Raw genomic sequence first — 144,149 nt, 5'->3', positions numbered from 1 at the left:
CCAAACAAGGATGATGAGAATTCTGGAAGAAAACAAAAACGCAAACCCAGCCTGCCATACCATTGCTGGAATAATGGACTGCAAATTTCTCTAGCTCAGGTATCTCACTGCAGTCTTTAACTCTCCCGGAACAAGCTCGCAATTGACAGGTCTACGCTATCTGCCTCGACTCCGCCTTGTATCTCCACTGGTTGATTGACTTTTCTGCAGTGAGTGGAATGGACCTAGGTATCTCTCTCTGCCACTTTCAAGGATGTTATACTTGTCAGCAACACTTGATACGGACCTTCCCACTGATCTGTCAGATAACCTGAATGTAAGAAATTTCTGATCATAACAAATTCTCCAGGTTCAACATCATGACAGTTTGTTTCTGGCATATCAGGTGACAACAATTTCAATTTCTGCTGCTGCTGTTTCAACTGTTTACTCTTTGTTATAAGATACTTTACAGTAACTTCGTTGTTACTCTTCAAGTCTTCCCGTGGACTTACAATCAGATGAGGTTGTCTCCCGAACAGTATCTCAAAGGGGGACAAATTAAGAGGGGGTCTAGGAGTTGTCCTGATGCTATGAAGGACTAGCGGTAAGGCTTCTGGCCAACCTAATCCAGTTTCAGCCATGATCTTACTCAGTTTGTTCTTAATAGTACCATTCATCCTCTCCACCTTGGCACTGGCTTGCGGTCAATAGAGGGTGTGAAGTCTACTATTAATAACCATCAACTTACACATATTCTGGAAGACATCACCAGTGAAATGAGTACCCCTATCACTTTCTATGATTCTAGGGATACCATACCTGCATACAAATTCCTGAACAATCTTTTTAGCAGTAAATGCAGCAGTATTAATGGCAGCTGGATATGCCTCTACCCAATTAGAAAACACATCGGTACAAACTAATACATACTTGAGATTCCTGCAGGGTGGTAATTGGATGAAATCAATTTGTATTACCTGAAAAGGTCCGTCTGTCGGAGGGATGTGAGATGGCTCGGTTGGTATTGTTTTTCCAACATTTTTCCTCAAGCAGGTCAGACAGGACATTGCCCTCTTTTCCGCTTGAGAAGAAAAACCCGGTGCACACCAGTATGCCCTCACCAACTTGCACATACCTTGTTTACCCAGATGATTCAGGCCATGCGCTTCCTCAGCCAAGCTTGGGTAGTATGTCTTGGGAGCCACCGGCTTACCTTGTCCATCTCTCCAGAGTCGACAGGACTCTTGCCCACATCCCTTGGATCTCCAGACTGACTTTTCCTGAATGGAACACAAATTTTGCATCTCAATTAATTTCTGCATATCAATAGTTTGAAACATCATTTGATCAATTTGTGTATTCATTCTTAACTCTGCTGCCCATTTGGCAGCTTCATCTGCTCTATTATTGCCCAGTGACACCGGATCATCCTCACATGTATGGGCTTTACACTTAATGATGGCCACTGCCTTTGGCATTTGAATCGCTGTCAGTAGTCCTTTTATATGTTTTGAGTGTGCTACTGGTGTGCCTGCTGCTGTCATAAAATTTCTAAGACGCCATAGAGCTCCGAAATCATGTATAACCCCAAAGGCGTACCTAGTCAGTGTATATGTTAGCAGATTTGCCTTCTGCCAACTCACACGCTCTTCTCAGTGCCACTAGATCCGCCACTTGGGCAGAGTGAGGTGGACCAAGGGGTTCGGCTTCTATAATGTCCTCGTCATATACAACAGCATAACCTCTACATAACTCTCCAGTGTCAGTTTGTCTATGACAACTCCCATCCGTGTAAAACGTCAACTCTGCATTTTCTAATGGTACGTCACGTGTCAGGCCTAGCTGTAAAGTTTTGATTCAAATAATCCATACAGTCATGTAAAGTATTGCACCGCTTTATGGTGATGTTTGCAGGTGCTATCAGGGCTAGTTCCCATTTTGTGAACCTAGCTGAGGAGACATGTCTGGTTTGGGCTGAATTTAACAAAGCAGATACTGCATGGGGTGTATAGACAGTCGTATCATGTCCTAACACTACGTCCTCCCTCTTATTTACCAGAAGAGCTGTTGCAGCAACACTTCTTAAACACGTTGGGAGTGATCTTGCCACAGCATCCAATTGGGCACTGTAGTATGCTACTGGTCTACTGGCATCACCATGTTTTTGTGTGAGGACACCTGCTGGGAACCATCAGCTTCCGTACAATATAACTCAAAAGGTTTTTTGTAATTAGGTATTCCCAGTGCAGGTGCTCTTGTCAGACTATCCTTAAGGTTAAGGAAAACCTGCTCTGTTTTCTCAGCGTGTATGACACGATCTGGTTTTGAGGAAGAAACTAAGTCCTGCAATGGTAAAGCCAAAATAGAAAAACCTGGGATCCACATTCTGCAGTATCCACACATTCCCAAGAAGATATGGATTTGCTGTTGATTTTGCGGCAGTGTCATGGTCTGTATGGCCTGGATTCGGTCAGTAGTCAGATGTCGTAGCCCCTGGGTTAGGCAGTGTCCCAAGTATTTAACCCTGGTCTGGCATGGCTGTAATTTGTCCTTTGCAACCTTGTGCCCTGTTTGCGAGAGATGAAGCAACAAAATTGTAGTATCATTTAAACATGACAAACGAATCAGAGCACAACAACAAATAGTCTACATATTGTATTAGAACAGATCCATTGGCAGGTTGAAAAGATTGTAAACAGTCATGTAAGGCCTGGGAGAAGAAACTGGGGCTGTCTATGAAGCCCTGGGGCAACAGTGTCCATGTGTATTGTACCCCCTTGTATGTGAAGGCGAATAAATACTGACAGTCAGGATGAAGAGGGACAGAGGATGCAGAACAGAGGTCAATAACAGTAAAATGGGTTGCATTTGGTGGGATCTGCATGAGAATGACAGCTGGATTTGGCACTACAGGGAATTGGCTCTCAACTACCTTATTAACCCCTCCCACCACTCTTCTTCACAGGAAAGATGGGACTGTTGGCTACACTAGCTGTACGGACTAAAATCCCCTGCTGGAGCAATCTCTCAATTATGGGATCCACCTCTAGATCCACCTCTGGTTTTAAAGGGTACTGAGGGATTTTTGGAGCCTGTCTTCCCACCTTTAAGTTGATCATTACAGGAGCTACATTTGCCATTAATCCAGTGTCCTGTCCATCTTTGGTCCAAAGGGAACCCGGTATTTGAGATAACATTTCCTTTACCTATGATGGACTTTGCTCTAGGATGGTAGATTGAAGCAATAACCTTTGTGGAGTGTCCAATATATCCCTTACCTTGTGCGCAACTCTCTCTGGGATATCTAAAAATATACCATCAACGGTACAATAAATGACACATCCCATTTTACACAACAAATCCCTTCCCAGTACGTTAGTAGGAGCCTCCGCTGCCAGGAGAAAGGAATGCCTGGTATGCAATGGCCCAATAGTAACCTCTGCAGATTTGGTTATAGGATAATGCTGCACTTTACCCGTTACACCCATTGCTGGTACTGTCTTGCAGGTCACCTGTAAATTGGATGGAGATTTTAACATTGATCTGGTCGCCCCTGTGCCTACAAGAAAAGTATGTTTAGTACCAGCTACATCAACCATTACAGGTTCTTCCCTAGTACTCCCAGTTAACCTGACTGGCTGTAGACTACAGGTGTGACCTGACCCCTAGAGCTGACTGTCCTGCTCCAATACAGCATTTACTGCCACTATGCGATTAGGCATTTGCTGGAAGTTTCCTGCATTCTGGGGATGTTTTGGAGTTCCCTGGTTAGGTGGTCCCTGTTTCCTTGCTTTACAGTTCCTAATTAGGTGTCCCTTCTGGTTGCAGATATAACACCTTCATGGTGGGTATGGTTTGAAAAATTGTTGTGTGGGTTGGGGAGTGTGGAAAGATAATAGCTGAGGATGTGGATATGGGGGTTGTGGCTGTGTGTGGAATGTGTTCTGAGGCAAGGTATGTTGATATGTTTTGTTGCCGAGTGTGATGTGTGGAAGGGCTGTGTAATTTGTGACTGCGCAGGATAATATGTATTGAGAACTTGTAGCTGCGCAGGTGAGTAGGTGTCTGGTGGCTTTGGATGCATTGTTTCAAGAGCTTGAATGCTAACAGCCATTAGCTTCTCACTCTGTATTTCACACTTCCTGAGGATGTTTTTGTCATGTTCAATAGCAGTTTCCCTGAGGGTGTCTACCGTAATTCCCCTCAACCCAGGTAGTGAGGTCTGAACCCTGGTCTTTAGATTGTCTTTAAGACCATCCATAAGTACCGTGATGACCATTTCCCTGTGGTGCGTGCTATCTTTTATGTCCTCTATCCCAGTGGACTGGGTAATAGTCTGCAGCGCTCTGGTTCTTTCCTGTGTTATGGTGCCTTTCCACCCTTTGTTGAGAGACCTAGGACCGTGCTATCTAGCGAATTCTCGGTAGCGTGACCTCCAATTAATATGAGCCCCCAACTATGAATACCCCTAAATTGCTAGAGAGAAATAATCGCTGTCCAGACAATTTTGGTTCCAAAGCACAAAAATTCTTATTGCATTCAAAAAGAAAGGTACACGCTTTGATCTAGCACAATTAGCGCAAAGACAATTAAATACAGAAAATAATATACAGCCCAATACATACGCATGCGCACTGGTCCCAGCATAGTCATCAGTCCGGAAGCCTGTGGTCATCCAAGGAGAATGGCTGTATGTTGGGATCAGCAAGCAGGTTATATACTTTACAGATCACAGATAACAGCAATGTAGACAGACAAACATAATTCCATTGGTTCTTGCTCTTGGTCTTTGTAGTACGCTGTAGTTCATAGGACAGTTCATATGTTGTCACTAGGGGTATGTCCCAATTCTCCAACAATGTCTTGAGATTACATTGTCTTTCTTTAACTGGTTTAAGACACTACATACAGAGTGTACATTCTAACCAATAATTTCCTATGATCCATAACCATCGAATGCAAGATGCGACTGCCTCGCTGATAGACTTGAATATCTGGAAATAAACAGGGTGTCAGTATAGTACCAAACATGCCATGATATTTAAGGTATATGATACCTTAAATATCATATATGCACATTTTATACCATAATGATTGTCTAACAAAACCTTTTCTTAATGCTCTGGGAACTTTTTCTATATGTGCTTGCATAAGTAATAGTGAGATATTTAGAGGAATTCAGCAGTGCGTGTTGTGCGTCTGAACGCTGCGCTGCGTGCATGTGTCATGTATCATGCTAACATGTGCTGTATTTATTTTATTCGTTAATGTGTGTCTGAAAATGTGTCATGGATTATTGTATTATATATATATATATATATATATATATATATATCTTTATCCAGTAACTGTTTTTTCTATTATATCCATCTGAATATAATTACAAAAGGTCATAAAATGAAGTTTGCCCTGCTCACAGGTGGAGCAAGGCTTGGCAAGAAGTCTGATAATTTTAACAAAGGCTTTCCTATGCTTATTTAGAATACAATTGTTAGTTCTTCTTAACCACATCAGCATTGGACACAAGGCAAACAATTACTACCGATATTCAAACTTCTGACAAGTTTCTAACCCTACATTCAGAACACTACAATTGTGCATATCAGTGTCTGTGTTATATTTCAATTGCCACAGACATACTGTATGTGTATGCGGAGCTTCTCAATTTATATGCAAAACACTCACAGTATATTTGTGTATTTTTAATTACTTTTCTCAGACATACTCCTGCTTCTCACACACTTGGCTAAACCTTGAATGATATATATATATATATATATATATATATACACACACACGCATTTGTGCGCATCGGCTTGCTTCCAACGCAGAGTAGCGTCCGATTTTACTCTTTATCAGCCCATAAATGACTAGATCGTCAGATAATAATTACAAACGATCATAACCAATTATTTTACTTTGACAGTAGGCATATATGTGAGTATGTGTGCATACATATGTATACATGTATATATAGTCATGTGTATGTCTGTGTATATGTGTATGTATATACGTGCATATCAAGATACACATTGGATCCATAATTGTGAATATTAAAAACTCTAATTATCCATATTATAATAAATCAATTATATTCGTAATTTAAAAAAAAAAAAAAAATCTCTTTTTAACTTAGATATTAGTATTTTTATTTATTTTGCTAAACTAATCTCATAAATGGTATTAAAGATATTAATGTAATATGGACAACACAAAAACATCAGGCTTCTAAATCAATTAAATATATGCATTCTTATTTGGAGAGGGGAAGCAATAATATCCTAAACATCCATTCATTCCCTGAAGGGGTTAAACAATTGAGTTAGTGGAAGTCCATTACTCCACCATATTCATATGATTGGCTGAAGGAGGTTTAAAAAACCCCAGTCTTTTTGGCAATCTCTTTGCCTTGATAAAGCACAAAAGTGAAACGTACGTCGGCAAGAGTGCCTCTGTACCTGGTTAAAGCTTTAAAAATATAAAATGAGATGGATTTAAAAATATACACCTGCATCAGTTCATCGGGCTGACCGTGATACCTGTAATGATCATTATTCAAAAATGAACCGCATGTCAAGCGAACTGTGGGAAACATATGTATTGTTGAAGTAGCGTGCATATTAGAATAACCATTAGATCAGCAAGTTGAAAAATTGCAATACTTGCAGTGATCACGGTTTATGAATGTGCCGCATGTCAGCGGACTGGGGAGAAAGTGCAATGTGTTAAATAGCATATACTATAACAACCTAGATTATGCAGCTGACTGTATTACCTGCAGAGATCTATATCCATGTATATACCGCATTTTAGCAACTGGTGAAATAAGTGCACGGTGCTAGAAAACATTTGTCCCATAACAATGAAATAGCTGACCGTGATATGCAGTGGCGTAACTAGGGTATTTGGAGCCCAGGGCAAATGTAAAAATGGAACACCCCCCCCCCCAAGGCAAATATGGGTGTGGCCACTTAAAAATGGGGTGTGTCAACATGACACACCCCTTTATCGTCACTGAACATTCCTTTCCATATACACCTTAACCCCAGCAGTGTCCCTTATACAGTACCCCCAGTGTGCAATGTCATCAAGTTGTGGTCCCCCTTATGCAGCCCCCAATTAGTGCCCCTTATACAGTACCCCCAGTAGTGGTCCCCCTTATGCAGCCCCCAATTAGTGCCCCTTATACAGTACCCCCAGTAGTGGTCCCCCTTATGCAGCCCCCAATTAGTTCCCCTTATACAGTACCCCCAGTAGTGGTCCCCCCTTATGCAGCCCCTCATTAGTTCCCCTTATTCAGTACCCCAGTAGTGGTCTCCCTTATGCAGTGCCCCCCCCCCGTATGAAGTGCCCCCAGTAGTAATTCCCCCCTGTAATGGTGCCCCCCCGATGTGCAGACACACAGCATAAGAAAAAAAAAAACACACTTACCTGAATCCACGCTCCGGCTCCAGCCACTGCTCCCGGCGCCGCACGTCAGTCCTCCCGGGCTGGCGCGTTCTGCACTAAGGGAGGGAGCCGGCTCTTGCAGTGGGAGCTCAACAGTCAATGAGAGTCTGTCTGACTCTCATTGGCTGCTGGTTAGCACACACATCTCTGCCGCACTGGCGGCGATGTGTGTGTTACTGCACAGCCTGAGACCGCCCACCTCCCACCCTCCTCCTGGTGCTATTGGGTAAGCGCTCAAGGGGAGGGAAGGTCTCGGTTGTGCAGCAAAGGACCGGCGCTGGGTGCAGGGGAGCCTAGCGTGCAGGAGGGGCACCGCCAGTCCTACGGTGCCCAGGGCACACGCCCTGCTAGACCCCCCTTAAGTTACGCCATTGATAATATGTGTGGTGACCACACTCTACAAATACACTGCATGCAAACGGATTAGGGGAATAAGTAAACTTTGCACAATATTATGTATTAGCCGACACCAATCAGGGGGTGTGGCCGCAGCTAGTCAAACGCATACGCAGCAGAAGCGGTTCCAAGTGCCGAGGGAGGAGCCTGATTGTACGCAAAAAGCGGTTCCAAGCGCAGCTGAAAGGAGCTTGGTGGTGGCAGCTTCAGTAAACGCCCACAGCGCAGTGGGCAGTCAGTGACAGGCAGTCACTGACGGTGAGTGGGAGTCCAAAAGCGCTAAGCCGTGACCAGGGCCGGCCTAGACGAAAGGCGTCCGGTCACACATAAATATATATACACACACACACACACACACACACAGGGGGAGTTACATATCCCCCAACCCTATTATATACGTACATACAGGGGGACAATAGAAAAAACTTACACTGCGCTGCGCAGTGATAGCCTAAATCTATATCAGAATATACAGATATACCGTGAGGCTGCAACCAATAAATTCACTTTATAAAAAGATAAACACAGTAAGTTACATTAATGCATAAATGGTAAGAAAGATACATAGTAACAGTATAAAATCACATTGTTATAATTTGATATGGAGCTTTTTAAAAAGCGGTTGCTCAAGGATCAGAGGCTTTAGTCCATACACAAGTCCCTTTAATATGCGTGTCCTCATTAACACGCTGGGTAGTTGCTCCGTACACAATGCACGTGGGTGGGTGGCGGACTGAAAGTGATCAAGGTGCTCTGCTACCAAAGGAAATACAGATGTCTGTAGCGCCAACGCGTTTCGTCTCTGCAATACGGAGACTTTTTCAAGACTGACAGCAAGTATATAGGGTCGCTGTATTTATCCTAAATTAGGGACCGCCTCTGGTAATTATCTCAATTTAGAACCTGTGTTTATCCATAATGGCAACTAATGTTTATACTGCACGCTTGCAAATTAATGCATCAAATAACAAAAAGTAAAAACATCAAATAACATTAATATAAACAATATATAGATACAAAGAATAAAAATGGTTAGCCTCTTATATTAATTTAGATTCTAATATATAGGTATTATTTTGGTTATTATATATCCTGGGTTAGGGATCGCCTCTGGTTTTGAACCTGTGTTCATCTATAATGGCAGCTAATATCTATACGACACGCTTGCAAATGCCATTTACAGAAGCATCTAGTAACAAAAAAAACGTCAAATAGCACAAATAAAAACAATATAAATGTAAATAAATAAGTAAATGAAAAGGTTCACCTTCTCATATTAGTCATTATCTATATTCTGATATATAGGTATTATTTTGGTTTTATTAATTTGGAAGAAATATCTTGTATATCATCGACTAACCCAGACAAAAATTAACCTCTGGCACTTTCTCTTCATTTGATCTCACAAACGAAGATGAAGTATCTTCCCTCTTCTCATCCTCCTACTCTATTACCTCTCCTCTAGATCCTATACCCTCACAAATCAGTAAAGATCTGTCTCCTGTGCTTATCCCAACCCTAACTAAAATCTGTAATCTCTCTCTCAACTGGCAACTTTCCATCACTGTTCAAGCATGCAGTGATTACTCCTATTCTGAAAAAACAAAACTCTGACCCAAACATTCTCTCAAATTACCGTCCTATCTCCCAGCTCCCATGCCCCTCCAAGCTACTTGAGAGACTTGCCTACACTCGCCTCATACACTTCCTTAACTCACACAACTTATTGGACCCACTTCAGTCTGGCTTTTGTTCCCAACACTCCACAGAGACAGCACTGACTAAGGTAGTAAATGATCTGGTCACTGCCAAGGCTAAAGGCCATTATTCACTTCTAATTCTTCTAGATCTCTCTGCTGCTTTTGACTGTTGACCATTCTCTACTCATACAAACACTACAATCCCTAGGTCTTAAGGACACAGCCCTTTCTTGGTTCTCTTCCTACCTATCTGATCGCTCTTTTACTGTTTGTCTGATTCTGCCTCCTCTTCGCTACCTCTATCAGTTGGAGTACCGCAAGGCTCTGTCTTAGGGCCTCTGTTATTCTCAATCTATACCTCCTCTCTTGGCAAACTAATCAGCTATTTTGGATTTCAGTACCATCTGTATGTGGATGATACTCAAATCTACCTACAGTATCCTCCCCAGATTTATCACCATCTGTATTGGTCCGTGTCACTGAATGTCTTTCTGCCATTTCATCTTGGATGTCATCTCGCCACCTGAAACTTAATATTTCTAAAACAGAATTAATTATATTTCCACCAGCCAATAATAGTTACCAACCTGATCTCTCTATCACTGTTGAGAACTCGACCATCCACCCAGTTCCACAAGCTCGCTGCCTCGGTGTCATCCTTGACTCTGAACCGTCCTTTTTTCCCCACATTCAATCAGTCTCAAAATCATGTTACATACATCTAAAAAACATATCCAAAATTCGACCATATCTCACACAAGACACTGCAAAAACTCTAATCCATGCACTTATTTCCGCATTGACTATTGCAATAGCCTCCTTACTGGTCTTCCCAAAAACAGGCTATCGCCATTACAATCCATTATGAATGCAGCTGCAAGGCTTATCTTCCTTGCCAAACGTTCATCGTCTGCTGCCCCGCCCTGTCAGTCCCTCCATTGGTTGCCAGTTTTCTACCGTATTCAATACAAAATACTCTTACACATAAGGCTATTAACCAAACCACACCAACATACATCTCTTCACTCATTTCAAAATATCTCCCTACCCAACCTCTACGCACAAGATCTGCGTCTCTCATCCCCATGCATTACTTGCTCCCACTCACTTTTACAGAACTTTCTTCAGGCTGCACCCACTCTAAGGAATGCATTACCACGCACAATAAGACTTTCCTCTAGTCTCCAATCCCTGAAAACTCACCTCTTCAGGCAAGCTTATCAGATCCCAGAACCGCCCACATAACCTTCATAGCTTCCATATCTAATTACATCCCCTTTCACAGTCCACACACAACCTCACACATTGTCTTTCTCTCACATCCTCATGAAATTTGGCCGACATTCCGGTGTGACTGGATCATGCAGCCAACCAAGAAACTCTGCATTCTGGCTGGACCAAATGCAATATATACCACCTATCCTTGTGTATCAATGCCTATTTCCCTATAGCTTGTAAGCTTGCGAGCAGGGCCTTCCTACCTATATATCTGTCTGTTATTACCCAGTTTTGTTTTATTAATGTTTATAATTGAAAAGCACAACGGAATATGCTGCGCTATATAAGAAACCGTTAATAAACAAAATAAATACATAAAACCTGTTCTAAAGAGCTGGTAACATAATTGTATCGGGCTAAATGCACAGAAAAACATAAATGACATAAGGCTAATCGCCATAGTAATAAGAAAGACCATGTCACATTTAAGACAGTGTCCCCAATGGACAAGTACAGCCAAAAGATCTAATTATATACCCTCTACCCTTCATTATAGGTACATTTATCAGGGGGTTATACAGCCTTTTACCCTCCTATACAGATACACCATCCTATATATGTTCACAAGGGCATTTATATACCCCCTACTCTCCTATATAGGTACATACATATGGGGGGGTTATATAGCCTGTGGCCAGAGACCAGGCCCACATGGTGAAGATGGTGGCCACGCACTGAGGGGGGGGCTTAATCCCTTGTGCTGTCGCACATTAAGGATACTTACAGGTATTGAGGCCGATGTTCAGGGTGAGGGTTTGAGGATCAATATCTGGCTGGAGAAGTCTTCTCTTTTCTGTTGCTCACCCCCGCTCTTCACATTTTCAATGGTCGGATTACAGTATAGAAAATGTGAGAACGTGACCCCATCACGGCAGGAACATTAAACATTTGCATTTATTAAAGAGTAGGAAAGAAACACCCTATGTCCAATGCACGTGCAGCATTACCATCGCCCCCTGTGCACCAGGCGTCTTCGTGTTACACAACTCCCAGACACTAGCGAAAGCAGCGGTAATACGGGACAATGATGTTATGCAGGTCACAGATCGTGGCTAAGCCGCAGCAGTTTCTGTACTATAAATACATTATATATACACTAGCACCTACTCCTGGGGGAGGCAAACTAAACATGTAGACACATATTATAAACGCGATTGATGAAACCAGTGTGAATAGAATTCGTGGGACATAAATATTATATACAAGTTGATCCAGATTTAAAAAAAAAAAAAAAAACAGACATAATGGTGCATTCACAAATATGCATGAAGTTATAACATTAACGTGTGTCTACTTCACTTGTTATTCTACAAACTCCTCCAAAGACGCACAGGAAGTCTGACCTGCATAGAAAATGTCGTCCTCCCACATCATGAAAATCTATTTTACAAAGAGATTTTTATTGTATTTTTCATGGGTACAGAAGATCAAACACATTGAGAAAATTATCAAATAATCCAGGTAATTTGGCAAAATACAGCCATGAAACAAGTGTAAAACAACAATTAGAACATATGCGTTTCATTTACAGAGAACAAAACAGACCCGTATTATTTTAGAATATATAGAAATGCTAAGGTAAGAAAAAATAGAACTGAAAGAGAAATTCTATGAGGGGGGGAAGCAGGGGAGTGTTAGTAAGGAACATTGGGGGAGATGTATGAAGCCCAGAAGCGGTATCAGCGCACGTTATGTGCGCTGATACCGCTTCTCCCCGATGTATGAACGGGGGTCTGAGCGGTAAATGACAGGGGCGCTATGCGCCCGTCATTATCGGCGCTGCTATCTACAAGATAGCAGCGCCGATTGCCTGGGCTATGTACGAACGGTCAGATCGTCTGACCGTTCGGCCGGCTGTAGCTGTCATTATCGACAGCTACAGCCTGGCGCTAGCCTATCCCCACAGCAGGGACAGCGCTGTCCCTGCTGCGGCGGCTGCCGGCTCCAGGGCTCCACGCGGGGATCTCGCGATACTTGAGAGATCCCGCGCATGCTCAGGGGAGCCGGCCGGGAGAGAGAGACAGCGCATCAGCACTAGGCTGATGCGCTGCTGTCTCTAGCGGGTAGCACCGGAGGGGGGAGTTAACACTCCCCCTCTCCGGCCGATGAGGCGAAGCGGGAAGCGTTATAGCGGCACGGTAAGTGCAGCTATAATACATCTACCCCAATGGACGAGGAAAGAGGAAGGGGAAAGAGAGTTGGCACAGTAAGCATCTATAAGGGATCTAAACTGAACCAGGTTTGGCATCACGGTAAGCTATCCAAGGAGCCCATGTCTCAGAAAACTTATGGGCCTCCTCACGGAGTTCACTAGTAATAAATTCAAGATTATATGTGTGCCAAATTGAACTCTGAACAGCCGTCATAGATGGGGGGTCTATCTTTTTCCATGAAGAAGCTATAGCACAGTTAGCAGCATTAAGAATATGTCTGATAAGGGATTGAGCAGCTTCTCATAGGACGCGGAAGGAGGGAGAATGATAAGCAAGGGGAAGGGAGACATTGGTGACGAGAGATATTAAATCGATGGACTTTCTCCCAAAAACTCTCAATCAGGGCAGTGCCACCAAATGTGGGCCAGGGTCCCCCTCTCCTCCACAACTCCTCCAGCATCTATCCGAGGCCTGAGGGTAAATAGCTCGAATGCGAGTAGGCACAAGGTACCATCTGTACATACTCATAAGCATTCTCCTTGATTGTAACACATATTGAAGATTTCACAGTCAGCTCGCGAATCTTAGACCACTCTTTAGGATCCAGAGAGACTTCCAATGTCTTTCTCCCAAGCCAGCTCATGCGGCTCTTTTAGAGGGCCATTATGAGCAATTAATAAATTATATAGAGAGGAGATAAGTCCCTTGGATCCAGAGTGGAGAAGACAAAGATTCCAGAAGGGAGTATGTCGGGTGGGATTTGGAACCAATTACTGTAGTAAAAAGGTGACGTAATTGAAGATATTGATGGAAACACCGTATCGGAATGCCAAGTCTGTCTTGAAAGTTAGAAAACTCAGGGAACGGGCATACGGGGGCGATATCCCTCAGGAATTTGATGTTACCGGAAAGCCAGGGAGCAAAGGGCTTAGGGTCCAGACCAGGAACAAAACCCTTATTATTCCATAATGGAGTCATGGAGGTGCGATTTGGAATCAAGGCAAAGGTTCTATCGCAATAGTTCCATATAGACAGGGCGAAGAGAAGGAGGAATGGTAGAAGGAGGTGGCCTATACTTGTGTTCCATCCAAAAGAGAGAGTAAGGGGAGTGAAAGGCGAGTATGTGGGCTTCCAGGTCTACCCATCCCCTAGTATGAGCCACTGCATGTGCTAGGATCGCCTGGGTTAGGTGTACAGCTAAATAATATTTATTAAAGTTGGGTAAACCCAAGCCTCCCTCTTTCCCACGTTGACATAGAATGCGGAAACGAACTCTTGGTTTACGACCTGCCCAGACAAATCTGGAGACCAGCCGTTGCAAAGTAGCAAAGAAAATGAGGGGACCCTCACAGGGAGTGTTTGGAAAAAAATATAAGAATCTTGGAAGTACATTCAGTTTAACTGCATTTACACACCCTATCCAGGAAATATATAATGGGCTCCCAAGGCATTTAGGTCACGACTAATTTTTTCTAATAGAGGCGGAAAATTTGCATCAAATAACTTATCATAAGTATTAGTGAGATGAACTCCTAAATATTTTATTGATTGAGGGCCCCATCGAAAAGTATAAGAGGCACGTAAATGGGAAATCGTGGAGGGGTCCAAGTGTATAGGTAAGACCTCAGTTTTATCTTCATTTATTTTAAAGTTTGACAGACGACCATATGTATAAATTTCCTCTAAGACTGCTGGGAGAGCAGAGGAAGGATGGGTTAGGGTGAGAAGGACATCGTCCGCATAAAGGGCCACTTTATGATGAGATTGCCCCACTTTAATGCCAGTAACGGCAGGGTTATTGCGAATATTAGCGGCGAGAGGCTCCATAATGAGGGCAAAAAGAAGCGGTGATAAGGGGCAGCCCTGCCGGGTACCATTGAATATACCAAAAGAAGAGGAATCAAAGCCTTTGGCCAAGACTAGAGCAGAGGGGTTGAAATACAAAGAGGCCACTCCGTTCAAGAAGTTTCCATGGAAGCCAAAAGCATGAAGGGTAGATCTCAGAAAGGACCAATCTACCCTATCAAAGGCCTTCTTAGCGTCCAAAGCCACCACCAGGGCCGGGAGTGATTTAGAATTAGCAAAATTAATAAGATCAATGATCTTGCGAGTATTGTCAGAGGCCTGACGACCGGGGACAAACCCCACTTGATTATGATGAACCAGTGAAGGGATTACAAGAGCAAGACGAGAGTCAAGAAGCTTAGCAAAGATTTTTAAATCAACATTCAGAAGGGATATCGGTCTGTAACTGGCGCATAGACTTGGATCTCTACACTCTTTATGTATCACCACTAATTCTGCCCTGGTTTTGGCTTCAACAAACTTCTGGCCACCTAAAATAGAGTTGAAAAGATTCAACAAAAGAGGGGAAAGAGATGGTAAAAACCTCGTATAAAAAGCCGCAGGAAAACCATCCGGATCGGGGGCAGAAGAGGATTTCATAGACTTCACAACTTGTTCTAGCTCTTCAGGTAAGATCTCTTTATTAAGAGCAGACACTTGTGACGGTGATAGATGAGGTAAGTTACAGGAGGAAAGATAGGTACGAGTGGCGTCTAAGAGAGAGGAAGGGGAAAGGTCCCTATTCTAAAAAGTAAAGTGAGGAATAAAAATCCCTAAAATTGTTAGCGATAGATTTCGGATCGTAATGGAAACGACCAGCTGAGTCTTGGATTTTTAGGATTCTATTTTTGGTACGTTTAGCTTGCAGTTTACGGGCCAAAATTTAATCAGCTTTATCCCCGCGTTCATAAAAACAAGAGATATGGTAAGAACTTACCTTTGTTATCTCTGTTTCTACGAAGTCCATAGGGTCCACAGGGTTGACCTTGGGGTATAGGTTGGGAACCAAATCCGGGCACCACGCAGTTAAAGCTTTTAGCTCCCAGGATGCACTTGGGTCCACTCTCCCTATAACCCCGCCCCCAAGCCAGAGGCACCTCAGTTTGTAAGTAGCCAAAGGCCGGAGGAGGAGAAAAAAAGGAGAGAAAACTGGAACACTCTAGAACCATACTCACAGAAAAGGAGACGGGAAACCGGTGACCAGTAACACAGCCCATATGAAGCCAGGTGCGTCAGGGCGGGCGCCCTGTGGACCCTATGGACTTCGTAGAAAGAGATAACAAAGGTAAGTTCTTACCATATCTCTTGTTTTCTACTTCAGGGTCCATAGGGTTGACCTTGGGGATGTCCCAAAGCAGTTCAACCAAGGGTGGGGATGCTCCTGTGCTGAGAGGAGAATCCGTCGCCAAAAAGGAAGCATCCTGAGAGGCAAAGGAAACCAATGCCTAGAACCTTAAAAAGGTATGGACAGAAGACCACGTGGACACCTAGTAAGGCAAAACAGCCGAGGCACCACGACGAGCCGCCCACGAGGGTTACATGGCCCGAGCATCAACAACAGAGCCACATGAGAACGCTCCCAATTCAGACACTCTCCTGGTTGATATAAACACCCTGAGAGAGAGAGAGAGCTTAAACAATAGACCATGTAATGGCTATCACAACCAGCGGTTCCATTGACTGTCCCCGGAGGGAACAAAGAACCACTACTAACTCCCCAGGAGTCCCTAGGGAGGACAAGTGGAGGCATAATCCAGAAAACACTCCAAAGGATGAACTGGATACCAGAGCGGAGCAATTCCATATCTTAACCATACCGACAGTGTAGAGATCCGCACTGTCAGGAAGGCCAGGCCAAGGGTGAAACCCAAGCCAGCCGGAAGGAATGCCAGAATATCTGGAAATCCTGGACACCGGAGGATCGTATCGACAGGTACGATACCATAAGAATTATGTATGCCACAGTCCGTGGCAGATCCCAGCAAAGTCTGGCCTATCTGCTCTAAACATCTCAATGAAGACAGAGCCAGGGAAGCCCGAGGACCACAGTAGGGGCGCAGTTAAAGACAAGCGATCCAGATCCAGGGAAAAACAAGGACCCTGAGACAACAGGTCCAGATAGTGAAGCAGTAGGAACGGAGCATCGATGAGGAGACTCCGAAAATCTTAGTATCAGTGATGTCTGGGATGACCTGGAGCCCCCAGAAGGAAAGCCCTTCCGTCTCGAATTAAACTTCCGAAGACCTTGAGGAAGAAGGGAGACCGGAGGACACAGGTACACAAAGAGGAAGGACCACTTCACTGACAAAGAGTCACTGAAGGTAGCTTCAGTACTCCTAGAGCTGGACTGTAACACCGGTAATGTGTGATCGAGTCAGAAGGCCATGGGGATCAATCCCCTCAGGGAGGCCCCCTCTGCTCACCAGGAGTTGAAACCTCTCTTGGAGAAGAGACTAGTCCCCGGGATGCACGCCGTGACGGCTGAGGAAGCCCGCTTCCCAATGGCGAGCTCCGGGAATAAACACCGCAGAGTTGGCCAGGAGAAGACCCTTGGAATATGTCAGAATGGGTGACATTCCTGACATTGCCACCCAACTACCAGTGTTGCCTAGATGGAAGCCACTGTTGTGACACTGTCGGACTGAACCTATTCAGGTTTACCGTGACATATGGGTTAGGCCAGAGTGAAAGTCCAAGACAGCCTAAAGTATCAACAAGTTAAGTGGCAGGGCAGAAGCGACAGACGTCCAACTGCCCCGAAACGAATGCGGATAAGACACTGTCTTTAGCAAAGAACACCCTGGACGAGATGGCCATAGCCACCCGGACAGAGACCAACTCGCCTCCGGAGAAAGTATCATCGTTCGAACAGCAATCCGATGGAAAAAACTCGATCCATCTGGAGGGGAGTCAATTATGGCAAGGCCTGGAATGGAACTGAGCACATTCCACCCTACCAAAAGGTAGACACTCTGGTAGACCGCGCATCACAAAGAGTAATGACATATGTCGACTGCGTAGATATCCGCACACTCCAAGTTGAAGAGTGGAGATCTTGTCTTACGCCAGAAAAATTCTCAGATTCTGAGAATCCAGCAGTGCTCCCAGATGAAGAAAACCCTGTGAGGGATGCAGGGAGGACTTTTTCTCCGTTGACTAATTATCTGTGCCGAGAAGAAGCCACGGTTATCCTGACCTGGCGGTAAAGTACCTTGGTGATCCTGCTAAAAGCAGGAGACCGTCCAGAGAAAGGAGCATTCGGATACACTGAACAGGTGAACGGTCAGAAAATCCATAAAGCTGGTAAACCCCGGTGGAGTTGAGGACAGCCCCAAAAGGCAGAGCCCAAAACTTACAAGTGTTGCTGTGGCACAGCAAACCTGAACCCATGCTGATGAGAGGGCTCTGTATGTACCCGTAGGTACGTATCCTGAATACTCGGATATACCATAAAATCCCCAGGTTCCAAACATCGGATGATGGAGCATGGACGATTCCACCTGAGTCAAGGCACCGTTGGAATCTGATTCAGGGATTTGAGACAGAGTATAGGCAAAGGAGGACCAGTCGGTCACCGCCCCAGAAAGAAAGTAGAACAACCAGTCCCTCACTGAGATAGTGAGGTTGGCCGAAATAGCTCTGCTTACCACAAAGACTGTATAGCTTTCTGGGATTGTAAGGCCCTGATCAGGTCTGAAGAAGGGCCCGTGTAACAATGCCTGTGAGGAGGCTGCCTGAGCAATGAGAGGCCGTTGAGAATCAGTACCTCACTCTGGAAATTCCCCAGATGTAGACCTGTCCCGTCAGGCTGAGGGTATATCCTCAGGTGTAGAAACAGGGTCGTCCGGAAGTCCAGGACTGCTCGGTACTGGATATGGTGGCCCCCATGGAGGCCGACAGCCTAGGAAAAAACAGGCCTTTAGGCTGACCCTGAGGACAAAAAGACTTAACAGAGTTAGTCCGAATGTAGTGGGAGTAGCTAAAGACGGTATCTCCCCATTAGTGATACTGCCAATGATGCAACGATCTTGTCAAGGTCAGGACCAAACAAGAACTTCCCCATGGAAGGAGTGTGCACCTCTGCTTTCCCATAACGCAGCCATAGGGTACTGCGGCGGATACAGACGCCGCCGAAACCCTGAAAGTTAGAAGACCGGCATCCCATGAGGTAATCCCACATATGACCACTGCATATTTTATGTGAGCGGCAAAAGATATTTGAACCTCAGACGTGTTGGAGGGGAAAAACGTCACAAAAGCATCACCATGCGATGGCCATGGTAGGACGGGCAACAGGCCCTGAAAACGAGTACATTGATTTCAGGCAAAGTTACCACCTACGGATCCGTAAAATCCGTCCAGGCCGGGATGGGAGGCGTATTAATGCCTGTAACCCGATGATTAACATACAAATCCATCCCAGAAGGGGATTTCCATTAATTGTGAGGACCCTCAGGGAATGGGAAACAGGAGGCCTTTGTGACTCCTCGTATCTGGCGACAGCCAGACTCCCGCTATGAGATCCACCCTTGGGCAGAAAACGGGAGATGTATGATACAGGTGCAGGATCGACATTCTCTATATCCAGAATGAACCTGGCTACCAGCCCCAAAGCAGGGATAATAATACTTGAAATCGGCTCCCCCCATGTGAGAGGGAAAGAGCCGAATATACCATCCAGTTCACGGCAGAGCCACTGGTCAGTAACCACAGGGCGTATATCACGCCAATTAGTATTTCCTATAAAACGACATCCACCAGGGTGGCCATTGTGGTAATCCCTGCAAGGGGAATGACAGACCGATGTGGTATCGGAGGTAATTCATGTACTGTGAAAAACCCCGGCGGGGAGCGACAGTCTGTTGCACAGGGGTAAATTGCAAGAAATTGCGAGATACCCCGAGTTCAAAAGGGCAGTATGGTGAAGTAACTCCAAGCGAGTGACGACAACGGGGCCCGCCCGGCGATCCTCAAAGGAGAGGATCCTGAGAAACAAACCGCCCTTTAAGGGGCTCGTGCAAGGGGCCCGCACCAGATGGTGCCGCATACATAAACCTTTCTGAGTTAAAATCCTCCGCACTAATTCCTGCAGGCTATGACTTGCAGGATAGCAATAATGGGTGCAGTATCGTGTGCAATCTCCTGGTCAGATATATCTGACTATCTTGACGGAAATATTAAGCAGCGTCATACCGGTCCTGACTGACGCTAAGATTAGCTGCAGGGACCCATTATCAGCGTATGCAACTCACAGTTCCATCTAAAATATGGCAACGTGCAGCACGCAACAGTATGTGACAAACCTCACAGATATTAACAAATATATATATGTGAGGTCTCAGAACCACCCCAGGTACACCTGTATTAGGGCAGATAAAGAAAAGGGATAGATATACACTGACAGGTGAGAGAAAAAGCAGACAGTCAGCACTAGCATAAGTCACATACAATGCAGAAAAATATATATACATACATAAGCATGACATATAATATACTGCACAATGTCGCTACATTCAACTGCCCAGATTCAGTGTCTGGGAAGGCTATAGCGCTGTGTACACTCACCCAAAATGGCCAGGTACGCAGGGGGACTGGGTTCACTGACATCCTAAGAGTTCTGCAGCACCACAGAGAGATAATGGCCGCTGGAGACCTCAGAAGAAGCGTGGCCCGCGGAGGAAGCAGCTCAGCGACGCCAGACTGTAGTATTGAAAGGCGCGCTGAGCTGAGGGGAGGAGCCGCTAGACAGGGAAGGCTTCCTCCCCTGGCTAGCAATTAACCCCCCGGGATGCCGGCTCCCGCTGCCGCTATAATCCCTGGTGGGCTGTGGACACGCGGGGTATGCCTCCATGGAGGGGGAGCCCGCCGCCACCGCTAGCGCCTCCGGTCTGTCCCCAGAGACCGGAGGCATAAGGCTGCATATTCACACGTGGATCACCGCAAGCGGTGACCACGCGACTTACCTGTCCCCGTCGATCCGGCAGCAGCCCAGGGATTCCTCCAGAGCCAGGCTAGTACAGACTCTGGGGTCCTGCTGCGATCCCCAGATCTGTACTGGCGTCGCAGCGCCGGCGGGGTGTAGGAGCGGCAGCTCAGACGTCCATTGGACAGTCTGATGCTGCCGCTCTGAAGAGTAGTAAAAAATAATAAAATAAAACTCTTTTAAGCTTAGGGGCTGCTAAGCAGCCCCCCTGCAGTAACGGTGACCCAACTCCGGCCGGGCACCAACTTAAACTGAGGTGCCTCTGGCTTGGGGGCGGGGTTATAGGGATAGTGGACCCAAGTGCATCCTGGGAGCTAAAAGCTTTAACTGCGTGGTGCCCGGATTTGGTTCCCAACCTATACCCCAAGGTCAACCCTGTGGACCCCCTATGGACCCTGAAGTAGAAATTTTAGTTGTAACCATTTGAGAGTGCGAGTTGCCCTTGATGAGAGAAGTAGATTCAATTGACCTCTGCATAAGCGTAGTTGACGAAAAAATTTGTCCTTAGGGAACCGTTGGCACTTCTCTGTCAAAGCCAAGACTATCTTCTAAAACAGAGATCTCCTTTCTCTCTTACGAGCAGATGAAATCTGAAGAAAGTGTCCACGGAGCGAGGCTTTCAACGCTTCCCAGTTAATAGCGTGAGAAGTGTGATCCGGGTCATTACGTTGATGGAAGTCCGAAATCGCCTGTAAAATTTGAACCTCTTCACGGAGAAGAAAGACGTCCATTCTCCATTTAAATCGGTGAGGGGATATAGAGGGGAAATCCAGATCTAGCAGAACCGCCGAATGATCGGACCAGGAGACAGGGGAGATCTCCGATGAACGGAGGACGGGAGTGGTAGCGTGGTCCACTAAAAAGAGGTCTATTCGCAAAAACACCTTATGAGAGTGGGAATAGTGCGAGTATTCTCGAGCTGATGGGTACAAAACCCTCCAAGAGTCATAAAGGTTATATAGTTTTAAAAGTGAAGCCAGTTTAGTAGATTCCCGAAGTAAAGACGGGGAGGGCCTGGTAGGTCCAACTCGGTCTATATGAGAGGAAAGGGTCAGATTAAAGTCCCCTCCAATAATTATCTTACCCATTGCTATTTTAGACAGTTTCGAAAGCACCATGGAGAGGAAGGCACCCTGGGAGACATTAGGAGCATAAATATTGGCTATCGTAATTGGGGTGCTTCCGATAAATCCTGTAAGAAAGAGATAGCGACCCAGTGGGTCCACATGTGAGGTATCAACAATGAAAGGGGAGGACTGATGGAGGAGAATCGCAACTCCATTAGATTTGTGGTCAGTGGAGGCATAATATGCGTGAGGGAAGGTTTTATTTGTGAGATGTTGATGGTGTTTTAAGAAGTGCGTCTCGTAATAGTGCTATATGAATACGACGTCATGAAAAACTTATTGTACAAGTGTCAGTAATAGAATTTGTAAGTTGTACAAATATTTAATGTTGGTTTCAGTTCCCCCAAGTCTCAATTTTGGGAGCATATAGAAATCTGAGAATTTTTAGTACTTGCTTGTAATCTTTATTACAAAGTGCACACGGAAGTGTCTGTCCATTATGACACAATGAGGGTGATGTACGAATCCGCAGATTCTCTCTCCCTCCCCTGCGCGCTTTGTGACACTATACGCCTATTGTGCATTTTAGAGCATCCTACCTAAATCTGGACTGAGCCGACTCGTGCCGCCAATCTCACTAGCATGCGCAATTTCAGGCGTCAATCTTATTATGTGAGAAGGGTGCAAGTTGCCGTTGCAACTGCGTTAAAACGCCGGCAATGGACCGGCACCTTGCACCCCGCTCCGAGCCCAAAACCACTGAATTTAGCTCTGAGCGCTATGGGACTGCGAGTAAAAGTCAGCGAATCTGGGCTGCCGTAAAGTGCGGCCATTGCAGCGATGACTCGCACCGGTGAGATCATCGGGGCTAACAGGATTGACCCCTTTGGGGGATATTTGAATGAGATTCAGAGCGGAAGAGGGCACAGTACCTAGGTGGGGTTAATATTTCCCACAAGACCCACCCTGACTTAGCACAGAGCGGCTGCCCTCCCCTGAGCCATGTCTATATCATTTGCTCTGTAGTGACATTTGTACAGCGCTATTCACCGGCGCACCAGCTCTCCGCTAAGAACGCAGGATAATATCCAAACACACTGCAAATGATGAGATGCCAGAACCCACGTCACAATATCATCCTCTCAATCCTATTTCTTACTGGGATCTGGAGTCCATGATGGGCAGGAGACATACACTTAATCCAAACTGCACAGATAGTTATCATTAAGATTCTGAAAGACCTCATACACAAGTCTGGTAATAACGCTCCCATACGAAACCGTCCGCCAGATTATTTAAAGCTGCAGTCCCACCCCACAATTAGCAGCAGACCCCTCAGAGACAAGTAAATGTTACCAGACAGTATTTTTGTTTCTTTTCAATATTTATTTTATAATTTAAAATATGCTTATTCATACTGTACATATGGGGGCATGAAAATCAAACTGTTGTAAAATACACGCTATAAAAGTCACATAGTATGTTTGGGATATGCAGAGAGTTACACAGGGGTACAAAGCTGCAGCAATCAAGTCGTTTTTCTGACAATTACAATTTTTAGAGCCGTAGAAGATTGGAAACCGAGAGCTAGAGAAAAGCTTTGTACTTTTTATAAGCAGGACTGCACGTTTATGTACTGGCTGATTACTATGGCAACGGGAGAACAGAATGGATCAAACGTAATTATACAACATAAATCATGACAGTATAGCCTCACACTGCCCCATCCCGACGCGTTTCGTGCAAGTGCGGAATGGTGTAACACTATAAAGGTGTCCTATGCATTTCAGACGCAGACGTCATTCCCGGAGCTGCTACCGAGACAATTAATATATCGCTACAACCATTTGTAGAAGGTCAATGATTTCACAGACAGACGCAGGGAGAGGCTGTGACACGAAGGGTTGCACAGAAAGCTTAATCTCGGACACACCGGGTCACTTTATATACAGTAATTAGCTTTAATGAGGTGCCACCAACAACCACAAGCAGCAATGGCATACACAGACATGGGCGTGCAGCCGGGTCACTCCCTGGGAACCAGCCATGTCTCCGAGACCCCCAGTGTATCTTCTCTGTGAGAGACAGGGGGTCGCAGGAATATTGTTTCAGCCAATCAGATTGCTGCTTCCACTGCATACAGGCAACAGCTGCATATTAACCCTTCAGTGCCAGTAATATTCCCACATGCTGGAGATAATCACGTGTAGCTAGGCTTTGTGGTGCGCTGTGTTTAGGATAGGGACGCGAGTCTTGGCTTAGCTGTATCTTTCTGCAATGTCCCCTCCTGCAGTATTCTCAGCTGTTACTGTGCAAAGATGGAAAATCCCTCTGTGCTGAAGCGTGCGCAGGTGGTACGTTAGCACTACTCCCAACCATGCATTGTACTAATGGAATCTGGGCTACTATACGCAGTGGGTACAAATCTGACAACTCCGAAACAAGTGAAGCTTCCCTTCAAATCGTTTCTAAATGGCTATAAATGTTGCAAAACGCTTATTACTTGTACTTGACTTCTAGTTTGCAAAGATTTCATAAGCTAGGTGTCTATTATCATCTCTTCCCCTTCATAACGTTACTCTGCATTTCCTACGTCTAGTCCATGGCTATGTACTGCAAATGGTCCTCTACAAACGGACATAAGTGGGAGTTTAACCAAGAGATCCTTCGCTTTGTAAGGCAGACTTTATCCCACATTCCGGGTCCACATCCTAAGCAGGGTCAGCTGAAGCACGGGCCGGTCACTACATTGCCCACGTTGACCTGAGCTGGGTGGGCAGTCTGCAGTCCTCTGGTCAGTGTAATTCTCAGGTGTTAGGTCACTGACTGGTCACCGGGTTCTTACCAGCCTATTGGCACCATTTCCATGGTAAGTCCATAAGGTCACCCAGCACCAGTCTAGTGTAATGTTAAGGCAGCAATAAGAGTCATGTGGAGTGTAGTGTATATACAGATAAGTATTTATGGTCATACAGACCCAGAGGAGAGATAACTGTGCCTAAACCGTGGTCTGAGAGTGACTACGTTCCTATATCCGGTGTCTGCTCAGATCTGGGATGACGAGATGGATTGGAAAGGACCTCATTGTCCTGAGGCCTCCACACAGACTAGGATTTATTCAGTGTCCACAGTGGGTCCAGCATATTCAGAGGGTCATCGCCCGTTTTACCACCCCGTGCCAGGCCCCCTCCGTTCTGCGGCTGGAGAAAGCTGTTCTTGTTCATCTTCTGCTTTCCTCGCTGAGAGCTGTCCAGGCTGAAGGCCTCGGGGGTCAGAGAGGCCAGCAGGTTGAGAGAAGACGACGATGGTGGCGGGGTAGGAGCAGAAATATGCTCCGGACTCGCCATGACTTCGGCAGGGACGGAGGCACTGTGGTTGGTCGATTCAGCGGTTATGCTGCTGGCAGGGCCATTGGCGGCAGCCTGAGGCTGGATGGGAGATGAATGTGGCTCTGCGGTTATTGGCGCGGTAAGGACCGGCTGCGAAGTACTGGGAGGAAGCACCAGCTGCAGGATGTCACTTGTCATCTGCTCGTTTATGAAAGGGTCTTGAATTGGCGCTGGCTGACAGTGGTTGGTACTCTCGGGGCTGCCACAGCAGGGTTTAATACTGAGCTTTGCGATGGTAGCTTGGATTGAGCTGATGGGCATGTCCCCGCCAAGCACAATGTCCTGGGGATCTTGCAGGCTGTACAGCTGGAATGAAAACCACAAGTGTTATTAACAAGACCCCATAACAAAGTGATCAGATACGAGTGCTAGTACTAGGTATAGGCGATTCTCCGCCCTCCCCTTCCACTACACCTCCTGTCCCTGCTGCCATCTCTGACCCACATCACCCCCAAGGGTAGTGCCCTTAGCTTCAGATACACACCTTCTGTGCAGAGCTGTGCTGGGGCTTGTTGGAGGAGGGGGTGCAGACCCCGTGTCGCTGTAGAACCTGCTCCGCGTGCTTCAGAATCGCATCATAACAGAACTTCAGGTGTATCTATATTAGGGAAGCACAGAGGATACAGTCACACACGTCCCTGGTATAGCATACATCACATAACAGTACATCAGGTGTATGTATATTAGGGAAGCACAGAGGATACAGTCACACACGTCCCTGGTATAGCATACATCACATAACAGTACATCAGGTGTATGTATATTAGGGAAGCAGAGAGGATACAGTCACACATGTCCCTGATATAGCATACATCACATAACAGTACATCAGGTGTATGTATATTAGGGAAGCAGAGAGGATACAGTCACACATGTCCCTGATATAGCATACATCACATAACAGTACATCAGGTGTATCTATATTAGGGAAGCACAGAGGATACAGTCACACACGTCCCTGGTATAGCATACATCACATAACAGTACATCAGGTGTATGTATATTAGGGAAGCACAGAGGATACAGTCACACACGTCCCTGGTATAGCATACATCACATAACAGTACATCAGGTGTATGTATATTAGGGAAGCACAGAGGATACAGTCACACACGTCCCTGGTATAGCATACATCACATAACAGTACATCAGGTGTATGTATATTAGGGAAGCACAGAGGATACAGTCACACACGTCCCTGGTATAGCATACATCACATAACAGTACATCAGGTGTATGTATATTAGGGAAGCAGAGAGGATACAGTCACACATGTCCCTGATATAGCATACATCACATAACAGTACATCAGGTGTATGTATATTAGGGAAGCAGAGAGGATACAGTCACACATGTCCCTGATATAGCATACATCACATAACAGTACATCAGGTGTATGTATATTAGGGAAGCACAGAGGATACAGTCACACACGTCCCTGGTATAGCATACATCACATAACAGTACATCAGGTGTATGTATATTAGGGAAGCACAGAGGATACAGTCACACACGTCCCTGGTATAGCATACATCACATAACAGTACATCAGGTGTATGTATATTAGGGAAGCACAGAGGATACAGTCACACACGTCCCTGGTATAGCATACATCACATAACAGTACATCAGGTGTATGTATATTAGGGAAGCAGAGAGGATACAGTCACACATGTCCCTGATATAGCATACATCACATAACAGTACATCAGGTGTATGTATATTAGGGAAGCAGAGAGGATACAGTCACACATGTCCCTGATATAGCATACATCACATAACAGTACATCAGGTGTATGTATATTAGGGAAGCACAGAGGATACAGTCACACACGTCCCTGGTATAGCATACATCACATAACAGTACATCAGGTGTATGTATATTAGGGAAGCACAGAGGATACAGTCACACACGTCCCTGGTATAACATACAGTACATCACATAACAGAGGGTTCCGGCAATCGCACCTTCTCCTGCAGCATGTGCTTCCTCTGCTGCCTCATCTTCTTCATCAGATCCGCCAGCTCAGGGATACCGTTGCCAGCCTCCACTTCCTGCACGGCGGCATATAGGAGGCAGAAAGCCCCGGTCCTCCCCACGCCGGAGCTACAAGAGATCACATGTAGCATTAGGGACATTTTCTAGGGATCGTCTGTTGCACGAGATAAGCCTGTGCCGCCATGGAAATGCTCCATAAGAATGTAGTTAGCATTTTGGCGGTTAAGATCCCGACACTCAGAATACCGGCGATGGAACTCCAACAGCAGACGGAATCCCAGCGCCAGAATCCAGAGCGCTGGTGTCCTGATGGAGAGGGTTAGGCACTGGGGGGAGGGTTAGGGTTGGAGGCTTAGGCTGCGGGGTGGGGAGGCTTAGGCTGCGGGGTGGGGAGGCTTAGGCTGCCGGGTGGGGAGGCTTAGGCTGCCGGGTGGGGAGGCTTAGGCTGCCGGGTGGGGAGGCTTAGGCTGCCGGGTGGGGAGGCTTAGGCTGCAGGGAATCCCAGCGCCAGAATCCAGACCGCTGTGTCCTGATGGAAAGGGTTAGAGGGAGGGTTAGGCACTGGGGGGAGGGTTAGGGTTAGGCTGAGGGGTGGGGAGGGTTAGGCACTAGGGGGAGGAGGGTTAGGCACTAGGGGGAGGAGGGTTAGGCTGCAGGGTGGGGAGGGTTAGGCTGCAGGGTGGGAAGGGTTAGGCTGCAGGGTGGGAAGGGTTAGGCTGCAGGAGGCTGTAGGTTGGGGGGAGGGTTAGGCTGCCGGGTGGGGAGGGTTAGGCTGCCGGGTGGGGAGGGTTAGGCTGCCGGGTGGGGAGGGTTAGGCTGCCGGGTGGGGAGGGTTAGGCTGCCGGGTGGGGAGGGTTAGGCTGCCGGGTGGGGAGGGTTAGGCTGCCGGGTGGGGAGGGTTAGGCTGCCGGGTGGGGAGGGTTAGGCTGCAGGGTGGGGAGGGTTAGGCTGCAGGGTGGGGAGGGTTAGGCTGCAGGGTGGGGAGGGTTAGGCTGCAGGGTGGGGAGGGTTAGGCTGCAGGGTGGGGAGGGTTAGGCTGCAGGGTGGGGAGGGTTAGGGGTTAGAATACTCACCTACTTGGATTGGGATTCTGACTGTCGGGATGCAGCTGCCGGTATTGTGACCGCCGGCATCCTGTACCCAACCTGCTCCGTACATACAGCAGATGGTAATGGAATGGGCTAAGAGCAGGGTATCCTCCAGAATGTGTGGCTGGCAGGACTACTTACCTGCAGTGCACCACGATGGGCGTATGAAGGGGGCGCTGGTGTAAGTAGTGTTTATGCACATCCTGGATGAATCGCAGCAGGTTTCCTTTACTGTCAGGGAGTCCCCTAAAATAAAGCAACAAGAGAAGACCACTCAGACACGTACATATTCCCAATGACCATCCTGTAGCCACTTTCCCCAATAAACCACTGTCATCGCCCTCTTCCAGCTCCTGCCACCCTCCCCATCATAGCTCCGTATCTCCACCCATCTTTATTAGATACCCAGACGGGTCAGTACCAGCCTCCAAAGCCATTAAGTGACCATGGCTTTTCCTATAGACCCCCTATAAATCTGCAGCCCCTTCCCCATCGTCTCTCACTCATACGTACAGCTCAGGCCAGGACGTGAACTGGAGGTGAATGATGGAACGTTTCAGGCTTTGGTCCTTGTACTGCAGGGAGATGACCCTCTCCACGTGTGTGTCGGCCACTTTGTGGCTGGTGAGGGTCAGAGTGATGTGTCCATGAACCAGAGGCTGACCGCGCTCGCTGGGGAAATACCGCACAACTTTTTGCTGGAAAAGAGACGCTCAGGTTAGTGCGCTGTAACATCCCAACACTGCCCCTTCCAGCAACCCTCACACTTCCCCTTCCGGCGCCCCTCATGCACTGCCCCTTCCGGCCCCCCTCATGCACTGCCCCTTCCGGCCCCCCTCATACACTGCCCCTCCCAGGGCCCCCCTCATACACTGCCCCTCCCAGTGCCCCCCCCCACACTGCCCCTCCCAGCGCCCCTCATACACTGCCCCTCCCAGCGCCCCTCACACACTGCCCCTCCCAGTGCCCCCCCCACACTGCCCCTCCCAGTGCCCCCCCCACACTGCCCCTCCCAGTGCCCCTTCCAGCCCCCCACACACTGCCCCCTTCCAGCGCCCCTCACAATGCCCCCTTCCAGCGCCCCTCACACTGCCCCCTTCCAGCGCCCCTCACACTGCCCCTCCCAGCGCCACCCACACTACCCCCTCACACTGCCCCTCCCAGCGCCCCCTCACACACTGCCCCTCCCAGCGCCCCCTCACACACTGCCCCTCCCAGCGCCCCCTCACACACTGCCCCTCCCAGCGCCCCCTCACACACTGCCCCTCCCAGCGCCCCCTCACACACTGCCCCTCCCAGCGCCCCCTCACACACTGCCCCTCCCAGTGCCCCCCCCACACTGCCCCTCCCAGTGCCCCTTCCAGCCCCCCACACACTGCCCCCTTCCAGCGCCCCTCACAATGCCCCCTTCCAGCGCCCCTCACACTGCCCCCTTCCAGCGCCCCTCACACTGCCCCTCCCAGCGCCACCCACACTACCCCCTCACACTGCCCCTCCCAGCGCCCCCTCACACACTGCCCCTCCCAGCGCCCCCTCACACACTGCCCCTCCCAGCGCCCCCTCACACACTGCCCCTCCCAGCGCCCCCTCACACACTGCCCCTCCCAGCGCCCCCTCACACACTGCCCCTCCCAGCGCCCCCTCACACACTGCCCCTCCCAGCGCCCCCTCACACACTGCCCCTCCCAGCGCCCCCTCACACACTGCCCCTCCCAGCGCCCCCTCACACACTGCCCCTCCCAGCGCCCCTCACACTGCCCCCTCACAGCGCCCCCTCACACTGCCCCCTCACAGCGCCCCCTCACACTGCCCCTCCCAGCGCCCCCTCACACTGCCCCTCCCAGCGCCCCCTCACACTGCAGCCTTTATCTAATGCATACACAATATGGATGTGGATAGAAAGGTCTACAGTAAAAAGTTAGACAATGTCTAGATAGACACCATATGTTAGACAGGCAATAAGTCGACAGGGACAAAAGGTCGACACACAAACTCAACATGTAAGAAGGTCAACAGGTACAAATGGTCGACAGGGTCAAAAGGTCGACCTGCTGATGGTCGACATGAAAATGGTAGACTTTTTTTTTTGTATCCCTAATCTTCGCCCTAACCCTTCCCCTTGGTGCCTGACCCTAACCGTCCAGTGTCTAACCCTAACCAAACAAAAAAATGTGTCAACCTTTTAAACCTGTCGACCTATTGCCTGTCTATCTACACATTGTCTACATTTTTACTGTAGATCTTTAGACCAGATCCCACACAATATATGAACAGAAGAATATGGGGGGATAAAACTAAATGGGAAAGTGTATGAAATAAAACATGGTAGCATAATAAAAAATAGCATTATAATGAAGAAGTAGTATAGAATAATGAATGCATTATACATTTTTGCATATGATGTTATTAGTAGAATACAGTTTTTTCACATAAAAGGAACATACAGATGTTTTTAAAATTAGTTGGAGATGTTTAAAAATGTTAATATGGAATTTTCTTTTTCTAAGTAAATGAGGCACTAAGGATCCTAGAGAGTAACGAAGATTTAGTTACTGACCCTTGTAACTGGCTCATTTGATTACCTCCCTACAGTTTATATTACATTTGCTTATAAGATTATATTGGACATATTGGGTGAACTAAAAGAACAATGGATTTAGGCTAGATGTCTTATACACATGTACATACCCCCAAACTATGTGCATCAATATCTCTTGCAAAATTGATCACCGTAACTAAACATTTCTTATATCTGTTTCTTATATCTGACCGTAATTATTTTATCTTCTAGAACGCATACTCCCGGCAAGCAAAGGGTACGGCCATTGGCCGCCTTTCGTCCCCAGCTATCCCACTATCTTCTAAGGTTTTTGGGAAGACTGTCCCTTTAACCTGCGTCAGGCGCAGCTGGCCTGACAGGCACCACTAAGATGTTCTCTCTCACCTCTCCGCCTGGAAGGGGGCGCAGGGTCCTGCCCTTCCTATCTCTAGGTGCTGTTTGAAACCCCCCTAGTCAGTTTTCCCACCGCCTGCGTGGCGTGCAGTAGTGACCTTCCTGGCCTCTCAGGCTCATTGCGCCCGGACTCGTCTGACTTTTGAAGGTACGGATTTCTTTTTATTTTCTCACAATTTTGTGTATTTTGCTCATTTTATGAATGAAAATTACAGGTTGTGGGTATTTCGCAGAAATATGTCGGTTTGTCCAGGGCACACTGCGCCTCTTAAAATGTAGTATTTTTTTGTTTTACTTGCTTTAAGGTTAATAAATGTGGTTTTGTGAATCAGATTTCCATATATTCTCTCTTTGTACATCCTAATGAAGGTCACTGATCACTTTAAGAGCGTTAGAATTGAGTTAATTAGGTGCTAATGACGATTTTATAACAAGCGCCTGTCACCTGGGAGTCCCAGAGGTGCGCCTGGCGCAGGGTCAAAGAGGGAATCACTTATTGGTTCAGGTTTATCAATGACCATTTATTTGTCTTGAATGGAGATATATCCAGTTTGACACGATTTATATAATATTTGGGATATAATCCATTAAATCTCTCACATATGATTTGGGTGACAAAGGCAACACTTGAGGTGTTTGAATATATACAATGAGTATGATATTCGCACTAAAACATTACAAACCTAATGGTGGAAAAAGGAGGGCAGATAGGAATTACTATCACAGATGCCTCCAGGTGAACCGCATGCTGGACATATAAATGGAATTCATTATTCAGATTTAAAAATAAAATAAATGATGCATTTCATGGCAAGGTTTTTAAGAAACAAAATCAGACAAGGCAATTATTTATGCCAATATATTGGAAAGGCTTACTACCCTTGTGCCAAATCATCAATTTCCTTTTGTGCCCGTAGGTGGCCAGTTTTTGTCACTACACGATGGACCAGACAAATGGAATCACCTATTAGCTGCTATTGCATGAATGCACAATTGTGATACTTCTATGTACAACCGATCCTCTTCTCATTACAAAACTGCCCAATGTACCATGCAATGGGAAGACACAGGTAGTAAGTAGATGAATGACTGGTCGAGGCACTCACCTTTTCTATCTCCAGGTCAGACACCAACATGACAATCAATGAGACCTTCTGTTCATAAATCATTAACCAGAAGTCAGAGGCTGTTCCTGCCAGCGGTGCCTGCGTGGCGATGACAGTTGGGCAGTATGGCGAGAGGTCCTCGATCTTACTAGCATTGATGTAATCATCCTTTCCAGACTGTAGGACGATGCGATTTTTGTCATATGGCATAATGTCCTGATGCCTGTTCTTCATAGTATAACAACGAGCAATGGCAATGGAAAGGTGTCTAGCCTCCTTCTCCTGGGCATCCTGGAACTCTTTCCACATGAAATCCAACTGGGTTGCAGATCCAGGTACTGGTTTTTCGAGAGCTCCAACCACAACGCGGAAACGTTCGAGGTCAGACAACAGCCTCATGATGCGTTCCGGCTTTTCATACGGATCATTCTCTATCAGCTGAATGCTCTTGGGTTTCTGCCCATCCTTAGAATCAGCTTTGGTCGGTTGCAACAATGGTTGCCCAACTGAAGTTTTCGACCCTCCATGTTGGCTCTCAGGGCTAGATGAAAGAAGATCATCTGTGGTGGAGCTCTGCCTCTGAAAGACAGGATCAGTAGATCCTTGACTTAACGGTGTTGTTCCAGGTGTCAATGTAGGAGGTGGTCTCTGAGGCATAGTTGTAGAGGTAGACACAGTAGATGAAAGGACTGCTGGAGGTTGGACAACCAGAGATGGCTGGGGAGAAGGTGCTGGAGAAGGAATGGCTGGAGCTCCAGACACAATAGCTGCACCTGGTAACTGGCTCAGAGCCGGGCTACCAGGAGGTTGTATGTGATGAGAAAGAGGAGCAGCTTGAGGTGCTCCTATTGGCATTTGAGATCCAGGTGGTATTGAATTCACTATACCACCAGCAGAGGGAACTGTGTGTCTCGCAGGGGGAACAAAGGGCATTGTTGGCGCAATTTGGGACGCTGATCCAGGAGGTAGAGTTTGCATTGTGGGAACTGAAGGATGGTTGAGAATTTGAGACGACGACTGACTCATGGGTGGAGGTATAGCTTGTACCTGCTGGTGAGATGCTCTAGGCAGAGCACCAGGAAAGGTTGTGTGGAGAGGCTGCTGTGGCAGGTTATCCTGGTGGGTGACTGGATACCGCTGCGGCATTACGTGTGGAGGGGCTTGAACTGATGGGTGTGAAGGCTGCACTGCAAACTGCTGAAACTGCTGCTGAGGTGGCATTTGGTTAATAAAAGGCATTCCTGGAGGCTGCCCCTGTGGCTGATAGACAGTAGGCGGCTGTGGATGAAGGACGGCCCTCATCTGAGGTGTAAATTGAGGCAGTGCAGGAGCTGTGAACTGTGGCTGTCCAGGAAGAGGCTGCTGCCGTACCTGCACGTCCAGCTTTGGCTGGGACTGCCCAGGCATCTGAAACATCTGAGATGACTGAGGATGTGGTAAATGTGGTTGAACATAATTTTGAACCCCGCTTGGAGGATATGGAAACGGAGTGGTCGGACCCATTACTGGATGCCCAGGAGCTCCCATATAACCACTCTGAGAAAAGTTTGGCGGCATGGGCTGGTTGTGCAGAGGTGCCCCCGTAGTGGCTGGGCCTGGCAACCTGGGAGCTGTGTAGCTTGAAATGGGCCCTTGAATGCTGTCCACTGTAGTGGTTGCTGGACGAATGCCTTGCGCAACCTGAGGATGAAAATGATTCATTGCTGCTGGATTAGGGAAATGCAGCCTTGAATCGGGAGGCTGGACACACTGGTTTAGGGCAACAGGTACAGCTGATGACTGTGGGACTGGCTGCCCCATTCTATAGGCCATTGTAGTATTTGGCTGAAACTGAGGTGCTAGTGGTGCCGCTCCAGAAACCGGCAATGGTACATGCTGTGGGGAAGTCCTCTGTGCGAGGTAACCTTGCGGCACGGTGGCAGATGCTGGGTTCGGATGAAAAGGTCCCCTCGCTGGATACATGCCTGGAATCTGCGATGGTGAAGAAGTCGGTATATGACCAGGCCTGCTGGGCTGAGTAGCGGGTGGATGCATGAACTGTGAAGAGATGGCTGTGCCAGAGCTCACTGGAGGAATATTGCCATAAGAGACTGGCGGGAAGGCGTGACCGTGCATAATACGGGCAGCGAAGTGTTGTGTTTGCCCAGGCAAAGCATTATAAGAAGCCTGGCTGAAAGGCACTGCTTGTGGATCCGGCATAGGTGCACTTGCTGTTCTACCATCCCTGTAAGGGTTCGTGCCAGGTGGTCTTATTCCACTATAAGCAGCTACAGGATCTACGGGATATACGCCCAGGGCGTCTGCAGACAACCGGTCCAGGTGAGCAAGAAGAGCTTCAGGGGGTAAACTCTTCAGCTCTTCGGGCAGATCAGAGAGGAATAAAGAGGAGAACTGCTGTATGTCTGCAAGATCGGCACCAGAAACGTTCCCAAGGTCCAAGTCAGACATCCTCTTCTCTAGCGCCGGCTTAGGGGCTGTTGGACGAGGCGGTGGTTTCTTCTTCAGTTCTCTAGCCAAAACAAAACAAGGAATATTACACTTCGGTGCACGACTTACAATAAAAAAAAAATACAGGAGCATGCAAGACGAGCTTAGAGTGGAAATTACCGTTCCAGAATGTGCTGTCGGCTGGCTTGAGAGGCCTCGTACACTCCCCGAGCTTTCTCCAGGAGTTTGGCAACTTTGCTTTCCAAGTCTGCATAAAAATCCCTTCCTTCCTGAGACTTCTTCATTAGGTCCCCATAGGCCTCAAAGGAAGAGATGAGAGTCTGCACAGTGTGATTCCACCTGTAGAAGATATGCAGGAGGAAAACAGTCCGACTCAGCGAGCTACAATCGAGTGCGTCAAAGATAGCGTGCAACAGCGGCGCTCACGGGACTGTTACAAATGAATATACAGACTCACTGAAAGTCCAATGTTTCAGATATAGGGCTCGATTCAGACCCGCTCGATAGATGCCTTTGCACGCTAGATGCCTTCGCAAATTCAGCAAGTCAGGCGATCACACGGCAAGGCATTAGCACGCCCACTATGTCTTATCATGCGATCACGTTGTGTATGCAGACACCTACCAGCTGGTCTTAAGACGCCCACTTGCGCACGTCATTTCCAGGAAGTGTATGCAACCACTGGTAACAGAGTACCATCAAATGCGATCGCAGCACTTGAAGTTGACTATACCCTACCGCAAGCACTGCGAGCGCTTCAGTGTAAATTTCAGCCAAGTGACGTGTACTATGACGCTGTCTCTTAATTATGCGCGCCTCTGAAACGACATTAAGACGCTCAGCCACGCCTGTGTTCGCACCTCCACTCCCCCGTTTCTAGTGGCCAGCCCCTGTCACCAACCCATAAACGGCTTCTCCTGACACTTATTTAGCCGGGGTGTCTATGCGCAGCGAGCAAACGCTTCCCGATCGCTCGCACTGGTTTGCGCACGCACATTGTGATGCGTACCAATGCGCACAATCGGCTGGCTGCGTGCGAATGCATCCTAGCGAGCGGGCCTGAATCAGGTCCATTATTCCTTCCCTGATGACGGAATATCCGAAAAGTTGGCTCTTAAGTGAGTCTTACGCCTCGCTGTATTGGTAACCCTTCCGGTTTTCCAAAGGGTGACAGCGTGTGCGGCTTTTTACCTAAATTGTGTTATATTTGCTGCTATCTACCATTGGTACCCATCATTGTTAGTCCACTTGGGTTGCTGTTATTGTCTTGCAGCTATATCATGATAGCTCTGGTTTTTGAAGCCTCTCCCTGGTTGCCACAATGCTGTAGCATCCCTTCCGGTTTCTAGTTGGAGCCTCATCTGGTTGCTATGACTGTGTTGCGTCACTTCCGGTTTCGGAAGTGTAGACAAAACTCCAAGCAGGTGCTACTAACAGCGGCAGCAGGTGAGCACAAGGTTTCTTAATTTGTGCAGGTACATGTTTCGCACAATTACGCTAAGGACCGGACTCAGAGTACGCGGGGAAGCGTTTTACGCGGATTCCCCATGTACGGGTATCTGCGTATGCGCTGGACCCGTGTTGCAACTCTGCAGCTTGGGTCTGCGACATCACTCGCAGTTTGGCTGCAGACAGATGGTCAGTGATTCACAGTCTGCTGCCATCTTGGGGCGGGGACGGTCTCAGTTTCCCAGAATGGAAGCCAGAATTTCTATTGGCTGACAGAGATTTACTGCACTCTTTTTAGCAACTACGTCAGCCGACTTGTGACGCCATGGGTCACTTAGCCAGCCGATGGGATTGCAGATGATCAGATGCTGCATCCTAGGACGCAGCTCGGATCAGTACTGCAGCAGTTGCATTACCATATTACAGCTATCGCAGCTGCTACCATGTTAGTAGCTGCGATAGCTAGTGCTTCCTCTGCTGAATCAGTTGGATAAGTTATTGTCTCATATGTTGCTATTTATGTTGTCAAGTCTCCTGAAGTTACTCTATCAACTGGATATGCACTGTATGGCTAAGGGATTATGTGGGGGGAGGGGGTTCTCCTCCTATAGGCACCTTACCAGGACTAGAATCCCTCCCACCCACTTCCTGGCACTGGATAAAATCAGACATTACCAGACGAGCAGCGAGGGAGGACTTCCTACCATGTGACCAACCCACCCACTTCCTGGGACTGGCGGACATCAGACATTACCCTACAAGCAGCGATGGAGGACTTCCTACCATGTGACCAACCCACCCACTTCCTGGGACTGGCGGACATCAGACATTACCCTACAAGCAGCGATGGAGGACTTACTTCTGCTCAGACTCTGTGAGGATCTTCCGTATTGGCGCATATTTGACATTTGCTTCAGTCAGTGCTTTTAAGATGTTCTCTTGAGCCGAAAGGTTCTGGTCAATGTAAACCTTCAACTGCTCGTACTTCTTCAGCTGTTCTGCAAAAAGTTTCTGAGAGACCAGAGGACGAGTCAGTCAGACTAGGATAACAGGATTTTGGTACTTACCGTTAAATCCATTTCTCCGATTCCACAGGGGACACTGGAGCTTCATGACAGTGGGGTATAGACGGTGGGTTGAGTTGAGCCTGGCACTTTAAAAATCTACAAGTGTGACTGGCTCCTCCCCCTCTATGCCCCATCAGCCCCAGTTTTAAAGAACTGAGCCCGAGAGGAGACGGAGAACAGACTGAAGAACAGAGAAGGAGAACAGGAAAAGAAACAATCCAACATACTGACACACTGCAAGAACACAGCAGGCTGCAGTGATAAACAGTCACAATGAAAACAGACCAAACTGCAACAGAACTGAAGCAGAACAAGTAACTGAGAACAGGCAAGAAGCACTGGGTGGGCGTCCAGTGTCCCCTGTGGAATCGGAGAAATGGATTTAACGGTAAGTACCAAAATCCTGTTTTCTCCTTCATCCACTAGGGGACACTGGAGCTTCATGACAGTGGGGACGTCCCAAAGCTACCCTCCTGCAAGACACTACGACCAAAATTTGAAGCAGAAGCCGCAAAAGTGTCAAATCTGTAGAAACGTACAAAAGTATGAACCGAAGACCACGTCGGTGCCCTACAAAGCTGTGAAGCTGAGATACCTCTACGTGCTGCCCAAGAAGTACCCACAGAGCGCGTAGAATGCGCAGAAATGGATACCGGCGGTGGTCTTGCAGAAGCAACATATGCCTGACGAATAGTCAGATGAATCCACCTGGCCAAAGTTTGCTTAGACGCAGGCCAGCCACACCGATTAGCATCATAAAGGATGAACAGAGCCTCTGATTTACGTAGCCCCTCAGTACGGGACACACAAATGCGAAGTGCCCGAACCACATCCAAGGAGTGAGAATCCCCAGAAGAGTCCGACAACGCTGGCACTACAATCGGCTGATTCAGATGAAAACCCGAGACCACCTTGGGCAAAAAGGAAGGGCGGGTACGAAGTTCCGCCTGATCCTCGTGAAAAATCAAGTAAGGGGAACGGCAGGACAAGGCTCCAAGTTCAGACACTCGTCTGGCCGAAGCCAGGGCCAATAAAAGGATCATCTTCCAAGTCAAATACTTCAATTCCACCTCCTGCAAAGGCTCAAAGGTGGCTGACTAAAGAAAAGATAAAACAAGATTCAGGTCCCAAGGAGCCGTGAGTGGCACAAAGGGGGGCTGAATTCTAAGTACCCCTTGAAAAAAGGTCTGAACCTCCGGAATCAGAGCTAGGCGACGCTGGAAAAAAATTGAAAGAGCAGAAATCTGCACTTTAAGCGATCCCAAGCGTAAGCCCGCATCAAGGCCTTTTTGAAGGAAAAGAAGAAGACGTGTTAAATGAAAAGAGGAAGTGGAGGATCCACGACCTTCACACCAGGAGATATAAACCATCCAAATGCGATGATAATGCGCTGATGTTACCGGTTTTCTAGCCCTAAGCATGGTAGGAATGACCGACCTAGGAACACCATGGCTTCTTAGGATGGCGGTCTCAATACCCACGCCGTTAAACGAAGCCGCCGTAAATCCGGGTACACACATGGACCCTGTTGTAGAAGGTCCGATCGTAGCGGAAGAGGCCAAGGTTCGTCTGCCAGAAGGAATAATAGATCGGAGTACCAAACCCGACGAGGCCAAACCGGAGCCACTAGAATGACGGTGGACGACTCTCGTTTGATCCGCTTGAGAATCCGAGGGAGGAGCGGAAACAGTGGGAACAGGTACAGAAGGCTGTACGGCCAAGGGATCAGTAAAGCATCCGCTCCCACCGCTGCCGGATCCATGGTCCTGGAGCAGTAAAGGGGTAGTTGATGATTTATCCGAGATGCCATCAGGTCTATCTGTGGTTTCCCCCATCTGCAAACCAGTTGATGAAAGGCCTCGGGATGAAGGGACCACTCCCTGGGATGAAGATCCTGACGACTGAGGTAGTCCGCTTCCCAGTTGTTGACTCCCGGAATAAACACTGCGGAAATGACCTCTACGTGTCTTTCTGCCCACACAAGGATGCGACTGGCTTCTCTCATTGCCAGACGACTGCGGGTTCCTCCTTGGCGATTTATGTATGCCACTGCCGTGGCGTTGTCGGATTGTATCCGAACCGGAAGTCCTCGTAAAAAGAGGAGCAGCCTGTATCAAAGCTCTGTAGATTGCCCGCAGTTCGAGAACATTGATTGGTGAGAGGGATTCCTGCTGCGACCAAAGCCCCTGGAAGTGATTGTCCAGCACCACCGCTCCCCATCCGCGGAGGCTGGCCTCCGTGGTGACCAAGGTCCAATTCCAAATTCCGAAGCGCCGACCCGTTAACAGATGTTCCGTCCGAAGCCACCAGAGCAAGGATATGCGGGTCCGGGGAGACAACGCACCAGCCGATGCATCTGTAGGTGGGACCCGGACCATTGAGACAGAAGATCCAGTTGAAAAATTCTGGAGTGAAATCTGCCGAATTGGATGGCCTCGAAGGAAGCCACCATTTTTCCCAGGAGACGGATGCAAAGATGCACCAATACTTTCCTAGGTCTGAGCACCAGACGAACCAGCTCCTGTATGGCTATGGCCTTGTCCCTTGGCAAGAATATACGAAGCAGAACAGTGTCTAGAATCATTCCTAGGAACTGAAGTCTTTGGGACGGCATCAACTGAGACTTCTGGAAGTTCACAATCCATCCGTGTTGAATGAGAATCTGATGTGTAAGGGACACTTGGTGTAAAAGGACTTCTGCCGTCGGAGCCTTGATGAGTAAATCGTCTAGGTACGGAACTATCGTCACTCCCCGAGAGCGCAAGTTAGACACCATGACGACCATCACTTTGGTGAATACCCTGGGAGCTGACGAGAGACCGAATGGCAGGGCCTGAAACTGGTAATGAGCTTCCCTGATGGCAAATCTGAGGAAAGCCTGGTGAGGAACCCAAATTGGGACATGCAGATAGGCGTCCTTGATATCTATCGACACCAGAAACCCTCCTGCCTCTAGTCCCGCAATGCAGAATGGAGAGACTCCATCTTGAACCTGTAAAATGAAAGATACTGGTTCAAGGATTTCAGATTCAGAATGGGTCTGACTGACGCATCCGGTTTCGGAACCACAAAAAGGTTTGAGTAAAACCCTTGTCTTTGTGCAGTGGGAACCGCCACAAAAACCTCGGCCAGCAAAAGTTTCTCGATCGCTTGACGCAAAATTAGTTGCTTCAAGGGATCGACGGGCAAACCTGTTGTAAAATAACGCACAGGAGGAGTGAAAGCGAACTCGATCTTGTATCCGTGAGATACCAGATTCCGAACCCAAGTGTCCGGAGAAGTCCGTCCCCAAACCTCCGAGAAACGCTGGAGACGAGCCCCCACCTTCAGATTTCCGAGATGGGATGGGAGCCCATCATGCCACAGGCTTGTCTGCTGGCTTGGGATCAGGACGGCGGGCATTATTTGCTTGACATCCTCTAGCACGGCCTCCTCGCCCCGCTGAAGACGAACCTCGCGATCGTCCCTGAAATCTTGCAGATGGTCGAAAGGAACGAAAGGAAGCGACGCGGAGGAGGTGCTGATGAAGGTAGAAAGTTACTCTTACCTCCAGTGGCCAGCGAAATCCACTTGTCCAGCTCTGGACCAAATAAAATATCGCCTGTGAAAGGAAGAGCTTCCACTGCGCTTTTTGACTCAGCATCCGCTTGCCAGGCACGAAGCCAAAGTGCCCGGCGAGCAGAGACCGCCGAAGCAGAAATCCTAGCGCCTACCTGGCCGATATCTCTGGAGGCGTCTCCTAAGTATACTGCAGACTCCTGAATATGTTCTGCCAAGGTAATCAGATCTGCCCGCGGAGTATTGGATTTAAGACCCCGAGTCAATTGTTCCGCCCATTTTTCCACAGCCTTATTGACCCAAGATCCTACCAAGGCCGGCCGGCCGAAGTGCACCCGCGGCCGTATAAATGGATTTCAAAGTGGTTTCTAATCTCCGCTCTGAGGTTTCCTTCAATGTAGTAGCTCCTGGAACAGGTAACGTGGTCTTCTTTGATAACCGAGAAACCAAAGAATCTCCCACCTCTTCCTATATCCGCAGGAAATGGGTAAAGAGAGAGGGTAAATGCTTAGGAATCTGGAATTTACGGTACGGATTCTGCCAGGCTGCCGTCATCTGTTCGTCCAACTGGAGAGAAACAGGGAATGTGACAGCAATCTTCTGTGACCTGGCAAATAAGGAGTCTTCTAACGATTCTGGAGCTTCCTGGCCAGAAATCTTTAGAACTTCCCTTACCGCTAGGATGAGTGCATCAATACCTTGCATTGCCTCAGGTTCTTGTGAGTAAGTCTCTACGTCTGATTCGTCCAGCATCTCCCCTTCCTCCTGAGACGAGTGATCCGCTGGCAAATCCTCTTCCGACTGGAGAACCGCTGGAAGAGCCCTCTTCTTAGATGAGCGACTTACCGTAGCTTCAGGAGCTTTAGATGCAGAACCCATCACCTGAGCAAGGCTATTCACCGAGCGGACTAAATTCTGAGCCCACGCTGGTTCTGTTGCTAGAAAAGAAGGGTGAGATGTGCTAGGTAGATCTCTGGCGGCCTCCCGTTCCCTACAGGAAGCGGCTAATTCAGAAGAAAGATCCGCCATGACCCCTGCCAAACTATTTATGAAGGAGGGAGTGACAGACTGCGTGTTAGCACTCTCTGCTTCACACGTCTCGCACAGGGAAGACCCTTCGGAGCGAGCATGGGTAAATTTCTTCCTGCACTTAGTGCAGGCAAAACAAGAGATATGGTAAGAACTTACCTTTGTTATCTCTGTTTCTACGAAGTCCATAGGGTCCACAGGGTTGACCTTGGGGTATAGCTGGATCTGGATCCACGGGCACCACGCAGTTAAAGCTTTGCTGCTCCCAGGATGCACTTGGGTCCGTCCTCCTCTATACCCCGCCCCCGACCACAGGCACCTCAGTTGGTAAGCAGCTAAGGCCGGAGGAGGAGACTAAACAGAGAGAAGGAAGACTGGAACACACAAGAAACCATACTCACAGAAATGTGAGACGGAAAACCGGTGACCAGCCACACAGCCCATTTGAAGCCAGGTGCGTCAGGGCGGGCGCCCTGTGGACCCTATGGACTTCGTAGAAACAGAGATAACAAAGGTAAGTTCTTACCATATCTCTTATTTTCTACTTCAGGGTCCATAGGGGGTCCACAGGGTAGACCTTGGGGATGTCCCAAAGCAGTTCAACTAAGGGCGGGGACGCTCCTGTGCTGAAAGGAGAACTTTGGGCAAAAACTCAGGACGCGTGCGGAGCACCGCCCTGTCCTGGTGAAAAATCAGAAAAGGAGGGCGACAGGAAAGCGCCCCCAATTCTGACACCCTCCTGGCAGAAGCAATTGCCAGGAGAAAAATGGTCTTAAACGTCAGCCACTTGAGCTCCACCGACTCAAGCGGCTCAAAAGGAGGACCTTGCAAGACCCGCAGTACCACCGCCAAGTCCCAAGTAGCCACCGGAGGCACGAAGGGAGGCTGGATCCTGAGAACACCTTGGAAAAAGGTGTGAACATTAGGCAGTGTAGCAATCTGTCGCTGAAACCACACGGACAAAGCAGACACATGAACCTTCAGAGAGGCCAGGCGTAAGCTGAGGTCCAAACCCGATTGAAGAAACTCCAAGATTCTGGAAACCCGGAACACCTGCGGATCATAGTTTCTGGATTCACACCACTGAAAATAAGTGCGCCACACCCTGTGGTAAATCCGCGCGGAAGCAGGCTTGCGTGCCCTAAGATTGGTACCAATGACCGAACTGGAGAAACCCCTAGACCTCAAGACGGCTGTCTCAAGAGCCACGCCGTCAAAGACAGCCGACCCAGATCCGGGTAAAGGCAGGGCCCTTGAGACAACAGATCCCGACGCTGAGGGAGAAGGTACGGAGCGTCGATGGAGAGGCACCTCAGATCGGAGTACCAAGGATGTCTGGGCCACGCCGGAGCCACCAGCACGAGCGTGCCGCCGTCCTGCTTGAATTTCAGCAGAACCCGAGGAAGCAGGGATATCGGAGGAAACAGATACGCCAGGTGAAACGTCCATTTCACAGACAGAGCGTCTACCAGACAGGCGCCTGCGTCTCTTGTCCTTGACCCGTAAACGGGCAACTTGTGATTGTGACGGGAGGCCATCAAGTCCAGCTCCGACAGCCCCCACCTGTCCACGAGTAGCTGAAACACCTCTGGGTGAAGCGACCATTCCCCGGGATGCACGTCGTGATGGCTGAGGAAGTCCGCCTCCCAATTGAGGACTCCGGGAATGAAGACTGCCGAGATCGCTGGAACGTGACACTCCGCCCAAGCAAGAATGCGAGACACCTCCGACATTGCTGCCGACTGCGAGTTCCCCCTTGGTGGTTGATGTACGCCACCGTGGTGGCGTTGTCGGACTGCACCTGAACCGCCCTTCCGTGAAGAGCGGGGCGGACGACTGCAGGGCCCTGTATACCGCCCGCAGTTCCAGGATGTTGATGGGGAGAAGTGCTTCTTCCGCGGACCAACAACCCTGAAGCGATAATGAGCCGGTCACTGCCCCCCAACCCCGGAGACTGGCATCCGTCGTGAGCAGGACCCAGTCCGGGATCCAAAAGGGGCGCCCCTCGACCAGATGCGCTGTCTGAAGCCACCAAGCCAAAGACTGCCGAACCTCCGGAGACAACACCAGCATCTGCGAGCGGATCCGGTGAGGTAACCCGTTCCATTCCGATAGAATCAGCCCCTGCAGGGGCCGGGAATGGAACTGGGCAAATTCCACCATGTCGAATGTCGACACCATGGACCCCAGAACTCTCATAGCCGAATGGACCGACAGACGGCAACTGCTCAGGCAACTGTGTATCCGCAGCTGCAGGGAGGAGACCTTCTCCGGAGTCAGTTGCTGACGAGAATCCAGCAGGGCTCCCAAATGAACCATCCGCTGTGATGGAATCAGGGAGGACTTCTTACAATTTATCAACCACCCATGTGCTTGAAGACAAGCAGTGGTCAGGTGGAGATGTCGAAGAAGCACCTCCGGGGAGCTCGCCAGCAGCAGAAGATCGTCCAGGTACGGCAACAGACGTAGACCCTGACCCCGAAGGTGGGCAGCCATAACTGCCATCACCTTGGTGAACACCCTCGGAGCCGTGGAAAGACCGAAAAGCAACACCCGAAATTGGTAGTGATGGTTCAGGACAACAAACCTCAGATACCGCTGATGTGCCGATGCTATGGGCATATGGAGATAGGCGTCCTGGATATCGAGGGAGACCATATAATCCTCGGGTTCCATCGCCAGAATGATGGAACGTAACGTTTCCATCCTGAACTTGGGAACTCTGAGGTATCTGTTCAGAGACTTCAAATTCAGGATAGGGCGATGAGAACCATTGGGCTTCTGTACCAGAAACAGAGTAGAATAGTACCCCATCCCGCGCTGAGACTGCGGAACGGGAACAATGACCCCTGCTTGTAGCAAGGATTCTATAGCTACCTGAATCTGACCAGCTTTGGTCTTGTCCAGAGAAGGACTCGTGCAGAAAAACTGGTGGGGCGGCCTGAACCGAAAAGACAGGGCGTACCCCTGAGAGACTACTTCTCAAACCCAGGCATCCATGGTGGTATTGTGCCAACACTGGGTGAATTGGAGAAGTCGGCCTCCCACTCTGGGGTCCCCCAGAGAGAGGCCCGTCCCATCTGGCAGCAGGCTTATCCTCCTGCTTGGAAGAAGGGCGCCGAGCACTCCATGCCTGCTTCTTGGGCTTGGGTGCGGCCTTGGTCGCCGAATGTCTCGGGAAGGACTGGCCCTTGGCCTTACCCTGAACCCGAAAGGACCGAAAGGCAGAGCTCCTCACTTTAGCCGGCGCAGAGGCCGAAGGGAGGAAAGCAGACTTGGACTTAGCCAAAGTATCCACTATTTTGTCCAAATACGGACCAAATAGTAAATCACCATTAAAAGGCAAGGCCTCCAGACCCATTTTTGAATCTGCATCAGCCCTCCAGGACCTCAGCCACAGGGAGCGCCGAGCAGACACCGCTGCAGCCGACACCCTAGAAGTGAGCAGGCTGCCATCCAAAGACGCTTCCCCAATATAGGAAGCTGCATCCCGCATCTGTCCCACTAACGCTCTCTGGATATCCGGAGCCTCATCAGGAAAGGTATCCTCCAAGGCATTGGCCCAGGCCTCAATGGCTTTAGCCACCCAGGAGATAGCCATGGACGGGCGAGCCACCGCCCCGGAAAGAGAATAAATGGATTTTAAACAAGTCTCCACCTTCCTGTCCGTGGGATCCTTCAAAGAGGAGATAGACGGCAATGGCAGCGTCGCGCTTTTGATCAAGCGGGTAACGCGGGAATCCACCGCCGGCGGAGTCTCCCATTTCCTGCAATGAGCTTCAGGAAAAGGATAGTTCGCCGCCAACCTCTTCTGTGGATGGAACCTCTTACTGGGTAATTGCCAGGCCGCCGCCATATGATCCGTTAATTGATCAGACAGGGGGAACACAGTTGAAGTCACCTTGGCTTTTTAAAATTAGGAAACTTCGACCTAGGAGCCGGCGCATCATCCTCAACATGTAGGATAGCCCGCACCGCCCTAACTAAGGCTGGAACATTAATGGAGGACTTAGCTTCCACCTCCTGCCCCATGGCATCAGAGTCAGAGTCCTCATGGATTTCTCCGTCATCTGAGGACACTTCCGAGTCCGACAACTGCGCAGCTAGTGAACTCACAATCGGACGTTTAGACACCCTTGGTGGCACATCACCTTGCAACATGGACTGAAACGCCGAGGATGAAGCCGCCAGACTGGGGGAGACTGCACATACACAGGCAGTCCCGAGTAAGGACCCACAGTCTGGGCCCCGGGGGGGACACCAATATTTGTGGAACACCCGGGGAATGGGGGATGGTGGGCTGAGGCAACGCCCTAGAAGGGACCGCTGATGGGACCGATAACCGGTCCGCAATAGACGCCAGCACCTGTGAAAACATCGCCCAAGGAGGGTCCTGTGACACAGGGGGGTTGGAGGGGCCCGGTACCAGCTGGCACCGCCCGCACAGACCATCCTGAGATAAGTCCTCCCCATCAACTCCAGCAGCACAGCGTCTGCAGGAAAATAGCACAGGAGCCGCTCAGTCTCCTCATCAGACATGATACCGTAAATACACAAGAAATACGTATCACCAGAGGAATTACGGTTTTAACACCCGCACACTCACCAGTATGCGAAACAACAGCCCAGATGTGGTACTGTGTAACAGTATGTGACTGACCCCACAAATACGTGATTTATATAAGTGAGGGTCTCAGAAAAACGCCCTTCCCCCACACACCTGCCGGGCCGTAGGAGAAGGAAAGGGATAGTTATAAGCTGACAGAAAGGAGAATAAGTCACAGACAGGCAGCACTAGCAATAGTCACATACAATGCAGAAAAGTTAGTACTCACTGCACCTTCCGCTACAATCAACCGCCCAGATTCAGTGTCTTTGAGGGCTATAGCGCTGTGTACACTGTCCTTTAGCAGGGGAGAGGTACACAGGGGGACCGGTCCACTTGATACCGCCTGGGAGTCTGCGATGCCTGCCAGTAAAGATGGCCGCCGGAGACCTCAGAGGAGGAGTGGCGTAAGATAAGAGCAGCTCAGCGACGCCAGACTGCTAGTTGAAAGGCGCGCTGAGCTGAGCTGAGGGGAGGAGCCGCTAGACAGGGAAGGCTGCCTCCCCTGGCTAGCAATTAACCCCCGGGTTGCCGGTCCCGCTACCAGCCTGTTACCCTGGTGGTCTAGCGGACACGCGGGGTATTCCTCAATAGAGGGGGAGCCTGCCGCCGCCGCTAGCGCTTCCGGTCTGTCCCCAGAGACCGGAGGCTTCTGACTACATACAAAGTATCCGCGGGCCGCCACACGCGGCGACCCGCGGCTTACCTGATCCCCGTCGCGTCCGGCAGCAGTCAAGGGAGTCCCCAGAGCCCGGCTAGTACAGGCTCTGGGGTCCCGCCGCGATCCCCAGAGCTGTACTGGCGTCACGGCGCCAGCGGGGAGAAGGAGCGGCAGCGTGGACGTCCTAAAGGACAGTATGATGCCGCCGCTGTAAAAATGTAAAAAAAGTAGAAAAAAATAAAAAAAATGTCTTTTAAAATAAAGCTTAAGGGCTGCTCCTGCAGCCCCACTGCGACAGGGTGACCCGACTCCGGCCGGGCACCAACTAAAACTGATGTGCCTGTGGTCAGGGGCGGGGTATAGAGGAGGACGGACCCAAGTGCATCCTGGGAGCAGCAAACCTTTAACTGCGTGGTGCCCGTGGATCCAGATCCAGCTATACCCCAAGGTCAACCCTGTGGACCCCCTATGGACCCTGAAGTAGAAACAGCTTTTGTGAAGCAGCTTTTTCTGTCCTGGATGTCATCATGTACTCACAGACAGAAACCACATACAACTCAGGAATGCAGAAGGAGTATAGGGAGGAGCAGAATTTCAATAATAATGCAGCTCAGGAACAGGGGCAGACAGTGCAATATAAGGGGGAAGCAGAATATTGTTAATAATGCTACTCAATAGAAACCAGAAGGTAGTTAAAACTACGTTCTGTAATTACAGACCCCCTGTAGAAGCTGTCAGATCTCCCCCTCCTCCTCTCTCCGTCCAGTGCCTTCAGGGAGCCCAATGTAGTAGCTCCTCTAGCTCACTGAGGCGCCACTCCCGTTCAGAGCGCGCCAAACTAGCCCAGGCAGTGAAGGGAGGAAGAGGAGGAGGGATCCCATAAGCTCCTCCTCCCAATGGCCGCCGCTATTGTATGCGCGCGGCATACACTCATCTAAGCAGAACATGCGCTCATGTGTTCCCGCGCTGACAGCGGGGGCCAGCGGCACGACCGCCGCCAGTGATAAACATGCCGATGCCTTTTCCACAAGCACCGGCACGCAGAGGTAGGAATGCTGCTCCGAGCCTACCTAACAGCCAGCGCTGGTGTTCTTTCGCAACACCAGCGTGGCACTGACAGCCGCGCGCTGTTACCAGCCCCCAGCCGTTATTTTCACCTCTCCTGCTAGTCAGGAGAGGTGTGCTACTTACCGGGCTGCTGCGGCCAGAGCGCTGGGCAGTGAGGGGAGAGCGGGGACCCGGACACAAGCCAGTGTTAGCTGTGGCGGGCCCCGCTGAGTCTGATGACTCCTTAACTGCCTAAAGCAGCATCCTCTCCATAGGGTGACCGGACACAGGCTGCAGTAGCCGCGTGGTCCCCTCTCTGGCGGCTCCCACGATGCAGGCAGAATGTCACAGCCAACAGTCTGCCTGTCCTCTTGCTTGATTTTCTTTTACAAAAAATGTAATTTAATTTAAGGGCTGGAGACAGCCCCTGTGCACCGGCTCTACTCGGGCACATTCTAAAAACTGGGGCTGATGGGGCATAGAGGGGGAGGAGCCAGTCACACTTGTAGATTTTTAAAGTGCCAGTCTCAACTCAACCCACCGTCCATACCCCACTGTCATGAAGCTCCAGTGTCCCCTAGTGGACGAAGGAGAAAAAACGGATGAGTAACACAAGGCAAACACCAGGTCAGGTAGCCTCACCTTCATCTCCGAGCGATCGGTGGTGACCAGAGAGGTGGTGATATCATCCTTCTGTATGGTGTCCCGCAGCTGCTGTTCCAGAGACAGACGCTGCTCTCTCATCTCATGCACCTTGTTCAGGATCCTTTTCAGGTTCTGCAGCACAGACTTGTCATCTGCCAGGACACAAGACGTTGTCACCTTGCTGTCAGAGCGGAGCACACAGCTAACAGGGTTCTGGAGCAGATGCCAGTGTAATCGCAAAACCATCTAGTCGGCGGACGTTCCTACTCACCCTCAGTCAGGTTGGGAGCAGGCAGCGCTTGCTGCAGTTGGTCCAGGGGCCCGGTAAGCAGCCTCAGGTTGCTGATGTGCTGATTCATGGCTTTATGCAGCTCAGTGTTGGTGAAGCTGGCCTTCTCGTGCACCTCCATGTATTTGGTCCATTCCTTGCTCACATCCGCCATGGAAGGCGAAGAGGGTGGCGGAGCGTTTGCCTGCTTTCCAACCTCGTCCTGCAGTGTCTCCTCTTGTTTGCCGTCTTCATCCAGCAGGGACTTGATGTCCTTCAGCGACGCCTCCACGTCAGTGTACACACCAGAGAGCACTAGAAGATGACCGCAGAGAGATGGGCATTTGTTTAGTACAACAAAGAAAGAGCGAGGCGATGACCGTTTAGGGCGCATAAACAAGCTGCCGCTAATAATATCCAAATGCCTACAAGAATCTCACCCTGATTCTAAACAACAGCACAACATAGACTGGTACTGGACGAAATCTGCGGCACTTTTTAACAGAATATAGAACAGTGATACATCCCTTGAATGTCGACGTCATTTTCTTAGTGACAGATGAAATATACTAGAGTCTGTTATCTTCTACATACATCTCTGAATCCACAATGGTATGTATGGGAAAAGATATTACGCTGACCAGAACTCATCTAAGGAGGGATAGCGTACCAAACTCACTTTTACCACTCATAGATGAGGACACATCAAGGTATCTTTATGCAATCCTTCTAGTCGGATACCGCCCATAGATGTATACAAAATTATCCTGTATGGTAATAATGGTATGTTAGAAGAGGACGTTATTATTAAATAGCGTACCCCAACTCACGCTGTGTAGTAGATGTTAATTCATATCAAGGTATCTTTTTATGTAAATGATGGGTTCGTACCCCAACTCACGTGTATGGTATGATGACACTCCTGTAAAAGGTATCCAATAGTCTCTGTTGCTGTAATGTGGATCCTCCACAATATAATTCCAAAGTATATTGATATAGGTATTATATATCATCCAAAACAATACTTTAATGATGCAGAGACATTTCCACCTGCAAGATGTCCCTTGGGCTGTAGGGCGCGGCACGCTGAGACACGAGGACATTTTCCTAGAATGCGCGCGGAGTCGCAGGTGTTAACCCTTTAAGTTCCATTCATCCAAATCTGCAGTACTGCCCTATATGTATAATCTCTCTCTACAGAAATATATCTACAGCTGGACCAAGCGGTCACTGAAAGATGGGGATAGAGAGCAGGTTCATTTGGATTTTGGAGACTTGTTTTGCCACTAGGACGTCTCCCGGCACAGGAAACTACCAGGGTCTTCATCAGACCCCACTTGTGGGAAACGCTAGAAAATCTATGCAAACTGGAGCCAACAGAAAGAGCCGCACTAGTTAATGTGATATCCGGCCAAAGGGGAAACCCAGAAAACTAATCTAAAATAAATGTATTTCCCCTTCACGGCAATAACACTGTGTCAGAGCTACATTACATCTCTATATGCAGGAGTCCTCAATGGTTCCAACCCCAGTATATCACCTTCCCGTGCGTCTCTGTAATGTGTCATTACCCATCTGTAGTATAGCGATATATATTTCTATGGCACAGACCACTCACACTGCTGGAGCAGAGACCATGTGTGTAAGGCAGAATAATGACCCCATGATCCCGCAGATTGTTACTGCAGGACTGTGATAAGGCACTCACCCTGCATAGACTGTACCAGACTCTTCACAGTGTCCGGCCGTACGCTCAGCGCTGCGCATTTCTCCATCAGGGCAGGCGGGATGTGAGTGTAGGTGTCCAGATTGTCCACTGTGTCCGGATCCAGCTGTAGGGAGTCTGTGAACTGACTGAGAACAAACATGGAGGTAAGGATGACAATCGCAGGTACGTAAATCGGCTTCCTATCTGATGGCGCCATACAGTAAGCACATGACAAGGTTTTCCCGGAGGACGCTAAGCAAGCACAGGTGGTTTATATATGGGGGGGGGACAGCTGGCTCTAGGCCCTCAGCTCATTCTATCTATGCCAACCTATCCTGGAAAACAAAACCTCCCGGGGGTGAAGGCACCACTGCTATGTACCGTAAGTAACACCCAAACTTATCAATCCTCTCCGGATCGCCACCATCAGACGTATTATTCTAGTTGTACAACCAAACGCCTTCAAAATGTAATGCGTCCTCTGATAGCTGAACAGGCAGCTTATCCAGTTCCCAAACTACCTTCTGGCACTACCTAGGATGTTCTACCCTATTACCCTCCCTTCTACACTGTTCACACAAAACCTACATGTGTTCTCCTTCTATGCTCTGACCCCCGAGAGCAGCTCTGCTGTATGACTGGGGACATATCGCCCACTAAGCAATCATCCCCGCTGCAATCTGCACCATGTCACACATCCTCCTGTATTATCCTATAGTGTAAGCTTATGTACCATGTCACACATCCTCCTGTATTATCCTATAGTGTAAGCTTATGTACCATGTCACACATCCTCCTGTATTATCCTATAGTGTAAGCTTATGTACCATGTCACACAACCTCCTGTATTATCCTATAGTGTAAGCTTATGTACCATGTCACACATCCTCCTGTATTATCCTATAGTGTAAGCTTATGCACCATGTCACACATCCTCCTGTATTATCCTATAGTGTAAGCTTATGCACCATGTCACACATCCTCCTGTATTATCCTATAGTGTAAGCTTATGTACCATGTCACACATCCTCCTGTATTATCCTATATAGTGTAAGCTTATGCACCATGTCACACATCCTCCTGTATTATCCTATAGTGTGTAAGCTTATGTACCATGTCACACATCCTCCTGTATTATCCTATAGTGTAAGCTTATGTACCATGTCACACATCCTCCTGTATTATCCTATAGTGTAAGCTTATGCACCATGTCACACATCCTCCTGTATTATCCTATAGTGTAAGCTTATGCACCATGTCACACATCCCCCTGTATTATCCTATAGTGTAAGCTTATGTACCATGTCACACATCCTCCTGTATTATCCTATAGCGTAAGCTTATGCACCATGTCACACATCCTCCTGTATTATCCTATAGTGTAAGCTTATGTACCATGTCACACATCCTCCTGTATTATCCTATAGTGTAAGCTTATGCACCATGTCACACATCCCCCTGTATTATCCTATAGTGTAAGCTTATGTACCATGTCACACATCCTCCTGTATTATCCTATAGCGTAAGCTTATGCACCATGTCACACATCCTCCTGTATTATCCTATAGTGTAAGCTTATGTACCATGTCACACATCCTCCTGTATTATCCTATAGTGTAAGCTTATGTACCATGTCACACATCCTCCTGTATTATCCTATAGTGTAAGCTTATGCACCATGTCACACATCCTCCTGTATTATCCTATAGTGTAAGCTTATGTACCATGTCACACATCCTCCTGTATTATCCTATAGTGTAAGCTTATGCACCATGTCACACATCCTCCTGTATTATCCTATAGTGTAAGCTTATGTACCATGTCACACATCCTCCTGTATTATCCTATAGTGTAAGCTTATGTACCATGTCACACAACCTCCTGTATTATCCTATAGTGTAAGCTTATGCACCATGTCACACATCCTCCTGTATTATCCTATAGTGTGTAAGCTTATGTACCATGTCACACATCCTCCTGTATTATCCTATAGTGTAAGCTTATGTACCATGTCACACATCCTCCTGTATTATCCTATAGTGTAAGCCTATGTACCATGTCACACAACCTACTGTATTAGCTATAGAGTGTAACACATGGCCCGGATCTGACGCCCTCGTACTGCCATGGATGCACCAGCACGCTCCGCCTGAGTAATCAGAATGATTGATGTGGGCAGGAGTACTGGTGACATGCGAGGTGGGATGTGGGTCTAGTGTGTGGTCTAAGGACAGGTTCCCTCCTCCCGCTCACTGGCCACAGACTAGCTGCCGCTATGGCGTGTAAGTGACCGGTTCAGCAAACATGACGATAATATGAACCTACTCCAACGCTTCATTCTTGGCTTCTATCTTGGACATGGCCTCTCGCAGGAGTTTAGCTTTCTCCTCGCTGGAAAAGATGGGGACACAGAGATATATGAATGATAAAATAGTAACACAAACCTCCGTTAATGATGTGATGATATGTAGCACACGGGCATTAAGTCATAGCAGCCAATCAGATATTAGCTTTCATCTGCCTAGGGTAGGTTAAGAATGGAAATTAGCGGATTGGCCACAGGAAAGGTTGATAACCCCAGTCTGTATGTACACAAAGGCTGGAGAGTGATAACGCATCATATGTACCCCAGCGGATGAAGGAGAAATGAAGATATACTGTAAGGCAGGACAGGCAATGTCCTGGTGATACAGTGTACACTTTGCCATTCTGCACTGTATTGGTAAGAGAACGCAGACATTACGGTCTATAAATATGGCTGGGAAGGGGACGGTCAGTTTGTTTCGTTGTGTGGCACACTTAGGGTAATAATGGGAACTAGTTACACCCAAATTCCGCCAGTGAAACGCGTGAACAGTTTTGAAACCTCTTTGCTGGTCTGTAAGTTATTTTGTGCTGAGATGACTGCAGGCCCCGGGCCTCACGTTACCTGTACAGTGACGAGGCTTCATGTGCCGCCATCGGTACCAGTTTAGAGAAAATATCGGGCCCAGTCACAGCTGGATCAGTGGGGTTCACTGGAAGAGCTTTAACCAGTGGGGCACCTGGGAAGCAGAAGAGATCAGAATGAGAGCCGCCGATCCCGTTACCTTATTACATTACGGATGGGGAACCGCAGGCCCGGGGGACATATAAGGCCCGCGGAATCATTTGGTCTGGCCCTCCGAGCTTTTTCTGCTAGCCTCATCTGGCTATCAGGGGGCCCAGAATGGCATTATGCAGCCAGAATCTATGCAGCAGTGCCGCCTGGGGCGTCCTTAGGACGCTGCAGACAGTCACCCCGCTGCCCTTACAGCTCCTGAGGATGCTCCGGGCATTGCTGTAATCACAGGCGATTGTGGCCCCGCCCATGTGACATCACACAGAGGGGTCGTGGCCTGCACCAGGCCGGCAAATAATGTTAGATATATATATATATATATATATATATATATCTATCAAAATGGCCCTCGGCCGAAAAAAGGTTCCCCACCCCCTACAGTACATGGACCCATCTACGATCACTTCACCTTTCACAGCTTGCAGCGTGTCCAGAGCAGGCACAGACTCGTGGTAGATGAAGTCATTGTCTTTCTTGGATGAATTAAACCTGTCATGGGAAAGACAGAGTCTCTGAGTATTACGGAGTGCAGAGGAGCAAGACTTCATTGCAGAACAACAGACCGATAACATGGGATGTAGTCAGCATCCCGGCGTACAGGATGCTGACGGTCTAAATACTAGCGCCGAAATCCCGACCGCCGGGATCCCAGCACAAGTATCCTGACCGCCGGCATCCTGAAGGTAAGTATCCTGACCGCCGGCATCCTGAAGGTAAGTATCGGGGTGTTAGGGGGAGGTTAGAGTAAGGTAGCGTGGATAGGTTTAGGCACTAGGGGGAGGGTAGGTTAGTGTTAGGAAAACGGTTACCATTTGTTCCCATGGGTGTCGGTGTCCTGGCTGTCAGGATGCCGCTGTGGGTATTCTGACCAGGAAATCCCGACAGCCGGGATTTCATACCCAACCCGATAAAACATGTGATGACGTTTATTGCAGAGAAAGATGCATAAAGAATAATATTTGGGGTTTTCGTTTTGCAATTAACCAAATATCCCAAGTTATGGACCACGCAGCTAAAGACTAATGCGACACTATGGGATTCACCACTTATTCCTGAGTTACGCTGCGTCATTTATGGCAACAAATCACACTCCATAAGCGACATATCCGTACACTGTGATTAAAGCAGTGCGTGTAGATTTCAACTAAAGAAACCTGAGGAAAGGTGAGAATCTCCAGTTCTGGCCAGTTCCTGGAGCCTTATGAGCAGAAATTTACCATTAACCAGCCGTCATTTTAGTATAAATGATCTATTAGAAGGGGGTGTGATTCTATACTCTAAGCATAAGGGGTAACAGGGCCTTGGGGTGTACATATTCCCAATTCATCATCTGATGTCATCAACGTAATCTGTGCTTCTGTATTGTTCCACATTATCCTAATCCGCTGCGGATGGCTTCATCTGACCAGAGGAGATGAGCAGCAACAAAGCTGTGTATCATCCCCTGTAGAGGGACGATGGTTGGACGCAGGGGGTATAATCACAGACGGGTAACAATCCTGGTCTTAAGACGGCTGCTCCTCTCTGCTGCCCCGGGTGGGGGGGTCCTGCGGTGCTGCTCGATCAGCAGTGACCGGCTGCATGGCAGACCCTGGAGGAGGGTGCTGGGATGCACAGGGGCCAGGAGGTCTCTCTGTGATAGGTGGCTGCTGTAAGATTACCTTTCCGGCAGATGCCCAGTGGGCACTTCTGACTGGACGCATTGTTTGCGACCAGGTCGGGGAACCCACAGCCTGGTATAGCCGCAAGTGGTTAAGGTTTGTGTTTAACGTAAGCAAACCCATAACAGTGACCTCCCCAGAACATTTTGCCAGTCGGGTGGCTTTAAGTAGTGGCCAGGTGGGGGCACTGTAATCTGGCTGGACACTGATATAATGGTGCCCAGACACAAGGCACATCTGCACCCTCCTTCTACCCGCTCTGCAATTTTCCTGCCGTCCAAACTGTAGGGGAGACGATGAGAAGAACGAGGATAGACAGAAAATGACCCTTTGGCACTTACTTTCCGCCAATCACATCCATGGTGAAGCGCAGAGCATCCTGTACCGTGGAGGGCTGGCCCTGAGACGGCGAGAGGTCACATTGTGGTTACTATAAGCCGCTGGTGAGTGTAATCGGCTCGTACGCCGGGGCGGGGGATCATTTCTTACCTTGGACTGTTTGATGGCTTCATTCAGTTTGTCTAAAGCACTCTGTAAATAGGCAACCTGTAAATGTGAAAGGCAAAGTTATCAGTCGCATCAGACTCAGACCTCCCCCCCCTCCCCATCTTAGAGGGGAATTAAGAGGTAAGAGGTACAAGTCTGTGTGCACTCACCTGCTCCCCGTATTTCTGCTGCTCCTCCGCCTGCTTTCCCATGTGCAGCTATGGAGACAAAAGCTCGTTATACAACATTACATTAAGCTCTAACTGGTGTTTCCTGCAAGGACAATGAGATAAACCCAAATGTGAGACCCCGGAGATCTCTCTGATGTAACAGGGTCCCACTGATCCACAACAGCTAATTCAGAAATTTGTCACATTGCGCTGACCGTGGAATTAGGGCATTGTGCCACAAATAGCCGACTTACATGAGCAATGGCTGCAAAGTAGTAAATCTTCATCTGCACCAGCTTCTTCCAGTCCTTCTGGATCTTCCCAAGCAGAGAGGCCGTATCAGAGTTCTCCAGGGCCCGGCAGGCTTCCTTGTAATAATCTACCACCTAAGAGGCAGAATAACATTAGGTGATTCGCAGTGATTTGTACATTGTACAGGAGCAGAGGGAATGATAAGGGATGAGGATAGGAGCAGAGGGAATGATAAGAGATGAGGATAGGAGCAGAGGGAATGATAAGAGATGAGGATAGGAGCAGAGGGAATGATAAGAGATGAGGACAGGAGCAGAGGGAATGATAAGAGATGAGGATAGGAGCAGAGGGAATGATAAGAGATGAGGATAGGAGCAGAGGGAATGATAAGAGCCGGGGGATAGGAGCAGAGGGAATGATAAGAGCCGGGGATAGGAGCAGAGGGAATGATAAGAGCCGGGGGATAGGAGCAGAGGGAATGATAAGAGCCGGGGATAGGAGCAGAGGGAATGATAAGAGCCGGGGATAGGGGCAGAGGGAATGATAAGAGATGAGGATAGGAGCAGAGGGAATGATAAGAAATGAGGATAGGAGCAGAGGGAATGATAAGAGCCGGGGGATAGGAGCAGAGGGAATGATAAGAGCCGGGGATAGGAGCAGAGGGAATGATAAGAGCCGGGGGATAGGAGCAGAGGGAATGATAAGAGCCGGGGATAGGAGCAGAGGGAATGATAAGAGCCGGGGATAGGGGCAGAGGGAATGATAAGAGCCGGGGATAGGAGCAGAGGGAATGATAAGAGCCGGGGATAGGAGCAGAGGGAATGATAAGAGCTGGGGATAGGAGCAGAGGGAATGATGAGAGGAGGATAGGAGCAGAGGGAATGATAAGAGATGGGGATAGGAGCAGAGGAAATGATAAGAGATGAGGATAGGAGCAGATGGGAATGATAAGAGATGAGGATAGGAGCAGATGGGAATGAGAAGAGATGAGGATAGGGGCAGAGGGAATGATAAGAGATGAGGATAGGGGCAGATGGGAATGATAAGAGATGAGGATAGGAGCAGAGGGAATGATATGAGCTGGGGATAGGAGCAGAGGGAATGATAAGGGATAGGAGCAGAGGGAATGATAAGAGCCGGGGATAGGAGCAGAGGGAATGATAAGAGATGAGGATAGGAGCAGATGGGAATGATAAGAGATGAGGATAGGAGCAGATGGGAACGATAAGAGATGAGGATAGGAGCAGAGGGAATGATAAGAGATGAGGATAGGAGCAGAGGGAAGGATAAGAGATGAGGATAGGAGCAGAGGGAATGATAAGAGCCGGGGATAGGAGCAGAGGGAATGATAAGAGCCGGGGATAGGAGCAGAGGGAATGATAAGAGATGGGGATAGGAGCAGAGGGAATGATAAGAGATGGGGATAGGAGCAGAGGGAATGATGAGAGGAGGATAGGAGCAGAGGGAATGATAAGAGATGGGGATAGGAGCAGAGGGAATGATAAGAGATGGGGATAGGAGCAGAGGGAATGATAAGAGATGGGGATAGGAGCAGAGGGAATGATGAGAGGAGGATAGGAGCAGAGGGAATGATAAGAGATGGGGATAGGAGCAGAGGGAATGATAAGAGCCGGGGATAGGAGCAGAGGGAATGATAAGAGCCGGGGATAGGAGCAGAGGGAATGATAAGAGCCGGGGATAGGAGCAGAGGGAATGATAAGAGCCGGGGATAGGAGCAGAGGGAATGATAAGAGCTGGGGATAGGAGCAGAGGGAATGATGAGAGGAGGATAGGAGCAGAGGGAATGATAAGAGATGGGGATAGGAGCAGAGGAAATGATAAGAGATGAGGATAGGAGCAGATGGGAATGATAAGAGATGAGGATAGGAGCAGATGGGAATGATAAGAGATGAGGATAGGAGCAGAGGGAATGATAAGAGATGAGGATAGGGGCAGAGGGAATGATAAGAGATGAGGATAGGGGCAGATGGGAATGATAAGATATGAGGATAGGAGCAGAGGGAATGATATGAGCTGGGGATAGGAGCAGAGGGAATGATAAGGGATAGTAGCAGAGGGAATGATAAGAGCCGGGGATAGGAGCAGAGGGAATGATAAGAGATGAGGATAGGAGCAGATGGGAATGATAAGAGATGAGGATAGGAGCAGATGGGAACGATAAGAGATGAGGATAGGAGCAGAGGGAATGATAAGAGATGAGGATAGGAGCAGAGGGAAGGATAAGAGATGAGGATAGGAGCAGAGGGAATGATAAGAGCCGGGGATAGGAGCAGAGGGAATGATAAGAGCCGGGGATAGGAGCAGAGGGAATGATAAGAGATGGGGATAGGAGCAGAGGGAATGATAAGAGATGGGGATAGGAGCAGAGGGAATGATGAGAGGAGGATAGGAGCAGAGGGAATGATAAGAGATGGGGATAGGAGCAGAGGGAATGATAAGAGATGGGGATAGGAGCAGAGGGAATGATAAGAGATGGGGATAGGAGCAGAGGGAATGATGAGAGGAGGATAGGAGCAGAGGGAATGATAAGAGATGGGGATAGGAGCAGAGGGAATGATAAGAGCCGGGGATAGGAGCAGAGGGAATGATAAGAGCCGGGGATAGGAGCAGAGGGAATGATAAGAGCCGGGGATAGGAGCAGAGGGAATGATAAGAGCCGGGGATAGGAGCAGAGGGAATGATAAGAGCCGGGGATAGGAGCAGAGGGAATGATAAGAGCTGGGGATAGGAGCAGAGGGAATGATGAGAGGAGGATAGGAGCAGAGGGAATGATAAGAGATGGGGATAGGAGCAGAGGAAATGATAAGAGATGAGGATAGGAGCAGATGGGAATGATAAGAGATGAGGATAGGAGCAGATGGGAATGATAAGAGATGAGGATAGGAGCAGAGGGAATGATAAGAGATGAGGATAGGGGCAGAGGGAATGATAAGAGATGAGGATAGGGGCAGATGGGAATGATAAGATATGAGGATAGGAGCAGAGGGAATGATATGAGCTGGGGATAGGAGCAGAGGGAATGATAAGGGATAGTAGCAGAGGGAATGATAAGAGCCGGGGATAGGAGCAGAGGGAATGATAAGAGATGAGGATAGGAGCAGAGGGAATGATAAGAGATGAGGATAGGAGCAGATGGGAACGATAAGAGATGAGGATAGGAGCAGAGGGAATGATAAGAGATGGGGATAGGAGCAGAGGGAATGATGAGAGGAGGATAGGAGCAGAGGGAATGATAAGAGATGGGGATAGGAGCAGAGGGAATGATAAGAGATGGGGATAGGAGCAGAGGGAATGATAAGAGATGGGGATAGGAGCAGAGGGAATGATGAGAGGAGGATAGGAGCAGAGGGAATGATAAGAGATGGGGATAGGAGCAGAGGGAATGATAATAGCCGGGGATAGGCGCAGAGGGAATGATGAGAGGAGGATAGGAGCAGAGGGAATGATAAGAGATGGGGATAGGAGCAGAGGGAATGATAATAGCCGGGGATAGGCGCAGAGGGAATGATAAGAGATGAGGATAGGGGCAGAGGGAATGATAAGAGAGGAGGATAGGAGCAGATGGGATCACCTGAGCACTGATTCTGGCTACTAGGAAGCTCTTCCTGTTATCTAGCATGGATTTCTCCAGTAGACACTCCTGGGCCTGGCCCTAAAGGAAAGGACGTACAGTACACATTAAATGTTTAGGCACAACACACACACGATAAGCACACACTGTATTACAGAATGAAGCTTTGCGAGTCACTAAAGCCTTAAAGTCACCTTGTAAGACTTCTCTCTTATCGGCCGCTCCAGGCAGACAGGAAGGTATATACTCCCAGGTATGTATCTTCCCCCTACAATTAGTTTTCTACAAAGTATTGTCATACTAACTAGGCTCCTGACATAATGTGTGAGTCCTATATATACATACACAATGATCAGCCATAACGTTATAACTACTGACAGGGGAAGTGATTATCTCCTTACAATTGCACCTGGTGGGGAGGGAAGGCTTGCCCATCTGGTCTGATCACACAGAACAGCTACTGTAGCACAAATATCTGAGAATAGAAAGGTGTCAGAACACACAGAGCATCACAGCTTGCTGCTTTTAGGGTCCATAGGGCTCCGCACACCAGTCCGAGTGCCCATGCTGATCCCTATTCACCGCTGATTGAGCATCAGGACTGGACTACGGAACAATGGAAGGTGGTGGCCTGGTCTGATGAATCACGTTTTCTTTTACAGGATCTGCTGCTAACGTCTATGTGCCAGATGCCGCAGGTCACCTTCACAGGTCAGAGCGGTTTTGGCAGCACAAGGGGGACCTACACAATATTAGGCAGGTGGTTTTAATGTTCAGGCTGATCCGTGCAGAGTAAGAAGTGGTTGCTGCATCTGGTATATAGTCATCAGTAATACGGAGCCAGTCATGCTCACCAGCATCAGGTTTATATTCAGGTTCAGGATTTGGTGACTCATGTCCACACTGTACGAATGAGCAAAGTGGTCGCGCAGATAGGAGAAGGCTCCGGCCGCACACTGGAAGTGAGTGCATGAAATCTTCATCCCCTGCAACAGAAAACCACACGAGACTCAAAAGGAATACTGACCGACCCAATGTTCTGTGTTTTATCACTAACCCATGACGTCACTAACCCATGACGTCACTTTCCTGGGGAGGTGGCTCCTCCTCTATGTAAGTACTAGGACACTGTTCTATAGGACATGCACTGTGCACGCGTCCTGACTGCCAGGAGACGCAGAGCAAATATGGACACAGAGAGGCAATTTTGATGGGCATATCTGGGTAGTAACAGGGGGGTGGCTAGCCTGGCGCGGGCGTGTCGTGGTCAGTTACACTGACACATGCAGCCATGTTCGGACGGAGAAATTGCACAACCATAGGGCTGGTGCGATCTCCGATGGTGCAAATAAAGATGGAATTGTGGCTGCGTAAAGAGACGCAGTGGTGGCAGTAATTGCGCCCACCTCTAAATGAGCCCCACAGGGTGGTGACTAGGGAGCCCTGCTGTCCTGTAGCGTAAACTAGTCGCAACTGTGTCATGTAACCAACCGTGTATACAATTAATATGGATGCAAAGGATACACGTCAGAGACATGATACACGTCAGAGACATGGAATAATACTCTGGCGCCTCATTCAGCTGAGAGCACATTGGGGGCCTGACATAGGGTCAACACTTCCTATTGTAACACGAAGGCACAAGAGCTGGACACACGCAACTGTCAGCCATTATGGGAATCTCCGAGTCTGTCACCTTCCAGCAGCATCTGCACCTGTAGCTGAGAGCATTTAACTTGGCGTTTGCTCGTAGGTTAAAGGTTTCAAGGGTGTGACGTGGGCGACATCGCCGGCTATTCCGAGGTGAGAATATGCCAAGGACATGGCTGCTGCAAATGTACGAGGACAGGGATGACGGCTGCCCTCACATGTGGATGGGTGGGGCTGGTGCAAATGTACGAGGACAGGGATGACGGCTGCCCTCACATGTGGATGGGTGGGGCTGGTGCAAATGCACGAGGACAGGGATGACGGCTGCTCTCACATGTGGATGGGTGGGGCTGCTGCACATGTACGAGGACAAGGATGACGGCTGCTCTCACATGTGGATGGGTGGGGCTGGTGTAAATGCACAAGGACGACGGCTGCTCTCACATGTGCATGGGTGGGGCTGGTGCAAATGCACAAGGACGACGGCTGCTCTCACATGTGCATGGGTGGGGCTGGTGGAAATGCACAAGGACGACGGCTGCTCTCACATGTGCATGGGTGGGGCTGGTGCAAATGCACGAGGACAGGGATGACGGCTGCTCTCACATGTGGATGGGTGGGGCTGGTGCAAATGCACAAGGACAGGGATGACGGCTGCTCTCACATGTGGATGGGTGGGGCTGGTGCACATGCACAAGGACAGGGATGACGGCTGCTCTCACATGTGGATGGGTGGGGCTGGTGCAAATGCACGAGGACAGGGATGATGGCTGCTCTCACATGTGGATGGGTGGGGCTGGTGTACATGCACAAGGACGACGGCTGCTCTCACATGTGGATGGGTGGGGCTGGTGCAAATGCACGAGTACAGGGATGACGGCTGCTCTCACATGTTGATGGGTGGGGCTGGTGCAAATGCACGAGGACAGGGATGATGGTTGCTCTCACATGTGGATGGGTGGGGCTGGTGCAAATGCACGAGGACAGGGATGACGGCTGCTCTCACATGTGCATGGGTGGGGCTGGTGCAAATGCACGAGGACAGGGATGACGGCTGCTCTCACATGTGGATGGGTGGGGCTGGTGCAAATGCACGAGGACAGGGATGACGGCTGCTCTCACATGTGGATGGGTGGGGCTGGTGCACATGCACAAGGACAGGGATGACGGCTGCTCTCACATGTGGATGGGTGGGGCTGGTGCAAATGCACAAGGACGACGGCTGCTCTCACATGTGGATGGGTGGGGCTGGTGCAAATGCACGAGGACAGGGATGACGGCTGCTCTCACATGTTGATGGGTGGGGCTGGTGCAAATGCACGAGGACAGGGATGATGGTTGCTCTCACATGTGGATGGGTGGGGCTGCTGCACATGTACGAGGACAAGGATGACGGCTGCTCTCACATGTGGATGGGTGGGGCTGGTGTAAATGCACAAGGACGACGGCTGCTCTCACATGTGCATGGGTGGGGCTGGTGCAAATGCACAAGGACGACGGCTGCTCTCACATGTGCATGGGTGGGGCTGGTGGAAATGCACAAGGACGACGGCTGCTCTCACATGTGCATGGGTGGGGCTGGTGCAAATGCACGAGGACAGGGATGACGGCTGCTCTCACATGTGGATGGGTGGGGCTGGTGCAAATGCACAAGGACAGGGATGACGGCTGCTCTCACATGTGGATGGGTGGGGCTGGTGCACATGCACAAGGACAGGGATGACGGCTGCTCTCACATGTGGATGGGTGGGGCTGGTGCAAATGCACGAGGACAGGGATGATGGCTGCTCTCACATGTGGATGGGTGGGGCTGGTGTACATGCACAAGGACGACGGCTGCTCTCACATGTGGATGGGTGGGGCTGGTGCAAATGCACGAGTACAGGGATGACGGCTGCTCTCACATGTTGATGGGTGGGGCTGGTGCAAATGCACGAGGACAGGGATGATGGTTGCTCTCACATGTGGATGGGTGGGGCTGGTGCAAATGCACGAGGACAGGGATGACGGCTGCTCTCACATGTGCATGGGTGGGGCTGGTGCAAATGCACGAGGACAGGGATGACGGCTGCTCTCACATGTGGATGGGTGGGGCTGGTGCAAATGCACGAGGACAGGGATGACGGCTGCTCTCACATGTGGATGGGTGGGGCTGGTGCACATGCACAAGGACAGGGATGACGGCTGCTCTCACATGTGGATGGGTGGGGCTGGTGCAAATGCACAAGGACGACGGCTGCTCTCACATGTGGATGGGTGGGGCTGGTGCAAATGCACGAGGACAGGGATGACGGCTGCTCTCACATGTTGATGGGTGGGGCTGGTGCAAATGCACGAGGACAGGGATGATGGTTGCTCTCACATGTGGATGGGTGGGGCTGGTGTAAATGCACAAGGACGACGGCTGCTCTCACATGTGGATGGGTGGGGCTGGTGCAAATGCACGAGGACAGGGATGATGGCTGCTCTCACATGTGGATGGGTGGGGCTGGTGTACATGCACAAGGACGACGGCTGCTCTCACATGTGGATGGGTGGGGCTGGTGCAAATGCACGAGTACAGGGATGACGGCTGCTCTCACATGTTGATGGGTGGGGCTGGTGCAAATGCACGAGGACAGGGATGATGGTTGCTCTCACATGTGGATGGGTGGGGCTGGTGCAAATGCACGAGGACAGGGATGACGGCTGCTCTCACATGTGCATGGGTGGGGCTGGTGCAAATGCACGAGGACAGGGATGACGGCTGCTCTCACATGTGGATGGGTGGGGCTGGTGCAAATGCACGAGGACAGGGATGACGGCTGCTCTCACATGTGGATGGGTGGGGCTGGTGCACATGCACAAGGACAGGGATGACGGCAGCTCTCACGTGTGGATGGGTGGGGCTGGTGCAAATGCACGAGGACAGGGATGATGGCTGCTCTCACATGTGGATGGGTGGGGCTGGTGTAAATGCACAAGGACGACGGCTGCTCTCACATGTGGATGGGTGGGGCTGGTGCAAATGCACGAGGACAGGGATGACGGCTGCTCTCACATGTTGATGGGTGGGGCTGGTGCAAATGCACGAGGACAGGGATGATGGTTGCTCTTACATGTGGATGGGTGGGGCTGGTGTAAATGCACAAGGACGACGGCTGCTCTCACATGTGGATGGGTGGGGCTGGTGCAAATGCACGAGGACAGGGATGACGGCTGCTCTCACATGTGGATGGGTGGGGCTGGTGCAAATGCACGAGGACAGGGATGATGGCTGCTCTCACATGTGGATGGGTGGGGCTGGTGTACATGCACAAGGACGACGGCTGCTCTCACATGTGGATGGGTGGGGCTGGTGCAAATGCACGAGGACAGGGATGACGGCTGCTCTCACATGTGGATGGGTGGGGCTGGTGCACATGCACAAGGACAGGGATGACGGCTGCTCTCACATGTGGATGGGTGGGGCTGGTGCAAATGCACGAGGACAGGGATGATGGCTGCTCTCACATGTGGATGGGTGGGGCTGGTGTAAATGCACAAGGACGACGGCTGCTCTCACATGTGGATGGGTGGGGCTGGTGCAAATGCACGAGGACAGGGATGACGGCTGCTCTCACATGTTGATGGGTGGGGCTGGTGCAAATGCACGAGGACAGGGATGATGGTTGCTCTCACATGTGGATGGGTGGGGCTGGTGTAAATGCACAAGGACGACGGCTGCTCTCACATGTGGATGGGTGGGGCTGGTGCAAATGCACGAGGACAGGGATGACGGCTGCTCTCACATGTGGATGGGTGGGGCTGGTGCAAATGCACGAGGACAGGGATGACGGCTGCCCTCACATGTGGATGGGTGGGGCTGGTGCACATGCACAAGGACAGGGATGACGGCTGCTCTCACATGTGGATGGGTGGGGCTGGTGCAAATGCACGAGGACAGGGATGACGGCTGCTCTCACATGTGGATGGGTGGGGCTGGTGCACATGCACAAGGACAGGGATGACGGCTGCTCTCACATGTGGATGGGTGGGGCTGGTGCATATGCATAGATACAACTAGGATGTACAGAGAAATACAAATATATGTCCGCGGCTGCTATGTGGCCAGATTTACAACAAGCAGCAAGCAAAGCTCTTAATCAGGCCCTGGGTGCTGCGCTGTCCTCCATTGCCTGGACTCGGAGGATGAATTGTAGATTACCAGGGAACCCAACCTCTCTCTACTCTGATATTTATCCAAATGCACAGTAATTCCATAAGCAGAATGCAGACACATTACCTCCTCCGAGACTCTCTTGTCCATAGCCCCCAGCATCGAGTGTAAGGCTCCTATAGGAGACAAGACAGGGTTATACAGCTGCTGGTAACACATACAGACAGGTGAGCACAGAGTGTAACAGTGTAAGGCTCCTATAGGAGACATGACAGGATTATACAGCCGCTGGTAACACATATAGACAGGTGAGCACAGAGTGTGACAGTGTAAGGCTCCTATAGGAGACATGACAGGGTTATACAGCCGCTGGTAACACATACAGACAGGTGAGCACAGAGTAACAGTGTAAAGCTCCTATAGGAGACATGACAGGGTTATACAGCCGCTGGTAACACATACAGACAGGTGAGCACAGAGTAACAGTGTAAGGCTCCTATAGGAGACATGACAGGGTTATACAGCTGCTGGTAACACATACAGACAGGTGAGCACAGAGTGTGACAGTGTAAGGCTCCTATAGGAGACATGACAGGGTTATACAGCCGCTGGTAACACATACAGACAGGTGAGCACAGAGTGTAACAGTGTAAGGCTCCTATAGGAGACATGACAGGGTTATACAGCCGCTGGTAACACATACAGACAGGTGAGCACAGAGTAACAGTGTAAGGCTCCTGTAGGAGACATGACAGGATTATACAGCCGCTGGTAACACATACAGACAGGTGAGCACAGAGTGTGACAGTGTAAGGCTCCTATAGGAGACAAGACAGGGTTATACAGCCGCTGGTAACACATACAGACAGGTGAGCACAGAGTGTAACAGTGTAAGGCTCCTATAGGAGACATGACAGGGTTATACAGCCGCTGGTAACACATACAGACAGGTGAGCACAGAGTGTAACAGTGTAAGGCTCCTGTAGGAGACATGACAGGATTATACAGCCGCTGGTAACACATACAGACAGGTGAGCACAGAGTGTGACAGTGTAAGGCTCCTATAGGAGACAAGACAGGGTTATACAGCTGCTGGTAACACATACAGACAGGTGAGCACAGAGTAACAGTGTAAGGCTCCTATAGGAGACATGACAGGGTTATACAGCCGCTGGTAACACATACAGACAGGTGAGCACAGAGTGTAACAGTGTAAGGCTCCTATAGGAGACATGACAGGGTTATACAGCCGCTGGTAACACATACAGACAGGTGAGCAAAGAGTGTGACAGTGTAAGGCTCCTATAAGAGACATGACAGGGTTATACAGCCGCTGGTAACACATACAGACAGGTGAGCACAGAGTAACAGTGTAAGGCTCCTATAGGGGACATGACAGGGTTATACACCCGCTGGTAACACATACAGACAGGTGAGCACAGAGTAACAGTGTAAGGCTCCTATAGGAGACATGACAGGGTTATACAGCCGCTGGTAACACATACAGACAGGTGAGCACAGAGTAACAGTGTAAGGCTCCTATAGGAGACATGACAGGGTTATACAGCCGCTGGTAACACATACAGACAGGTGAGCACAGAGTAACAGTGTAAGGCTCCTATAGGAGACATGACAGGGTTATACAATTGAGGACAAAACGTTGGCACTAAGACCTGCATATGATCGTGTGTGTGTATGATAATGCCTTTTGGGGGCATCATACTCTCTGACAGATACAGCAGTCACCTATGAAGAGGCTGGGAGCGAGCAGAAGCGAAAGTGCCCCTTACCCAGGTTGTACAGGACGCAGGCCTGCTCATACTTGATGTCAGCGTGAGTCACGGATTTCCCGGAGAAGATTTCAGTCCTGAGGAGAGAAACGGAGAAGCTTATAGTTGTGCGGGGATTCAGAAAATGACCATAAGAGGCCAGAGCCGTAACCGGCCCATGGTTACTAATGTACAAAACAAGAGGAACCATGAATAATAGTCACAGACACTGACCTAAGCTCCATGAATTTATCTGACAGATGTAAGAGTCTAATTACAGCAACACGCCCTCTCCCGTGACACCCCCTCTCCCGTGACACCCCCTCTCCCGTGACACCCCCTCTCCCGTGACATAGTCAGTCAGTGCAGTGTTATGGAGGAGTAATTGACATACACTTCTATAGCATCTCTGTGTGTTCCCTAGAGAGGGTAACACCTGGTATTTATTGGTATACATTAATTATCTATACAGACAACCTGCCAGTGTCCCCTCAGATTGTATTACTCTTTATATATACGATGCCAGTGTACCCTCACATAATGAGAGAAATGGTAAGAACTTACCTTTGTTATCTCTCTTTCTTCGAAGTCCATAGGGTCCACAGGGAGACCCTGGGGTTTAGGTGATGGCAAGGACATCCGGGCACCATGCAGTTAAAAATATTTTACTCCCAGGATGCACTGGGCCTCTCCCTATACCCCACCCCCGAGCCAGAGGCACCTCAGTTCGTAGCAAGTCAAAGGCCGGAGGAGGATAAAATAGAGAGAGAAGAAAGTCTGGAACACTCAAGAATCACTTCTCACGTAGGAGGAGATGGAAAAAACAGTGACCAGAGCGAAGCCCATCTGAAGCCAGGTGCGTCAGGGTGGGTGCCCTGTGGACCCAATGGACTTCGAAGAAAGAAAGATAAAGGTAAGTTCTTACCATCTCTCTCATTATCTTCTTCAGGGTTCATAGGCTCCACAGAGAGACCTTGGGGATGTCCCAAAGCAGTCCTTTTAAGGGTGTGAATGCTCCTGTGCTGAGAGGAGAATCCGCCGCCCAAAGGAAGTATCCTGAGAGGCAAAGGTATCAAATGCATAGAACCTTAAAAAGGTCTAGACAGAAGACCACGTGGCCGCCTTACACAGCTGAACAGCCGAGCCACCACGGTGAGCAGCCCACGAGGGACCCACAGACCGAGTAGAACGAGCGGTAACAGAGGGCGGAACAGGAAGGCCCTCCTGAGTGTAAGCTTCGGAGATAGTCATACGTAGCGACTGCCCCTGAAAGAGAATACATTGATTTTAAACAAACCTCCACCTTCCAATCCGTAGTATCCTTTAAGGAAGAAATGCACTTTTGATTAAGCACGTCACATGAGAAATCCACCGCAGGAGGCGATTCCCATTTGGTATGTTCCTCAGGGAAGGGATAGTCATAAGCCAGGCATCTTTGAGGCTGATATCGCTTCCCAGGCGATTTCCACGCCACTTCCATGTGCTCCACTAGCTGATCAGATAAAGGAAATACCACAGTAGTAACCTTTATGTCCTTGATTAGAGCTGGTGGTTCGTCCTCCTCTATGACTAGGGCCGAACGGACAGCACGTATCAGAGGCGGAATATTGATCTTAGACCTAGATTCCGCCTCTCACGGAGAGGGCTCAGAGTCATCCTCATCTAGAATCTCCCAGGTATCTTTTAGCCGGTCTAAGGGGTTAATCCCCTGCAACATAGCCTGGAGGGCAGTAGAGGTATCCGACAGGTTCTGCACAGTAGTAGAGAGTGTATCTGCCAATGGAAGAGGCACAGACTGAACCTGCATGGGAGAAATCTGTAGAGGCTGGCCCAGTGAGGGCAAAACAGACTGCTTGGGAACCCCATCTGGAAAAACACAGGGGGTACTGCCAAACGCCCCACATTGACCATCAATGCCTGAGAAAAGGACGCCCAAGGAGGCTCCTGCGAGGAGGCTGAGACTACCGAGGGGCCTGGAGGATTATAACACCTCACACATAATCCCTCTAGCACCATGTCTCCCGTACCTAACCCTGCCGCACATGATTTACATGAAAGCAGGACTGGAGCAGAATTGTGCACATCATCCCCACTGTCAGACATTGTAGAGAAGGAAATGTACACTGTTTGTGACAAACCACACAGATATTAATATAAATGTGAGGTATAATAAACTCCCTGACAACACTTGTACTGTAAGGGCTTAGAGAAAGGAAAGGCAGAGTAATATTGCTGACAGAATGAGTGAGAAACACAGACAGGCAGCGCCAGCATAAGTCACATACAATGCAGAAAAGACACCTGCCCAATGGCACTGCAAGTCAACGACACAGACTTGGCGTCTGGTAGGCTATAGCGCTTATGCTGACCAGGAGGTGAGGCATGTAGGGGGAACCGGGCTCTGCTATGTCCTGAGAGATCTGCGACTTGCCCAAGAAAGAAAATGGCTGCCGGAGACTTCAGAGGGGGCGTGCCCGTAGGAGGAGTGCTGCCTCAGCCCAGCCAGACCGCAGAGGAAAGCCACGCTAAGCAGAGGGGAGGAGCCGCTGTAAACAGGGAAAGCTGCCTGCCCTGGCCGGCAATTAACCCCCGGGACGCTGTTTTGAGCACCAGTATGTCCCCGGTGGTCTAGTGAAAGCGCAGGTTGTCTGTGCCTGGCTCCACTGCCATCATCCCCGGCCTGACCCCTGAGACCCAGAGGGAAAGACTGCTTCAAGCAGTGACCCGCTTCTTACTTGCTCCCCGTACATCCAGCTGCAGTCCCACGAGGTCTGGCTAGCACAGACCCCGGGGTCCCGCCACGATCCCTGGTTCAGTACTGGCGCTGGCAGGGTGGCGGAGCGGCAAAGTGAACGTCCACTGGACTGTCTGACACTGTCCACTCTGAAGAACAAAACTTGAAAGCTCTTCTGGGGCAGAGAACAGCCCCACTGCATCAATAGTGACCAGACTCCGACCGGGCACCAAACGAAACAGATGTCTCTGGGGGTGGGGCATAGGGAGAGGCCCAGTGCATACTGGGAGTAAAAATTTTACTGCGTGGTGCCCAGAAGTCCTTGCCATCACCTAAATCCAAACGTCTCCCTGTGGAGCCTATAGACCCTGAAGAACAAAGTATTACTTTATATATAGGATGCCAGTATCCCCTCAGACAGTATTACTTTATATATAGGATGCCAGTATCCCCTCAGATAGTATTACTTTATATATAGGATGCCAGTGTCCCCTCAGATAGTATTACTTTATATATAGGATGCCAGTGTCCCCTCAGATAGTATTACTTTATATATAGGATGCCAGTATCCCCTCAGATAGTATTACTTTATATATAGGATGCCAGTGTCCCCTCAGATAGTATTACTTTATATATAGGATGCCAGTGTCCCCTCAGACAGTATTACTTTATATATAGGATGCCAGTATCCCCTCAGATAGTATTACTTTATATATAGGATGCCAGTATCCCCTCAGACAGTATTACTTTATATATAGTATGCCAGTATCCCCTCAGATAGTATTACTTTATATATAGGATGCCAGTGTCCCCTCAGATAGTATTACTTTATATATATGATGCCAGTGTCCCCTCAGATAGTATTACTTTATATATAGGATGCCAGTATCCCCTCAGATAGTATTACTTTATATATAGGATGCCAGTGTCCCCTCAGACAGTATTACTTTATATATAGGATGCCAGTATCCCCTCAGACAGTATTACTTTATATATAGGATGCCAGTATCCCCTCAGATAGTATTACTTTATATATAGGATGCCAGTGTCCCCTCAGATAGTATTACTTTATATATAGGATACCAGTGTCCCCTCAGATAGTATTACTTTATATATAGGATGCCAGTGTCCCCTCAGATAGTATTACTTTATATATAGGATGCCAGTGTCCCCTCAGATAGTATTACTTTATATATAGGATGCCAGTGTCCCCTCAGATAGTATTACTTTATATATAGGATGCCAGTGTCCCCTCAGATAGTATTACTTTATATATAGGATGCCAGTGTCCCCTCAGATAGTATTACTTTATATATATGATGCCAGTGTCCCCTCAGATAGTATTACTTTATATATAGGATGCCAGTATCCCCTCAGATAGTATTACTTTATATATAGGATGCCAGTGTCCCCTCAGATAGTATTACTTTATATATAGGATGCCAGTGTCCCCTCAGATAGTATTACTTTATATATAGGATGCCAGTATCCCCTCAGATAGTATTACTTTATATATAGGATGCCAGTGTCCCCTCAGACAGTATTACTTTATATATAGGATGCCAGTGTCCCCTCAGATAGTATTACTTTATATATAGGATGCCAGTGTCCCCTCAGATAGTATTACTTTATATATAGGATGCCAGTGTCCCCTCAGATAGTATTACTTTAAATATAGGATGCCAGTGTCCCCTCAGATAGTATTACTTTATATATAGGATGCCAGTATCCCCTCAGACAGTATTACTTTATATATAGGATGCCAGTATCCCCTCAGATAGTATTACTTTATATATAGTATGCCAGTATCCCCTCAGATAGTATTACTTTATATATAGGATGCCAGTGTCCCCTCAGATAGTATTACTTTATATATAGGATGCCAGTGTCCCCTCAGATAGTATTACTTTATATATAGGATGCCAGTGTCCCCTCAGATAGTATTACTTTATATATAGGATGCCAGTATCCCCTCAGATAGTATTACTTTATATATAGGATGCCAGTGTCCCCTCAGACAGTATTACTTTATATATAGGATGCCAGTGTCCCCTCAGATAGTATTACTTTATATATAGGATGCCAGTGTCCCCTCAGATAGTATTACTTTATATATAGGATGCCAGTATCCCCTCAGATAGTATTACTTTATATATAGGATGCCAGTGTCCCCTCAGATAGTATTACTTTATATATAGGATGCCAGTGTCCCCTCAGATAGTATTACTTTATATATAGGATGCCAGTGTCCCCTCAGATAGTATTACTTTATATATAGGATGCCAGTGTCCCCTCAGATAGTATTACTTTATATATATGATGCTAGTGTCCCCTCAGATAGTATTACTTTATATATAGGATGCCAGTGTCCCCTCAGATAGTATTACTTTATATATAGGATGCCAGTATCCCCTCAGATAGTATTACTTTATATATAGGATGCCAGTGTCCCCTCAGACAGTATTACTTTATATATAGGATGCCAGTGTCCCCTCAGATAGTATTACTTTATATATAGGATGCCAGTGTCCCCTCAGATAGTATTACTTTATATATAGGATGCCAGTATCCCCTCAGATAGTATTACTTTATATATAGGATGCCAGTGTCCCCTCAGATAGTATTACTTTATATATAGGATGCCAGTGTCCCCTCAGATAGTATTACTTTATATATAGGATGCCAGTGTCCCCTCAGACAGTATTACTTTATATATAGGATACCAGTGTCCCCTCAGATAGTATTACTTTATATATAGGATGCCAGTGTCCCCTCAGATAGTATTACTTTATATATAGGATGCCAGTATCCCCTCAGATAGTATTACTTTATATATAGGATACCAGTGTCCCCTCAGATAGTATTACTTTATATATAGGATGCCAGTGTCCCCTCAGATAGTATTACTTTATATATAGGATGCCAGTATCCCCTCAGATAGTATTACTTTATATATAGGATGCCAGTGTCCCCTCAGATAGTATTACTTTATATATAGGATGCCAGTGTCCCCTCAGATAGTATTACTTTATATATAGGATACCAGTATCCCCTCAGATAGTATTACTTTATATATAGGATGCCAGTATCCCCTCAGATAGTATTACTTTATATATAGGATGCCAGTATCCCCTCAGATAGTATTACTTTATATATAGGATGCCAGTGTCCCCTCAGATAGTATTACTTTATATATAGGATGCCAGTGTCCCCTCAGATAGTATTACTTTATATATAGGATGCCAGTGTCCCCTCAGATAGTATTACTTTATATATAGGATGCCAGTGTCCCCTCAGATAGTATTACTTTATATATAGGATGCCAGTGTCCCCTCAGACAGTATTACTTTATATATAGGATGCCAGTATCCCCTCAGATAGTATTACTTTATATATAGGATGCCAGTATCCCCTCAGATAATATGAGATATGGTAAGAACTTACCCTTGTTATCTCTATTTCTACGAAGTCCATAGGGTTCCACAGGATACCTTGGGTATAGGTGTGACGTCAGTCGCAGGGCACCAAAGAGTTAAGCTTTCAGCCTCCCAGGATGCACTAGGTCCCCCTCCTATACCCCGCCCCCGGGCCAAGGCACCTCAGTTAGTTACCAAGCCATAGGCCGGAGGAGGAGAAGGAAGAGAGAGAACAAAGATCTGGACACATACAAGAATCACATTCTCACCAGAGGGAGACGGAAAACCGGTGACCAGAGCAAAGCCCATCTGCAGCACAGGTGCGACAGGGCGGGAGTCCTGTGGAACCCTATGGACTTCGTAGAAATAGAGATAACAAGGGTAAGTTCTTACCATATCTCATATTTTCTACTTCAGGGTCCATAGGGTATCCACAGGATACCTTGGGGATGTCCCAAAGCAGTATCCTTTAAGGGTGGGGACGCTCCTGTGCAGAAAGGAGAATCCGCCGCCCGAAGGAAGCATCCTGAGAGGCGAAGGTGTCAAACCTGTAATACCTCACGAAGGTATGGACAGAAGACCATGTAGCAGCCTTGCAGATCTGAACTGCCGAGGCACCACGTCGAGCTGCCCACGAAGGACCCACAGACCTAGTGGAATGAGCCTTCAGAGAAGGAGGGACCGGTAGGCCTTCATGAAGATAAGCTTCAGAAATAGCCATACGGATCCAGGCTGCCAAAGTTTGCTTTGAAGCAGGCCAACCCTTTTTACAGAAGCCATAGAGGACAACAAAGCGTCCGACTTCCTAAACGAAGAAGTGCGGTCAACATAAGTCCTTAAGGCCCGCACAACATCCAAAGAGGCCTCACCCACGGAAAGACCCGGTGAGTTAAAGGCCGGAACAACTATTTCCTCGTTAACATGAAACTGGGAAACAACTTTGGGAAGAAACTCGGGCCGAGTGCGGAGCACTGCCCTGTTCCCATGAAAAACCAAGAAAGGGGGTCTACAAGAAAGAGCCCCTAACTCAGAAACACGTCTGGCCGAAGCAATGGCCAGAAGGAAAACAGTCTTAGCTGTTAGCCATTTAATATCCACTGAGCCCAGTGGTTCAAACGGCGGTCCTTGGAGAGCCCTCAGGACCACAGCCAAATCCCAAGGCGCCACAGGTGGAACAAAGGGCGGCTGAATACGGAGAACACCTTGCATAAAGGTGCGCACATCCGGGATTGTAGCAATCCTACGGTGAAACCAGACAGATAGGGACGAAACCTGTACCTTCAAAGAAGCAAGGCGAAGCCCATGATCTAGTCCCGCTTGCAGGAAGGCGAGAATCCGAGACAGACGAAACTCCCGCGGTGCATAACCTCTCGGTCGACACCACTGGAAGAACGTATGCCACACGCGATGGTATATCCTCGCGGAAGACGGTTTCCGAGCTCGTAACATGGTACGCACCACAGAGCTGGAAAACCCCCGGGACCTCAGCATGGCCGTCACAACAGCCACGCCGTCAAAGACAGCCGAGTCAGGTCCGGGTGAAGACAAGGACCCTGAGACAGAAGGTCCGGTCGTAGCGGCAACCGCAGAGGACTGTCCACGGACAGACCCTGAAGGTCTGAGAACCAGTGCCGTCTGGGCCACGCGGGAGCTATCAACAGGAGCGTTCCTCCTTCCTGTTTGAATTTCCGGATTACCCGTGGAAGAAGGGAGACCGGAGGGAACAGGTATGCGAACCTGAACGTCCACCGGACGGACAGAGCATCCACCAGAGACGCCCCTTCGTCTCTTGTGCGAGACCCGTACACCGGCAACTTGTTGTTGTGCCGGGACGCCATGAGGTCGATTTCTGGAAGACCCCACCTGTCCACCAGTAGTTGAAAAACGTCCGGGTGCAGGGACCATTCCCCTGGATGAACGTCCTGGCGACTTAGAAAGTCCGCCTCCCAATTTAGCACTCCCGGGATGAAGACCGCTGATATGGCCGGAAGATTGCGCTCCGCCCAAACCAGGATCCGAGAGACCTCTACGAGAGCCGCCCGACTGCGAGTTCCTCCTTGCCTGTTTATGTAGGCCACGGTGGTAGCATTGTCCGACTGGACCTGCACCGGGTGACCCTGGAGAAACCGCTGTGCCTGCAGGAGAGCATTGAAGACCGCACGGAGTTCCAAGATATTTATTGGAAGCTCCGCTTCTGTCGGCGTCCACCTGCCCTGGAACAAGTGTGGACCCGAAACTGCTCCCCAGCCCCGAAGACTGTCGTCCGTTGTCAACAGGACCCAATTTGGAACCCAGAACGGACGTCCCTTGTTGAGGTGGGTCGTCTTTAACCACCAAGCAAGGGACAGGTGAACCTCCGGGGTGAGCACAATCGTCTGGAAATTCAGAGACTGAGGCAGCCCGTTCCACTTGGACAGGATCAGGTGCTGCAGAGGTCTGGAGTGAAACAGGGCGTATTCCACCATGTCGAACACCGACACCATGGAGCCCAGTAACCTCATCGCCGAGTGTAAGGACACCCGGCGGCTGTGCAGACAACTGCGCACCCTTGACTGTAAAGCAGAGATCTTGTCCTCCGTCACGAAGATCCTTTGCTGTCCCGAGTCCAATAAGGCTCCAAGATGCAGAATCCTCCGAGACGGGATGAGAGTGGACTTCTGCCAGTTGATTAGCCAGCCGTGCCGTTGCAGCAGTGCAATGGTCAGGTCCAAGTGGTGTAACAGGAGCTCTGGAGATCCTGCCACCAATAACAGGCCGTCCAAGTACGGCAACATGCGGACTCCTTGCAGCCGCAGAGAAGCCGCCATGACCGCCATCACCTTGGTGAAAACACGTGGTGCTGTCGCCAGGCAAAAAGGTAACGCCCGAAACTGGAAGTGGTCGCTGCGGATTGCAAACCGAAGGAACTCTTGATGGCGCAAAAGAATAGGGACATGCAGGTAAGCGTCCTGTATGTCCAATGACACCATGTAGTCCCCAGGTTCCAGCGCCAGAATGATGGACCGTAGGGTCTCCATCCGAAACTTCGGGACCCGCAAAGACTTGTTGAGTGCTTTGAGGTTGAGAATCGGACGATATGACCCATTGGGTTTCTGTACCAAAAATAGATTTGAATAGAAACCCTGGCCCCTCTGGGAGAATGGAACAGGCACTATAACTCCAGACTGGAGCATAGTGTGCAATACCTTCCGCAGCTCCGTAGCCTTGTTCCGGTCTGATGGTAGACCCGTGGTGAAGAATCGAGCCGGGGGTCTGTGCCGGAAGGAGAGGGCATACCCGTGGGAGACCACCTCCAGAACCCAAGTGTCTGTCGTAGTGAACGACCAACACCGGGAGAACTGCAGCAGGCGGCCTCCCACCCTGGGATCCCCCAAGGGGAGACCCGGACAGTCAGGCCGCAGGCTTGTCATCTGGCTTGGGGGCCGGACGTCTGGTACTCCATGCCTGCTTCCGGGGCTTGACCGATTTCTTAGGGCCAGCCTGTCGAGGAAACGACTGTGGTTTGGGCCTGCCCTGGGCCCTAGATGACCGAAAGGACGATGGTCCAGAACCAGAAGGAGCAGCGGCCGACGGGAGACAAGCAGATTTGGCTGCCGCCAGCGTGGCCACAATCTTATCCAGATCCGGACCGAAGAGAACTTCTCCGGTAAACGGCAACGCTTCCAGACCTTTCTTGGAATCTGCGTCCGCCTTCCAGGATCGCAGCCACAAGGTGTGACGAGCAGCTACCGCTGCTGAAGAAATCCTAGACACCAGAGTACTAATGTCTAGAGCCGCCTCGTTGATGTTGGTGGCCGAATCACGGAGATTGCCAATCAACTCCGCCTGTTCGGCCGGACAGTCGGATTCAAAAGAAGCCTCTAATGAATCCGCCCAGCGCTCCATCGCTCTGGCAACCCAGCAAATGGCCATAGCCGGCCGTGCTGCCCCCCCTGCAAGGGAATAAGCGGACTTCAGGCAGATTTCTACCTTGCGGTCCGTAGCATCCTTAAGGGAGGACATGGATGGCATCGGCAATGTGGCACTACGGACAAGACGGGTCACGTGAGAATCCACCTGTGGAGGGGATTCCCACTTAGCAAAATAATTATCCGCGAACGTATAAGCCACCGCCAGGCGTCTCTGCGGCTGGTATATTTAGCCGCTGGGGGAACTTCGTCCTCAATCACCAAGGCTGTGCGGACAGCCCGAATAAGTCCAGGAATATATACTTTGGACTTAGCATCAGCGTCCTTAGTATGGAGAGGTTCCTGATCGTAAGGATCCAGAATCTCCCCATCATCAGACGTCCCTTCGTCATCCTCATAAGGAGCGGACAGAGACGCCACCGGCCTTTTATGAGGCCGCATCACAGACTCCCCTTGCAACACATCCGACAAGTGCTGTACAGAACTCGTCAGGGAGTTAACCCACGCTGGCTCCTGAGAACCCGGGAGCGGGGAAATAGGGAGACTGTGGGGTACCACCAATTGTCGTGGGAACCCCTGCATGGGTGACGACACCACAGACTGCTGGGACAAACCCATCGGAGTAAACGCGGGCTGCGGAGCTAACTGGCCCACTAAAGCTGTTAACGCCTGAGCGAAACAAGCCCAGGGCGGCTCCTGTACCGGTGCTGTAACCGTAATAGGCCGCGCCATGGACAAACACTGCCGGCAAAGGCCCTCCGCGCTACCCTCCCCCTCCGCTAACGGTACTTTGCACGTGGTACACTGTAGCCGGAGGGGAAAATCACTTTCAGACATGATGGCACCACGTATGTGACCTCTCTCACCAATTAAGTATTAAATAGGCGAGAGACCACCCTGCAGCACCGCACCGCAAGGGCTTTAGCAGAAGAACAGGGACAGTAATAAAGCTGACAGTTTAGAGAAGAAAAGTTACAGGCAGCGCTAGCACAGTCACATACAATGCAGAGAAATAACAATTCCTGCACTAACAGCGCTGATCACTCAACTACACAGACACAGGGCCTGGAAGGACACAGCGCTGCATACACAGACCTGAGCCACAGCGGAGGAGAGGTATGCGGGGGGACCCAGACCACGATGCTTCCTTCCAGACTTCCAGCAGCGTTCACCATGCGTTGCAGAGAAGATGGCCGCCGAGGAGCAGAGAGAAGCTGGCCTGGGGGAGGAGCGCTGACACAGGACCAGTCAGCACAGTGCAGAGAGGGCTGTGTGCAGCGGGGGAGGCGCCGGCTGTGAGACAGGGAAGGCGCGCTCCCCTGGCATGCATTTAACCCCTGGGACGCCGCAGCGCTACCGCTCTGCTGCGGTCCGCTGTCCCAGGGGGTAGTGGAAGCGCAGGTTGGTCGCCTGGCTCCACGCTGCAGCCAGTCCCCAGGGAGCCCCCTGCCTGGGGACTTAGGACCATGTGATCAGCGGGGACCCACCGCGGGACCCCGCTGCTTACCTCTGTCCCCCTTGAATCCGGCCATGGTCCGGAGCATCTGGGGTCACCGCTAGCTGTGACCCCAGACGCCCACCAGCATCCCCGGATCAGTACCGGCGTTCTGGTACCGGCGGGGTGTAGGGAAGACGTCAGGACTGACTGTCCATGCTGTTCATCCAGATGTGCAGCCACAGCTGCATGAAGAAAAAGCTTCAGGGGCTCTTCTAGCCCCCACTCCAACAGGTGCACCCGACTCCGGCCGGGCACCAAACTAAACTGAGGTGCCTTGGCCCGAGGGCGGGGTATAGGAGGGGGACCTAGTGCATCCTGGGAGGCTGAAAGCTTAACTCTTTGGTGCCCTGCGACTGACGTCACACCTATACCCAAGGTATCCTGTGGATACCCTATGGACCCTGAAGTAGAAAGTATTACTTTATATATAGGATGCCAGTGTCCCCTCAGATAGTATTACTTTATATATAGGATGCCAGTATCCCCTCAGATAGTATTACTTTATATATAGGATGCCAGTGTCCCCTCAGATAGTATTACTTTATATATAGGATGCCAGTGTCCCCTCAGATAGTATTACTTTATATATAGGATGCCAGTGTCCCCTCAGACAGTATTACTTTATATATAGGATGCCAGTATCCCCTCAGACAGTATTACTTTATATATAGGATGCCAGTATCCCCTCAGATAGTATTACTTTATATATAGGATGCCAGTGTCCCCTCAGATAGTATTACTTTATATATAGGATGCCAGTGTCCCCTCAGATAGTATTACTTTATATATAGGATGCCAGTGTCCCCTCAGATAGTATTACTTTATATATAGGATGCCAGTGTCCCCTCAGATAGTATTACTTTATATATAGGATGCCAGTGTCCCCTCAGATAGTATTACTTTATATATAGGATACCAGTGTCCCCTCAGACAGTATTACTTTATATATAGGATGCCAGTATCCCCTCAGACAGTATTACTTTATATATAGGATGCCAGTATCCCCTCAGATAGTATTACTTTATATATAGGATGCCAGTATCCCCTCAGACAGTATTACTTTATATATAGGATGCCAGTGTCCCCTCAGATAGTATTACTTTATATATAGGATGCCAGTGTCCCCTCAGATAGTATTACTTTATATATAGGATGCCAGTGTCCCCTCAGATAGTATTACTTTATATATAGGATGCCAGTGTCCCCTCAGATAGTATTACTTTATATATAGGATGCCAGTGTCCCCTCAGATAGTATTACTTTATATATAGGATGCCAGTGTCCCCTCAGATAGTATTACTTTATATATAGGATGCCAGTGTCCCCTCAGACAGTATTACTTTATATATAGGATGCCAGTGCCCCGCCCATTGCGTTTCTGTTATTCTTATTCTCTTCTTGCTCATTTCCCCCTATGATGTCCTCTGGGGCTCATGTAGGCGTGTAGACGGGGAGGAGATACTAACACGTATAAGATTTATAAACGCTGAATCCTGGATCCACAATCTATACTATGATGTCTCCAGTGTTCCCCGAATGGACTCAGGAAAATGGTTTTATTTTTAAATAGTTTCTTTCACTCATAATTATTATTCTTTAGTCTAATCTTACTGCAGAGAGTAAGAAGTCTAGCGGCTGAGCGGGGGACGCTGTCTCTCACCATGTGATGGGGATGGCCGCCTCCTGCTCAGAACCCATGGGGATGCGACTCTGCAGGTAGTGGAGTTGGCCGAAGTACTTGCGCAGGACGCTGCATCCTTCAAAGTCCCGGGGAACATTGACAGCGCTCTGCAGGCAGAAGACGGAGAACATTACTCACAGCGTAACTGCGGACATTCAGGAAACGCGTGGTGCGAGGTGGAATCTCTGCGCACAACATGAGGGAGGGTCAGGAATACAGGATATCTCAGGAAACATGCGCAGAGATTCCACCTATTCACCACACAACACAAGGGAGGGCCAGGAATACAGGATATCTCAGGAAACATGCGCAGAGATTCCACTTATTCACCACACAACACAAGGGAGGGCCAGGAATACAGGATCTCTCAGGAAACGTGCGCAGAGATTCCATCTAACACCACACAACACAAGGGAGGGCCAGGAATACAGGATCTCTCAGGAAACATGCGAAGAGATTCCATCTAACACCACACAACACAAGGGAGGGCCAGGAATACAGGATATCTCAGGAAACATGCGCAGAGATTCCACCTATTCACCACACAACACAAGGGAGGGCCAGGAATACAGGATATCTCAGGAAACGTGCGCAGAGATTCCACCTATTCACCACACAACACAAGGGAGGGCCAGGAATACAGGATATCTCAGGAAACATGCGCAGAGATTCCATCTAACACCACACAACACAAGGGAGGGCAAGGAATACAGGATATCTCAGGAAACATGCGCAGAGATTCCACCTATTCACCACACAACACAAGGGAGGGCCAGGAATACAGGATCTCTCAGGAAACATGCGAAGAGATTCCATCTAACACCACACAACACAAGGGAGGGCAAGGAATACAGGATATCTCAGGAAACATGCGCAGAGATTCCACCTATTCACCACACAACACAAGGGAGGGCCAGGAATACAGGATATCTCAGGAAACATGCGCAGAGATTCCACTTATTCACCACACAACACAAGGGAGGGCCAGGAATACAGGATCTCTCAGGAAACGTGCGCAGAGATTCCATCTAACACCACACAACACAAGGGAGGGCCAGGAATACAGGATATCTCAGGAAACGTGCGCAGAGATTCCATCTAACACCACACAACACAAGGGAGGGCCAGGAATACAGGATATCTCAGGAAACGTGCGCAGAGATTCCATCTAACAACACAAGGGAGGGCCAGGAATACAGGATCTCTCAGGAAACGTGCGCAGAGATTCCACCTTGCACCACACAACACAAGGGATCGCCAGGAATACAGGATATCTCAGGAAACGTGCGCAGAGATTCCACCTTGCACCACACAACACAAGGGATCGCCAGGAATACAGGATATCTCAGGAAACGTGCGCAGAGATTCCATCTAACACCACACAACACAAGGGAGGGCCAGGAATACAGGATCTCTCAGGATGTAGGTTTTTGTGTATTATTGCTATACAATACCTGTCTCAGCTGCTCCAGTTTCTTTAGCTCCTCTTTGTAACTTTCAGGATTCTCACCATAATTCTTCAAAACAAACTGCAATGGGAGAAGGGGAGAGACCCTATTTATGTACATGAGTAACTCATCAGTATAGGGGACACTGAATCAGGAGTAGGCAACGGGAGAGACCCTATTTATGTACATGAGTAACTCAACAGTATAGGGGACACTGAATAAGGAGTAGGCAATGGGAGAGACCCTATTTATGTACATGAGTAACTCAACAGTATAGGGGACACTGAATCAGGGGTAGGCAATGGGAGAAGGGGAGAGACCCTATTTATGTACATGAGTAACTCATCAGTATAGGGGACACTGAATCAGGGGTAGGCAATGGGAGAGACCCTATTTATGTACATGAGTAACACATCAGTATAGGGGACACTGAATCAGGAGTAGGCAATGGGAGAAGGGGAGAGACCCTATTTATGTACATGAGTAACTCATCAGTATAGAGGACACTGAATCAGGGGTAGGCAATGGGAGAAGGTTAGAGACCCTATTTATGTACATGAGTAACTCATCAGTATAGGGGACACTGAATCAGGAGTAGGCAACGGGAGAGACCCTATTTATGTACATGAGTAACTCAACAGTATAGGGGACACTGAATAAGGAGTAGGCAATGGGAGAGACCCTATTTATGTACATGAGTAACTCAACAGTATAGGGGACACTGAATCAGGGGTAGGCAATGGGAGAAGGGGAGAGACCCTATTTATGTACATAAGTAACTCATCAGTATAGAGGACAATGAATCAGGGGTAGGCAATGGGAGAAGGGGAGAGACCCTATTTATGTACATGAGTAACTCATCAGTATAGGGGACACTGAATCAGGAGTAGGCAATGGGAGAAGGGGAGAGAGACCCTATTTATGTACATGAGTAACACATCAGTATAGGGGACACTGAATCAGGAGTAGGCAATGGGAGAAGGGGAGAGACCCTATTTATGTACATGAGTAACTCATCAGTATAGGGGACACTGAATCAGGAGTAGGCAATGGGAGAAGGGGAGAGAGACCCTATTTATGTACATGAGTAACACATCAGTATAGGGGACACTGAATCAGGAGTAGGCAATGGGAGAAGGGGAGAGACCCTATTTATGTACATGAGTAACTCATCAGTATAGGGGACACTGAATCAGGGGTAGGCAATGGGAGAAGGGGAGAGACCCTATTTATGTACATGAGTAACTCATCAGTATGGGGACACTGAATCAGGAGTAGGCAATGGTGAGAAGGGGAGAGACCCTATTTATGTACATGAGTAACACATCAGTGTAGGGGACACTGAATCAGGAGTAGGCAATGGGAGAAGGGGAGAGAGACCCTATTTATGTACATGAGTAACACATCAGTATAGGGGACACTGAATCAGGAGTAGGCAATGGGAGAAGGGGAGAGACCCTATTTATGTACATGAGTAACTCATCAGTATGGGGACACTGAATCAGGAGTAGGCAATGGGAGAAGGGGAGAGACCCTATTTATGTACATGAGTAACTCATCAGTATAGGGGACACTGAATCAGGAGTAGGCAACGGGAGAGACCCTATTTATGTACATGAGTAACTCAACAGTATAGGGGACACTGAATAAGGAGTAGGCAATGGGAGAGACCCTATTTATGTACATGAGTAACTCAACAGTATAGGGGACACTGAATCAGGGGTAGGCAATGGGAGAAGGGGAGAGACCCTATTTATGTACATAAGTAACTCATCAGTATAGAGGACAATGAATCAGGGGTAGGCAATGGGAGAAGGGGAGAGACCCTATTTATGTACATGAGTAACTCATCAGTATAGGGGACACTGAATCAGGAGTAGGCAATGGGAGAAGGGGAGAGAGACCCTATTTATGTACATGAGTAACACATCAGTATAGGGGACACTGAATCAGGAGTAGGCAATGGGAGAAGGGGAGAGACCCTATTTATGTACATGAGTAACTCATCAGTATAGGGGACACTGAATCAGGAGTAGGCAATGGGAGAAGGGGAGAGAGACCCTATTTATGTACATGAGTAACACATCAGTATAGGGGACACTGAATCAGGAGTAGGCAATGGGAGAAGGGGAGAGACCCTATTTATGTACATGAGTAACTCATCAGTATAGGGGACACTGAATCAGGGGTAGGCAATGGGAGAAGGGGAGAGACCCTATTTATGTACATGAGTAACTCATCAGTATGGGGACACTGAATCAGGAGTAGGCAATGGTGAGAAGGGGAGAGACCCTATTTATGTACATGAGTAACACATCAGTGTAGGGGACACTGAATCAGGAGTAGGCAATGGGAGAAGGGGAGAGACCCTATTTATGTACATGAGTAACACATCAGTATAGGGGACACTGAATCAGGAGTAGGCAATGGGAGAAGGGGAGAGACCCTATTTATGTACATGAGTAACTCATCAGTATGGGGACACTGAATCAGGAGTAGGCAATGGGAGAAGGGGAGAGACCCTATTTATGTACATGAGTAACTCATCAGTATAGGGGACACTGAATCAGGAGAAGGCAATGGGAGAAGGGGAGAGACCCTATTTATGTACATGAGTAACACATCAGTATAGGGGACACTGAATCAGGAGTAGGCAATGGGAGAAGGGGAGAGACCCTATTTATGTACATGAGTAACTCATCAGTATAGGGGACACTGAATCAGGGGTAGGCAATGGGAGAAGGGGAGAGACCCTATTTATGTACATGAGTAACTCATCAGTATAGGGGACACTGAATCAGGAGTAGGCAATGGGAGAAGGGGAGAGACCCTATTTATGTACATGAGTAACACATCAGTATAGGGGACACTGAATCAGGGGTAGGCAATGGGAGAAGGGGAGAGACCTTATTTATGTACATGAGTAACACATCAGTATAGGGGACACTGAATCAGGAGTAGGCAATGAGAGAGACCCTATTTATGTACATGAGTAACTCATCAGTATAGGGGACACTGAATCAGGGGTAGGCAATGGGAGAAGGGGAGAGACCCTATTTATGTACATGAGTAACTCATCAGTATAGGGGACACTGAATCAGGAGTAGGCAGTGGGAGAAGGGGAGAGACCCTATTTATGTACATGAGTAACACATCAGTATAGGGGACACTGAATCAGGAGTAGGCAAAGGGAGAGACCCTATTTATGTACATGAGTAACACATCAGTATAGGGGACACTGAATCAGGAGTAGGCAATGGGAGAGACCCTATTTATGTACATGAGTAACACATCAGTATAGGGGACACTGAATCAGGGGTAGGCAATGGGAGAAGGGGAGAGAACCTATTTATGAACATGAGTAACTCATCAGTATAGGGGACACTGAATCAGGGGTAGGCAATGGGAGAAGGGGAGAGACCCTATTTATGTACATGAGTAACTCATCACTATAGGGGACACTGAATCAGGGGTAGGCAATGGGAGAAGGGGAGAGACCCTATTTATGTACATGAGTAACACATCAGTATAGGGGACACTGAATCAGGGGTAGGCAATGGGAGAAGGGGAGAGACCCTATTTATGTACATGAGTAACTCATCAGTATAGGGGACACTGAATCAGGAGTAGGCAATGGGAGAAGGGGAGAGACCCTATTTATGTACATGAGTAACACATCAGTATAGGGGACACTGAATCAGGAGTAGGCAATGGGAGAAGGGGAGAGACCCTATTTATGTACATGAGTAACACATCAGTATAGGGGACACTGAATCAGGGGTAGGCAATGGGAGAGACCCTATTTATGTACATGAGTAACACATCAGTATAGGGGACACTGAATCAGGGGTAGGCAATGGGAGAAGGGGAGAGACCCTATTTATGTACATGAGTAACTCATCAGTATAGGGGACACTGAATCAGGAGTAGGCAATGGGAGAAGGGGAGAGACCCTATTTATGTACATGAGTAACTCAGTATATGGGACACTGAATCAGGAGTAGGCAATGGGAGAAGGGGAGAGACCCTATTTATGTACATGAGTAACTCATCAGTATAGGGGACACTGAATCAGGAGAAGGCAATGGGAGCAGGGGAGAGACCCTATTTATGTACATGAGTAACTCATCAGTATAGGGGACACTGAATCTGGGGTAGGCAATGGGAGAAGGGGAGAGACCTTATTTATGTACATGAGTAACACATCAGTATAGGGGACACTGAATCAGGAGTAGGCAATGGGAGAGACCCTATTTATGTACATGAGTAACTCATCAGTATAGGGGACACTGAATCAGGAGTAGGCAATGGGAGAAGGGGAGAGACCCTATTTATGTACATGAGTAACACATCAGTATAGGGGACACTGAATCAGGAGTAGGTAATGGGAGAAGGGGAGAGACCCTATTTATGTACATGAGTAACTAATCAGTATAGGGGACACTGAATCAGGGGTAGGTAATGGGAGAAGGGGAGAGACCCTATTTATGTACATGAGTAACTCATCAGTATAGGGGACACTGAATCAGGGGTAGGCAATGGGAGAAGGGGAGAGACCCTATTTATGTACATGAGTAACTCATCAGTATAGGGGACACTGAATCAGGAGTAGGCAATGGGAGAAGGGGAGAGACCCTATTTATGTACATGAGTAACTCATCAGTATAGGGGACACTGAATCAGGGGTAGGCAATGGGAGAAGGGGAGAGACCCTATTTATGTACATGAGTAACTCATCAGTATAGGGGACACTGAATCAGGAGTAGGCAATGGGAGAAGGGGAGAGACCCTATTTATGTACATGAGTAACACATCAGTATAGGGGACACTGAATCAGGGATAGGCAATGGGAGAGACCCTATTTATGTACATGAGTAACTCATCGGTATAGGGGACACTGAATCAGGAGTAGGCAATGGGAGAAGGGGAGAGACCCCATTTATGTACATGAGTAACACATCAGTATAGGGGACACTGAATCAGGAGTAGGCAATGGGAGAAGGGGACAGACCCTATTTATGTACATGAGTAACACATCAGTATAGGGGACACTGAATCAGGGGTAGGCAATGGGAGAGACCCTATTTATGTACATGAGTAACACATCAGTATAGGGGACACTGAATCAGGGGTAGGCAATGGGAGAGACCCTATTTATGTACATGAGTAACACATCAGTATAGGGGACACTGAATCAGGGGTAGGCAATGGGAGAGACCCTATTTTTGTACATGAGTAACTCATCAGTATAGGGGACACTGAATCAGGGGTAGGCAATGGGAGAAGGGGACAGACCCTATTTATGTACATGAGTAACTCATCAGTATAGGGGACACTGAATCAGGGGTAGGCAATGGGAGAAGGGGAGAGACCCCATTTATGTACATGAGTAACACATCAGTATAGGGGACACTGAATCAGGAGTAGGCAATGGGAGAAGGGGACAGACCCTATTTATGTACATGAGTAACTCAGTATAGGGGACACTGAATCAGGAGTAGGCAATGGGAGAAGGGGAGAGACCACATTTATGTACATGAGTAACACATCAGTATAGGGGACACTGAATCAGGAGTAGGCAATGGGAGAAGGGGAGAGACCTTATTTATGTACATGAGTAACTCAGTATAGGGGACACTGAATCAGGAGTAGGCAATGGGAGAAGGGGAGAGACCCTATTTATGTACATGAGTAACTCATCAGTATAGGGGACACTGAATCAGGAGTAGGCAATGGGAGAAGGGGAGAGACCCTATTTATGTACATGAGTAACTCATCAGTATAGGGGACACTGAATCAGGAGTAGGCAATGGGAGAAGGGGAGAGACCCTATTTATGTACATGAGTAACTCATCAGTATAGGGGACACTGAATCAGGAGTAGGCAATGGGAGAGACCCTATTTATGTACATGAGTAACTCATTAGTATAGGGGACACTGAATCAGGGGTAGGCAATGGGAGAAGGGGAGAGACCCTATTTATGTACATGAGTAACACATCAGTATAGGGGACACTGAATCAGGGGTAGGCAATGGGAGAAGGGGAGAGACCCTATTTATGTACATGAGTAACTCATCAGTATAGGGGACACTGAATCAGGGGTAGGCAATAGGAGAAGGGGAGAGACCCTATTTATGTACATGAGTAACTCATCAGTATAGGGGACACTGAATCAGGAGTAGGCAATGGGAGAAGGGGAGAGACCCTATTTATGTACATGAGTAACTCAGTATAGGGGACACTGAATCAGGAGTAGGCAATGGGAGAAGGGGAGAGACCCTATTTATGTACATGAGTAACATCAGTATAGGGGACACTGAATCAGGGGTAGGCAATGGGAGAAGGGGAGAGACCCTATTTATGTACATGAGTAACTCATCAGTATAGGGGACACTGAATCAGGGGTAGGCAATGGGAGAAGGGGAGAGACCCTATTTATGTACATGAGTAACTCATCAGTATAGGGGACACTGAATCAGGAGTAGGCAATGGGAGAAGGGGAGAGACCCTATTTATGTACATGAGTAACTCATCAGTATAGGGGACACTGAATCAGGGGTAGGCAATGGGAGAAAGGGAGAGACCCTATTTATGTACATGAGTAACTCAGTATAGGGGACATTGAATCAGGAGTAGGCAATGGGAGAAGGGGAGAGACCCTATTTATGTACATGAGTAACACATCAGTATAGGGGACACTGAATCAGGGGTAGGCAATGGGAGAGACCCTATTTATGTCCATGAGTAACTCATCAGTATAGGGGACACTGAATCAGGGGTAGGCAATGGGAGAAGGGGAGAGACCCTATTTATGTACATGAGTAACTCATCAGTATAGGGGACACTGAATCAGGAGTAGGCAATGGGAGAAGGGGAGAGACCCTATTTATGTACATGAGTAACTCATCAGTATAGGGGACACTGAATCAGGGGTAGGCAATGGGAGAAGGGGAGAGACCCTATTTATGTACATGAGTAACTCATCAGTATAGGGGACACTGAATCAGGAGTAGGCAATGGGAGAAGGGTAGAGACCCTATTTATGTACATGAGTAACTCATCAGTATAGGGGACACTGAATCAGGAGTAGGCAATGGGAGAAGGGGAGAGACCCTATTTATGTACATGAGTAACTCATCAGTATAGGGGACACTGAATCAGGGGTAGGCAATGGGAGAAGGGGAGAGACCCTATTTATGTACATGAGTAACACATCAGTATAGGGGACACTGAATCAGGAGTAGGCAATGGGAGAGACCCTATTTATGTACATGAGTAACACATTAGTATAGGGGACACTGAATCAGGGGTAGGCAATGGGAGAAGGGGAGAGACCCTATTTATGTACATGAGTAACACATCAGTATAGGGGACACTGAATCAGGGGTAGGCAATGGGAGAGACCCTATTTATGTACATGAGTAACTCATCAGTATAGGGGACACTGAATCAGGAGTAGGCAATGGGAGAAGGGGAGAGACCCTATTTATGTACATGAGTAACTCATCAGTATAGGGGACACTGAATCAGGGGTAGGCAATGGGAGAAGGGGAGAGACCCTATTTATGTACATGAGTAACACATCAGTATAGGGGACACTGAATCAGGAGTAGGCAATGGGAGAGACCCTATTTATGTACATGAGTAACACATTAGTATAGGGGACACTGAATCAGGGGTAGGCAATGGGAGAAGGGGAGAGACCCTATTTATGTACATGAGTAACACATCAGTATAGGGGACACTGAATCAGGGGTAGGCAATGGGAGAGACCCTATTTATGTACATGAGTAACTCATCAGTATAGGGGACACTGAATCAGGGGTAGGCAATGGGAGAAGGGGACAGACCCTATTTATGTACATGAGTAACTCATCAGTATAGGGGACACTGAATCAGGGGTAGGCAATGGGAGAAGGGGAGAGACCCCATTTATGTACATGAGTAACACATCAGTATAGGGGACACTGAATCAGGAGTAGGCAATGGGAGAAGGGGACAGACCCTATTTATGTACATGAGTAACTCAGTATAGGGGACACTGAATCAGGAGTAGGCAATGGGAGAAGGGGAGAGACCCTATTTATGTACATGAGTAACACATCAGTATAGGGGACACTGAATCAGGGGTAGGCAATGGGAGAGACCCTATTTATGTACATGAGTAACTCATTAGTATAGGGGACACTGAATCAGGGGTAGGCAATGGGAGAAGGGGAGAGACCCTATTTATGTACATGAGTAACACATCAGTATAGGGGACACTGAATCAGGGGTAGGCAATGGGAGAAGGGGAGAGACCCTATTTATGTACATGAGTAACTCATCAGTATAGGGGACACTGAATCAGGAGTAGGCAATGGGAGAAGGGGAGAGACCCTATTTATGTACATGAGTAACTCATCAGTATAGGGGACACTGAATCAGGGGTAGGCAATGGGAGAAGGGGAGAGACCCTATTTATGTACATGAGTAACACATCAGTATAGGGGACACTGAATCAGGAGTAGGCAATGGGAGAGACCCTATTTATGTACATGAGTAACACATCAGTATAGGGGACACTGAATCAGGAGTAGGCAATGGGAGAAGGGTAGAGACCCTATTTATGTACATGAGTAACGCAGTATAGGGGACACTGAATCAGGAGTAGGCAATGGGAGAAGGGGAGAGACCCTATTTATGTACATGAGTAACTCATCAGTATAGGGGACACTGAATCAGGGGTAGGCAATGGGAGAAGGGGAGAGACCCTATTTATGTACATGAGTAACTCATCAGTATAGGGGACACTGAATCAGGAGTAGGCAATGGGAGAAGGGTAGAGACCCTATTTATGTACATGAGTAACTCATCAGTATAGGGGACACTGAATCAGGAGTAGGCAATGGGAGAAGGGGAGAGACCCTATTTATGTACATGAGTAACTCATCAGTATAGGGGACACTGAATCAGGAGTAGGCAATGGGAGAAGGGGAGAGACCCTATTTATGTACATGAGTAACTCATCAGTATAGGGGACACTGAATCAGGGGTAGGCAATGGGAGAAGGGGAGAGACCCTATTTATGTACATGAGTAACACATCAGTATAGGGGACACTGAATCAGGAGTAGGCAATGGGAGAGACCCTATTTATGTACATGAGTAACACATCAGTATAGGGGACACTGAATCAGGGGTAGGCAATGGGAGAAGGGGAGAGACCCTATTTATGTACATGAGTAACACATCAGTATAGGGGACACTGAATCAGGGGTAGGCAATGGGAGAGACCCTATTTATGTACATGAGTAACTCATCAGTATAGGGGACACTGAATCAGGGGTAGGCAATGGGAGAAGGGGACAGACCCTATTTATGTACATGAGTAACTCATCAGTATAGGGGACACTGAATCAGGGGTAGGCAATGGGAGAAGGGGAGAGACCCCATTTATGTACATGAGTAACACATCAGTATAGGGGACACTGAATCAGGAGTAGGCAATGGGAGAAGGGGACAGACCCTATTTATGTACATGAGTAACTCAGTATAGGGGACACTGAATCAGGAGTAGGCAATGGGAGAAGGGGAGAGACCCTATTTATGTACATGAGTAACACATCAGTATAGGGGACACTGAATCAGGGGTAGGCAATGGGAGAAGGGGAGAGACCTTATTTATGTACATGAGTAACAGATCAGTATAGGCGACACTGAATCAGGAGTAGGCAATGGGAGAGACCCTATTTATGTACATGAGTAACTCATTAGTATAGGGGACACTGAATCAGGGGTAGGCAATGGGAGAAGGGGAGAGACCCTATTTATGTACATGAGTAACACATCAGTATAGGGGACACTGAATCAGGGGTAGGCAATGGGAGAAGGGGAGAGACCCTATTTATGTACATGAGTAACTCATCAGTATAGGGGACACTGAATCAGGAGTAGGCAATGGGAGAAGGGGAGAGACCCTATTTATGTACATGAGTAACTCATCAGTATAGGGGACACTGAATCAGGAGTAGGCAATGGGAGAAGGGGAGAGACCCTATTTATGTACATGAGTAACGCAGTATAGGGGACACTGAATCAGGAGTAGGCAATGGGAGAAGGGGAGAGACCCTATTTATGTACATGAGTAACTCATCAGTATAGGGGACACTGAATCAGGAGTAGGCAATGGGAGAAGGGGAGAGACCCTATTTATGTACATGAGTAACACATCAGTATAGGGGACACTGAATCAGGGGTAGGCAATGGGAGAGACCCTATTTATGTACATGAGTAACACATCAGTATAGGGGACACTGAATCAGGGGTAGGCAATGGGAGAAGGGGACAGACCCTATTTATGTACATGAGTAACTCATCAGTATAGGGGACACTGAATCAGGGGTAGGCAATGGGAGAAGGGGAGAGACCCCATTTATGTACATGAGTAACTCATCAGTATAGGGGACACTGAATCAGGGGTAGGCAATGGGAGAAGGGGAGAGACCCTATTTATGTACATGAGTAACTCATCAGTATAGGGGACACTGAATCAGGAGTAGGCAATGGGAGAAGGGGAGAGACCCTATTTATGTACATGAGTAACGCAGTATAGGGGACACTGAATCAGGAGTAGGCAATGGGAGAAGGGGAGAGACCCCATTTATGTACATGAGTAACACATCAGTATAGGGGACACTGAATCAGGAGTAGGCAATGGGAGAAGGGGAGAGACCCTATTTATCTACATGAGTAACTCATCAGTATAGGGGACACTGAATCAGGAGTAGGCAATGGGAGAAGGGGAGAGACCCTATTTATGTACATGAGTAACTCATCAGTATAGGGGGACACTGAATCAGGGGTAGGCAATGGGAGAAGGGGAGAGACCCTATTTATGTACATGAGTAACTCATCAGTATAGGGGACACTGAATCAGGAGTAGGCAATGGTGAGAAGGGGAGAGACCCTATTTATGTACATGAGTAACTCATCAGTATAGGGGACACTGAATCAGGAGTAGGCAATGGGAGAAGGGGAGAGACCCTATTTATGTACATGAGTAACACATCAGTATAGGGGACACTGAATCAGGAGTAGGCAATGGGAGAAGGGGAGAGACCCCATTTATGTACCTGAGTAACACATCAGTATAGGGGACACTGAATCAGGAGTAGGCAATGGGAGAAGGGGAGAGACCCCATTTATGTACCTGAGTAACACATCAGTATAGGGGACACTGAATCAGGAGTAGGCAATGGGAGAAGGGGAGAGACCCTATTTATGTACATGAGTAACTCATCAGTATAGGGGACACTGAATCAGGAGTAGGCAATGGGAGAAGGGTAGAGACCCTATTTATGTACATGAGTAACTCATCAGTATAGGGGACACTGAATCAGGAGTAGGCAATGGTGAGAAGGGGAGAGACCCTATTTATGTACACGAGTAACACATCAGTATAGGGGACACTGAATCAGGAGTAGGCAATGGGAGAAGGGGACAGACCCTATTTATGTACATGAGTAACACATCAGTATAGGGGACACTGAATCAGGCGTAGGCAATGGGAGAAGGGGACAGACCCTATTTATGTATATGAGTAACTCAGTATAGGGGACACTGAATCAGGATTAGGCAATGGGAGAAGGGGAGAGACCCCATTTATGTACATGAGTAACACATCAGTATAGGGGACACTGAATCAGGAGTAGGCAATGGGAGAAGGGGAGAGACACTATTTATGTACATGAGTAACTCAGTATAGGGGACACTGAATCAGGAGTAGGCAATGGGAGAAGGGGAGAGACCCCTATTTATGTACATGAGTAACACATTAGTATAGGGGACACTGAATCAGGGGTAGGCAATGGGAGAAGGGGAGAGACCTTATTTATGTACATGAGTAACACATCAGTATAGGCGACACTGAATCAGGAGTAGGCAATGGGAGAGACCCTATTTATGTACATGAGTAACTCATTAGTATAGGGGACACTGAATCAGGGGTAGGCAATGGGAGAGACCCTATTTATGTACATGAGTAACTCATCAGTATAGGGGACACTGAATCAGGGGTAGGCAATGGGAGAAGGGGAGAGACCCCATTTATGTACATGAGTAACTCATCAGTATAGGGGACACTGAATCAGGGGTAGGCAATGGGAGAAGGGGAGAGACCCTATTTATGTACATGAGTAACTCATCAGTATAGGGGACACTGAATCAGGAGTAGGCAATGGGAGAAGGGGAGAGACCCTATTTATGTACATGAGTAACGCAGTATAGGGGACACTGAATCAGGAGTAGGCAATGGGAGAAGGGGAGAGACCCCATTTATGTACATGAGTAACACATCAGTATAGGGGACACTGAATCAGGAGTAGGCAATGGGAGAAGGGGAGAGACCCTATTTATGTACATGAGTAACTCATCAGTATAGGGGACACTGAATCAGGGGTAGGCAATGGGAGAAGGGGAGAGACCCTATTTATGTACATGAGTAACACATCAGTATAGGGGACACTGAATCAGGAGTAGGCAATGGGAGAGACCCTATTTATGTACATGAGTAACACATCAGTATAGGGGACACTGAATCAGGAGTAGGCAATGGGAGAAGGGTAGAGACCCTATTTATGTACATGAGTAACGCAGTATAGGGGACACTGAATCAGGAGTAGGCAATGGGAGAAGGGGAGAGACCCTATTTATGTACATGAGTAACTCATCAGTATAGGGGACACTGAATCAGGGGTAGGCAATGGGAGAAGGGGAGAGACCCTATTTATGTACATGAGTAACTCATCAGTATAGGGGACACTGAATCAGGAGTAGGCAATGGGAGAAGGGTAGAGACCCTATTTATGTACATGAGTAACTCATCAGTATAGGGGACACTGAATCAGGAGTAGGCAATGGGAGAAGGGGAGAGACCCTATTTATGTACATGAGTAACTCATCAGTATAGGGGACACTGAATCAGGAGTAGGCAATGGGAGAAGGGGAGAGACCCTATTTATGTACATGAGTAACTCATCAGTATAGGGGACACTGAATCAGGGGTAGGCAATGGGAGAAGGGGAGAGACCCTATTTATGTACATGAGTAACACATCAGTATAGGGGACACTGAATCAGGAGTAGGCAATGGGAGAGACCCTATTTATGTACATGAGTAACACATCAGTATAGGGGACACTGAATCAGGGGTAGGCAATGGGAGAAGGGGAGAGACCCTATTTATGTACATGAGTAACACATCAGTATAGGGGACACTGAATCAGGGGTAGGCAATGGGAGAGACCCTATTTATGTACATGAGTAAATCATCAGTATAGGGGACACTGAATCAGGGGTAGGCAATGGGAGAAGGGGACAGACCCTATTTATGTACATGAGTAACTCATCAGTATAGGGGACACTGAATCAGGGGTAGGCAATGGGAGAAGGGGAGAGACCCCATTTATGTACATGAGTAACACATCAGTATAGGGGACACTGAATCAGGAGTAGGCAATGGGAGAAGGGGACAGACCCTATTTATGTACATGAGTAACTCAGTATAGGGGGACACTGAATCAGGAGTAGGCAATGGGAGAAGGGGAGAGACCCTATTTATGTACATGAGTAACACATCAGTATAGGGGACACTGAATCAGGGGTAGGCAATGGGAGAAGGGGAGAGACCTTATTTATGTACATGAGTAACAGATCAGTATAGGCGACACTGAATCAGGAGTAGGCAATGGGAGAGACCCTATTTATGTACATGAGTAACTCATTAGTATAGGGGACACTGAATCAGGGGTAGGCAATGGGAGAAGGGGAGAGACCCTATTTATGTACATGAGTAACTCATCAGTATAGGGGACACTGAATCAGGAGTAGGCAATGGGAGAAGGGGAGAGACCCTATTTATGTACATGAGTAACTCATCAGTATAGGGGACACTGAATCAGGGGTAGGCAATGGGAGAAGGGGAGAGACCCTATTTATGTACATGAGTAACACATCAGTATAGGGGACACTGAATCAGGAGTAGGCAATGGGAGAGACCCTATTTATGTACATGAGTAACACATCAGTATAGGGGACACTGAATCAGGGGTAGGCAATGGGAGAAGGGGAGAGACCCTATTTATGTACATGAGTAACACATCAGTATAGGGGACACTGAATCAGGGGTAGGCAATGGGAGAGACCCTATTTATGTACATGAGTAACTCATCAGTATAGGGGACACTGAATCAGGGGTAGGCAATGGGAGAAGGGGACAGACCCTATTTATGTACATGAGTAACACATCAGTATAGGGGACACTGAATCAGGGGTAGGCAATGGGAGAGACCCTATTTATGTACATGAGTAACTCATCAGTATAGGGGACACTGAATCAGGGGTAGGCAATGGGAGAAGGGGACAGACCCTATTTATGTACATGAGTAACTCATCAGTATAGGGGACACTGAATCAGGGGTAGGCAATGGGAGAAGGGGAGAGACCCCATTTATGTACATGAGTAACACATCAGTATAGGGGACACTGAATCAGGAGTAGGCAATGGGAGAAGGGGACAGACCCTATTTATGTACATGAGTAACTCAGTATAGGGGACACTGAATCAGGAGTAGGCAATGGGAGAAGGGGAGAGACCCTATTTATGTACATGAGTAACACATCAGTATAGGGGACACTGAATCAGGGGTAGGCAATGGGAGAAGGGGAGAGACCTTATTTATGTACATGAGTAACAGATCAGTATAGGCGACACTGAATCAGGAGTAGGCAATGGGAGAGACCCTATTTATGTACATGAGTAACTCATTAGTATAGGGGACACTGAATCAGGGGTAGGCAATGGGAGAAGGGGAGAGACCCTATTTATGTACATGAGTAACACATCAGTATAGGGGACACTGAATCAGGGGTAGGCAATGGGAGAAGGGGAGAGACCCTATTTATGTACATGAGTAACTCATCAGTATAGGGGACACTGAATCAGGAGTAGGCAATGGGAGAAGGGGAGAGACCCTATTTATGTACATGAGTAACTCATCAGTATAGGGGACACTGAATCAGGAGTAGGCAATGGGAGAAGGGGAGAGACCCTATTTATGTACATGAGTAACGCAGTATAGGGGACACTGAATCAGGAGTAGGCAATGGGAGAAGGGGAGAGACCCTATTTATGTACATGAGTAACTCATCAGTATAGGGGACACTGAATCAGGAGTAGGCAATGGGAGAAGGGGAGAGACCCTATTTATGTACATGAGTAACACATCAGTATAGGGGACACTGAATCAGGGGTAGGCAATGGGAGAGACCCTATTTATGTACATGAGTAACACATCAGTATAGGGGACACTGAATCAGGGGTAGGCAATGGGAGAAGGGGACAGACCCTATTTATGTACATGAGTAACTCATCAGTATAGGGGACACTGAATCAGGGGTAGGCAATGGGAGAAGGGGAGAGACCCCATTTATGTACATGAGTAACTCATCAGTATAGGGGACACTGAATCAGGGGTAGGCAATGGGAGAAGGGGAGAGACCCTATTTATGTACATGAGTAACTCATCAGTATAGGGGACACTGAATCAGGAGTAGGCAATGGGAGAAGGGGAGAGACCCTATTTATGTACATGAGTAACGCAGTATAGGGGACACTGAATCAGGAGTAGGCAATGGGAGAAGGGGAGAGACCCCATTTATGTACATGAGTAACACATCAGTATAGGGGACACTGAATCAGGAGTAGGCAATGGGAGAAGGGGAGAGACCCTATTTATCTACATGAGTAACTCATCAGTATAGGGGACACTGAATCAGGAGTAGGCAATGGGAGAAGGGGAGAGACCCTATTTATGTACATGAGTAACTCATCAGTATAGGGGGACACTGAATCAGGGGTAGGCAATGGGAGAAGGGGAGAGACCCTATTTATGTACATGAGTAACTCATCAGTATAGGGGACACTGAATCAGGAGTAGGCAATGGTGAGAAGGGGAGAGACCCTATTTATGTACATGAGTAACTCATCAGTATAGGGGACACTGAATCAGGAGTAGGCAATGGGAGAAGGGGAGAGACCCTATTTATGTACATGAGTAACACATCAGTATAGGGGACACTGAATCAGGAGTAGGCAATGGGAGAAGGGGAGAGACCCCATTTATGTACCTGAGTAACACATCAGTATAGGGGACACTGAATCAGGAGTAGGCAATGGGAGAAGGGGAGAGACCCCATTTATGTACCTGAGTAACACATCAGTATAGGGGACACTGAATCAGGAGTAGGCAATGGGAGAAGGGGAGAGACCCTATTTATGTACATGAGTAACTCATCAGTATAGGGGACACTGAATCAGGAGTAGGCAATGGGAGAAGGGTAGAGACCCTATTTATGTACATGAGTAACTCATCAGTATAGGGGACACTGAATCAGGAGTAGGCAATGGTGAGAAGGGGAGAGACCCTATTTATGTACACGAGTAACACATCAGTATAGGGGACACTGAATCAGGAGTAGGCAATGGGAGAAGGGGACAGACCCTATTTATGTACATGAGTAACACATCAGTATAGGGGACACTGAATCAGGCGTAGGCAATGGGAGAAGGGGACAGACCCTATTTATGTATATGAGTAACTCAGTATAGGGGACACTGAATCAGGATTAGGCAATGGGAGAAGGGGAGAGACCCCATTTATGTACATGAGTAACACATCAGTATAGGGGACACTGAATCAGGAGTAGGCAATGGGAGAAGGGGAGAGACACTATTTATGTACATGAGTAACTCAGTATAGGGGACACTGAATCAGGAGTAGGCAATGGGAGAAGGGGAGAGACCCTATTTATGTACATGAGTAACACATTAGTATAGGGGACACTGAATCAGGGGTAGGCAATGGGAGAAGGGGAGAGACCTTATTTATGTACATGAGTAACACATCAGTATAGGCGACACTGAATCAGGAGTAGGCAATGGGAGAGACCCTATTTATGTACATGAGTAACTCATTAGTATAGGGGACACTGAATCAGGGGTAGGCAATGGGAGAGACCCTATTTATGTACATGAGTAACTCATCAGTATAGGGGACACTGAATCAGGGGTAGGCAATGGGAGAAGGGGAGAGACCCCATTTATGTACATGAGTAACTCATCAGTATAGGGGACACTGAATCAGGGGTAGGCAATGGGAGAAGGGGAGAGACCCTATTTATGTACATGAGTAACTCATCAGTATAGGGGACACTGAATCAGGAGTAGGCAATGGGAGAAGGGGAGAGACCCTATTTATGTACATGAGTAACGCAGTATAGGGGACACTGAATCAGGAGTAGGCAATGGGAGAAGGGGAGAGACCCCATTTATGTACATGAGTAACACATCAGTATAGGGGACACTGAATCAGGAGTAGGCAATGGGAGAAGGGGAGAGACCCTATTTATGTACATGAGTAACTCATCAGTATAGGGGACACTGAATCAGGGGTAGGCAATGGGAGAAGGGGAGAGACCCTATTTATGTACATGAGTAACACATCAGTATAGGGGACACTGAATCAGGAGTAGGCAATGGGAGAGACCCTATTTATGTACATGAGTAACACATCAGTATAGGGGACACTGAATCAGGAGTAGGCAATGGGAGAAGGGTAGAGACCCTATTTATGTACATGAGTAACGCAGTATAGGGGACACTGAATCAGGAGTAGGCAATGGGAGAAGGGGAGAGACCCTATTTATGTACATGAGTAACTCATCAGTATAGGGGACACTGAATCAGGGGTAGGCAATGGGAGAAGGGGAGAGACCCTATTTATGTACATGAGTAACTCATCAGTATAGGGGACACTGAATCAGGAGTAGGCAATGGGAGAAGGGTAGAGACCCTATTTATGTACATGAGTAACTCATCAGTATAGGGGACACTGAATCAGGAGTAGGCAATGGGAGAAGGGGAGAGACCCTATTTATGTACATGAGTAACTCATCAGTATAGGGGACACTGAATCAGGAGTAGGCAATGGGAGAAGGGGAGAGACCCTATTTATGTACATGAGTAACTCATCAGTATAGGGGACACTGAATCAGGGGTAGGCAATGGGAGAAGGGGAGAGACCCTATTTATGTACATGAGTAACACATCAGTATAGGGGACACTGAATCAGGAGTAGGCAATGGGAGAGACCCTATTTATGTACATGAGTAACACATCAGTATAGGGGACACTGAATCAGGGGTAGGCAATGGGAGAAGGGGAGAGACCCTATTTATGTACATGAGTAACACATCAGTATAGGGGACACTGAATCAGGGGTAGGCAATGGGAGAGACCCTATTTATGTACATGAGTAAATCATCAGTATAGGGGACACTGAATCAGGGGTAGGCAATGGGAGAAGGGGACAGACCCTATTTATGTACATGAGTAACTCATCAGTATAGGGGACACTGAATCAGGGGTAGGCAATGGGAGAAGGGGAGAGACCCCATTTATGTACATGAGTAACACATCAGTATAGGGGACACTGAATCAGGAGTAGGCAATGGGAGAAGGGGACAGACCCTATTTATGTACATGAGTAACTCAGTATAGGGGACACTGAATCAGGAGTAGGCAATGGGAGAAGGGGAGAGACCCTATTTATGTACATGAGTAACACATCAGTATAGGGGACACTGAATCAGGGGTAGGCAATGGGAGAAGGGGAGAGACCTTATTTATGTACATGAGTAACAGATCAGTATAGGCGACACTGAATCAGGAGTAGGCAATGGGAGAGACCCTATTTATGTACATGAGTAACTCATTAGTATAGGGGACACTGAATCAGGGGTAGGCAATGGGAGAAGGGGAGAGACCCTATTTATGTACATGAGTAACACATCAGTATAGGGGACACTGAATCAGGGGTAGGCAATGGGAGAAGGGGAGAGACCCTATTTATGTACATGAGTAACTCATCAGTATAGGGGACACTGAATCAGGAGTAGGCAATGGGAGAAGGGGAGAGACCCTATTTATGTACATGAGTAACTCATCAGTATAGGGGGACACTGAATCAGGGGTAGGCAATGGGAGAAGGGGAGAGACCCTATTTATGTACATGAGTAACGCAGTATAGGGGACACTGAATCAGGAGTAGGCAATGGGAGAAGGGGAGAGACCCTATTTATGTACATGAGTAACTCATCAGTATAGGGGACACTGAATCAGGAGTAGGCAATGGGAGAAGGGGAGAGACCCTATTTATGTACATGAGTAACGCAGTATAGGGGACACTGAATCAGGAGTAGGCAATGGGAGAAGGGGAGAGACCCTATTTATGTACATGAGTAACTCATCAGTATAGGGGACACTGAATCAGGAGTAGGCAATGGGAGAAGGGGAGAGACCCTATTTATGTACATGAGTAACACATCAGTATAGGGGACACTGAATCAGGGGTAGGCAATGGGAGAGACCCTATTTATGTACATGAGTAACACATCAGTATAGGGGACACTGAATCAGGAGTAGGCAATGGGAGAAGGGGAGAGACCCCATTTATGTACCTGAGTAACACATCAGTATAGGGGACACTGAATCAGGAGTAGGCAATGGGAGAAGGGGAGAGACCCCATTTATGTACATGAGTAACACATCAGTATAGGGGACACTGAATCAGGAGTAGGCAATGGGAGAAGGGGAGAGACCCTATTTATGTACATGAGTAACTCATCAGTATAGGGGACACTGAATCAGGAGTAGGCAATGGGAGAAGGGTAGAGACCCTATTTATGTACATGAGTAACTCATCAGTATAGGGGACACTGAATCAGGAGTAGGCAATGGTGAGAAGGGGAGAGACCCTATTTATGTACACGAGTAACACATCAGTATAGGGGACACTGAATCAGGAGTAGGCAATGGGAGAAGGGGACAGACCCTATTTATGTACATGAGTAACACATCAGTATAGGGGACACTGAATCAGGAGTAGGCAATGGGAGAAGGGGAGAGACCCCATTTATGTACATGAGTAACACATCAGTATAGGGGACACTGAATCAGGAGTAAGCAATGGGAGAAGGGGAGAGACCCTATTTATCTACATGAGTAACTCATCAGTATAGGGGACACTGAATCAGGAGTAGGCAATGGGAGAAGGGGAGAGACCCTATTTATGTACATGAGTAACACATCAGTATAGGGGACACTGAATCAGGGGTAGGCAATGGGAGAGACCCTATTTTTGTACATGAGTAAGTCATCAGTATAGGGGACACTGAATCAGGGGTAGGCAATGGGAGAAGGGGACAGACCCTATTTATGTACAAGAGTAACTCATCAGTATAGGGGACACTGAATCAGGGGTAGGCAATGGGAGAAGGGGAGAGACCCTATTTATGTACATGAGTAACTCATCAGTATAGGGGACACTGAATCAGGAGTAGGCAATGGGAGAAGGGGAAAGACCCCATTTATGTACATGAGTAACACATCAGTATAGGGGACACTGAATCAGGCGTAGGCAATGGGAGAAGGGGACAGACCCTATTTATGTATATGAGTAACTCAGTATAGGGGACACTGAATCAGGATTAGGCAATGGGAGAAGGGGAGAGACCCCATTTATGTACATGAGTAACACATCAGTATAGGGGACACTGAATCAGGAGTAGGCAATGGGAGAAGGGGAGAGACCCTATTTATGTACATGAGTAACTCATCAGTATAGGGGACACTGAATCAGGAGTAGGCAATGGGAGAAGGGGAGAGACCCTATTTATGTACATGAGTAACTCATCAGTATAGGGGACACTGAATCAGGGGTAGGCAATGGGAGAAGGGGAGAGACCCTATTTATGTACATGAGTAACTCATCAGTATAGGGGACACTGAATCAGGAGTAGGCAATGGGAGAAGGGGAGAGACCCTATTTATGTACATGAGTAACACATCAGTATAGGGGACACTGAATCAGGAGAAGGCAATGGGAGAAGGGGACAGACCCTATTTATGTACATGAGTAACTCAGTATAGGGGACACTGAATCAGGGGTAGGCAATGGGAGAAGGGGTGAGACCATATTTATGTACATGAGTAACACATCAGTATAGGGGACACTGAATCAGGAGTAGGCAATGGGAGAAGGGGAGAGACCCTATTTATGTACATGAGTAACTCATCAGTATAGAGGACACAGAATCAGGGGTAGGCAATGGGAGAAGGGGAGAGACCCTATTTATGTACATGAGTAACTCATCAGTATAGGGGACACTGAATCAGGAGTAGGCAATGGGAGAAGGGGAGAGACCCTATTTATGTACATGAGTAACACATCAGTATAGGGGACACTGAATCTGGGGTAGGCAATGGGAGAAGGGGAGAGACCTTATTTATATACATGAGTAACACATCAGTATAGGGGACACTGAATCAGGAGTAGGCAATGGGAGAGACCCTATTTATGTACATGAGTAACTCATCAGTATAGGGGACACTGAATCAGGGGTAGGCAATGGGAGAAGGGGAGAGACCCTATTTATGTACATGAGTAACTCATCAGTATAGGGGACACTGAATCAGGGGTAGGCAATAGGAGAAGGGGAGAGACCCTATTTATGTATATGAGTAACACATCAGTATAGGGGACACTGAATCAGGAGTAGGCAATGGGAGAAGGGGAGAGACCCTATTTATGTACATGAGTAACACATCAGTATAGGGGACACTGAATCAGGGGTAGGCAATGGGAGAAGGGGAGAGACCCTATTTATGTATATGAGTAACTCAGTATAGGGGACACTGAATCAGGATTAGGCAATGGGAGAAGGGGACAGACCCTATTTATGTATATGAGTAACTCAGTATAGGGGACACTGAATCAGGAGTAGGCAATGGGAGAGACCCTATTTATGTACATGAGTAACTCATCAGTATAGGGGACACTGAATCAGGGGTAGGCAATGGGAGAAGGGGAGAGACCCTATTTATGTACATGAGTAACGCAGTATAGGGGACACTGAATCAGGAGTAGGCAATGGGAGAAGGGGAGAGACCCTATTTATGTACATGAGTAACACATCAGTATAGGGGACACTGAATCAGGAGTAGGCAATGGGAGAGACCCTATTTATGTACATGAGTAACTCATCAGTATAGGGGACACTGAATCAGGAGTAGGCAATGGGAGAAGGGGAGAGACCCTATTTATGTACATGAGTAACTCATCAGTATAGGGGACACTGAATCAGGGGTAGGCAATGGGAGAAGGGGAGAGACCCTATTTATGTACATGAGTAACTCATCAGTATAGGGGACACTGAATCAGGAGTAGGCAATGGGAGAAGGGTAGAGACCCTATTTATGTACATGAGTAACTCATCAGTATAGGGGACACTGAATCAGGGGTAGGCAATGGGAGAGACCCTATTTATGTACATGAGTAACTCATCAGTATAGGGGACACTGAATCAGGAGTAGGCAATGGGAGAAGGGGAGAGACCCTATTTATGTACATGAGTAACTCATCAGTATAGGGGACACTGAATCAGGGGTAGGCAATGGGAGAAGGGGAGAGACCCTATTTATGTATATGAGTAACTCAGTATAGGGGACACTGAATCAGGATTAGGCAATGGGAGAAGGGGACAGACCCTATTTATGTATATGAGTAACTCAGTATAGGGGACACTGAATCAGGAGTAGGCAATGGGAGAGACCCTATTTATGTACATGAGTAACACATCAGTATAGGGGACACTGAATCAGGGGTAGGCAATGGGAGAAGGGGAGAGACCCTATTTATGTACATGAGTAACGCAGTATAGGGGACACTGAATCAGGAGTAGGCAATGGGAGAAGGGGAGAGACCCTATTTATGTACATGAGTAACACATCAGTATAGGGGACACTGAATCAGGAGTAGGCAATGGGAGAGACCCTATTTATGTACATGAGTAACTCATCAGTATAGGGGACACTGAATCAGGGGTAGGCAATGGGAGAAGGGGAGAGACCCTATTTATGTACATGAGTAACTCATCAGTATAGGGGACACTGAATCAGGAGTAGGCAATGGGAGAAGGGTAGAGACCCTATTTATGTACATGAGTAACTCATCAGTATAGGGGACACTGAATCAGGAGTAGGCAATGGGAGAAGGGGAGAGACCCTATTTATGTACATGAGTAACACATCAGTATAGGGGACACTGAATCAGGGGTAGGCAATGGGAGAGACCCTATTTATGTACATGAGTAACACATCAGTATAGGGGACACTGAATCAGGGGTAGGCAATGGGAGAGACCCTATTTATGTACATGAGTAACTCATCAGTATAGGGGACACTGAATCAGGGGTAGGCAATGGGAGAAGGGGACAGACCCTATTTATGTACATGAGTAACTCATCAGTATAGGGGACACTGTATCAGGGGTAGGCAATGGGAGAAGGGGAGAGACCCCATTTATGTACATGAGTAACACATCAGTATAGGGGACACTGAATCAGGAGTAGGCAATGGGAGAAGGGGACAGACCCTATTTATGTACATGAGTAACTCAGTATAGGGGACACTGAATCAGGAGTAGGCAATGGGAGAAGGGGAGAGACCCTATTTATGTACATGAGTAACACATCAGTATAGGGGACACTGAATCAGGGGTAGGCAATGGGAGAAGGGGAGAGACCCTATTTATGTACATGAGTAACTCATCAGTATAGGGGACACTGAATCAGGAGTAGGCAATGGGAGAAGGGGACAGACCCTATTTATGTACATGAGTAACTCATCAGTATAGGGGACACTGAATCAGGGGTAGGCAATGGGAGAAGGGGAGAGACCCTATTTATGTACATGAGTAACACATCAGTATAGGGGACACTGAATCAGGGGTAGGCAATGGGAGAAGGGGACAGACCCTATTTATGTACATGAGTAACACATCAGTATAGGGGACACTGAATCAGGGGTAGGCAATGGGAGAAGGGGAGAGACCCTATTTATGTACATGAGTAACTCAGTATAGGGGACACTGAATCAGGAGTAGGCAATGGGAGAGACCCTATTTATGTACATGAGTAACTCATCAGTATAGGGGACACTGAATCAGGGGTAGGCAATGGGAGAAGGGGAGAGACCCTATTTATGTACATGAGTAACACATCAGTATAGGGGACACTGAATCAGGGGTAGGCAATGGGAGAGACCCTATTTATGTACATGAGTAACACATCAGTATAGGGGACACTGAATCAGGAGTAGGCAATGGGAGAAGGGGAGAGACCCTATTTATGTACATGAGTAACTCATCAGTATAGAGGACACTGAATCAGGGGTAGGCAATGGGAGAAGGTTAGAGACCCTATTTATGTACATGAGTAACTCATCAGTATAGGGGACACTGAATCAGGGGTAGGCAATGGGAGAAGGGGAGAGACCCTATTTATGTACATGAGTAACTCATCAGTATAGGGGACACTGAATAAGGAGTAGGCAATGGGAGAAGGGGAGAGACCCTATTTATGTACATGAGTAACTCAGTATAGGGGACACTGAATCAGGAGTAGGCAATGGGAGAAGGGGAGAGACCCTATTTATGTACATGAGTAACTCATCAGTATAGGGGACACTGAATCAGGAGTAGGCAATGGGAGAAGGGGAGAGACCCTATTTATGTACATGAGTAACACATCAGTATAGGGGACACTGAATCAGGGGTAGGCAATGGGAGAAGGGGAGAGACCTTATTTATGTACATGAGTAACACATCAGTATAGGGGACACTGAATCAGGAGTAGGCAATGGGAGAAGGGGAGAGACCCTATTTATGTACATGAATAACACATCAGTATAGGGGACACTGAATCAGGAGTAGGCAATGGGAGAAGGGGAGAGACCCTATTTATGTACATGAGTAACTCATCAGTATAGGGGACACTGAATCAGGGGTAGGCAATGGGAGAAGGGGAGAGACCCTATTTATGTACATGAGTAACTCATCAGTATAGGGGACACTGAATCAGGAGTAGGCAATGGGAGAAGGGGAGAGACCCTATTTATGTACATGAGTAACTCATCAGTATAGGGGACACTGAATCAGGAGTAGGCAATGGGAGAAGGGGAGAGACCCTATTTATGTACATGAGTAACACATCAGTATAGGGGACACTGAATCAGGAGTAGGCAATGGGAGAAGGGGAGAGACCCTATTTATGTACATGAGTAACACATCAGTATAGGGGACACTGAATCAGGAGTAGGCAATGGGAGAAGAGGAGAGACCCTATTTATATACATGAGTAACTCATCAGTATAGGGGACACTGAATCAGGAGTAGGCAATGGGAGAAGGGGAGAGACCCTATTTATGTACATGAGTAACACATCAGTATAGGGGACACTGAATCAGGAGTAGGCAATGGGAGAGACCCTATTTATGTACATGAGTAACTCATCAGTATAGGGGACACTGAATCAGGAGTAGGCAATGTGAGAAGGGGAGAGACCCTATTTATGTACATGAGTAACTCATCAGTATAGGGGACACTGAATCAGGGGTAGGCAATGGGAGAAGGGGAGAGACCCTATTTATGTACATGAGTAACTCATCAGTATAGGGGACACTGAATCAGGAGTAGGCAATGGGAGAAGGGTAGAGACCCTATTTATGTACATGAGTAACTCATCAGTATAGGGGACACTGAATCAGGGGTAGGCAATGGGAGAGACCCTATTTATGTACATGAGTAACTCATCAGTATAGGGGACACTGAATCAGGAGTAGGCAATGGGAGAAGGGGAGAGACCCTATTTATGTACATGAGTAACTCATCAGTATAGGGGACACTGAATCAGGGGTAGGCAATGGGAGAAGGGGAGAGACCCTATTTATGTATATGAGTAACTCAGTATAGGGGACACTGAATCAGGATTAGGCAATGGGAGAAGGGGACAGACCCTATTTATGTATATGAGTAACTCAGTATAGGGGACACTGAATCAGGAGTAGGCAATGGGAGAGACCCTATTTATGTACATGAGTAACACATCAGTATAGGGGACACTGAATCAGGGGTAGGCAATGGGAGAAGGGGAGAGACCCTATTTATGTACATGAGTAACGCAGTATAGGGGACACTGAATCAGGAGTAGGCAATGGGAGAAGGGGAGAGACCCTATTTATGTACATGAGTAACACATCAGTATAGGGGACACTGAATCAGGAGTAGGCAATGGGAGAGACCCTATTTATGTACATGAGTAACTCATCAGTATAGGGGACACTGAATCAGGGGTAGGCAATGGGAGAAGGGGAGAGACCCTATTTATGTACATGAGTAACTCATCAGTATAGGGGACACTGAATCAGGAGTAGGCAATGGGAGAAGGGTAGAGACCCTATTTATGTACATGAGTAACTCATCAGTATAGGGGACACTGAATCAGGAGTAGGCAATGGGAGAAGGGGAGAGACCCTATTTATGTACATGAGTAACACATCAGTATAGGGGACACTGAATCAGGGGTAGGCAATGGGAGAGACCCTATTTATGTACATGAGTAACACATCAGTATAGGGGACACTGAATCAGGGGTAGGCAATGGGAGAGACCCTATTTATGTACATGAGTAACTCATCAGTATAGGGGACACTGAATCAGGGGTAGGCAATGGGAGAAGGGGACAGACCCTATTTATGTACATGAGTAACTCATCAGTATAGGGGACACTGAATCAGGGGTAGGCAATGGGAGAAGGGGAGAGACCCCATTTATGTACATGAGTAACACATCAGTATAGGGGACACTGAATCAGGAGTAGGCAATGGGAGAAGGGGACAGACCCTATTTATGTACATGAGTAACTCAGTATAGGGGACACTGAATCAGGAGTAGGCAATGGGAGAAGGGGAGAGACCCTATTTATGTACATGAGTAACTCATCAGTATAGGGGACACTGAATCAGGGGTAGGCAATGGGAGAAGGGGAGAGACCCTATTTATGTACATGAGTAACACATCAGTATAGGGGACACTGAATCAGGGGTAGGCAATGGGAGAAGGGGACAGACCCTATTTATGTACATGAGTAACACATCAGTATAGGGGACACTGAATCAGGGGTAGGCAATGGGAGAAGGGGAGAGACCCTATTTATGTACATGAGTAACTCATCAGTATGGGGACACTGAATCAGGGGTAGGCAATGGGAGAAGGGGAGAGACCCTATTTATGTACATGAGTAACACATCAGTATAGGGGACACTGAATCAGGGGTAGGCAATGGGAGAGACCCTATTTATGTACATGAGTAACACATCAGTATAGGGGACACTGAATCAGGAGTAGGCAATGGGAGAAGGGGAGAGACCCTATTTATGTACATGAGTAACACATCAGTATAGGGGACACTGAATCAGGGGTAGGCAATGGGAGAAGGGGACAGACCCTATTTATGTACATGAGTAACACATCAGTATAGGGGACACTGAATCAGGGGTAGGCAATGGGAGAAGGGGAGAGACCCTATTTATGTACATGAGTAACTCATCAGTATGGGGACACTGAATCAGGGGTAGGCAATGGGAGAAGGGGAGAGACCCTATTTATGTACATGAGTAACACATCAGTATAGGGGACACTGAATTAGGGGTAGGCAATGGGAGAGACCCTATTTATGTACATGAGTAACACATCAGTATAGGGGACACTGAATCAGGAGTAGGCAATGGGAGAAGGGGAGAGACCCTATTTATGTACATGAGTAACTCATCAGTATAGAGGACACTGAATCAGGGGTAGGCAATGGGAGAAGGTTAGAGACCCTATTTATGTACATGAGTAACTCATCAGTATAGGGGACACTGAATCAGGGGTAGGCAATGGGAGAAGGGGAGAGACCCTATTTATGTACATGAGTAACTCATCAGTATAGGGGACACTGAATAAGGAGTAGGCAATGGGAGAAGGGGAGAGACCCTATTTATGTACATGAGTAACTCAGTATAGGGGACACTGAATCAGGGGTAGGCAATGGGAGAAGGGGAGAGACCCCATTTATGTACATGAGTAACACATCAGTATAGGGGACACTGAATCAGGAGTAAGCAATGGGAGAAGGGGAGAGACCCTATTTATCTACATGAGTAACTCATCAGTATAGGGGACACTGAATCAGGAGTAGGCAATGGGAGAAGGGGAGAGACCCTATTTATGTACATGAGTAACACATCAGTATAGGGGACACTGAATCAGGGGTAGGCAATGGGAGAGACCCTATTTTTGTACATGAGTAAGTCATCAGTATAGGGGACACTGAATCAGGGGTAGGCAATGGGAGAAGGGGACAGACCCTATTTATGTACAAGAGTAACTCATCAGTATAGGGGACACTGAATCAGGGGTAGGCAATGGGAGAAGGGGAGAGACCCTATTTATGTACATGAGTAACTCATCAGTATAGGGGACACTGAATCAGGAGTAGGCAATGGGAGAAGGGGAAAGACCCCATTTATGTACATGAGTAACACATCAGTATAGGGGACACTGAATCAGGCGTAGGCAATGGGAGAAGGGGACAGACCCTATTTATGTATATGAGTAACTCAGTATAGGGGACACTGAATCAGGATTAGGCAATGGGAGAAGGGGAGAGACCCCATTTATGTACATGAGTAACACATCAGTATAGGGGACACTGAATCAGGAGTAGGCAATGGGAGAAGGGGAGAGACCCTATTTATGTACATGAGTAACTCATCAGTATAGGGGACACTGAATCAGGAGTAGGCAATGGGAGAAGGGGAGAGACCCTATTTATGTACATGAGTAACTCATCAGTATAGGGGACACTGAATCAGGGGTAGGCAATGGGAGAAGGGGAGAGACCCTATTTATGTACATGAGTAACTCATCAGTATAGGGGACACTGAATCAGGAGTAGGCAATGGGAGAAGGGGAGAGACCCTATTTATGTACATGAGTAACACATCAGTATAGGGGACACTGAATCAGGAGAAGGCAATGGGAGAAGGGGACAGACCCTATTTATGTACATGAGTAACTCAGTATAGGGGACACTGAATCAGGGGTAGGCAATGGGAGAAGGGGTGAGACCATATTTATGTACATGAGTAACACATCAGTATAGGGGACACTGAATCAGGAGTAGGCAATGGGAGAAGGGGAGAGACCCTATTTATGTACATGAGTAACTCATCAGTATAGAGGACACAGAATCAGGGGTAGGCAATGGGAGAAGGGGAGAGACCCTATTTATGTACATGAGTAACTCATCAGTATAGGGGACACTGAATCAGGAGTAGGCAATGGGAGAAGGGGAGAGACCCTATTTATGTACATGAGTAACACATCAGTATAGGGGACACTGAATCTGGGGTAGGCAATGGGAGAAGGGGAGAGACCTTATTTATATACATGAGTAACACATCAGTATAGGGGACACTGAATCAGGAGTAGGCAATGGGAGAGACCCTATTTATGTACATGAGTAACTCATCAGTATAGGGGACACTGAATCAGGGGTAGGCAATGGGAGAAGGGGAGAGACCCTATTTATGTACATGAGTAACTCATCAGTATAGGGGACACTGAATCAGGGGTAGGCAATAGGAGAAGGGGAGAGACCCTATTTATGTATATGAGTAACACATCAGTATAGGGGACACTGAATCAGGAGTAGGCAATGGGAGAAGGGGAGAGACCCTATTTATGTACATGAGTAACACATCAGTATAGGGGACACTGAATCAGGGGTAGGCAATGGGAGAAGGGGAGAGACCCTATTTATGTATATGAGTAACTCAGTATAGGGGACACTGAATCAGGATTAGGCAATGGGAGAAGGGGACAGACCCTATTTATGTATATGAGTAACTCAGTATAGGGGACACTGAATCAGGAGTAGGCAATGGGAGAGACCCTATTTATGTACATGAGTAACTCATCAGTATAGGGGACACTGAATCAGGGGTAGGCAATGGGAGAAGGGGAGAGACCCTATTTATGTACATGAGTAACGCAGTATAGGGGACACTGAATCAGGAGTAGGCAATGGGAGAAGGGGAGAGACCCTATTTATGTACATGAGTAACACATCAGTATAGGGGACACTGAATCAGGAGTAGGCAATGGGAGAGACCCTATTTATGTACATGAGTAACTCATCAGTATAGGGGACACTGAATCAGGAGTAGGCAATGGGAGAAGGGGAGAGACCCTATTTATGTACATGAGTAACTCATCAGTATAGGGGACACTGAATCAGGGGTAGGCAATGGGAGAAGGGGAGAGACCCTATTTATGTACATGAGTAACTCATCAGTATAGGGGACACTGAATCAGGAGTAGGCAATGGGAGAAGGGTAGAGACCCTATTTATGTACATGAGTAACTCATCAGTATAGGGGACACTGAATCAGGGGTAGGCAATGGGAGAGACCCTATTTATGTACATGAGTAACTCATCAGTATAGGGGACACTGAATCAGGAGTAGGCAATGGGAGAAGGGGAGAGACCCTATTTATGTACATGAGTAACTCATCAGTATAGGGGACACTGAATCAGGGGTAGGCAATGGGAGAAGGGGAGAGACCCTATTTATGTATATGAGTAACTCAGTATAGGGGACACTGAATCAGGATTAGGCAATGGGAGAAGGGGACAGACCCTATTTATGTATATGAGTAACTCAGTATAGGGGACACTGAATCAGGAGTAGGCAATGGGAGAGACCCTATTTATGTACATGAGTAACACATCAGTATAGGGGACACTGAATCAGGGGTAGGCAATGGGAGAAGGGGAGAGACCCTATTTATGTACATGAGTAACGCAGTATAGGGGACACTGAATCAGGAGTAGGCAATGGGAGAAGGGGAGAGACCCTATTTATGTACATGAGTAACACATCAGTATAGGGGACACTGAATCAGGAGTAGGCAATGGGAGAGACCCTATTTATGTACATGAGTAACTCATCAGTATAGGGGACACTGAATCAGGGGTAGGCAATGGGAGAAGGGGAGAGACCCTATTTATGTACATGAGTAACTCATCAGTATAGGGGACACTGAATCAGGAGTAGGCAATGGGAGAAGGGTAGAGACCCTATTTATGTACATGAGTAACTCATCAGTATAGGGGACACTGAATCAGGAGTAGGCAATGGGAGAAGGGGAGAGACCCTATTTATGTACATGAGTAACACATCAGTATAGGGGACACTGAATCAGGGGTAGGCAATGGGAGAGACCCTATTTATGTACATGAGTAACACATCAGTATAGGGGACACTGAATCAGGGGTAGGCAATGGGAGAGACCCTATTTATGTACATGAGTAACTCATCAGTATAGGGGACACTGAATCAGGGGTAGGCAATGGGAGAAGGGGACAGACCCTATTTATGTACATGAGTAACTCATCAGTATAGGGGACACTGTATCAGGGGTAGGCAATGGGAGAAGGGGAGAGACCCCATTTATGTACATGAGTAACACATCAGTATAGGGGACACTGAATCAGGAGTAGGCAATGGGAGAAGGGGACAGACCCTATTTATGTACATGAGTAACTCAGTATAGGGGACACTGAATCAGGAGTAGGCAATGGGAGAAGGGGAGAGACCCTATTTATGTACATGAGTAACACATCAGTATAGGGGACACTGAATCAGGGGTAGGCAATGGGAGAAGGGGAGAGACCCTATTTATGTACATGAGTAACTCATCAGTATAGGGGACACTGAATCAGGAGTAGGCAATGGGAGAAGGGGACAGACCCTATTTATGTACATGAGTAACTCATCAGTATAGGGGACACTGAATCAGGGGTAGGCAATGGGAGAAGGGGAGAGACCCTATTTATGTACATGAGTAACACATCAGTATAGGGGACACTGAATCAGGGGTAGGCAATGGGAGAAGGGGACAGACCCTATTTATGTACATGAGTAACACATCAGTATAGGGGACACTGAATCAGGGGTAGGCAATGGGAGAAGGGGAGAGACCCTATTTATGTACATGAGTAACTCAGTATAGGGGACACTGAATCAGGAGTAGGCAATGGGAGAGACCCTATTTATGTACATGAGTAACTCATCAGTATAGGGGACACTGAATCAGGGGTAGGCAATGGGAGAAGGGGAGAGACCCTATTTATGTACATGAGTAACACATCAGTATAGGGGACACTGAATCAGGGGTAGGCAATGGGAGAGACCCTATTTATGTACATGAGTAACACATCAGTATAGGGGACACTGAATCAGGAGTAGGCAATGGGAGAAGGGGAGAGACCCTATTTATGTACATGAGTAACTCATCAGTATAGAGGACACTGAATCAGGGGTAGGCAATGGGAGAAGGTTAGAGACCCTATTTATGTACATGAGTAACTCATCAGTATAGGGGACACTGAATCAGGGGTAGGCAATGGGAGAAGGGGAGAGACCCTATTTATGTACATGAGTAACTCATCAGTATAGGGGACACTGAATAAGGAGTAGGCAATGGGAGAAGGGGAGAGACCCTATTTATGTACATGAGTAACTCAGTATAGGGGACACTGAATCAGGAGTAGGCAATGGGAGAAGGGGAGAGACCCTATTTATGTACATGAGTAACTCATCAGTATAGGGGACACTGAATCAGGAGTAGGCAATGGGAGAAGGGGAGAGACCCTATTTATGTACATGAGTAACACATCAGTATAGGGGACACTGAATCAGGGGTAGGCAATGGGAGAAGGGGAGAGACCTTATTTATGTACATGAGTAACACATCAGTATAGGGGACACTGAATCAGGAGTAGGCAATGGGAGAAGGGGAGAGACCCTATTTATGTACATGAATAACACATCAGTATAGGGGACACTGAATCAGGAGTAGGCAATGGGAGAAGGGGAGAGACCCTATTTATGTACATGAGTAACTCATCAGTATAGGGGACACTGAATCAGGGGTAGGCAATGGGAGAAGGGGAGAGACCCTATTTATGTACATGAGTAACTCATCAGTATAGGGGACACTGAATCAGGAGTAGGCAATGGGAGAAGGGGAGAGACCCTATTTATGTACATGAGTAACTCATCAGTATAGGGGACACTGAATCAGGAGTAGGCAATGGGAGAAGGGGAGAGACCCTATTTATGTACATGAGTAACACATCAGTATAGGGGACACTGAATCAGGAGTAGGCAATGGGAGAAGGGGAGAGACCCTATTTATGTACATGAGTAACACATCAGTATAGGGGACACTGAATCAGGAGTAGGCAATGGGAGAAGAGGAGAGACCCTATTTATATACATGAGTAACTCATCAGTATAGGGGACACTGAATCAGGAGTAGGCAATGGGAGAAGGGGAGAGACCCTATTTATGTACATGAGTAACACATCAGTATAGGGGACACTGAATCAGGAGTAGGCAATGGGAGAGACCCTATTTATGTACATGAGTAACTCATCAGTATAGGGGACACTGAATCAGGAGTAGGCAATGTGAGAAGGGGAGAGACCCTATTTATGTACATGAGTAACTCATCAGTATAGGGGACACTGAATCAGGGGTAGGCAATGGGAGAAGGGGAGAGACCCTATTTATGTACATGAGTAACTCATCAGTATAGGGGACACTGAATCAGGAGTAGGCAATGGGAGAAGGGTAGAGACCCTATTTATGTACATGAGTAACTCATCAGTATAGGGGACACTGAATCAGGGGTAGGCAATGGGAGAGACCCTATTTATGTACATGAGTAACTCATCAGTATAGGGGACACTGAATCAGGAGTAGGCAATGGGAGAAGGGGAGAGACCCTATTTATGTACATGAGTAACTCATCAGTATAGGGGACACTGAATCAGGGGTAGGCAATGGGAGAAGGGGAGAGACCCTATTTATGTATATGAGTAACTCAGTATAGGGGACACTGAATCAGGATTAGGCAATGGGAGAAGGGGACAGACCCTATTTATGTATATGAGTAACTCAGTATAGGGGACACTGAATCAGGAGTAGGCAATGGGAGAGACCCTATTTATGTACATGAGTAACACATCAGTATAGGGGACACTGAATCAGGGGTAGGCAATGGGAGAAGGGGAGAGACCCTATTTATGTACATGAGTAACGCAGTATAGGGGACACTGAATCAGGAGTAGGCAATGGGAGAAGGGGAGAGACCCTATTTATGTACATGAGTAACACATCAGTATAGGGGACACTGAATCAGGAGTAGGCAATGGGAGAGACCCTATTTATGTACATGAGTAACTCATCAGTATAGGGGACACTGAATCAGGGGTAGGCAATGGGAGAAGGGGAGAGACCCTATTTATGTACATGAGTAACTCATCAGTATAGGGGACACTGAATCAGGAGTAGGCAATGGGAGAAGGGTAGAGACCCTATTTATGTACATGAGTAACTCATCAGTATAGGGGACACTGAATCAGGAGTAGGCAATGGGAGAAGGGGAGAGACCCTATTTATGTACATGAGTAACACATCAGTATAGGGGACACTGAATCAGGGGTAGGCAATGGGAGAGACCCTATTTATGTACATGAGTAACACATCAGTATAGGGGACACTGAATCAGGGGTAGGCAATGGGAGAGACCCTATTTATGTACATGAGTAACTCATCAGTATAGGGGACACTGAATCAGGGGTAGGCAATGGGAGAAGGGGACAGACCCTATTTATGTACATGAGTAACTCATCAGTATAGGGGACACTGAATCAGGGGTAGGCAATGGGAGAAGGGGAGAGACCCCATTTATGTACATGAGTAACACATCAGTATAGGGGACACTGAATCAGGAGTAGGCAATGGGAGAAGGGGACAGACCCTATTTATGTACATGAGTAACTCAGTATAGGGGACACTGAATCAGGAGTAGGCAATGGGAGAAGGGGAGAGACCCTATTTATGTACATGAGTAACTCATCAGTATAGGGGACACTGAATCAGGGGTAGGCAATGGGAGAAGGGGAGAGACCCTATTTATGTACATGAGTAACACATCAGTATAGGGGACACTGAATCAGGGGTAGGCAATGGGAGAAGGGGACAGACCCTATTTATGTACATGAGTAACACATCAGTATAGGGGGACACTGAATCAGGGGTAGGCAATGGGAGAGACCCTATTTATGTACATGAGTAACTCATCAGTATAGGGGACACTGAATCAGGGGTAGGCAATGGGAGAAGGGGAGAGACCCTATTTATGTACATGAGTAACTCATCAGTATAGGGGACACTGAATCAGGAGTAGGCAATGGGAGAAGGGTAGAGACCCTATTTATGTACATGAGTAACTCATCAGTATAGGGGACACTGAATCAGGAGTAGGCAATGGGAGAAGGGGAGAGACCCTATTTATGTACATGAGTAACACATCAGTATAGGGGACACTGAATCAGGGGTAGGCAATGGGAGAGACCCTATTTATGTACATGAGTAACACATCAGTATAGGGGACACTGAATCAGGGGTAGGCAATGGGAGAGACCCTATTTATGTACATGAGTAACTCATCAGTATAGGGGACACTGAATCAGGGGTAGGCAATGGGAGAAGGGGACAGACCCTATTTATGTACATGAGTAACTCATCAGTATAGGGGACACTGAATCAGGGGTAGGCAATGGGAGAAGGGGAGAGACCCCATTTATGTACATGAGTAACACATCAGTATAGGGGACACTGAATCAGGAGTAGGCAATGGGAGAAGGGGACAGACCCTATTTATGTACATGAGTAACTCAGTATAGGGGACACTGAATCAGGAGTAGGCAATGGGAGAAGGGGAGAGACCCTATTTATGTACATGAGTAACTCATCAGTATAGGGGACACTGAATCAGGGGTAGGCAATGGGAGAAGGGGAGAGACCCTATTTATGTACATGAGTAACACATCAGTATAGGGGACACTGAATCAGGGGTAGGCAATGGGAGAAGGGGACAGACCCTATTTATGTACATGAGTAACACATCAGTATAGGGGACACTGAATCAGGGGTAGGCAATGGGAGAAGGGGAGAGACCCTATTTATGTACATGAGTAACTCATCAGTATGGGGACACTGAATCAGGGGTAGGCAATGGGAGAAGGGGAGAGACCCTATTTATGTACATGAGTAACACATCAGTATAGGGGACACTGAATCAGGGGTAGGCAATGGGAGAGACCCTATTTATGTACATGAGTAACACATCAGTATAGGGGACACTGAATCAGGAGTAGGCAATGGGAGAAGGGGAGAGACCCTATTTATGTACATGAGTAACACATCAGTATAGGGGACACTGAATCAGGGGTAGGCAATGGGAGAAGGGGACAGACCCTATTTATGTACATGAGTAACACATCAGTATAGGGGACACTGAATCAGGGGTAGGCAATGGGAGAAGGGGAGAGACCCTATTTATGTACATGAGTAACTCATCAGTATGGGGACACTGAATCAGGGGTAGGCAATGGGAGAAGGGGAGAGACCCTATTTATGTACATGAGTAACACATCAGTATAGGGGACACTGAATCAGGGGTAGGCAATGGGAGAGACCCTATTTATGTACATGAGTAACACATCAGTATAGGGGACACTGAATCAGGAGTAGGCAATGGGAGAAGGGGAGAGACCCTATTTATGTACATGAGTAACTCATCAGTATAGAGGACACTGAATCAGGGGTAGGCAATGGGAGAAGGTTAGAGACCCTATTTATGTACATGAGTAACTCATCAGTATAGGGGACACTGAATCAGGGGTAGGCAATGGGAGAAGGGGAGAGACCCTATTTATGTACATGAGTAACTCATCAGTATAGGGGACACTGAATAAGGAGTAGGCAATGGGAGAAGGGGAGAGACCCTATTTATGTACATGAGTAACTCAGTATAGGGGACACTGAATCAGGAGTAGGCAATGGGAGAAGGGGAGAGACCCTATTTATGTACATGAGTAACTCATCAGTATAGGGGACACTGAATCAGGAGTAGGCAATGGGAGAAGGGGAGAGACCCTATTTATGTACATGAGTAACACATCAGTATAGGGGACACTGAATCAGGGGTAGGCAATGGGAGAAGGGGAGAGACCTTATTTATGTACATGAGTAAAACATCAGTATAGGGGACACTGAATCAGGAGTAGGCAATGGGAGAAGGGGAGAGACCCTATTTATGTACATGAATAACACATCAGTATAGGGGACACTGAATCAGGAGTAGGCAATGGGAGAAGGGGAGAGACCCTATTTATGTACATGAGTAACTCATCAGTATAGGGGACACTGAATCAGGGGTAGGCAATGGGAGAAGGGGAGAGACCCTATTTATGTACATGAGTAACTCATCAGTATAGGGGACACTGAATCAGGAGTAGGCAATGGGAGAAGGGGAGAGACCCTATTTATGTACATGAGTAACTCATCAGTATAGGGGACACTGAATCAGGGGTAGGCAATGGGAGAAGGGGAGAGACCTTATTTATGTACATGAGTAACACATCAGTAAAGGGGACACTGAATCAGGAGTAGGCAATGGGAGAAGGGGAGAGACCCTATTTATGTACATGAGTAACTCATCAGTATAGGGGACACTGAATCAGGAGTAGTCAATGGGAGAAGGGGAGAGACCCTATTTATGTACATGAGTAACACATCAGTATAGGGGACACTGAATCAGGAGTAGGCAATGGGAGAAGGGGAGAGACCCTATTTATGTACATGAGTAACACATCAGTATAGGGGACACTGAATCAGGAGTAGGCAATGGGAGAAGGGGAGAGACCCTATTTATATACATGAGTAACTCATCAGTATAGGGGACACTGAATCAGGAGTAGGCAATGGGAGAAGGGGAGAGACCCTATTTATGTACATGAGTAACTCATCAGTATAGGGGACACTGAATCAGGAGTAGGCAACGGGAGAGACCCTATTTATGTACATGAGTAACTCAACAGTATAGGGGACACTGAATAAGGAGTAGGCAATGGGAGAGACCCTATTTATGTACATGAGTAACTCAACAGTATAGGGGACACTGAATCAGGGGTAGGCAATGGGAGAAGGGGAGAGACCCTATTTATGTACATGAGTAACTCATCAGTATAGAGGACACTGAATCAGGGGTAGGCAATGGGAGAAGGGGAGAGACCCTATTTATGTACATGAGTAACTCATCAGTATAGGGGACACTGAATCAGGGGTAGGCAATGGGAGAAGGGTAGAGACCCTATTTATGTACATGAGTAACACATCAGTATAGGGGACACTGAATCAGGAGTAGGCAATGGGAGAAGGGGAGAGAGACCCTATTTATGTACATGAGTAACACATCAGTATAGGGGACACTGAATCAGGAGTAGGCAATGGGAGAAGGGGAGAGACCCTATTTATGTACATGAGTAACTCATCAGTATAGGGGACACTGAATCAGGAGTAGGCAATGGGAGAAGGGGAGAGACCCTATTTATGTACATGAGTAACACATCAGTGTAGGGGACACTGAATCAGGAGTAGGCAATGGGAGAAGGGGAGAGAGACCCTATTTATGTACATGAGTAACACATCAGTATAGGGGACACTGAATCAGGAGTAGGCAATGGGAGAAGGGGAGAGACCCTATTTATGTACATGAGTAACTCATCAGTATGGGGACACTGAATCAGGAGTAGGCAATGGGAGAAGGGGAGAGACCCTATTTATGTACATGAGTAACTCATCAGTATAGGGGACACTGAATCAGGAGAAGGCAATGGGAGAAGGGGAGAGACCCTATTTATGTACATGAGTAACACATCAGTATAGGGGACACTGAATCAGGAGTAGGCAATGGGAGAAGGGGAGAGACCCTATTTATGTACATGAGTAACTCATCAGTATAGGGGACACTGAATCAGGGGTAGGCAATGGGAGAAGGGGAGAGACCTTATTTATGTACATGAGTAACAGATCAGTATAGGGGACACTGAATCAGGAGTAGGCAATGGGAGAGACCCTATTTATGTACATGAGTAACTCATCAGTATAGGGGACACTGAATCAGGGGTAGGCAATGGGAGAAGGGGAGAGACCCTATTTATGTACATGAGTAACTCATCAGTATAGGGGACACTGAATCAGGAGTAGGCAGTGGGAGAAGGGGAGAGACCCTATTTATGTACATGAGTAACACATCAGTATAGGGGACACTGAATCAGGAGTAGGCAAAGGGAGAGACCCTATTTATGTACATGAGTAACACATCAGTATAGGGGACACTGAATCAGGGGTAGGCAATGGGAGAAGGGGAGAGACCCTATTTATGAACATGAGTAACTCATCAGTATAGGGGACACTGAATCAGGGGTAGGCAATGGGAGAAGGGGAGAGACCCTATTTATGTACATGAGTAACTCATCACTATAGGGGACACTGAATCAGGGGTAGGCAATGGGAGAAGGGGAGAGACCCTATTTATGTACATGAGTAACTCATCAGTATAGGGGACACTGAATCAGGAGTAGGCAATGGGAGAAGGGGAGAGACCCTATTTATGTACATGAGTAACACATCAGTATAGGGGACACTGAATCAGGAGTAGGCAATGGGAGAAGGGGAGAGACCCTATTTATGTACATGAGTAACACATCAGTATAGGGGACACTGAATCAGGGGTAGGCAATGGGAGAGACCCTATTTATGTACATGAGTAACTCATCAGTATAGGGGACACTGAATCAGGGGTAGGCAATGGGAGAAGGGGAGAGACCCTATTTATGTACATGAGTAACTCATCAGTATAGGGGACACTGAATCAGGAGTAGGCAATGGGAGAAGGGGAGAGACCCTATTTATGTACATGAGTAACTCATCACTATAGGGGACACTGAATCAGGGGTAGGCAATGGGAGAAGGGGAGAGACCCTATTTATGTACATGAGTAACACATCAGTATAGGGGACACTGAATCAGGGGTAGGCAATGGGAGAAGGGGAGAGACCCTATTTATGTACATGAGTAACTCATCAGTATAGGGGACACTGAATCAGGAGTAGGCAATGGGAGAAGGGGAGAGACCCTATTTATGTACATGAGTAACACATCAGTATAGGGGACACTGAATCAGGAGTAGGCAATGGGAGAAGGGGAGAGACCCTATTTATGTACATGAGTAACACATCAGTATAGGGGACACTGAATCAGGGGTAGGCAATGGGAGAGACCCTATTTATGTACATGAGTAACACATCAGTATAGGGGACACTGAATCAGGGGTAGGCAATGGGAGAAGGGGAGAGACCCTATTTATGTACATGAGTAACTCATCAGTATAGGGGACACTGAATCAGGGGTAGGCAATGGGAGAGACCCTATTTATGTACATGAGTAACACATCAGTATAGGGGACACTGAATCAGGAGTAGGCAATGGGAGAAGGGGAGAGACCCTATTTATGTACATGAGTAACTCATCAGTATAGAGGACACTGAATCAGGGGTAGGCAATGGGAGAAGGTTAGAGACCCTATTTATGTACATGAGTAACTCATCAGTATAGGGGACACTGAATCAGGGGTAGGCAATGGGAGAAGGGGAGAGACCCTATTTATGTACATGAGTAACTCAGTATAGGGGACACTGAATCAGGAGTAGGCAATGGGAGAAGGGGAGAGACCCTATTTATGTACATGAGTAACTCATCAGTATAGGGGACACTGAATCAGGAGTAGGCAATGGGAGAAGGGGAGAGACCCTATTTATGTACATGAGTAACACATCAGTATAGGGGACACTGAATCAGGGGTAGGCAATGGGAGAAGGGGAGAGACCTTATTTATGTACATGAGTAACACATCAGTATAGGGGACACTGAATCAGGAGTAGGCAATGGGAGAAGGGGAGAGACCCTATTTATGTACATGAATAACACATCAGTATAGGGGACACTGAATCAGGAGTAGGCAATGGGAGAAGGGGAGAGACCCTATTTATGTACATGAGTAACTCATCAGTATAGGGGACACTGAATCAGGGGTAGGCAATGGGAGAAGGGGAGAGACCCTATTTATGTACATGAGTAACTCATCAGTATAGGGGACACTGAATCAGGAGTAGGCAATGGGAGAAGGGGAGAGACCCTATTTATGTACATGAGTAACTCATCAGTATAGGGGACACTGAATCAGGGGTAGGCAATGGGAGAAGGGGAGAGACCTTATTTATGTACATGAGTAACACATCAGTAAAGGGGACACTGAATCAGGAGTAGGCAATGGGAGAAGGGGAGAGACCCTATTTATGTACATGAGTAACTCATCAGTATAGGGGACACTGAATCAGGAGTAGTCAATGGGAGAAGGGGAGAGACCCTATTTATGTACATGAGTAACACATCAGTATAGGGGACACTGAATCAGGAGTAGGCAATGGGAGAAGGGGAGAGACCCTATTTATGTACATGAGTAACACATCAGTATAGGGGACACTGAATCAGGAGTAGGCAATGGGAGAAGGGGAGAGACCCTATTTATATACATGAGTAACTCATCAGTATAGGGGACACTGAATCAGGAGTAGGCAATGGGAGAAGGGGAGAGACCCTATTTATGTACATGAGTAACTCATCAGTATAGGGGACACTGAATCAGGAGTAGGCAACGGGAGAGACCCTATTTATGTACATGAGTAACTCAACAGTATAGGGGACACTGAATAAGGAGTAGGAATGGGAGAGACCCTATTTATGTACATGAGTAACTCAACAGTATAGGGGACATTGAATCAGGGGTAGGCAATGGGAGAAGGGGAGAGACCCTATTTATGTACATGAGTAACTCATCAGTATAGAGGACACTGAATCAGGGGTAGGCAATGGGAGAAGGGGAGAGACCCTATTTATGTACATGAGTAACTCATCAGTATAGGGGACACTGAATCAGGGGTAGGCAATGGGAGAAGGGTAGAGACCCTATTTATGTACATGAGTAACACATCAGTATAGGGGACACTGAATCAGGAGTAGGCAATGGGAGAAGGGGAGAGAGACCCTATTTATGTACATGAGTAACACATCAGTATAGGGGACACTGAATCAGGAGTAGGCAATGGGAGAAGGGGAGAGACCCTATTTATGTACATGAGTAACTCATCAGTATAGGGGACACTGAATCAGGAGTAGGCAATGGGAGAAGGGGAGAGACCCTATTTATGTACATGAGTAACACATCAGTGTAGGGGACACTGAATCAGGAGTAGGCAATGGGAGAAGGGGAGAGAGACCCTATTTATGTACATGAGTAACACATCAGTATAGGGGACACTGAATCAGGAGTAGGCAATGGGAGAAGGGGAGAGACCCTATTTATGTACATGAGTAACTCATCAGTATGGGGACACTGAATCAGGAGTAGGCAATGGGAGAAGGGGAGAGACCCTATTTATGTACATGAGTAACTCATCAGTATAGGGGACACTGAATCAGGAGAAGGCAATGGGAGAAGGGGAGAGACCCTATTTATGTACATGAGTAACACATCAGTATAGGGGACACTGAATCAGGAGTAGGCAATGGGAGAAGGGGAGAGACCCTATTTATGTACATGAGTAACTCATCAGTATAGGGGACACTGAATCAGGGGTAGGCAATGGGAGAAGGGGAGAGACCCTATTTATGTACATGAGTAACTCATCAGTATAGGGGACACTGAATCAGGAGTAGGCAATGGGAGAAGGGGAGAGACCCTATTTATGTACATGAGTAACACATCAGTATAGGGGACACTGAATCAGGGGTAGGCAATGGGAGAAGGGGAGAGACCTTATTTATGTACATGAGTAACAGATCAGTATAGGGGACACTGAATCAGGAGTAGGCAATGGGAGAGACCCTATTTATGTACATGAGTAACTCATCAGTATAGGGGACACTGAATCAGGGGTAGGCAATGGGAGAAGGGGAGAGACCCTATTTATGTACATGAGTAACTCATCAGTATAGGGGACACTGAATCAGGAGTAGGCAGTGGGAGAAGGGGAGAGACCCTATTTATGTACATGAGTAACACATCAGTATAGGGGACACTGAATCAGGAGTAGGCAAAGGGAGAGACCCTATTTATGTACATGAGTAACACATCAGTATAGGGGACACTGAATCAGGGGTAGGCAATGGGAGAAGGGGAGAGACCCTATTTATGAACATGAGTAACTCATCAGTATAGGGGACACTGAATCAGGGGTAGGCAATGGGAGAAGGGGAGAGACCCTATTTATGTACATGAGTAACTCATCACTATAGGGGACACTGAATCAGGGGTAGGCAATGGGAGAAGGGGAGAGACCCTATTTATGTACATGAGTAACTCATCAGTATAGGGGACACTGAATCAGGAGTAGGCAATGGGAGAAGGGGAGAGACCCTATTTATGTACATGAGTAACACATCAGTATAGGGGACACTGAATCAGGAGTAGGCAATGGGAGAAGGGGAGAGACCCTATTTATGTACATGAGTAACACATCAGTATAGGGGACACTGAATCAGGGGTAGGCAATGGGAGAGACCCTATTTATGTACATGAGTAACTCATCAGTATAGGGGACACTGAATCAGGGGTAGGCAATGGGAGAAGGGGAGAGACCCTATTTATGTACATGAGTAACTCATCAGTATAGGGGACACTGAATCAGGAGTAGGCAAGGGGAGAAGGGGAGAGACCCTATTTATGTACATGAGTAACTCATCACTATAGGGGACACTGAATCAGGGGTAGGCAATGGGAGAAGGGGAGAGACCCTATTTATGTACATGAGTAACACATCAGTATAGGGGACACTGAATCAGGGGTAGGCAATGGGAGAAGGGGAGAGACCCTATTTATGTACATGAGTAACTCATCAGTATAGGGGACACTGAATCAGGAGTAGGCAATGGGAGAAGGGGAGAGACCCTATTTATGTACATGAGTAACTCATCAGTATAGGGGACACTGAATCAGGAGAAGGCAATGGGAGAAGGGGAGAGACCCTATTTATGTACATGAGTAACACATCAGTATAGGGGACACTGAATCAGGAGTAGGCAATGGGAGAAGGGGAGAGACCCTATTTATGTACATGAGTAACTCATCAGTATAGGGGACACTGAATCAGGGGTAGGCAATGGGAGAAGGGGAGAGACCCTATTTATGTACATGAGTAACTCATCAGTATAGGGGACACTGAATCAGGAGTAGGCAATGGGAGAAGGGGAGAGACCCTATTTATGTACATGAGTAACACATCAGTATAGGGGACACTGAATCAGGGGTAGGCAATGGGAGAAGGGGAGAGACCTTATTTATGTACATGAGTAACAGATCAGTATAGGGGACACTGAATCAGGAGTAGGCAATGGGAGAGACCCTATTTATGTACATGAGTAACTCATCAGTATAGGGGACACTGAATCAGGGGTAGGCAATGGGAGAAGGGGAGAGACCCTATTTATGTACATGAGTAACTCATCAGTATAGGGGACACTGAATCAGGAGTAGGCAGTGGGAGAAGGGGAGAGACCCTATTTATGTACATGAGTAACACATCAGTATAGGGGACACTGAATCAGGAGTAGGCAAAGGGAGAGACCCTATTTATGTACATGAGTAACACATCAGTATAGGGGACACTGAATCAGGGGTAGGCAATGGGAGAAGGGGAGAGACCCTATTTATGAACATGAGTAACTCATCAGTATAGGGGACACTGAATCAGGGGTAGGCAATGGGAGAAGGGGAGAGACCCTATTTATGTACATGAGTAACTCATCACTATAGGGGACACTGAATCAGGGGTAGGCAATGGGAGAAGGGGAGAGACCCTATTTATGTACATGAGTAACTCATCAGTATAGGGGACACTGAATCAGGAGTAGGCAATGGGAGAAGGGGAGAGACCCTATTTATGTACATGAGTAACACATCAGTATAGGGGACACTGAATCAGGAGTAGGCAATGGGAGAAGGGGAGAGACCCTATTTATGTACATGAGTAACACATCAGTATAGGGGACACTGAATCAGGGGTAGGCAATGGGAGAGACCCTATTTATGTACATGAGTAACTCATCAGTATAGGGGACACTGAATCAGGGGTAGGCAATGGGAGAAGGGGAGAGACCCTATTTATGTACATGAGTAACTCATCAGTATAGGGGACACTGAATCAGGAGTAGGCAATGGGAGAAGGGGAGAGACCCTATTTATGTACATGAGTAACTCATCACTATAGGGGACACTGAATCAGGGGTAGGCAATGGGAGAAGGGGAGAGACCCTATTTATGTACATGAGTAACACATCAGTATAGGGGACACTGAATCAGGGGTAGGCAATGGGAGAAGGGGAGAGACCCTATTTATGTACATGAGTAACTCATCAGTATAGGGGACACTGAATCAGGAGTAGGCAATGGGAGAAGGGGAGAGACCCTATTTATGTACATGAGTAACACATCAGTATAGGGGACACTGAATCAGGAGTAGGCAATGGGAGAAGGGGAGAGACCCTATTTATGTACATGAGTAACACATCAGTATAGGGGACACTGAATCAGGGGTAGGCAATGGGAGAGACCCTATTTATGTACATGAGTAACACATCAGTATAGGGGACACTGAATCAGGGGTAGGCAATGGGAGAAGGGGAGAGACCCTATTTATGTACATGAGTAACTCATCAGTATAGGGGACACTGAATCAGGAGTAGGCAATGGGAGAAGGGGAGAGACCCTATTTATGTACATGAGTAACTCATCAGTATAGGGGACACTGAATCAGGAGTAGGCAATGGGAGAAGGGGAGAGACCCTATTTATGTACATGAGTAACTCATCAGTATAGGGGACACTGAATCAGGAGAAGGCAATGGGAGAAGGGGAGAGACCCTATTTATGTACATGAGTAACTCATCAGTATAGGGGACACTGAATCTGGGGTAGGCAATGGGAGAAGGGGAGAGACCTTATTTATGTACATGAGTAACACATCAGTATAGGGGACACTGAATCAGGAGTAGGCAATGGGAGAGACCCTATTTATGTACATGAGTAACTCATCAGTATAGGGGACACTGAATCAGGAGTAGGCAATGGGAGTAGGGGAGAGACCCTATTTATGTACATGAGTAACACATCAGTATAGGGGACACTGAATCAGGAGTAGGTAATGGGAGAAGGGGAGAGACCCTATTTATGTACATGAGTAACTCATCAGTATAGGGGACACTGAATCAGGAGTAGGCAATGGGAGAAGGGGAGAGACCCTATTTATGTACATGAGTAACTCATCAGTATAGGGGACACTGAATCAGGGGTAGGCAATGGGAGAAGGGGAGAGACCCTATTTATGTACATGAGTAACTCATCAGTATAGGGGACACTGAATCAGGAGTAGGCAATGGGAGAAGGGGAGAGACCCTATTTATGTACATGAGTAACACATCAGTATAGGGGACACTGAATCAGGGATAGGCAATGGGAGAGACCCTATTTATGTACATGAGTAACTCATCAGTATAGGGGACACTGAATCAGGAGTAGGCAATGGGAGAAGGGGAGAGACCCCATTTATGTACATGAGTAACACATCAGTATAGGGGACACTGAATCAGGAGTAGGCAATGGGAGAAGGGGACAGACCCTATTTATGTACATGAGTAACACATCAGTATAGGGGACACTGAATCAGGGGTAGGCAATGGGAGAGACCCTATTTATGTACATGAGTAACACATCAGTATAGGGGACACTGAATCAGGGGTAGGCAATGGGAGAGACCCTATTTATGTACATGAGTAACACATCAGTATAGGGGACACTGAATCAGGGGTAGGCAATGGGAGAGACCCTATTTTTGTACATGAGTAACTCATCAGTATAGGGGACACTGAATCAGGGGTAGGCAATGGGAGAAGGGGACAGACCCTATTTATGTACATGAGTAACTCATCAGTATAGGGGACACTGAATCAGGGGTAGGCAATGGGAGAAGGGGAGAGACCACATTTATGTACATGAGTAACACATCAGTATAGGGGACACTGAATCAGGAGTAGGCAATGGGAGAAGGGGAGAGACCCTATTTATGTACATGAGTAACACATCAGTATAGGGGACACTGAATCAGGGGTAGGCAATGGGAGAAGGGGAGAGACCCTATTTATGTACATGAGTAACTCATCAGTATAGGGGACACTGAATCAGGGGTAGGCAATGGGAGAAGGGGAGAGACCCTATTTATGTACATGAGTAACTCATCAGTATAGGGGACACTGAATCAGGAGTAGGCAATGGGAGAAGGGGAGAGACCCTATTTATGTACATGAGTAACTCATCAGTATAGGGGACACTGAATCAGGGGTAGGCAATGGGAGAAGGGGAGAGACCCTATTTATGTACATGAGTAACGCAGTATAGGGGACACTGAATCAGGAGTAGGCAATGGGAGAAGGGGAGAGACCCTATTTATGTACATGAGTAACTCATCAGTATAGGGGACACTGAATCAGGAGTAGGCAATGGGAGAAGGGGAGAGACCCTATTTATGTACATGAGTAACGCAGTATAGGGGACACTGAATCAGGAGTAGGCAATGGGAGAAGGGGAGAGACCCTATTTATGTACATGAGTAACTCATCAGTATAGGGGACACTGAATCAGGAGTAGGCAATGGGAGAAGGGGAGAGACCCTATTTATGTACATGAGTAACACATCAGTATAGGGGACACTGAATCAGGGGTAGGCAATGGGAGAGACCCTATTTATGTATATGAGTAACACATCAGTATAGGGGACACTGAATCAGGGGTAGGCAATGGGAGAAGGGGACAGACCCTATTTATGTACATGAGTAACTCATCAGTATAGGGGACACTGAATCAGGGGTAGGCAATGGGAGAAGGGGAGAGACCCCATTTATGTACATGAGTAACTCATCAGTATAGGGGACACTGAATCAGGGGTAGGCAATGGGAGAAGGGGAGAGACCCTATTTATGTACATGAGTAACTCATCAGTATAGGGGACACTGAATCAGGAGTAGGCAATGGGAGAAGGGGAGAGACCCTATTTATGTACATGAGTAACGCAGTATAGGGGACACTGAATCAGGAGTAGGCAATGGGAGAAGGGGAGAGACCCCATTTATGTACATGAGTAACACATCAGTATAGGGGACACTGAATCAGGAGTAGGCAATGGGAGAAGGGGAGAGACCCTATTTTTGTACATGAGTAACTCATCAGTATAGGGGACACTGAATCAGGGGTAGGCAATGGGAGAAGGGGACAGACCCTATTTATGTACATGAGTAACTCATCAGTATAGGGGACACTGAATCAGGGGTAGGCAATGGGAGAAGGGGAGAGACCCCATTTATGTACATGAGTAACACATCAGTATAGGGGACACTGAATCAGCAGTAGGCAATGGGAGAAGGGGACAGACCCTATTTATGTACATGAGTAACTCAGTATAGGGGACACTGAATCAGGAGGAGGCAATGGGAGAAGGGGAGAGACCACATTTATGTACATGAGTAACACATCAGTATAGGGGACACTGAATCAGGAGTAGGCAATGGGAGAAGGGGAGAGACCCTATTTATGTACATGAGTAACACATCAGTATAGGGGACACTGAATCAGGGGTAGGCAATGGGAGAAGGGGAGAGACCCTATTTATGTACATGAGTAACTCATCAGTATAGGGGACACTGAATCAGGGGTAGGCAATGGGAGAAGGGGAGAGACCCTATTTATGTACATGAGTAACTCATCAGTATAGGGGACACTGAATCAGGAGTAGGCAATGGGAGAAGGGGAGAGACCCTATTTATGTACATGAGTAACTCATCAGTATAGGGGACACTGAATCAGGGGTAGGCAATGGGAGAAGGGGAGAGACCCTATTTATGTACATGAGTAACGCAGTATAGGGGACACTGAATCAGGAGTAGGCAATGGGAGAAGGGGAGAGACCCTATTTATGTACATGAGTAACTCATCAGTATAGGGGACACTGAATCAGGAGTAGGCAATGGGAGAAGGGGAGAGACCCTATTTATGTACATGAGTAACGCAGTATAGGGGACACTGAATCAGGAGTAGGCAATGGGAGAAGGGGAGAGACCCTATTTATGTACATGAGTAACTCATCAGTATAGGGGACACTGAATCAGGAGTAGGCAATGGGAGAAGGGGAGAGACCCTATTTATGTACATGAGTAACACATCAGTATAGGGGACACTGAATCAGGGGTAGGCAATGGGAGAGACCCTATTTATGTATATGAGTAACACATCAGTATAGGGGACACTGAATCAGGGGTAGGCAATGGGAGAAGGGGACAGACCCTATTTATGTACATGAGTAACTCATCAGTATAGGGGACACTGAATCAGGGGTAGGCAATGGGAGAAGGGGAGAGACCCCATTTATGTACATGATTAACTCATCAGTATAGGGGACACTGAATCAGGGGTAGGCAATGGGAGAAGGGGAGAGACCCTATTTATGTACATGAGTAACTCATCAGTATAGGGGACACTGAATCAGGAGTAGGCAATGGGAGAAGGGGAGAGACCCTATTTATGTACATGAGTAACGCAGTATAGGGGACACTGAATCAGGAGTAGGCAATGGGAGAAGGGGAGAGACCCCATTTATGTACATGAGTAACACATCAGTATAGGGGACACTGAATCAGGAGTAGGCAATGGGAGAAGGGGAGAGACCCTATTTATCTACATGAGTAACTCATCAGTATAGGGGACACTGAATCAGGAGTAGGCAATGGGAGAAGGGGAGAGACCCTATTTATGTACATGAGTAACTCATCAGTATAGGGGGACACTGAATCAGGGGTAGGCAATGGGAGAAGGGGAGAGACCCTATTTATGTACATGAGTAACTCATCAGTATAGGGGACACTGAATCAGGGGTAGGCAATGGGAGAAGGGGAGAGACCCTATTTATGTACATGAGTAACTCATCAGTATAGGGGACACTGAATCAGGAGTAGGCAATGGGAGAAGGGGAGAGACCCTATTTATGTACATGAGTAACACATCAGTATAGGGGACACTGAATCAGGAGTAGGCAATGGGAGAAGGGGAGAGACCCCATTTATGTACATGAGTAACACATCAGTATAGGGGACACTGAATCAGGAGTAGGCAATGGTGAGAAGGGGAGAGACCCCATTTATGTACATGAGTAACACATCAGTATAGGGGACACTGAATCAGGAGTAGGCAATGGGAGAAGGGGACAGACCCTATTTATGTACTTGAGTAACTCAGTATAGGGGACACTGAATCAGGAGTAGGCAATGGGAGAAGGGGAGAGACCCCATTTATGTACATGAGTAACACATCAGTATAGGGGACACTGAATCAGGAGTAGGCAATGGGAGAAGGGGAGAGACCCTATTTATCTACATGAGTAACTCATCAGTATAGGGGACACTGAATCAGGAGTAGGCAATGGGAGAAGGGGAGAGACCCTATTTATGTACATGAGTAACTCATCAGTATAGGGGACACTGAATCAGGAGTAGGCAATGGGAGAAGGGGAGAGACCCTATTTATGTACATGAGTAACACATCAGTATAGGGGACACTGAATCAGGGGTAGGCAATGGGAGAAGGGGAGAGACCCTATTTATGTACATGAGTAACTCATCAGTATAGGGGACACTGAATCAGGGGTAGGCAATGGGAGAAGGGGAGAGACCCTATTTATGTACATGAGTAACACATCAGTATAGGGGACACTGAATCAGGGGTAGGCAATGGGAGAAGGGGAGAGACCCTATTTATGTACATGAGTAACTCATCAGTATAGGGGACACTGAATCAGGAGTAGGCAATGGGAGAAGGGGACAGACCCTATTTATGTACATGAGTAACTCATCAGTATAGGGGACACTGAATCAGGGGTAGGCAATGGGAGAAGGGGAGAGACCCTATTTATGTACATGAGTAACACATCAGTATAGGGGACACTGAATCAGGGGTAGGCAATGGGAGAAGGGGACAGACCCTATTTATGTACATGAGTAACACATCAGTATAGGGGACACTGAATCAGGGGTAGGCAATGGGAGAAGGGGAGAGACCCCATTTATGTACATGAGTAACTCATCAGTATGGGGACACTGAATCAGGGGTAGGCAATGGGAGAAGGGGAGAGACCCTATTTATGTACATGAGTAACACATCAGTATAGGGGACACTGAATCAGGGGTAGGCAATGGGAGAAGGGGAGAGACCCCATTTATGTACATGAGTAACTCATCAGTATGGGGACACTGAATCAGGGGTAGGCAATGGGAGAAGGGGAGAGACCCTATTTATGTACATGAGTAACTCATCAGTATAGGGGACACTGAATCAGGGGTAGGCAATGGGAGAAGGGGACAGACCCTATTTATGTACATGAGTAACTCATCAGTATAGGGGACACTGAATCAGGGGTAGGCAATGGGAGAAGGGGAGAGACCCTATTTATGTACATGAGTAACTCATCAGTATAGGGGACACTGAATCAGGAGTAGGCAATGGGAGAAGGGGAAAGACCCCATTTATGTACATGAGTAACACATCAGTATAGGGGACACTGAATCAGGCGTAGGCAATGGGAGAAGGGGACAGACCCTATTTATGTATATGAGTAACTCAGTATAGGGGACACTGAATCAGGATTAGGCAATGGGAGAAGGGGAGAGACCCCATTTATGTACATGAGTAACACATCAGTATAGGGGACACTGAATCAGGAGTAGGCAATGGGAGAAGGGGAGAGACCCTATTTATGTACATGAGTAACTCATCAGTATAGGGGACACTGAATCAGGGGTAGGCAATGGGAGAAGGGGAGAGACCCTATTTATGTACATGAGTAACTCATCAGTATAGGGGACACTGAATCAGGAGTAGGCAATGGGAGAAGGGGAGAGACCCTATTTATGTACATGAGTAACACATCAGTATAGGGGACACTGAATCAGGAGAAGGCAATGGGAGAAGGGGACAGACCCTATTTATGTACATGAGTAACTCATTAGTATAGGGGACACTGAATCAGGGGTAGGCAATGGGAGAAGGGGAGAGACCCTATTTATGTACATGAGTAACACATCAGTATAGGGGACACTGAATCAGGAGTAGGCAATGGGAGAAGGGGAGAGACCCTATTTATGTACATGAGTAACACATCAGTATAGGGGACACTGAATCAGGGGTAGGCAATGGGAGAAGGGGAGAGACCCTATTTATGTATTTGAGTAACTCAGTATAGGGGACACTGAATCAGGATTAGGCAATGGGAGAAGGGGACAGACCCTATTTATGTATATGAGTAACTCAGTATAGGGGACACTGAATCAGGAGTAGGCAATGGGAGAGACCCTATTTATGTACATGAGTAACACATCAGTATAGGGGACACTGAATCAGGGGTAGGCAATGGGAGAAGGGGAGAGACCCTATTTATGTACATGAGTAACGCAGTATAGGGGACACTGAATCAGGAGTAGGCAATGGGAGAAGGGGAGAGACCCTATTTATGTACATGAGTAACACATCAGTATAGGGGACACTGAATCAGGAGTAGGCAATGGGAGAGACCCTATTTATGTACATGAGTAACTCATCAGTATAGGGGACACTGAATCAGGAGTAGGCAATGGAAGAAGGGGAGAGACCCTATTTATGTACATGAGTAACTCATCAGTATAGGGGACACTGAATCAGGGGTAGGCAATGGGAGAAGGGGAGAGACCCTATTTATGTACATGAGTAACTCATCAGTATGGGGACACTGAATCAGGAGTAGGCAATGGGAGAAGGGGAGAGACCCTATTTATGTACATGAGTAACTCATCAGTATAGGGGACACTGAATCAGGAGAAGGCAATGGGAGAAGGGGAGAGACCCTATTTATGTACATGAGTAACACATCAGTATAGGGGACACTGAATCAGGAGTAGGCAATGGGAGAAGGGGAGAGACCCTATTTATGTACATGAGTAACTCATCAGTATAGGGGACACTGAATCAGGGGTAGGCAATGGGAGAAGGGGAGAGACCCCATTTATGTACATGAGTAACTCATCAGTATAGGGGACACTGAATCAGGAGTAGGCAATGGGAGAAGGGGAGAGACCCTATTTATGTACATGAGTAACACATCAGTATAGGGGACACTGAATCAGGGGTAGGCAATGGGAGAAGGGGAGAGACCTTATTTATGTACATGAGTAACACATCAGTATAGGGGACACTGAATCAGGAGTAGGCAATGGGAGAGACCCTATTTATGTACATGAGTAACTCATCAGTATAGGGGACACTGAATCAGGGGTAGGCAATGGGAGAAGGGGAGAGACCCTATTTATGTACATGAGTAACTCATCAGTATAGGGGACACTGAATCAGGAGTAGGCAGTGGGAGAAGGGGAGAGACCCTATTTATGTACATGAGTAACACATCAGTATAGGGGACACTGAATCAGGAGTAGGCAAAGGGAGAGACCCTATTTATGTACATGAGTAACACATCAGTATAGGGGACACTGAATCAGGAGTAGGCAATGGGAGAGACCCTATTTATGTACATGAGTAACACATCAGTATAGGGGACACTGAATCAGGGGTAGGCAATGGGAGAAGGGGAGAGACCCTATTTATGAACATGAGTAACTCATCAGTATAGGGGACACTGAATCAGGGGTAGGCAATGGGAGAAGGGGAGAGACCCTATTTATGTACATGAGTAACTCATCACTATAGGGGACACTGAATCAGGGGTAGGCAATGGGAGAAGGGGAGAGACCCTATTTATGTACATGAGTAACACATCAGTATAGGGGACACTGAATCAGGGGTAGGTAATGGGAGAAGGGGAGAGACCCTATTTATGTACATGAGTAACTCATCAGTATAGGGGACACTGAATCAGGAGTAGGCAATGGGAGAAGGGGAGAGAGCCCATTTATGTACATGAGTAACACATCAGTATAGGGGACACTGAATCAGGGGTAGGCAATGGGAGAAGGGGAGAGACCCTATTTATGTACATGAGTAACACATCAGTATAGGGGACACTGAATCAGGGGTAGGCAATGGGAGAAGGGGAGAGACCCTATTTATGTACATGAGTAACTCATCAGTATAGGGGACACTGAATCAGGAGTAGGCAATGGGAGAAGGGGAGAGACCCTATTTATGTACATGAGTAACACATCAGTATAGGGGACACTGAATCAGGGATAGGCAATGGGAGAGACCCTATTTATGTACATGAGTAACTCATCAGTATAGGGGACACTGAATCAGGAGTAGGCAATGGGAGAAGGGGAGAGACCCCATTTATGTACATGAGTAACACATCAGTATAGGGGACACTGAATCAGGAGTAGGCAATGGGAGAAGGGGACAGACCCTATTTATGTACATGAGTAACACATCAGTATAGGGGACACTGAATCAGGGGTAGGCAATGGGAGAGACCCTATTTATGTACATGAGTAACACATCAGTATAGGGGACACTGAATCAGGGGTAGGCAATGGGAGAGACCCTATTTATGTACATGAGTAACACATCAGTATAGGGGACACTGAATCAGGGGTAGGCAATGGGAGAGACCGTATTTTTGTAGATGAGTAACTCATCAGTATAGGGGACACTGAATCAGGGGTAGGCAATGGGAGAAGGGGACAGACCCTATTTATGTACATGAGTAACTCATCAGTATAGGGGACACTGAATCAGGGGTAGGCAATGGGAGAAGGGGAGAGACCCCATTTATGTACATGAGTAACACATCAGTATAGGGGACACTGAATCAGGAGTAGGCAATGGGAGAAGGGGACAGACCCTATTTATGTATATGAGTAACTCAGTATAGGGGACACTGAATCAGGAGTAGGCAATGGGAGAAGGGGAGAGACCACATTTATGTACATGAGTAACACATCAGTATAGGGGACACTGAATCAGGAGTAGGCAATGGGAGAAGGGGAGAGACCTTATTTATGTACATGAGTAACTCAGTATAGGGGACACTGAATCAGGAGTAGGCAATGGGAGAAGGGGAGAGACCCTATTTATGTACATGAGTAACTCATCAGTATAGGGGACACTGAATCAGGAGTAGGCAATGGGAGAAGGGGAGAGACCCTATTTATGTACATGAGTAACTCATCAGTATAGGGGACACTGAATCAGGAGTAGGCAATGGGAGAAGGGGAGAGACCCTATTTATGTACATGAGTAACTCATCAGTATAGGGGACACTGAATCAGGAGTAGGCAATGGGAGAGACCCTATTTATGTACATGAGTAACTCATTAGTATAGGGGACACTGAATCAGGGGTAGGCAATGGGAGAAGGGGAGAGACCCTATTTATGTACATGAGTAACACATCAGTATAGGGGACACTGAATCAGGGGTAGGCAATGGGAGAAGGGGAGAGACCCTATTTATGTACATGAGTAACTCATCAGTATAGGGGACACTGAATCAGGAGTAGGCAATGGGAGAAGGGGAGAGACCCTATTTATGTACATGAGTAACTCAGTATAGGGGACACTGAATCAGGAGTAGGCAATGGGAGAAGGGGAGAGACCCTATTTATGTACATGAGTAACACATCAGTATAGGGGACACTGAATCAGGGGTAGGCAATGGGAGAAGGGGAGAGACCCTATTTATGTACATGAGTAACTCATCAGTATAGGGGACACTGAATCAGGGGTAGGCAATGGGAGAAGGGGAGAGACCCTATTTATGTACATGAGTAACTCATCAGTATAGGGGACAATGAATCAGGAGAAGGCAATGGGAGAAGGGGAGAGACCCTATTTATGTACATGAGTAACACATCAGTATAGGGGACACTGAATCAGGGGTAGGCAATGGGAGAGACCCTATTTATGTACATGAGTAACACATCAGTATAGGGGACACTGAATCAGGGGTAGGCAATGGGAGAGACCCTATTTATGTACATGAGTAACACATCAGTATAGGGGACACTGAATCAGGGGTAGGCAATGGGAGAAGGGGACAGACCCTATTTATGTACATGAGTAATTCATCAGTATAGCGGACACTGAATCAGGGGTAGGCAATGGGAGAGACCCTATTTATGTACATGAGTAACACATCAGTATAGGGGACACTGAATCAGGGGTAGGCAATGGGAGAAGGGGAGAGACCCTATTTATGTACATGAGTAACACATCAGTATAGGGGACACTGAATCAGGGGTAGGCAATGGGAGAGACCCTATTTATGTACATGAGTAACTCATCAGTATAGGGGACACTGAATCAGGGGTAGGCAATGGGAGAAGGGGACAGACCCTATTTATGTACATGAGTAATTCATCAGTATAGGGGACACTGAATCAGGGGTAGGCAATGGGAGAAGGGGAGAGACCCCATTTATGTACATGAGTAACACATCAGTATAGGGGACACTGAATCAGGAGTAGGCAATGGGAGAAGGGGACAGACCCTATTTATGTACATGAGTAACTCAGTATAGGGGACAATGAATCAGGAGTAGGCAATGGGAGAAGGGGAGAGACCCCATTTATGTACATGAGTAACTCAGTATAGGGGACACTGAATCAGGAGTAGGCAATGGGAGAAGGGGAGAGACCCTATTTATGTACATGAGTAACACATCAGTATAGGGGACACTGAATCAGGGGTAGGCAATGGAAGAAGGGGAGAGACCTTATTTATGTACATGAGTAACACATCAGTATAGGCGACACTGAATCAGGAGTAGGCAATGGGAGAGACCCTATTTATGTACATGAGTAACTCATTAGTATAGGGGACACTGAATCAGGGGTAGGCAATGGGAGAAGGGGAGAGACCCTATTTATGTACATGAGTAACACATCAGTATAGGGGACACTGAATCAGGGGTAGGCAATGGGAGAAGGGGAGAGACCCTATTTATGTACATGAGTAACTCATCAGTATAGGGGACACTGAATCAGGAGTAGGCAATGGGAGAAGGGGAGAGACCCTATTTATGTACATGAGTAACTCATCAGTATAGGGGACACTGAATCAGGAGTAGGCAATGGGAGAAGGGGAGAGACCCTATTTATGTACATGAGTAACTCATCAGTATAGGGGACACTGAATCAGGGGTAGGCAATGGGAGAAGGGGAGAGACCCTATTTATGTACATGAGTAACGCAGTATAGGGGACACTGAATCAGGAGTAGGCAATGGGAGAAGGGGAGAGACCCTATTTATGTACATGAGTAACTCATCAGTATAGGGGACACTGAATCAGGAGTAGGCAATGGGAGAAGGGGAGAGACCCTATTTATGTACATGAGTAACGCAGTATAGGGGACACTGAATCAGGAGTAGGCAATGGGAGAAGGGGAGAGACCCTATTTATGTACATGAGTAACTCATCAGTATAGGGGACACTGAATCAGGAGTAGGCAATGGGAGAAGGAGAGAGACCCTATTTATGTACATGAGTAACACATCAGTATAGGGGACACTGAATCAGGGGTAGGCAATGGGAGAGACCCTATTTATGTACATGAGTAACACATCAGTATAGGGGACACTGAATCAGGGGTAGGCAATGGGAGAAGGGGACAGACCCTATTTATGTACATGAGTAACTCATCAGTATAGGGGACACTGAATCAGGGGTAGGCAATGGGAGAAGGGGAGAGACCCCATTTATGTACATGAGTAACTCATCAGTATAGGGGACACTGAATCAGGGGTAGGCAATGGGAGAAGGGGAGAGACCCTATTTATGTACATGAGTAACTCATCAGTATAGGGGACACTGAATCAGGAGTAGGCAATGGGAGAAGAGGAGAGACCCTATTTATGTACATGAGTAACGCAGTATAGGGGACACTGAATCAGGAGTAGGCAATGGGAGAAGGGGAGAGACCCCATTTATGTACATGAGTAACACATCAGTATAGGGGACACTGAATCAGGAGTAGGCAATGGGAGAAGGGGAGAGACCCTATTTATCTACATGAGTAACTCATCAGTATAGGGGACACTGAATCAGGAGTAGGCAATGGGAGAAGGGGAGAGACCCTATTTATGTACATGAGTAACTCATCAGTATAGGGGGACACTGAATCAGGGGTAGGCAATGGGAGAAGGGGAGAGACCCTATTTATGTACATGAGTAACTCATCAGTATAGGGGACACTGAATCAGGGGTAGGCAATGGGAGAAGGGGAGAGACCTTATTTATGTACATGAGTAACACATCAGTATAGGCGACACTGAATCAGGAGTAGGCAATGGGAGAGACCCTATTTATGTACATGAGTAACTCATTAGTATAGGGGACACTGAATCAGGGGTAGGCAATGGGAGAAGGGGAGAGACCCTATTTATGTACATGAGTAACACATCAGTATAGGGGACACTGAATCAGGGGTAGGCAATGGGAGAAGGGGAGAGACCCTATTTATGTACATGAGTAACTCATCAGTATAGGGGACACTGAATCAGGAGTAGGCAATGGGAGAAGGGGAGAGACCCTATTTATGTACATGAGTAACTCATCAGTATAGGGGACACTGAATCAGGAGTAGGCAATGGGAGAAGGGGAGAGACCCTATTTATGTACATGAGTAACTCATCAGTATAGGGGACACTGAATCAGGGGTAGGCAATGGGAGAAGGGGAGAGACCCTATTTATGTACATGAGTAACGCAGTATAGGGGACACTGAATCAGGAGTAGGCAATGGGAGAAGGGGAGAGACCCTATTTATGTACATGAGTAACTCATCAGTATAGGGGACACTGAATCAGGAGTAGGCAATGGGAGAAGGGGAGAGACCCTATTTATGTACATGAGTAACGCAGTATAGGGGACACTGAATCAGGAGTAGGCAATGGGAGAAGGGGAGAGACCCTATTTATGTACATGAGTAACTCATCAGTATAGGGGACACTGAATCAGGAGTAGGCAATGGGAGAAGGAGAGAGACCCTATTTATGTACATGAGTAACACATCAGTATAGGGGACACTGAATCAGGGGTAGGCAATGGGAGAGACCCTATTTATGTACATGAGTAACACATCAGTATAGGGGACACTGAATCAGGGGTAGGCAATGGGAGAAGGGGACAGACCCTATTTATGTACATGAGTAACTCATCAGTATAGGGGACACTGAATCAGGGGTAGGCAATGGGAGAAGGGGAGAGACCCCATTTATGTACATGAGTAACTCATCAGTATAGGGGACACTGAATCAGGGGTAGGCAATGGGAGAAGGGGAGAGACCCTATTTATGTACATGAGTAACTCATCAGTATAGGGGACACTGAATCAGGAGTAGGCAATGGGAGAAGGGGAGAGACCCTATTTATGTACATGAGTAACGCAGTATAGGGGACACTGAATCAGGAGTAGGCAATGGGAGAAGGGGAGAGACCCCATTTATGTACATGAGTAACACATCAGTATAGGGGACACTGAATCAGGAGTAGGCAATGGGAGAAGGGGAGAGACCCTATTTATCTACATGAGTAACTCATCAGTATAGGGGACACTGAATCAGGAGTAGGCAATGGGAGAAGGGGAGAGACCCTATTTATGTACATGAGTAACTCATCAGTATAGGGGGACACTGAATCAGGGGTAGGCAATGGGAGAAGGGGAGAGACCCTATTTATGTACATGAGTAACTCATCAGTATAGGGGACACTGAATCAGGGGTAGGCAATGGGAGAAGGGGAGAGACCCTATTTATGTACATGAGTAACACATCAGTATAGGGGACACTGAATCAGGAGTAGGCAATGGGAGAAGGGGAGAGACCCCATTTATGTACATGAGTAACACATCAGTATAGGGGACACTGAATCAGGAGTAGGCAATGGGAGAAGGGGAGAGACCCCATTTATGTACATGAGTAACACATCAGTATAGGGGACACTGAATCAGGAGTAGGCAATGGGAGAAGGGGAGAGACCCTATTTATGTACATGAGTAACTCATCAGTATAGGGGACACTGAATCAGGAGTAGGCAATGGGAGAAGGGTAGAGACCCTATTTATGTACATGAGTAACTCATCAGTATAGGGGACACTGAATCAGGAGTAGGCAATGGTGAGAAGGGGAGAGACCCCATTTATGTACATGAGTAACACATCAGTATAGGGGACACTGAATCAGGAGTAGGCAATGGGAGAAGGGGACAGACCCTATTTATGTACATGAGTAACTCAGTATAGGGGACACTGAATCAGGAGTAGGCAATGGGAGAAGGGGAGAGACCCCATTTATGTACATGAGTAACACATCAGTATAGGGGACACTGAATCAGGAGTAGGCAATGGGAGAAGGGGAGAGACCCTATTTATCTACACGAGTAACTCATCAGTATAGGGGACACTGAATCAGGAGTAGGCAATGGGAGAAGGGGAGAGACCCTATTTATGTACATGAGTAACTCATCAGTATAGGGGACACTGAATCAGGAGTAGGCAATGGGAGAAGGGGAGAGACCCTATTTATGTACATGAGTAACTCATCAGTATAGGGGACACTGAATCAGGGGTAGGCAATGGGAGAAGGGGAGAGACCCTATTTATGTACATGAGTAACACATCAGTATAGGGGACACTGAATCAGGGGTAGGCAATGGGAGAAGGGGAGAGACCCTATTTATGTACATGAGTAACTCATCAGTATAGGGGACACTGAATCAGGAGTAGGCAATGGGAGAAGGGGACAGACCCTATTTATGTACATGAGTAACTCATCAGTATAGGGGACACTGAATCAGGGGTAGGCAATGGGAGAAGGGGAGAGACCCTATTTATGTACATGAGTAACACATCAGTATAGGGGACACTGAATCAGGGGTAGGCAATGGGAGAAGGGGACAGACCCTATTTATGTACATGAGTAACACATCAGTATAGGGGACACTGAATCAGGGGTAGGCAATGGGAGAAGGGGAGAGACCCTATTTATGTACATGAGTAACTCATCAGTATGGGGACACTGAATCAGGGGTAGGCAATGGGAGAAGGGGAGAGACCCTATTTATGTACATGAGTAACACATCAGTATAGGGGACACTGAATCAGGGGTAGGCAATGGGAGAGACCCTATTTTTGTACATGAGTAAGTCATCAGTATAGGGGACACTGAATCAGGGGTAGGCAATGGGAGAAGGGGACAGACCCTATTTATGTACATGAGTAACTCATCAGTATAGGGGACACTGAATCAGGGGTAGGCAATGGGAGAAGGGGAGAGACCCTATTTATGTACATGAGTAACTCATCAGTATAGGGGACACTGAATCAGGAGTAGGCAATGGGAGAAGGGGAAAGACCCCATTTATGTACATGAGTAACACATCAGTATAGGGGACACTGAATCAGGCGTAGGCAATGGGAGAAGGGGACAGACCCTATTTATGTATATGAGTAACTCAGTATAGGGGACACTGAATCAGGATTAGGCAATGGGAGAAGGGGAGAGACCCCATTTATGTACATGAGTAACACATCAGTATAGGGGACACTGAATCAGGAGTAGGCAATGGGAGAAGGGGAGAGACCCTATTTATGTACATGAGTAACTCATCAGTATAGGGGACACTGAATCAGGAGTAGGCAATGGGAGAAGGGGAGAGACCCTATTTATGTACATGAGTAACT

General features: G+C 47.7%; 1 protein-coding gene across 1 annotated transcript; it reads right to left on the bottom strand.

The window, feature by feature from the left end:
• Positions 1–23,229: 23,229 nt before the first annotated feature.
• On the bottom strand, positions 23,230–82,455 carry PTPN23 (protein tyrosine phosphatase non-receptor type 23). Its single transcript, XM_088463977.1, has 24 exons — positions 82,384–82,455; positions 80,909–81,036; positions 67,714–67,790; positions 66,050–66,099; positions 60,990–61,121; positions 60,136–60,216; positions 56,546–56,677; positions 56,292–56,339; positions 56,125–56,181; positions 55,977–56,035; positions 54,384–54,463; positions 53,804–53,918; positions 53,200–53,265; positions 50,875–51,020; positions 49,170–49,481; positions 48,896–49,050; positions 37,145–37,296; positions 34,996–35,175; positions 32,389–34,897; positions 28,843–29,027; positions 28,471–28,575; positions 27,211–27,349; positions 25,727–25,840; positions 23,230–25,548 (listed from the first exon to the last, which is right to left on the bottom strand). The coding sequence occupies exons 2-24, from the start codon at positions 80,944–80,946 to the stop codon at positions 24,961–24,963; spliced, it is 5,520 nt and encodes a 1,839-aa protein (XP_088320103.1). The 5' UTR covers positions 80,947–81,036; positions 82,384–82,455; the 3' UTR covers positions 23,230–24,960.
• Positions 82,456–144,149: the final 61,694 nt, after the last annotated feature.

This window comes from Taudactylus pleione, unplaced genomic scaffold (genome assembly GCF_031769625.1).
Source record: "Taudactylus pleione unplaced genomic scaffold, aTauple2 ptg001542l, whole genome shotgun sequence".
NCBI lineage: Eukaryota > Metazoa > Chordata > Amphibia > Anura > Myobatrachidae > Taudactylus > Taudactylus pleione.
The sequence above is the reverse complement of the archived record's forward strand: the minus strand, read 5'-3'. Positions and strand labels throughout refer to the sequence as shown.

What these genes read in the sequence shown, in the direction of transcription:
- PTPN23 (XM_088463977.1), bottom strand. Translation starts at nt 80,946, where the DNA reads ATGGGTTCTGAGCAGGAGGCGGCCATCCCCATCACATG. An exon ending in ACTTTGCAGCCATTGCTCAT is followed by an intron (nt 56,340 to 56,545) that starts GTAAGTCGGCTA and finishes TTGTCTCCATAG; the next exon opens with CTGCACATGGGAAAGCAGGC. An exon ending in CTCACAGAGTCTGAGCAGAA is followed by an intron (nt 35,176 to 37,144) that starts GTAAGTCCTCCA and finishes TATCTTCTACAG; the next exon opens with GTGGAATCACACTGTGCAGA.